The following is a 140,725-nucleotide window of genomic DNA, read 5'->3' on the forward strand; positions in this document are numbered from 1 at the left end:
TCCCCAAATAACCACCTTTTTATTGTCCTCCCCATTCAAAATAAGAAAAGATCACATAATTATTTCTTCAATATGTTCATTTTATGCATTGGGGTGAAAGTAAAGATCTATCCCATAGATTAGAGCTATTTATACATTACTTCATTACTTCTTAGTGACATAGGCAAGCCGTGTCTGAGGACCCAAATGGGGTCCCACAGGAAAAGCCAAGAGGGTCCTTGGCTTCGTGCAGGATAGAAATCAAACACAAGCCAGTGAGAGCAGAGCTTAATGAATAGCAGAAGTGATGGGATACAGCAGATGGAGTGTCTGGGAGGCTCAGAATAGGAGAAGTGAATTTCTCCATTGCTTGAGATTAGGGTTTTATACTGGAAAGGGGTCCAGGGTATGGGTTCCTTTGGGAATCCAGGTTAGGCTCTCTTCCTCAGTGCTGTCTGAGGAGGTGGCAGCCCTCTGTTACTGGGCATCATGGCTGCCCTCAGACCTCTGGTGAAGCCCAAGATTGTTAAAAAGAAGACCAAGAAGTTCATCTGGCACCAGTCAAACCGGTATATCAAAATTAAGCACAACTGGCGGAAACCCAGAGGCAGTGACAATAGAGTGCGTAGAAGATTCAAAGGCCTGATCTTGATACTCCACAAGGGTTATGGGAGCAACAAGAAAACAAAGTACACGTTGCCCAGTGCCTTCCGGAAGTTTCTAGTCCACAATGTCAAGCTGCTTGAAGTGCTACTGATGTGCAACAAATCTTAGTGTGCAGAGATTGCTTAGAATGTCTCCTCCAAGAACCACAAAGCCATTGTGGAAAGAGCAGCCCAGCTGGCCGCCAGAGCCACCAATCCCAACACCAGGCTATGCAGCGAAGAAAAGGAATAGAAAGCTTATGTGCACGTCATATTTGTGTTAATAAAGCCAGAAAACTACCAAAAAAAAAAAAAAAAGGAATCCAGGTTAGGGTCCCATCAAAGGCAAGTGTCCAGTGAACAACAGGTGTAATTCCATAAATCACTGAAGGGGCTACTGGAACAGTGTCCACCATGGTTTGTTCTCAAGATGTTATCATGTGTATAGGGGCCTAGGACAAAACTCAGAGAGTGATCAACTTTCTTTTTTTTTTCTTTTAAAGATTTTATTTATTTATTCAACAGAGATAGAGACAGCCAGCGAGAGGGGGAACACAAGCAGGGAGAGTGGGAGAGGAAGAAGCAGGCTCATAGCGGAGGAGCCTGATATGGGGCTCGATCCCATAACGCTGGGATCACGCCCTGAGCCGAAGGCAGACGCTTAACCGCTGTGCCACCCAGGCGCCCCGTGATCAACTTTCTTGCTTCCCCCTGGGGTGGGAACATAGCTTCTTTGGTTTACTCAGATGCAAATGAAATATAGAACATGAGTAAATGGGGCCTAGCAGAAAAATAGCAGAGAAGAAGGTTTTCTAAAATGGAGTCCCTTCAGTTTCCCTATCTCGTTAGAGTTACAAGTCTTAGTGGTAAGCTAGATGTGCAAACGGAAATGCAAACCTCTAGTAGTTTTGTATTTTTTATTATGGAACTCATCTAGACTTGTCCATAAGGGCTTTTTCTATTTGTAGTATAGTGAGAAAGAGCTATGTAGGACTAAAAATGAAAGCTCTTTATGGCAACTTAAAAAAACTTGTTATCACCACTTATAGTACTCACAGGTTTTTCTCCAGAAAAATATTTTGATTCACAATCAGTTTTTAATCTTTGGACAACTTCTTGTTATCAATGTACTTCATGTGCCTGAAACATCTTCCTTATTAGCCAATATTGCCCACATCATTCTAGGAAATGCAAAGTAGTTCAAATTTAACCTGAACAGAACATAATTTGGAATCTACCATTAAAATATTTATTACACATTTCGAAGAAAAATCACTTATATGCTTTCTAGGCTTAAGGGTACACACACTTACCAGTATAACATATTTTAAAAGATAACATTTTTTGCCCTACACACTCAAGTCTCTGTTCCTGTCATTTTCACTCAGTCCACATTTTTTCCCCTTCCAAAAATTCAGGAATCTTTACAGAAATACTTTGCTTCCCTTAAAATCAATACCAAGAGTAGGAGAAAGACAGTGAAGGTAAGAGACCCTAAATCCTGTGCCACCAACAGTCATTAAACATGCACAAACTTTTTAAGAGGTGCCAAAACTCACTAGGAAGAAGAAAAAAGTACAATGAAGGCTTTTGAGCAGTTTTTAAAAATAACTCTGTTTAAGAATACTACCTTGTAAGCCAATTTTAACGTTACCCAGAGCAAAACATTTACATACTTTGAGAAATGTTTTCTTTCACAACTTCAGAAATAACTACTACAAGTAATTTACAATTCTGTACCTGAAGCCTTTTTGGCCTGGTATATCTCAGAATTCAGAACTTTGATTAGAAAGGTGTGTGGTCACATAGGATGCAACACCTCCAGCAAGGGTTGGAGTCGCACAGTAATGAAATAAGTTAATAGTTCCATAGAAAACTTATGACTATAAACACCAAGTGAATATCCGGTTATATACGGCTTCAATTCAGTTCAGGTAAGATTTAACTAGTAAGCAGGTTAGGAAAGACAGATAAATGACTGGGACCTGTAATGACATGTTTATCTTAAATCCGGTTCTTTATAATTGATATCTGGTTCAGAGCCAGTGCAAACTCTTGATCTTTTCTTCCACAAAAAGGAAACAATGTCTTTTAAATGAAAACTGAACCAATATATTTTGTTCAAAAGGTAGATGTAAAATAGACTAGCCTGTGAAACTACGTGAATTACATTACGATCCCCTTGAACTTGTCTAGCTCCACTTTGGTTAAAAACTCCCATTTTTTGGCGCAATAGGAAAAGATATCAGATCAGCCCCAAGCTTGTAGTGTGAGCATCCCTCGGGGCTTCACGGGCTTTGGGATCAGGACGAACTGCAGAAGGGTAGGGAAGCCAGGGATGCTGCAGAGTGCTCCGGCATTATCTACGCGGCGCCAACTTCAGTCTTGGTCGGATAAAGGGAAAGAGAATAAGCAGAGATCTTTGCGGTCACTGCTCTCTTGCCAGCAGGACACAGGGTGAACACCATTCCTTTCAGAGACAGTGGTATAAATTCTTGCTTGGGGGTTGCAGAAAGAGTCTCACTGGAAAGGGAGAGGAGCAGCTGGTAACCCAGAGCTGGGGCTAGAAAAGGGAAACAGGGCGCCGAGTCTTGCACAAAGTGGGTGAAAACGAATCTAAGCCACCAGTTCCTGAATCGGTCTCAGAGGATTAGGTGTACCTGCGTGGGTGGAGCACTCTGGGACCCAAGCGTCCGCGGTACTCCTGATCCGGAGTTGTGCTCCACCTGCAGCAAGTGGTTGGTTAACTGCTATGCCGCAGGGCTTGGGCCGGTCCTTCCGCGTCCGGGAAGGCTTTCTCAGGCTGCGGAGGACGCCCACGGGAGGCGGGGCTGGGTTCTACCAGAGCGTAGGCCCGGCTCGTCCCCGGCTTCAAGTACGTGGTGGCACCCTCGCGGTTTTCCAGCCAGTCTTCCTTCCCCGGTGACCGCGGGCTGGGACCCTCGCTGCTTTCCGTTCAATTCGCCGCCCTCAGCTGCGGCGGAGGAGCAGGTCCGTGGCGGCTGTGGGTTGCCGCGGAGTAGACGGAGCGCAAGCGGTGGGGACCGGCGGGACCAACGAGGCAGCGCTCTCTCCCTCCCCGAGCCCTTGGGGATCGTGGGGGGGGGGGGGTTAAGTTGCTTAGAATAGAATTAAATAGAGTAGAACGGCGGAAGCGCCGGGATTCGGCGGGAGTTCGTGACGGCAGGCATCTTGCCTGCGGGGGTCGGAGACGTTCCCCTGAGGTTGAGCCTCTGGGCTGGTCCATAGTGCTGCTAATTTAGATTTCTCTTACCTGGCCTCTTGAGTGTGCAGAGCTGCTCTTGGAGTGGTGGGAGGAGGCTGCGCTCTCGTCGCACACTGCTCCCCGTTTTCTCCAGCCGACCTTTGAACTCCTTGGAGCCCTGAGAGGGCACCGGGAGACATTTTGTGTAATGAGAGCGTGGTTGTCGGAAATCAGGTTAATCCTGTAGTAATTGTTAGCCAGCAGTTTAGCAGATGAACTTTTTGCGTGTTTGCTGTGATTCCCAACAGTTTAAGTCTTGGGGTTTCCAGTCTCTAGACTTTTTGTCTTCCACTTTCTTTCACCAGTTTTTGTTAAAAATTTCCCCCCTGCAGTTGTCACGCTTGTTTTTTCTTTCCTACTGTCACCAGCCTAGATCAAACCCCCGTTTTCTCGAAACAGAATTGTCGCAGCAGATTCCTGGCTGTCCTAAGCAGTTCATCTTGGTGTACCGGTATGTGACACTATGTTTTTGTTTTTGTTTTTTACTTATCTTCCTGATTCTATTTTCCATTTTATTTACATGGTTTACATTTTATTGCCCCGAGGAAGCCTGCTGTAATTAATTCCAGTGGCATCATTTTCTTAATGCATATGTAGGTTCTTTTGGAATTATTGTATCTTCGTGGTAGAGAATTCAGAATAACCCTTCCTGAACGAGTCTGGTAATTCATATTTTCAGTGTGTACCTTTTGGTGAGTTAAGACTAGTAAGTATGGGATTGGTAGTCTTGGTATCAGTTTTCTAGAGTCTACTAAGTAGCAGGGAGGTATACAACAAATAGGGTATCTTTTCTATATATGTGTATTAGATTCTTATTGATGACAATTTATCACAAACTTAACAGTTCAAAAAAAAATCACAAATTGGTTATCTCACAACTTCTATAGATTGGAGGTCCAGGTAGGTTTAGTTGGATACTCTGCTTAGCATCTCATAAAGCTGAACTAAATGTTTGTACAGTTCTGGGCTCTTTTCTGGAGACTCTGGGAAAGAATCCACCTCTAGGCTAATTGAAGTTGTTGGCAGAATCCATTTTCATGCAGTTGTAGGAACAAGGCCCCCCATTTCCTCGCTGGGTTCCAGCTGGGGGCTTTCTTAGTTCTGCAAGACCACCTGTATCTTCATAGCCAGATAGTACCTTCAGTCCTTTTAATGCTTTTAATCTCTCTGGCTCATCTACAACCAGCTGCTGGAGAAAGCATTCTGCTCTTGAAGGCTCCAGTGATTAGACCCACCTGGATAATCTATTTAAGGTTAACTGTGCTGTAGAAGACAACATGATCACAATCGTGGAAGTGATCATCTCCTTATGTTCACAGGTTCTGGGGAGTATAGGGGTTGAATCATGGGAGCCATTCCTAGAAATTTTGCCTAGCATGATAGGGTTGTCTCAACTAGATTACTTTATTTTTATAATATGTTTTTGTAGGCATTAAAAAATAATCCTAATAACACCTCTTCTGATTATGATTATCCTTTACGGATGAGGAAATTCAGTTAAAGTTCATTGCCCAAGAGGCCCATGGCTAGAGAGTGGTGGAGCTGGTATCTACATTTCCATTAGGTCTAAAGCTAATATTTATGGAGGGTCAAAATAAAGTGCAGCCAAAGTCATTATATAGGAAGAAACTGAGGAATTGGGAGATCTTGTTTTACTTTATTTTTGGATTATGTCTTTTAGTGGTATAGGTTAAACTCTTTTACCCTAACAAAGAAAGCACAAAATACAATGACATGAATAAAAATGGTTTTTCATACATCTAGTGGGAGGAGGCTAGGGCTAGTAGGAAGATTCTGACAACCTCAATTCATGGCTTCCATAAACAGTTCCAAGGTGCTGCTTCAGTTGGTCCTACCTGTTAGGCAGTGAGGAGAGAAAGCACAGGGAGAATATGTGTAGTTAGTCCTTTACAGGGGATATGACCTGGAGGAGACACATTACAAGGTCATACTGAGCTCCAAGGCAGGGTAGGAAAGATAAAGCTGTGTGGCTTTATACCCAGTTGAAACTCAGGATTCTGTTAAGAAAAAAGGGGAAAATTTATATTGACTGATAACAATCTCTGTGACACCCTTGCTTTTGGTAATATTTTATTCCGTAACCTTCTATAAGTGGAAAATTTTGTTTGGCTTTGCTATTAGTTTTAATTTAAAAAGTGGTATTTGAAAGGCTGGTAATTCCTATTATTCCTTGATTTTTCAATTGCTATTATAATATATAACTTAATTTTTAAAGGCTCTGAGAAATCTCATTTAACATTTGTATACGTCATTCTCGCTTTGGGTTAGTTTGATGTTTTTGAGGAAAATTAATAAATTTGTGGTAAATGTTTAAGATTGCTTTGGGATACTTGAAACTGTTCTGTGTAGGCCTCAAACCATCTGCATAAGTAGGCTACAGCAGCTTGTCATAGATTTATGTACTCTGATATTCTACAGCTGGATGAGTCTTATACTCCTCTTCATACTTTTAAGAGTTCTCTCTTTCCACCCATGGTACTTTTCAGCACATCTGAATTCTACCTACCCATTTAGATCTACCGGGAGTTCCCTCACCCAATTTCAGTTACCTTTAATGTAGGGTGAAGATTTTGGTGAAAGAGATGGGGGTTTGACCTTAGGAAAGTTGCTAAATCTCTTAGGTTTTGGTTTCTTCATATATAAAATGGAGGTGAATTCCAAAAGGCAAAGATTATATGAAGATTAGATGAATATCTTCTGTCACACCTATTGTACTACTTGGCAAATAGTAGGTGATCAGTAAATCAAAATTACGCTAGTTCCATCGATGTTGAGTTCCAGCACTTGGTGTCTATGCTTTTTTTTTTTTAATTGATTTTCTCTGACATGTTTATGAATTCCTTAAGGATTAGGACCAAATTCTGGATATACCGTGGTCCCTAAATAATGGTTTAGTGAATTGGAACTAGCATATGTAAGTATTTATGATATTAAAACTGTGAGGGCTTTTTTCTTTAGTTTTCCTGTTGTGATTGCATCATGGAAAATCAGTTGGCTAAATCAACTGAAGAACGAACATTTCAGTACCAGGATTCTCTTCCATCTCTGCCTGTTCCTTCCCTTGAAGAATCATTAAAAAAATACCTTGAGTCAGGTATGTTTGTAATCTTCTAGTATATATTAATATTATTTGTAACATAGAAAACTGAAATTATTAAAAGTTGATGAGGGTCTAATTGCTTTTTCCTTTAGGCTCATGATAATTAAAGTATCCTTAAAATGTCTAGAACTTGGAGTGCCTGGGTGGCTCAGTCGGTTGAGTGTCCAACTCTTGATTTTGGCTCACTTGAGATCGAGCCCTGTGTTGGACTTTGGCTGGACATGGAGTTTGCTTAAGATTCTCTCTCAGGGGCACCTGGGTGGCTCAGTTGTTAAGCATCTGCCTTCGGCTCAGGGCGTGATCTCGGCGTTATGGGATCAAGCCCTGAGCCCCGTATCAGGCTCCTCCACTGTGAGCCTGCTTCTTCCTCTCCGACTCCCCCTGCTTGTGTTCCCTCTCTCTGGCTGTCTTTCGCTCTCTGTCAAATAAATAAAGAAGATCTTAAAAAAAAGAAAGAAAGAAAGAAAGAAAGAAAGAAAGAAAGAAAGAAAGAAAGAAAGAAAGAAAGAAAGTCTTTAAAAAAAAAAAAGGTTCTCTCTCTGTCCCTCTCCCACTCTCTTCCCCCCCACCCCCTGCCCATGCTCTACTCTCTCAAAAGAACCAAAACAACCCCAAAGGCATTTAAAAATGTCCAGAACTTCTCTATTTATTTCTTTATTTCTCAAGTTAATTTTTCCATAGTTTAAAAAGCCAGATACTACTATTAGGTTTATAATAAAAAGTAGTAGGCCTCTGCCTCATTCTCCACTCCCCACCCCAATCCTAGTCCCTCAGGCAAACATTTCAAATATCTTATCTTATTTTTTGTATTGTTTATCTCTGGATTTAAAGTAACACTTTTATACTAGTATTTGTTAGGTTTTTTTCAGTTGTGGATATTATAAATTTGTTCCTAAAAAGATGTGGATTTAGCTCTTTCACACCTTTAACCTTCCCCATCTTCACACCCAACAAATAGGCAATCCAACATATCCACATTTTCCTTTTCATTCTTTCAATATAGTTGTATAAAATCACCATTTGGGATTAAATTAGTATTCACCCGATTTAATGCCAGGTTTCACCTGATTTAAATCAGTATGTACCTAAGTTAATTTACCTGACCATTTAGGGTTTATTGTTATGCAGTTACTCACAAGAGAGCCATTTAGTGTACTTTGGTTGCCTTTTTATGGCATTGTTTATTTTGTTTTGCTCATTTTTCGTTTGCTTACTTTGCTTTGTATCCTTAAGTAATTTACTCCCAAATACTTCAATACACTGAAAATCCCTGACTACCTTATATAATCCCTGACTATAATATATAATGCCCACATATATATATATATATGTACCTATACATATTTTATATACATAAGCTATTCTCTCAGTTTTATTTCTTGGGAGACATCCCTCCTGGCGCCCTCTGCCCTCTTGGTCCAATTAGTGTTTTCTCGAGTTGGCTGGACAGCTGTTACCTTGGAGCTTTCTTTCCCCCATCTCTGGCAGTTCTTTTTCCCTCTCTCTCCTGTGTTGGATTCCCTGGTTCCTGTCTTTCTTTTTCTTCCTCTTTTCACTTATTTTTGTGAAATACATCTTCAGTAGCTACTTGAGAGAAAGAGTTTCTGGGAAGGAAAGAATGTAAGACCTAAAAATTTATTCTGCCCTCGTACTTGATTGTTTGGCTGAGGGTAAAATATTCTGGGTTGGAAATGATTTTTCTTAAGAGTTTTGAAGGTACTATTTGTTCCTCCAGAGAAGTTCCTCTTGAGAAGCCATTCTGTTTGCTCCTTTATATGTGACTTGTGTTTTATACTCTGGATGTGTTTGTAATCCTTTTTCTTTATCCCTACCATCCTGAATTTCTTGATGTCCCTTAGTGTATAGATTTTTTCATTTATTTCTCTGAATATACAGTAGATTCTTTTAAGTTTAAAAATTCATGCAATTCAGTTCTAGGAAATTTTCAAAATACTTTTTCTTGGATAGCTTTCTCCTCCTTTCTTTGCCCTCTCTTTCTGGAACTTCTATTAATTGGGTCTGGGGTGTTCTGGAATAAGCTTGTAATTAAAAAATTATTTCCCTCATTATTAGTGCCTTTCCCTTTCTGGTCTGTTTACTGTTTGGTGTCACCAATACTGTTTCTGCTTATTCTGCTCTTTGATTCTCATGTGAGAGGCTTTTGTCAAATATCTGACAATCATTAATCATTGATTTTTTATGAGTTAGGCCCTAAAAAGCTGACTGAGAGCTCTGTGTGCACAGGTAGGGGCTTGGTGACCAGTGGATCTTCTAGTGAGCCTTGTTGCAGAGATCTAGCAGTTCCACTGGCACATGCCCAGATATCAGTAAGACTTCTCTTGGACTGATCTGTTTCCCCAGAGAAGAATCCTCTTTTTTAGAAGGCATGAACCTGTTTGTCTAGTGTTTCGGGAACTAACTAGGGGAAGGAGGCTGGAGGGCTTATTGTTCTGGGTGTTCACTTTGATTATAATCTTTTTTTTCGATATGTGTTAGAATCTATTTATACTGCTTGTCTGGTTCAATTTCTCCTAAGAGTAGACTTCTAGATTTCTACTGGTGTTGGTAGGAAGTTGCCTGGCTTTTTAGAATGGAGAAAGATCTACAGGCCTGAGTGTGGATGGGGTGGTTGTCTGCGGTTCTGAATAGTTAAAAGCAACCTGTTTTCAGTTTCTCTTTCTCCTTTGGAAGTCCATTTGCCTTGAATTTTTTAACCTTTCTGGGATTCTACTGCAGGCATTGACTTGCTTCCTGGTTTGCACTTAATCCTACCTTGTCTCTTCCTACCTTCTGCTCTCCAGGCTTTAGATATTAACTTTCTCCATTCTACAAATTCAGTTACCATTTTCTCATCTGTTTTCTAGTGTGTGAAATGTTAGCTTAACTGGTTTGCTGCCCTGTCCTTTCTCATTCTTTGTCCTTACAGATTTATGCCTTTTTAATTACTGTCATTTTAGTGAGCTTCTAGAAGGATTAGTGATAAATGTATGCATTTAGTTCACTTTAACTGAAAGTCCTCTGATATTTTTAAAATTTCTTCCTTTTTTTCTCTTCCTTTTCTTCATTTACTTTTATCTGGGAATTCCAATTTCTTTTTTAAAAAATTTACTGATTATTCGCTCTTTTTTGATTATTCATTTCACTTGTACTTTAAATACACCTATTTAAGTTGACTTTAAGACAGTACTTTGAAAAGACAAAATAAAACAGAAGATATTAATGTCCTTTGATTACTAATTGACTTTGGTCTGTCACTTAATTTTCAGAACAGTTTGTTTTCACTTTCATGAACTAGGAACCCCCTATTCCCTTCCCCCTTTTTGGGGAAAGAAACCATTATTGGCTCTGGGCAGGCTTTATACTTAAATTTACATACATGATGTTCAAGGCTCTGCTTGAACATTAGTGGAAAGAAGCTTTAATTTCTCTTATGGCTAAACAGGATTTACTTCTCTGTTGGACCAATAGCTAGGTGATAGTCCTGTCTATCATTTTAACTGTCATCATCCAGAATGATTTTAAAATAATTTTTCAGAAAATGGTTATCAGATTGCATAGTATCCACTGTTTAATTTTTTTACAGCATTTTGCATTGTTGCTTTTCAGTCATTTTCATGTTGTAAACTCTATTATGATTTATTGGACTGCTGTGATGATGCATACATAATTGTTTTACATAATTCTCATTATTTGTGTAACAATGAAGGTGCGTTTGTGGTACTTGATGTCTAAGTATTTTAATGCATATTTTTCCTTGTAGTAAAGCCATTTGCAAATAAAGAAGAATATAAAAAAACTAAAGAAATTGTTGAAAAATTTCAAGATGGTATTGGAAGAAAACTGCACCAGAAATTACTTGAAAGGGCAAAAGGAAAAAGAAATTGGGTATTTATGTCATTGTACTTAGAATTAGAAAATTGATGATGCCGAAAGAATGAAAAATAAAAATGTAAAGAGTTTTCATTTTAAAATCATTAATGTAAATGTCCTTTCAGTCATTGTTATAGTCATCCAAAAGAATTAATGAATTGTTTAACTCTAGGGAATTTGTGAGTGTTGTATGTGAGCTCCTCTCTTATATGGAGAACTTGTCAAAATACAGGTTTCTTGGGACCAATGATTCTGAATGGGAGCCCAGAAACTCTTATTTTAAGAACTGTCCTATGTGGGGCGCCTGGGTGGCACAGCGGTTAAGCGTCTGCCTTTGGCTCAGGGCGTGATCCCAGAGTCCTGGGATCGAGCCCGACATCAGGCTCCTCCGCTGGGAGCCTGCTTCTTCCTCTCCCACTCCCCCTGCTTGTGTTCCCTCTCTCGCTGGCTGTCTCTCTGTCAAATAAATAAATAAATAAAATCTTAAAGAACTGTCCTATGTGGTTCTAATGGAGGTGTTCTGTAGACCCTGATTGTGAGAAACATTTTGTTTAGGTAATCCCAGCCTGAAAAAACTCCAGACACTAAAAATAGACATACCACATAGGTGGCATACAAATATTTAAACATCATATGGGAGAGAAAGGGCCATTACAAAATTGGAGTGGAGAATGGTTATGAGTATTATGTGTTTCAGATAGATTGAAAGGCAGATGTTGGTATAATAATTATTGAGGCACTCAGTAATTTTCTACAAGGAATCTGACTTCTTCAGCTTAATTACCTTTGTAGTATGAACGAGAGGATAAGTTTTTGTAATTAAAAAACATTGCCTTAATTTAGAAATAATGATTGTAGCTATCTTTAAGTTTTGGAAATAAAAAGGAAGCTGATCTTTTCATTAGTCATTGGTACCTATGATGGAATAATAAAATTTTATACTTCCAGATTCCTTTTATCTCAATCTTGACACTTGAGCGATTTTAATTAAATCAGGGTAAAGGTAAAGAAGTCTATATCCTTTTGCTTATTTCTTTTTCGGAACAATTGACTATAGTTTATAACGTCAGTTTCTTAAAAAATTACTCCAGATAGTTTGATGAGATCTGCTTACTTACACATGAAATTCAATTGCATATTTTAAAAGAGGGACACATAAAGCTCTGTCTGTGAAAAATCTTAATTAGTTTTAAGTGTACTGAAAAGGTTTTATATTTCTGATTTAGTATTTCAGTTTTTGCTGGGAAAAGAATAATGCAATGCAAATGCCTTAATAGTTGTTATAATTAAGTGAGGATTTGTTTTATATTTATTGTACCCAAGGTGCTCTGAGAAAACACACCTAAGTACTTAGGTTGGTATTTGTGACTCCAATATGATCTGTCTGAAAAGGTGCCTTTTCAGTGCTTTCTTGTTGTCTGATTTTGATAGTGTAGTTAAACTGAATAGTAATTAAGATCCTATAGTTCCAAAAGAAAGAAATGATTACAGTAGCATTTTTTGATATCTGTGATGATTTAAAACAAGAAAACGTATTTTAATTTCTTAATTTTTTTGTTTTCAAAACTTAGGTAAAATTTACGTATAATAAAATGAGTTGTCAGTGTACAATTGGATGTGGGTAAGAAAACATTTTTAAGTGTTAAAGAGTAAAGAGGAAAGAACAAGTACATCTTTTTTTTTTTTTCTTGCAGTTACACATTCAAGTATTCTCAATAGCATTAGGTTGATGTTCTTAATTTTTTTTTAGCTGGAAGAATGGTGGCTGAATTGTGCCTATCTGGATGTTCGTTTATCAGCGCAACTGAATGTCAATTTTGCTGGTCCTGCGCCTTATATTGAACACTACTGGCCTCCAAAGGAAGGCACTCAGTTGGAAAGAGGAAGTATATGTCTTTGGCATAACTTGAACTACTGGCAGCTACTAAGAAAGTAAGGACAGTTATGTGAATTTAGTAACAGATTTACCCAAAGGTGGAACTGGCAAAATGTTGAGAAGCTTAATTTACTTATTCGAGGATACTACAGTTGTGACTACTTGGTTTATAAGTTTTATAATGACTTGTTGATCAAAATACTTTTTTGTTTGTTTGTTTTAATAGAGAAAAAGTGCCTGTTAATAAATCTGGGAATAGTCCCCTAGATATGAATCAATTCCGAATGCTGTTTTCCACCTGCAGGATTCCAGGAATTACTAGAGATTCAATTACGAATCATTTTAGGACTGGTAAGTAGAAAACATGGGTGTTTTTTTGGTGAAGGCATTGGGATTTGGGTAGTTTTGCTGCAGTTTCTACTATGATACTATGGAACATACTATTTCAAATATTTGTTTACTGGATTTTGACTAATCGGAGCCTTTCTGTGAAAGGCTTTTAGTCATTGTGGTTAATCAGAAATAATTTATGGGAATGGATTTCATAAACTGCATCTTATATCGTTCTGTACAAAACCTCATGCTTACATTGTGTCATTTGAGTTTAAATTCTAACGAGCATTATTGATCAGAGTATTAGGAAATCTGGAGCATATGACCTGGATCTGTCTCTGCCGTCTTCTTATTTGAATTCTCTTTTTGAGTGTGCTTGTCTGTCCTATCATGCCCCGTTTCTCCTTGTGAGTGTGCCCTCCCTTCTACCTCCAGCTATATGAGGTGAGAGCCTAGTATCAGTCTTCTTGAAGGCATATGAGTTCAGATTGACTTATCAAAGGTTTTGTTTTTACTGTCAGCTTAATGGTAAATTCTGCTTGGTGTACTAGCATATCTTAAAAAGGAAAATTCTTTTATAAGTTCTGGTTTCCAGTTATTTCAGAATTTTTTCCTTTTTATAAATTTAATAACATAGTTTATAGTTACTGCGGAATGTAATAAGGGAAAGATATTTTTCTTAACTGAAACTTTATTTAAAAGTAAAATTTCTATAGCCAATTTTGCTTGTAGTGTGAGGGGTATGAGTTTACTTTCATGTAGAACTCAACTCATCTTTGTAAACCTTACTAGATGCTTGAGATATTTAATGTCCTCAAGCCCACTCACATTTATCTTGATGTTGCAAGTGAACGATGTGGTTATTTATGGCATAAAGTTTAATGCCCAGATATGAATGGAAAAGATGAACAGGAGAAAATGGAAAATAGCAGTAGCAAAGAGAGAAAAATGTCTATCAGTTAGGATCCAGTATCGATAGACCTGGTTTTCAGTTTAATCTTTATCACTTCATAGGTGCTTAAATAAGGGAATCCTTTAAGTTACAGTGTGTAAAATGCAGATTCATTAATTTAATAATGTGTCTCTTAATGCAGTCCTTTAAGCTATCATGGTTAGTATATTCTTGTGCTTAAGACCATGTGAAGAGGTGTAGGTAGGGACAAAGCTGAGGGAATAAGTAAACAAAAAAATAACAGAGTCAGTGATAAATACTGTGTAGGGAATTCAAATAACATGAGTAACTGGGTGGCTATTTTAGATTAGGTAGTCAGGGAAAACCTCTCTGAGGATCTGAATGATATGTGATCCAGCAGTTTTTTGGCTTTTTATTTTTGTTTTTATTTAGTTCAGTTTGTTGTTTTATGTGTTATGGAGGGAATCCCCTAGGCATGAATATACTTGGCATGTTTGAAGGGGAGTATGGATGGAGCAGAGTAGGCAGGAGGCAGAGGGGACTATTGCAGAGTTGACTAGAGACTAGATCATATAGTACTTTGTAAGCCAACTAAGGTTTTTGGCTTTTATTTAAAATGTGAACAGATAGTGAGTTTTGATAAAGACAGTGATGTGATCAGATTTATGTTTTAAAAAGATGATTCTACCTGCCATTTGAACAATAAGATTTTTAGGAACAGATCAGGGTAGAAGCAGAGAGATCAGTTAGAAAATTGTTTCAATAGTTCAAGAGAGCCATAATAATGACTTGTAACTAGGGTGATAGCATGGAGCTGGTAAAAAGTTGTTGGATTCTGGATATATTTTGGATTTGTATTTAGTAGAATTATTCATAGATTGGTTGTGAGATGTGAGAGAAAAAGGAGAATCAGAAATGACTTCGAGATATTTGGCTTGAGTAATGGGATAGATACGTGTGTTGGTTCATGAGGTGGGAAATTTCGGGAGGAAAAATTTCGGGAGGAAATTAAGAGGTCCCTTAGGCTATGTTGAATTTAATATGCCTTCTAGACGTCCGAAGTGGAAATGAAAGTAGGCAGTTGGGTACAAAGTTTGCAGTTCAGGAGAGATTTCAGTACTGCGCATGGAGATTTAGGAATCACCATTAATACATACAGAAAACATTTTTAAAGGCATAAGAGTAGCTAAAGTTACTTTTGCAACACATAGATGAAGATTATCAGGGGAACCAGTACCAAATCTTACCACAATTAAATAGGGTATTTGGTGGTCTAAAGAGGAGAACACAGCAAAAGAGACCAAGGTGGGAAGAAAGGAAGGGCAGTGGTCTCCCCGAAGCCAAGAGAAGGAAGTGTTGTATCAAATGCTCCAGGAGCCAAATGAGATAAAAATAAAAAGTGACCATTGTATCTATCGACATGATGTGGACAGAGTCTGCCCTCACAAGAACAGTCTTAGTGGAAGTTGGGGAAGGGAGCTCAACTGGAAGAGGTGAAAGCAAACCAAGTAAGTAGGGACAACATTTGGAGATAATGTTTATGGGAGAATGTTTTGATGTGCAGTGGGAGGGACTTCATTTATTTTTTTAAAAAATGAGTGATACTATAACAGCAATGACCTAGGAGAGAAAAAAAAATTATCTTGCAGGGGAAAGAATAAACAGCCAAAGTCATTGAAAAGGTAAGAGCTGAGAGGGTCAAAAGTAGAAATGGTGGACAGTTGGTCTTTGACGGGAGCAAGAAGGAGAAGGAATTCAGAAAGTGTGCGTCTAGATGCACATAGATGGGCCGGTTTTGTTTTGGGAAGATGAGGAGGCCTGTGTATTCCTTGTGTTTTCCTTGGTGAAGTGAGAACTGAGGTCGTTAGCTGGAGTAGGTTTGAGGAGAAAGGAGAAGGTTTAAAACACTCGTCATTTTGGAGGATGCCTGGGTGGTTCAGTCAGTTAAGCATCCGAATCGTGATTTCAGGCTCAGGTCATGATCTCAGGGTCATGGGATGGAGCCCCACGTTGGGCTCCATGCTCAGTGGTGGAGTCTGCTTGAGATTTTCTCTCTCTCCCTCTGCCCCCTCCTCCAGCTTGTGCTCTCTCTCTCTTGCTTTCAAAATAAATAAATACATAAATAAAATCTTTAAAAAAAATACTAGTCATTGTGGAAAGTGGGAGAAGCAAATGTGCTAGGGGAATGCAGGGTAGCTGATCAGTGTTGAGTGCCCATTTGAAATGTTGTGTTTATGAATTTAAGGTTAGATTAGACGGTGTGTTATTTTTTTTCCTCAACAATCAGGCAGGTGCAGAGGGAGAGAGTGAAGGATTTAAGGGTTTTGCAAGGAAGAAATTAAAATGCTGGGCCATAGGAACTATCTTTGATATGGAAAGAGGATAATATCATTAAGGAGGCAGTTGTTAGAATTATTTTTATTTTTACTTAGCCCTTTAGAGACCATTAAAACTAATTCAGTCATGCCTTTTATGCTGTTTACCTCATTTTCCCTAAGCAGTTCAGACCTCTCAGGTCACCTCTTATCATCTGCATTCAGGGATTTGTGCGTAGCCTAATTTGATCCAAGTTTCCCACTACTGTGACCCACCCTCCCTCCAGTTCTGCAATACTTTCTGAGCTCATGGTCAGCAAAATCCTTTATATCCTCAATCTTTTCTCTGAAAGTTCCTGTTTCCTTCTGAAAGGTACTGTTACTGAACTTGGTTATTCTTTGAGCTTACTGCATTCCCTTTAACCATCTCAGGTGGGTATATTTTTTCTCATATTTTGGTACTAGAGGGTATGTAGGAGATGTTGGTGTCCTTTTTATTTCCGGTGGCCCTTGCCCCATTCCCTTCTTCTTTACAGTTTAAGCTCCTGAAAAAAGGAAAGCTATCAGGTTATGTCACCAGTGCTTGTCATTGTTGTCGTGACTTTTCTTTAAAAAAATTTTTTTTTAAATTCAATTTAATTAACGTATACTGTATTATTTGTTTCTGATGTTGAATTTAGTATTCCCCCATTGCTTTATCACCAGTCTCATTTTCTTTTCATCACTACCTCATTCACATTCTTTTTTTTTTTTTTTTTTTAAGATTTTATTTATTTATTTGACACAGAGAGGGAGAGGGAGAGAGCATAAGCAGGGCGGGGGAGCATCAGGCAGAGGGAGAGGGAAAAGCAGGCTTCCCTGCTGAGCAGGAAGCCTGATGTGGGACTCAATCCCAGGACTCTGGGATCACGACCTGAGCCAAAGGCAGACGCTTAACCGACTGAGTCACCCAGGCGCCCCCCCTCCATTCACATTCTTGATGACTTTAACTTCCAGTTGTAGGTGATCCATGACCTCTCCTTTCCTACACTTTTTTCCTCTAGTAATCTGTACCTCCATTCCTCAAGCAACCACACACTCCTGTGGTCATGCCTTAGAACTTGTTATTATAAAAAAACTCCATGTCCTCTAACATAGAAATTATAAGCATCGCATTCTGATCTCTACCTTCTCTTCACAACTCACTTCCTTTAGTAGTGTACCTTAGCTATTTCTTTGACCACACTGTGACTTAAATTGAGGTATGCTACAGTTCTTCCCAGTTCCATTCCTCCCTCCTCCACCCCCAATCTGTACTGCTTCCTGTGCTGCTTCACTGTGATTGCTCCTTTACATACACATTCAGATCTTTGCCCACTCGCTCCCTCACCATTCTACCCATACCTCATCACGGTTTAATTTTCATCCTCTGTCTTGCCTCTACATATTAAAGATACCTACCCTACCAGTTTACTTCGCCTGAGAAAACCAGAAAACCTCATTTAATTTTCTCAAACCTCAAATGGATCCACAGCATGACCTTGCCATATTGTTTTGTCATGTTATTCTTTCATTTCAAGAGACTGTTTCATGCCTTTCTCCTTCCTTGTTCTCACCTAATGAACTATTACTCTCAACAAATGTAAAGCAGTCTTTCCATCATTAAATTTATTAGCCTGTTAGGCAGAATAATGCCTCCCCCCCAACCCCTCCCCAAGAGTTGTTTGCTTCCTAATCCTTGGAACCTGTTGAATGTTTTAGCTTACATGGTAAAGGGGAATTAAGGTTGCAGGTGAAATTAAGGCTCTTAATCAGTTGACTTGGACATGGGAAAATTATTCTGGATTATTCATGTGGGTACAAAGTAATCACGAGTTCTTATAAGTGAAGAGAGAGTTATAGAGAGAACCAAATTGGTGACAGCAAGTTGTTGGAAAGTTGTGAATCTCCCTTGATGGCTTTGAAATGGAAGAGGAGAGTCCTGAGTCCAGGACTGTGGGTAGCCTCTAGAAGCTGAAAAAGTGAAGGAAATTGATTCTGTCCTAGAGCCTCTAGAAGGAGCACAGACATGCTGACACTTTCATTTTAGCCTACTAAGACACATTTCAGACTTCTAGTCCAGACCTGTTAAGACCTGGTCAGTAAATGACAGCAAAAAAAAAAAAAAAAAAAAAAAGTAGTAGTATTAAATGTAAAAAGATATGGAGGTTTTTGAAGGAGAGGAGAGAAGAAATGTTTTCGAAATAGCCATAAAAGACAAGGAAAGTACATACATCACCTCCTAGGTCTTGAGGAAATAGGATATTAGAGAAAAAAAGTGCTATGAGGAGATGGTGTTTCCTCATAGTTGATGGATTTCATGAGTTAATGTGTGCAAAGCATTTATCACAGTTCCTTGTATATAATATCGACCAGTAAATTTCCTTCCACTGGTGGTATATGTCTTCTCTCTTTTTCTTTTTTCTTAGAGGGGAGGAGCAGGGATCATATAGGAAGCCCTTTGTTAAAGGGAATAATAATTGAAAAATGAGGCTAAATCAGTATAGTCTGTGATTTACAGCAAAGTAGTAGTGCTTGGGGAGTTAAGGCATACCCAAAGAATCATAGAATAAGTTAACAGTGGCTTACCAGGTGTCGTTAGAACCTTAAGTAAAACTAGACTTGGCAAAAAGCATTCTCCTTGCCACTCAAACAGTGCCCTTTCTCAGCTGAAAACTATTTTATTTAGAAACCATAGTTAGATAATACTGCAATTAAATTATCTGATGAACAATCAACATTGAAATAAATCCAAAGAGAAACTTACTAATTGAAATAGCTCTTCTCCAGGATTCCTTGCTGCCCTTTTCCCCTGTCATTCCTATCCGTGAATAAACTAGAGAGCCCTGCAGTAGCTTGGGATTTATATGAGTCTCAAGGTGTACAAATGCTTGAAACTCTATGGATTTTTGGATGTTTCACCTGGACAGTTTTCAAGAGTGTGTATTTTTATCATAATTGAAAGTCCATTACCTTATTGTTTATATGATATATTGTTCATATGATATATTTGACGAGTATATGATCAAGTATTGGAGCAAGGATTATTTTCTTCTACTGAATGTAAATATGCAGTTTTACTCTTGTTTAACTTTGAGAGATTGAGTTTGTGTTTCTGTTTCTTTTTCCAGAGAGTGAAGGACATTCCCCAACTCACATTGTAGTGCTTTGTCGAGGCCGAGTTTTTGTCTTTGATGTAATACATGACGGATGTTTGATCACCCCGCCAGAGATTTGCAGGTTTTCAAACTACTTTCTTGAGTCTTGAGGTGTTAAGCCTTTGCTTGAGTTTAAAAAATAAATGTTCAGAATTGCCTTTTTTAAAAGGTGCGAGTAAGCTAAAAAATAAGAATTTTATGTATGCTGATTTTTAAAAAGTCTATTTTTATTTTTATTTTTATTTTTTTAAAGATTATTTGACAGAGAGAGAGAGAGCACGAGGCAGGGGGAGGGGCAGAGGGAGAAGCAGGCTCCCCCTGAGCAGGGAGCCCATGCGGGGCTCGATCCTGAGACCCTGGGATCATGACCTGAGCCAAAGGCAGGCACTTAACCGGTTGAGCCACCCAGGCACCCTTATTTTGCCTTCAGTTTTAATTAATTTTTACTTTTACTAGATGTATATGAATATATTCTACTTGGAGAAAAGGAAAAACATCGCAAATATTACCATTTCCATTTCTTGCCCCAGAATTAATCACTCTGACTAGTTTGGTATATTCTATCCTTCCATATCTGTTGTAATGAATTTATACGCACATAAAGATTTGTAAAAAAAAAAAAAGAATGTATTTTTTTAAAACCTGGCATGTATTTAAATACATAGTCTATGACTATCAGTCTGTGGCTTTAAAATTTAAATTTGATGGTGATCTCACCTTTGGTTAAAATTCGTAAATGGGGGGGTGCCTGTGTGGCTCAGTCGTTAAGCATCTGCCTTCGGCTCAGGTCATGATCCCAGCCTTCTGGTATCGAGCCCTGCATCGGGCTCCCTGCTCGGTGTAAAGCCTGCTTCTCCCTCTCCCACTCCGCCTGCTTGTGTTCCCTCTCTCACTGTCTCTCTCTCTGTCAAATAAATAAAATCTTAAAAAAAAAATTCTTAAATGGTTCTTTGCGGTCTAGAATAAAGTCCCAGTTTCTTAGGAGTGGTCTATTTTTTTTTTTTTAAGATTTTATTTATTTATTTGACAGAGATAGAGACAGCCAGCGAGAGAGGGAACACAAACAGGGGGAGTGGGAGAGGAAGAAGCAGGCTCATAGTGGAGGAGCCTGATGTGGGGCTCGATCCCATAACGTCAGGATCATGTCCTGAGCCGAAGGCAGACGCTTATCACTGTGCCACCCAGGCGCCCCAGGAGTGGTCTAAATTTGACCTTTGCCTGTCTTTTCAGTCTTGTGTCCTGCTCTTCTTCCTCATGCAACTTATATTCCTATCACATTTCTGTGTTAACAATTTTTTTTTTTTACATTATGACAGTAACTTAATGTTACCTCAGCTGCTTAAAGCCAAAACAATTTAAACAATATCTCATTTAATATGTTTTATGTGTTATTCATATAACTTAACAGAAATAAAAATTTATATGACAGTGGCAGAAATGAGATCTGACATTTGCTTCCCATTGTGCAAACTGTTCCTTCATTTCTCTTGAAAAAGTCAGAAGATTGACAAATGATACATCAGGCAGGGGCGCCTGGGTGGCTCAGTCGGTTAAGCGTCTGCCTTCTGCTCGGGTCATGCTCCCAGGGTGCTGGGATTGAGCCCTGCATCCAGGCTCCCTGCTCCTCGAGAAGGCTGCTTCTCCCTCTGCCCCTGCCTTCTGCTCCCCCTGCTTGTGCTCTCTTGCGCTGTCAAATAAATAAAATCTTAAAAAAAAAAAAAAAAAACAGCAGACAGATACAGTATGGTGTTATCATTACTATTTAGCTACAGAAAAAATGAAATATGTCAGATATATGTAATTTCATTATAATTTCTATCATCTAATATTTTATTTATAAAACTGACTTCCTTAGTTTAAAATTGATTTTTTTGATGGTATGAACAAAGTTTTATTTATTGTTTTTTTAATTTAAATTCAGTTAATTAACAATTAGTGTATTATTAGTTTCAGAGGTAGAATTCAGTGATTCGTCAGTCTTATATAATACCCAGTGCTCATTATATCACGTGCCCTCCTTAATGTCCATCACCCAGTTACCCCATCCCCCCTCCCACCTCCCCTCCGGCAACCCTCAGTTTGTTTCCTATCGTTAGGAGTCTCTTACGGTTGTCTCCCTCTCTGATTTCATTTTGTTTTATTTTTCTCTCTCTTCCCCTATGATCTGTTTTGTTTCTTAAATTCCACATATGAGTGAGGTCATATGAAAATTGTCTGTCTCTGACTTATTTCACTTAGCATAATACCCTCTAGTTCCATCCACGTTGTTGCAAATGGCAAGATTTCATTTTTTTTAGATGGCCGAGTAGTATTCCTTTGTACGTATGTGTGTGTGTGTGTGTGTGTGTATATATATATATATATATATATATATATATATATATATATATATATACAGATGAATGGATATATATATACACACACACACACACACACACACACATAAGTCTCTGACTTATTTCACTTAGCATAATACCCTCTAGTTCCATCCACGTTGTTGCAAATGGCAAGATTTCATTTTTTTTAGATGGCCGAGTAGTATTCCTTTGTACGTGTGTGTGTGTGTGTGTGTGTGTGTGTGTGTGTGTGTATATATATATATATATATACACAGATGAATGGATATATATATACACACACACACACACACACCACACCTTCCTTATCCATTCATCTGTTGATGGACATCGGGGCTCTTTCCATAGTTTTCCTCTTGTGGACATTGCTGCTATAAATGGTGGGGTGCAGTTACCCCTTTGGATCACTCCATTTGTATCTTTGGGGTAAATCCCTAGTAGTCCAATCCTGGGTCATAAGGTAACTTTATTTTCAACTTTTTGAGGAACCTCCATACTGTTTTCTAGAGTGATTGCACCAGCTTGCATTCCCACCAACAGTGTAAGAGGGTTCCCCTTTCTCTGCATCCTCACTAACATCTGTCCTTTTCTGACTTGTTAATTTTAGCCATTCTGACTGGTGTGAGGTGGTATCTCATTGTGGTTTTGATTTATATTTCCCTGATGCCGAGTGACGTGGAGCATTTTTCATGCCATTATTCGTGGTTTATGGTAACAGCAAGCTGAAAGCCTACTCCTAGGCTAGCTGATTGCAGCCGGCTTCCCCGCTCCTATGCCTGGAAACTCTGCTGCACTCAGGCACCCCTGATCTTCCTGTGACCCCGGGGATCCCGAGACCATACTGTCCCAACTAGGATCCTGCCCTGCTTTGCCACTTGAGCGCCTTTCAGGCAGGGACATCCCTCACCAGAGCAGACTTCTGGAAGTTCTGATTTTGTGCTCTGCTGCTTTATTACTTTCCAGTAACCGGCTGGTGGAGGCTCCCTTGCCCTGCAGTTTATCTTTTGTGTATCTCCTCAGATTCACTTCTCCGCACCTCCTGCCTTGCAGAAAGTGGTTGCTTTTCTTTTTAAATATTTTTTATTTATTTATTTGACAGAGATAGCGAGAGAAGGAACACAAGCAGGGGGAGTGGGAGAGGGAAAAGCAGGCTTCCTGCCGAGCAGGGAGCCCAATGTGGGTCTCAATCCCAGGACCCTGGGATCATGCCCTGAGCCGAAGGCAGACGCTAACGACTGAGCCACCCAGGCGCCCCCCAAAGTGGTTGGTTTTCTATTTGTAGAATTGCAGCAGTTCTTTTCTTAGAGCTCCGGTTGAATTCACAGGTGCTCAGAATGACTTGATAGCTGTCTAGCTGAATTCCAGGGACCAGACGAAGCTAAGGTTTCCTACTCCTCTGCCATCTCAGAAAGCCCTCTGTGTTAGCAATTCTTAAAACACATTAGATTATCTGTAATCTTTGCATGTACTCATGCTTTCTATTTGGAATGCCCTTTTCTGCCTTGTCTACCTTTTGAATAAGCAGGCATTCTTTCTCATGCTTTATGTCTCTGTTCACATACCACCACAACGTTAACTCTTTCCTAATTTCCCATTCTCATTCTGATAACAAACCATTCAAATAGCTGTGAAGATTTCCTTCTTTTTTAAGGGTGAATAATATTCCACCACGTGTGTGTGTGTGTGTGTGTGTGTGTGTGTGTGTGTGTGTATCTATCTGTAGTACACTTTCTTTATCCATTCATCTGTCAACAGATAGTTAAGTTGCTTCCACCTCTTGGCTATTGTGAATAATGCTGCAATGAACATGGAAGTGCAGATGTGTCTTCAAGGTCCTGATTTCAATTCCTTTGGATATATACCCAGAACTGGGATTGCTGGATCATAAAGTAGTTCTGTGTTTAATTTCTTGAGGAACCTCCATACTGTTTTCTATAGTAGCTGCACCAACTTACACTCCCACCAACAGTGCACAGGAGTTCTTTTCTCCACATCCTCACCAGAACTTACTTGTTATCTTTCTGGTAATAACTATCCAGATAGCTGTGAGGTGATACATCATTGTGGTTTTGATTTACATTGCCCTGATGATTAATCATATTGAGTACCTTTTCGTGTATTTGCTGGCTATTTTTATGTCGTCTTTGAAGAAATGTCTGTTTAGTTTCTTTGCCTATTTTTTAATCAGATTATTTGTTTTTTGCTATTAATTTGTAGGGATTCCTTATATATTTTGGATATTCTTATCAGATATATGGCTTGCAAATACTTTCTCATATTCTGTAGGTTGCCTTTTAATTTTGTTGTTAACTATGTAGAAGCTTTTGGTTTGATGTAATCCCACTTGTCTGTTTTCCCTTGTGTTGACTGTGCTTTTGTTGTCTTTGTGAAACCTGTGGTTTTTTGTCCAATGAAAATGTATTTCTTTGTCGAAGAACCCTGTTATTTACCTGTCATCTGTTTAAAGATATATGAAATTCATCAGACTGGGAGAATAGAGTACTTTGGGGGGAAATAATTTGTCTTTAATAGGATCTTTATAATGATTATAAGTAACAACAGCAAATGTGAAAACATTTAAAACCGACTACATAGTACTTCTGTTTTGGGGGTTATACACAAATATTAATCAGATATAGGATAATTCCTTTGTTGAATATATATGCACATAGTTTTTAGTTATATAAGATGTGCAATATTTGTAAGATTACTTACCAGAATATTTTTCAAGTTCTCTATTGTAAGGGGTATTTATTGTAAGGGGTATTTACTTGGACCCCAGAAGTACATTTTGAAAGTATAAATAATACTAGCCAAACAGCCAATTTATTTACTTAAGTTATTGTCAAATATACTTTTGTGTTAATAGACCACATACTCACTTAAAAAAAAAAAAAAGATGTGGTGTGGGAAATAAATCATTGCTGTTGAGATCATAATCCCTTTCTTTGGGTAATATACGAAAAAATATAAGTAGTGATAAATATTATGACCTATTAAAGGCTAAAAGTAGCTAGTGATCCTGCCTGTGCTCTTTTTAAATACTCTTTCTTTAATCTTCCCTAAGGCAATTGACATACATTCATAGGAAGTGCCATAGTGAACCTGATGGACCTGGAATAGCAGCGTTGACTAGTGAGGAGCGAACTCAATGGGCTAAGGTTATATGGTTTTCTTTTGTTGTTGTTGTTTTAAGATTTTATTTATTTATTTGGAAAAAGAGAGCATGAGCAGGGGAGGGGCACTGGGAGGAGAGACAGCATCTCAAGCAGCCTCTGCGCGGAGCCCGCTGTGGGGCTCAATCCCACGACCCTGAGATCCTGACCTGAGCCGAAATCAAGGGTTGGATGCTCAACTGACTGAGCCACCCAGGCGCCCCTCTTTTTTTTTATTTGAGGTATAATCGACATAAAATTATATTAGTTTCAGGTGTACAACATAATGATTAGATGTTTGTGTATGTATATTGCAGAATGATCACAATCTGGTTAACATCCATCATCTCATATAATTACTATTTTTTTTCTTGTGATGAGAACTCTTAAGATGTATTCTTGGGGCACCTGGGTGGCTCAGGTCATGATCCCAGGGTCCTGGGATTGAGTCTCATGTGGGGCTCCCGGCTCAGAGCAGTGAGGAGTCTGCTTCTACCTCTCCCTCTGTCCCTCCCCCAGCTCTTGCTCTTTTTCTCGCTTGCTCGCTCTCTCTCTCAAATAAATAAATAAATAAATAAATAAATAAATAAATCTTTTAAAAAGAAGATGTATTCTATTGCCAGTTTTCAAATATGTAATACAGCATTTTTATCTGTACAGGTATCCACCTCGTTTTGGAAGTTTGTGTTATGCCATTTCACTCTCACAAAGGAGCTACATTAGTACTTGTTTTTGCTCATTGAAAGAAACCCAAAGAGGACTTCGCTTTTAGGAAAAAAGGCAAAAAGCAAAAATAGTGTTCAGCATTTGTTTTTTACTGCATGCTCCCTGAGCAGCGAGAGTGGCAGCACCACTCAGAGATACTGAGGAGCTACCCTCAGTATCTCAGCATCAAGCTTTGAACATCTGTGCCTATGGGCATCTGTGCTTTATCTCACTTTATTTGTGCAGCCTCTACCAAAACGTGTCCTACGTTATCAGTAAAGCCTCTAAGAGGGGTTATTTTTTGGGCCCGGGAATGTTCAAACATTTTTCCATATAAATTAGTAGTAATTGCTTCTTTGCTTCATACCATTTTGACTTAGGAATGCTCTACTTCCAGATAGCAGTTTACACTTAATGAACCTTTTCCCTAACAAACTATTTTGAGATTTTCTGGATCTTTTTAATTTGTAACATTTAATCATTATCTCTTTACCCATTAGGCACGAGAATATTTGATTAGTCTTGATCCGGAGAATTTGACTATGTTAGAAAAAATTCAGAGCAGTTTACTGGTATATTCCATAGAGGACAGCAGTCCACATGTAACACCAGAAGATTATTCTCAGGTACATAACTATCTTGCTCTGCTATTTCATCTCACTAATTTTTCTGGAAGACTCTTGTGTGCACTGAAGATGAGAAGATTTTTTGTTACATGAAGTCTTTTAAAATCTTTTCGTGTCTATCATGTTATGTGTGACAAATTGAAGCTTATATGTAAATAATCCTTTGTAAATTCTTGCCTCATTGTTTAGGTAATTCAGATATATCTCTAACATTGTTTAAAGAAGTATGACTATTGTTTGCATGTACAGAAAATTTGCATAGGACACTGGGCTAAATGAGCTTATGCCAAAAGCGGCTGAGAACCTTCCTGTAACCCACACCAGTGTGTCTTGACACCTTAGTTGGTGAGGTCTGTCCTAAGAGTTATAGCACTCTCATAAGTTATTTATTTTAGCATTTAGTTTTATTGACAAACAGACTTTACTGAGTATAAGAGTAAATGTGGCCTTATTTTGTTTCCCCTCCCTTGCCCACCCTGGATAATTTTATTTCCTGGAGATAATAAAAGGTAGTAGTCAAATTTGTAGAAGTCTCATAGTCTTTTGAAAACATTTATATTATTTCATAATTCATTCATCAATATTAAATGATAGAAATAATACAGGATTGAAAAATCTTATAGGTAGAAGTAACTTTCCTTTATATAACTTTAGCTGTATTTTTTTAGTAGGAGAGTTACCAAACTTCTTGAGAAAGAATATATTCTAATGTAGCATTGTTTGAACTTTTACTGCTAGAATCTAGTTAGACTTGCATTTATAGATTGCAGCCCACTACGTACATACACACACATAACAGAAGTTTCACAAAATAGTAATTACCTTTATTATCTGTGATAGAGTCTAATATTTGTATTCTCTTTTGTTCTGTTTTTGTAATGAATGTTTACTGTGATATACTGAATTGATTTATGACTCACTAATGGGCCAAAGCCTACTGTGTGAGAAACAAGCTTAGTGGGATATGAATTCTTGAGATATTTTAATAATACTTTCTTTGTAAGTAGACTCCTAATGACTAGACTTACCACAGCTTCTAAGACTATTCAAGTTGCAAAAGCTTTGTCTTTTCCTTTGTAAGTTCTCTAAACCCCCATGACTATTGTACCAGCTTTCTGTTTTCTGGTAGGATTTCTTGAGATTTTGAGAAATATTTAAAGCCAGGGCTTGAATTAGTATTATCTCTTGAGTATAATTATTATCATTTTATTAAATTTGGTTTACCTGAAGAGAAGTGGCATCTTACGTGTGTGTGTGTGTGTGTGTGTACACTTACATAATGTATATATACACATACACGCACACATATATAAATACTTATAAACCTCTTACTATTAAAATTCTCTTAATTTTAAAATATTACATTTCTTTCAGGTAACTGCAGCGGTCCTTACAGGAGATCCAACTGTACGCTGGGGAGACAAATCTTACAACTTGATTTCCTTTTCCAATGGAGTATTTGGCTGTAGTTGTGATGTAAGTAAACTTACTGAAGTTATTTTTCCTTTCCATTGTTTAAATTAATTTAGTGGCAATAAACTAGTAAGGCTGTTCTGTGGTCATATAAATACACACTTTTGTAGCTCTGTGGCATTATACTAAAAGCTTTAGTTATGAATTCTCAGTGAAAACAGTATAGGACAAGTTACTTTGATTTGTAGTATGGCTAATAGTTTGGTATGTGTCTGCAAAGTGGAATTTGCATGTATTTTATGTAGTTATGGATTTTATTTTATTTTATAATAACTTTTTATTACGTTATGTTAGTCACCATACAGTATATCCTTAGTTTTTGATATAATGTTCCATGATTCATTATTTGCGTATAACACCCAGTGCACCATGCAATATGTGCCCTCCTTAATACCCATCACCGGCCTATCCCAGTCCCCCACCCCCCTCCCCTCTGAAGCCCTCAGTTTGTTTCCCAGAGTCCATAGTCTCTCATGGTTCATTCCCCCTTCTGTTTACCCCCCCTTCAGTCTTCCCTTCCTTTTCCTACTGATCTTCCTGCTATTTCTTATGTTCCATAAATGAGTGAAACCATATGATAATTATCTTTCTCTGCTTGACTTGCTTCACTTAGCGTAATCTCCTCCAGTCCCATCCATGTTGCTACAAATATTGGGTAATTATTCTTTTTGATGGCTGAGTAATATTCCATTGTATATATGGACCACATCTTCTTAATCCAGTCATCTGTTGAAGGGCATCTTGGCTCCATCCACAATTTAGCTATTGTGGACAATGCTGCTATGAACATTGGGATGCATATGGCCCTTCTCTTCTCTACGTCTGTATCTTTGGGATAAATACCCAGTAGTGCAATTGCTGGATCATAGGGTAGCTCAATTTTTAACTTTTTAAGGGACCTCCACCCTGTTTTCCAAAGTGGCTGTACCAACTTGCATTCCCACCAACAATGTAAGAGAGATCCCCTTTCTCCACATCCTCTCCAACAATTGTTGTCTCTTGCCTTGTCTATTTTTGCCATTCTAACAGGCATAAGGTGGTACCTCAGTGTGGTTTTAATTTGAATTTCCCTGATGGCTAATGATTTTGAGCATTTTTTCATGTGTCTGTTAGCCATTTGTATGTCTTCATTGGAAAAGTGTCTGTTCATATCTTCTGCCCATTTTTTTAAAGAATTTTTTTTTAAAGATTGTATTTATTTATTTGATAGAGACAACCAGTGAGAGAGGGAATACAAGCACAGAGAGTGGGAGAGGAAGAGGCAGGCTCCCAGTGGAGGAGCCCAATGTGGGGCTCGATCCCAGAACACCAGGATCATGCCCTGAGCTGAAGGCAGACGCTTAACGACTGCGCTACCCAGGGCCCCCCCTTTTTTTTAATTGATTGTTACTCGTGTATTGAGTTTGAGAAGTTCTTTGTAGATCTTGGATACCAGTCATTTATCTGTAGTGTCATTTGCAAATATCTTCTCCCATTCCGTGGGCTGCCTCTTAGTTTTTTTGACTGTTTCCTTGGCTGTGCAGAAGGTTTTTATCTTGATGAAGTCCCACAAGTTCATTTTATCTTTTGTTTCTCTTGCCTTTGGAGATGTGTCATGAAAAAGGTTGCTGTGGCCGATGTAGAGGTTGCTGCCTATGCTCTCCTCTAGGATTCTGATGGATTCCTGTCTCACATCGAGGTCTTTCATCCATTTGGAGTTTATTTTTGTGTATGGTGTGAGAGAGTGGTCAAGTTTCATTCCTTTGCATGTAGCTGTCCAATTTTCCCAGCACCATTTATTGAAGAGACTGTCTTTTTTCCACTAGATGTTTCTTCCTGCTTTGTCAAAGATTAGTTGCCCAAAGAGCCGAGGGTCCATTTCTGGGTTCTCTGTTCTGTTCCATTGGTCTGTGTATCTGTTTATGTGCCAGTACCATGCTGTCTTTGTGATCACAGCTTTGTAGTACAGCTCGAAATCCGGCATTGTGATGCCCCCAGCTTTGTTTTTCCTTTTCAACAATTCCTTGGCGATTTGGGGCCTCTTCTGGTTCCACACAAATTTAAGGGCTGTTTATTCCAGTTCTTTGAAAAAAAGTCATTGGTATTTTGATCAGGATGGCATTGAAAGTGTAGATTGCTCGGGGCAGCATAGACATTTTAACTATGTTTATTCTTCCTATCCATGAGCATGGAATATTTTTCCATCTTTCTGTGTCTTCTTCAATGTCTTTCAAGAGTGATTTGTAGTTTCTAGAATATAGATCCTTTACCTCTCTGGTTTAGTTAATTCCGAGATAACGTATGATTTTTGGTGCTATTGTAAATTTGATCGATTCTCTAATTTCTCTTTCTTTAGTCTCATTGTTCATGTATAGAAATGCAACTGATTTCTGAGCATCGATTTTGTATCCCGCCACATTACTGAATTGCTCTGTAAGTTCTAGTAATTTGGGGGTGGAGTCTTTTGGGTTTTCCATATCATGTCATCTGTGAAGAGAGACAGTTTGACTTCTTTTTTGCCGATTTGGATACCTTTTATCCCTTTTTGTTGTCTGATTGCTGTTGCAAGGACTTCTAGTACTATGTTGAATAATAATGGCGAGAGTGGGCATCCTTGTCCTGTTCCGGATCTTAAGGGAAAGGCTTTCAGCTTTTCCCCATTGAGAATGATATTTGCTGTAGGCTTTTCATAGATGGTTTTTATGAAATTGAGGAATGTACCCTCTATCCCTACACTCTGAAGGGTTTTAATCAGGAAAGGATGCTGTATTTTGTCAAATGCTTTTTCTGCATCAGTTGAGAGGATCATATGGTTCTTGACTCTTTTCTTATTGATATGATGTATCACACTGATCGATTTGCGAATGTTGTACCACCCTTGCATCCCAGGGATGAATCCCACTTGGTCATGATGGATAATCCTTTTAATGTACTGTTGGATCCTATTAGCTAGGATCTTGTTGAGAATTTTGGCATCCATATTCATCAGGGATATCGGTCTGTAATTCTCCTTTTTGAGGGGGTCTTTGCCTGGTTTGGGGATCAAGGTAATACTGGCCTCATAGAATGAGTTTGGTAGTTTTACTTCTGTTTCTATTTTTTGAAACAGCTTCAGGAGAATAGGTATTATTTCTTCTTTGAATGGTTGGTAAAATTCCCCGGGGAATCCGTCAGGCCCCAGACTCTTGTTTTTGGGGAGGATTTTGATCACTGCTTCAATCTCTTCATAATTAATCGGTCTGTTGAAATAATCAATTTCTTCCTGTTTCAGTCTTGGTAGTTTATAGGTTTCCAGGAAGGCATCCATTTCTTCCAGGTTGTTTAATTTATTGGGATAAAGCTATTGATAAAAGTTTCTAATGATCCTTCCTATTTCATCGGTGTTGGTCGTGAATTTTCCCCTTTCATTCATAATTTTATTAATTTGGGTCCTTTCTCTATTCTTTTGAATAAGTCTGGCCAGTGGCTTATCGATCTTATTTATTCCTTCAAACAACCAGCTTCTAGTTCTGTTGATCTCCTCTACTGTGCTCCTGGATTCTAATTCATTGATCTCTGCTCTAATCTTGATCACCTGCCTTCTCGTGCATGGGTTAGGCCTATTCTGTTCCCGCTCCAGCTTCTTGAGGTGAGAATATAAAAACTGCATTTTAGATTTTTCTATTCTTTTGAGTGAGGCTTGGATGGCTATGTATTTTCACCTTAGGACTGCCTTTGCAATGTCCCATAGGTTTAGGACCGATGTGTTTTCATTTTCGTTGGTCTCCAAAAATTGTTTAATCTCCTTCTTAATTCCCTTAATTCCCAATCATTCTTTTTTTTTTTTTTTTAAGATTTTATTTGTTTATTTGACAGAGGTAGAGAGACGGCCAGCGAGAGAGGGAACACAAGCAGGGGGAGTGGGAGAGGAAGAAGCAGGCTCCCAGCGGAGGAGCCTGATGCGGGGTGTGATCCCAGAATGCGGGGATCACGCCCTGAGCCAAAGGCAGACGCTTAACGACTGAGCCACCCAGGCGCCCCAATTCCCAATCATTCTTGAGCAGGATGGTTCTTAGTTTCCAAGTGTTTGAGTTTCTTCCAAATTTTTCCTTGTGATTGAGTTCCAGTTTCAAAGCATTGTGGTCTGAGAATATGCAGGGAATAATCTCAGTCTTTTGGTATCGGTTGAGACCTGTTTTGTGACCCAGTGTATGGTCTATTCTGGAGAACATTCCATGTGCATTCGAAAAGAATGAATATTCTGTTGTTCTGGGGTGTAGTGTTTTGTATATATTTATGAGGTCCATCTGGTCCAGTATGTCATTCAAAGCTCTTGTTTCTTTGTTGATTTTCTACTTAGATGATATGTCTATTGCTGATAGTGGAGTGTTGAGGTCCCCTACTATTAACATATTATTATCTATATATCTCTGTATTCTGGTTAAGAGTTGGCTTTTGTATCTTGCTGCTCCCCTGTTGGGGGCATAGATATTTATAATCGTCATATCCACTTGTTGGATACATCCTTTAAGGATGTAGTGTCCTCCTGTGTCTCTAACTACAGTCTTTAGTTTAAAATGTAATTTGTCTGATATGAGAATTGCTACCCCAGCTTTCTTTTGAGGTCCATTGGCATGAAAAATGGTTTTCCATCCCTTCACTTTCAGTCTGGATGTATCTTTAGGTTCAAAGTGAGTCTCTTGTAGACAGCAAATGGATGGGTCATGCCTTTTTATCCAATCTGCAACCCTGTGGTGTTTTATGGGAGCATTTAGGCCATTCACATTGAGAGTGATTATTGAGAGATATGATTTTAATGATGTTATGTTGCCTGTAAAGTCTTTGTTTCTATAGATTGTAAATTTCTGTTCTGTATCACTCTTGGGGCCTTTTTACTTTTATAGAACCTCCCTTAATATTTCTTGTAGGGCTGGCTTGATGGTCACATATTCTTTCAATTTCTGCCGGTCTTGGAAGGTCCTTATGTCTCCATCAATTCTGAACGACAGCCTTGCTGGATAAAGGATCCTTGGCTGCATGTTCTTCTCAGTTAGAACTTTGAAAATACCTTGCCAACCCTTCCTGGCCTGCCAGGTACCTGTAGACAGGTCTGACGTTATTCTGATATTCTTCCCTCTGCATGTAAGGATTTTCTTCCCCCTGGCCGCTTTCAGGACTATATCCTTGGATCTAATATTTGCGAATTGCACTATGATATGACATGGTGTAGGTCTATTCTCATTGATCTTGGGAGGGGTCCTCTCTGCCTCTTCGACACGAATGCTTGTTTCCTTTGCCAGATTAGGGAAGTTCTCAGCTACAGTTTGTTCAAATATCTCTTCTAGACCTCTCTCTTTCTCCACCCCCTCAGGGATGCCGATGATTCTGACATTGAAATGTTTCATTGAGTCAGTAATCTCCCGTAGTCTACATTCTTGAGATTGGATTTTTTTGAGCCAAGTTTCTGTTTTTACTTTCTCTTCTGCCATCCCATCCTCCAATTCACTAATTTGTTCTTCTGCCTCATTTACCCTGGTCGTCAGAGTGTCTAGTTTGGACTGCATTTGATTCATAGCATTTTTAATTTCTGCCAGATTCGCTCTCATTTCCATCCTTAGAGATTCTATATTCTTGTTAATATTTTCGTTAATATTTTTTTCAAGCCGACACGTCATCTTGACCATTGTTACTCTGAACTCCATTTCTGACAATTTGGTTATATCCATATCCATCAGTTCTGTGGCAGAGGCCACAGTCTCTGTGTCCTTTCTTTGCTGAGGGTTCCTCCTCTTCGTCATTCTGATGAGGAGAGGTTGCGGGGATGCCCAGAGCCCAAATTATTGATCAGGACCCAGGCAGTGTGCACTTGTTTTATAGGGACCTTTGGGATGTGGGCTTCTTGATTTTTCAGCCTGCCTTCCGGGGGAGTTGCCTGCCGCGCTGATATTCAGGCAACCCTGTTTGGGTAGAGTTGTCCCGTCCCCTGAGAGGAGGGATGGGGATGGGCACAATGTGAACTGGTATTTCCGGGCGTTTGTTCTCTGGCGACTTTCCCTGGTGGTTTTCTGTGACTTTTCTGAGAGTCAGAGCAGCAGTGGCCGTATCCTAGCCTTTGTCTCAGAACAGAGCGATTGCAGTCTGCTGTCCACTGAGCTTTCCTGGCCACTTTAACTCTGTTTCTGTCGGTGCTGCTAAAAACCCCGCAGCGTCCCGGGATGTGCGCCCCACAGCCACTCTCCCAGCCCTCGCTTCCAGGGCTGGCACGTCTCTGTTCTTTGTGCTTCTAACACCACCTGCCACCCCCGATTGCCACGCGCATTCCCTGTTTCAGTGTGGTTCGTGAGCGCTCCAGAGCACCGGTTTTCCGTCTGGTTGCGTGTGCGCACGTGCACCTCCCAAGCTCTCAGTATCAGTCCGGTTCCATTGAGCGCTCCGGAGCTCTGCTTTTCAGTCTGGTCACACGCCTGTTCCTCGGCTCACGGTCTTAGCGTGCTTTCTCCTGGGTGCTGGTCCGCGAGTCCGGCCGGCTCCCCAGTGCAGGTGGCTACTGCTTCCCGGTGCCCGAGTGCGGCAGCTCCCTCCCCCTTCTGTTTATCTTCCAATATCTGTGCGCGGATTCACGGCTCCCTGCTTCGTATCTCAATACTCAGCGCTGGAGATGTTCGTTTGTAGAGATCCAGATGTAAGTTTCTACGTCTCAGGCTGATTTCCTGGGTGTTCAGGATGGTCTGGTAGATATCCAGCTCAATTCAGGGGACCAGCTGAAAAAAGGTCCCCTACTCCTCCGCCATCTTTTCCCCCCTTCCATATCTGTAGTTATGGATTTTAAAGATTTAGGAAGCTCTTGATAATCTTTACCTATTTGTTGAAAATTACAACCTATTTTAATTTTTTTTTTGAAGACTGTTTATTTTTGCAAGAGAGAAAGAGAGGGATAGGAAGGGAGGGAGCACAAATGGGGTGGGGAGGGGCAGAGGGAGAAGCAGACTCCCCACTGAGCAGGGAGCCCAATGTAGGACTGGATCCCAGGATGTCTGGGATCATGACCTGAGCCGAAGGCAGATGCCTGAACCACCCAGGCACCTGAATTACAACCTAGTTTAAAAGATACATCATTATGTCTATGTTCTTTGCACAGAGAAGTATATGTAGATCTAGTTCTAGATTTACCTAGCAATTTTTTTTTTTAAAGATTTTATTTATTTATTCGACAGAGAGAAAGACAGCCAGCGAGAGAGGGAACACAAGCAGGGGGAATGGGAGAGGAAGAAGCAGGCTCATAGAGGAAGAGCCTGACATGGGGCTCGATCCCAGAACTCCGGGATCACGCCCTGAGCCGAAGGCAGACGCTTAACCGCTGTGCCACCCAGGCGCCCCTAGATTTACCTAGCAATTTTTAAATTATTTTTCCTAACATGGCACATGAGCTTTGGAACATTTATTTACACTATAGATATTAAAGTGTCTGGTGCTTCTACCATTTTTTACCTTCTTCGTTAAAAAAAAAAAAAGAAAAATCCTTTTTCTCTTTTATTCTCCTGTGATCATCTTTATTAACTCTACCTTGCCATTTTCTGATGGACATTCAAGAAGTCTATGAACGAAGAAAATTAAAAAATGAGAGGTTGCAATATACACTTATAATCCCATTGTAAGATTGTTCATAAAATATGTAATTGGCTATAAAGTAGCATGAGGTAGTTTTTTTGTTTTTGGTGACCTTCCTCTAGAAGCATTTAGTGACTGTACAAATAAAAAGACCTGTTATATTGATCTGGGCTCAATAGTTGTATTAACCAGTATTTATTCAGTTTTAGGTGATAGAAACCTAAATTATACTGGCATTAGCTTAAGAAGGTATTTGTTGGCATGGGGGTACGGCTAAATTTGGGTAAGACTGACTTCCAGTGTTCAAATGCTTTCAGTTGAAATTTCTGTCTCCGTTTTTTTGGCACTACGTTCCTATGTTTGACTTCATCTTCAGGTAGACTATCCCATGTGATTGTCGAATCCACAGTCTCATGTCTTTGCAGCTCCCTTCATAGATTAGTGTTCCCTATGCAAATGGCCAGCTTACCACTGCTCCCTCCCCTGCCCCTTGATTCCAACACAAGTCTTGGGAATAATGCTCTCTGGTTGTTATTGGCCTTTGTCTATCATGTGCCCATTCTGAGGAGTCAGGTGCTCTGATTCACCGGGCCTAGGTCACACGTTAAACCTTGGAATTTAGGGGTTTAGAATCATTCTCATTCAAACTATCACAGACGTGTGGTGGTTGGCTACAGAAAAATCTCAGAAGAAGGTGAAGTGGTTGATGAGGTAATAAAGCTATTATAGTAGCTCATCAGAGTGAGAGGTTGCTATGAGTCCTTTTAAAGATTTGTTGTCTTTCCTCTTCCTTGGAGTTCATTGTTGACAGAATATTTCTTATTAATTGCATCAGTTGTCTTCTCTTGAGTTCCTTCTTTTCTTTTTCTTGACTTTCGCAGTCTGGTTTATATCCTCACTATTTCCTGGAAAACTATCCTTTGTAAAGTAGCTAACTACTTCCTAGCATCTTCCTCCATTTCTCTTCGACCTATGCTGAAGTTGATTACCCTCCTCAAAATATTCCGACACCGCCTCCATCTTAACAGTCTTTTCCTATCTCATTCTGACCTTAATGTTAGTCTCACTTTTCCCTTCTGCGTGTGTTCTTGTCCCTGGTTTAATTGTTTCATGGACCATTTTTATATAGGTAGCTTGCAGTTAGTCTTTTCTTTTTTTTTTTTTTTTCAAGTTTTCGTTTAAATTCCAGTTAGTTAACATAGAATGTAGTATTAGTTTCAAGTATACAATATAGTGATTCAACAATTCCATACATCCTCTAGTGCTCATCACTACAAGTGAACTCCTTAATTCCCATCACCTATTTTGCCCACCCCCACCCACTTCCCCTCTGATAACCATCAGTTCTCTATAGTCAAGAGTCTGTTTGTCTTTCTCTTAATTTTTCCCTTTGCTCATTTGTTTTGCTTGTTAAATTCCACATGAGTGAAATCATATGGTATTTGTCTTTCTCTGACACATTCAGCTTAGCATAATACTCTGTAGCTCCCTCTGTGTTGTTGCAAATGGCAGACCTAGCTCATTTTTTGTGGCTGAGTAATACTCCATTGTATATATATACCGCATTTTCTTTACCCATTCATCAGTTGATGGAGCAGTTATTCTTTTCAAGTTTTTACCTATTAATCTCACTGTGAGAATTTTGTTTAATTGTATATTGTTCAAACTGGATGTTAGATTGTTACATAAGGTTACATTTTTCTCATCATCAAGAACTCATCATCTTACTTGCCCTCCTCACTTCCAACCCTCAAACCACCCCCTAAAAAAAGCACCTTGCACTACTTTGATTTTTACTAATAGTACTGTTTGCTCAGATTCAGGATGAAAATAACTTTAATGATCTTTGTTATCTCTAAATAAAGAATATTGGTTCCATAATGAACACACACCTCAGCACAAATGAGATCTTTCTTGTAGACAGTGTATGGACTTGTTTTATGTGTATGTATTAACACCCATTTATTTATAAAAATCTATCTCCCTTTGATAATCTGCTTTTAAAAATCCCATATTGGTTTCCCTTGTAACCTAAGATAATTATAGAAAAAGCAATTTCACCTATGTAAAACATCATTAGTGAAGTGTATATAGTTGGCCTTTGAACAACATAGGTTTGAACTGTGTGGGTCCACTTAAATACATGGATTTTTTTCAATAAATACATATTTTATCCTGTGATTGAAAAATAAGGTAGAAATTGCCAAATGACTAAAAGTGAAGGAAAGGTGGCAGAGAGATGCTGAGAAGGCTGGAACATCAGGCTCTCACCTCACTACCTATGCAGAGTTTGGTTCTCTGAGATCTTGAACAAAAAGTTGTAAAGGAACCGGCTCTGGAGAGGGATTCTCATGAGGTGCCAAGACCAGTCATTGTCCACAGTTGGCCAAGAACCACAGAATGATAATCTGCAACCCCCCCCACCTCCACCTCCAGGGGTCCAGGAGAACACTTGGGGCAGGATAGTAATGTGAGCTGCAAAGCACAAGGCAGGAAGGAGCACTGTCTGAGGTGCTGAAAGTTCTCTAAGGCGGAGAACTAATACTACTGGGAGCAGTTTGCCAGCATTTCCCACAAGCAGAAACTGAGTTAGAACCATGTGGAGGGGTCAGGTGGAGAAAGCAACCTAGAAAGAAGGATAACAGTGCTGTGCCTTCCCCAGTTCTCTGCCTTTCCCTGGACTCTGCTTGAAAGGAGGTTTCCCACATTCCTGGGTGAGTTTTAACTTTGGGTGGGGATGAGGTGCCTTTGGGGGGTGTGGTGCCTTATTCTACTCCTGTACTGTACAGTAAATGTATTTTCTCTTCCTTGTGATTTTCTTAATAACATTTTATTTTCTTTATCATTATTGTAAGAATACAGTGCATAAACACAAAATATGTTAATTGACTGTTTTTGTTATTCCCAGATGTTATGTTCTGGTCAACAATAGGCAATTAGTAATTAAGTTAGTTCTGAGGAGTGAAAAGTTATATGCGGATTTTGATTGCATGGGAGGTCAGCGTTGTTCAAGGGTCAGCTGTATACTGCATACTGTAGAAGTAGGTCTCTTCTAAATGCAATGCTGTGTTGCTGCTTTTTTCCATTGGTGGTTAAATATGTACTTTTGTGGTTATAATAGTTAATTACATTTCCCTCTTGGGATTTAAAATCCTGGGGTCAACTATTTTGTCCATCTAGGGTTTATTATTGAGCTTTGTGAAGGGCACATAGGAAGCATGTAATAAACAGTTAAATAGTAACAGCTGTTACTGATTATTGCTGTGGTCCACATTCTGTGGGAAGCACTTTATAAGCATTATTAAAATTATTTTTCACACCAACTATATGATTATTACCCCTACTAACCAATGAGGCAGTTTACTTAAAGAATTAAGTAACTTCAACAGTTGCACAATTGGGAAATGGTAGAGTTTAGACACTGGATCGAAGCCCTCATTCCTAAAAAGTATGTTATGCATAATGTCTCCATATAAATAAAAAAAAAAAGAAAGTTAAAACTATATGAACAAATAAAACATCAGGAAAGCATATGAAGTTTTCATATTTCCTAACATTTTTTTAAAATTGATGATTAGCTTTCCACCATGAGATGGGTAGGTTGAATTACCAGAGAGACTTTTGTCCTGCAGTCTTGCTCTTTCTTACTGGGTCCAATAAAAGTTAGAAATTAATTTTACTGTCGCAGATGAAACAATATGTGATTATCTGTGCAAATTCTTTGTAAAATTGTAAGATGCAGTTAGAAAATGGGCTTGTCAATGACCTGTGAGTCTCATTATTATGTCAAAGGACTGATGGGGTGAGTTGCTCGTGCATCTTCTTCTGACCTCCCTCAAGAGTCTTTCCTGATGTTGTGGCTGCTATCTAGTTGGTAACAGTTTTCATACTGTACTTCTAAGCTCCACTGGGCTGTGACATAGGTCAACAGATTTCTGTAATGTTAGGGCGATACTTAAGACACCTAATTTACTCCTCTGAACGTGGACCCAAGTGTGCTAGTCCATATTGTAAGCCTCCCTTCTTTCCCTCCAAGGCCAGTAGTGTCACATTCAGTTCATGAATGGTAACTGTTTAATGTAAAGTGATAGTAGTAGCATGGAGGAAAAAAAACTGTCTTATGTAATTGTCGCCAAAGGACATGGAAAAAAGAAGGCAAAATGTTTGTCTTCCAGAATAAATGATGGAAAAATTCACTAGCTGCAGTTCCTTTCTCTCAGTATAGCTGTCAAAACTGTAATACTCCTGTAATTCAGCCCATCTTTCCAGCATTCCTTAAACACTGAGAATTATTGCTGCCACATCTGAACCCTCTTGTAGACATAAACACAAACTGATTGTGCTTTTTAATACTCACCTAGTGGCCTATGTCTTTACCGATAAAGTTCATATCAATGCTCAATTTAGCGTTCAGAAAAGTCTGTCATCTGCCTTTGCTTTTTGCACAGTGCTCTTAAAATTTCAGAACATCTTAGCACTGCACACATACACCTGCTTTCATTTCCAGTTTAAATAGCAGTTATTTTCTCTAGATTGTTCATGGTTGCTTTATACTCCTCCCCATTACCTCAAGGTCTCTAATTAGGTGCTTCCAACTTTAAGTATTTGTTCTTTTACTGCAAATAAAATACAGCAGTCACTTACTGTGCTGTAGAATATCCATGTCTTTGTTTCTAGGTGAGGCATTTGAATTCTGCAGCTTAGTATGTATTAAGATTGGAGGGGAGGGAAATTGAAAAGAAAATATTGGGTCAAGTTTTAAGTTGACAAAGTATTCAAAACCTTATGTATTTTCATTTTAGCATGCTCCTCTTGATGGAATGGTTATGGTAAACATCACCCATTATGTTAATGAGAAGATTTTTGAGAATGAAGGAAGATGGAAGGTATGTTAGAAAAAGTATTTCATCTTTTTTTTCTTAGTAGTTTTTTAATTTAATATTTTTAAGTCTTTTTCCTGTTTTCAGGGTTCAGAAAAAGTACGGGATATACCACTTCCAGAGGAGCTTGTTTTCACTGTGGATGATAAAATACTAAATGACATTAATCAAGCTGAAGCCCAATATCTCAAGCAGGTAGATTTTTTTTACTTTTTTCCAGATACTAATGCTTTTTCTTTTAACTACCATTATAAAAATTTGGCTATCATCCAAGCATGACAACATAAAGCATTTTATTTATTTATTTATTTATTTTTAAAGATTTATTTATTTTAGAGAGAGAGTGCTAGCCGGGGCGGGGAGGGGTGTTGGCAGAGGAAGAGGAGGAGTGAGAATCTTAAGCAGACTCCCTGCTGAGCACGGACCAATATGGGGCTCGATCTCACGACCCTGATATCATGACCTGGGCTGAAATCAAGAGTCTGTTGCTTAACTGACTGGGTCACTCAGGCACCCAAACAACATTAAAATATTTTAAATTATAGCTTTGATACCTTTAATTTTTTTATATGTAATGATTAATGCAAATGATGAATTGGTTATCTTTGGGGTATTCTTAGCTGATTTTTCACTTTTCCCATTTAATTTTTTTGTTAGGCATCTGATCTGCAGGTTGTGGCATATACCTTTACATCTTTTGGCAAAAAGCTAACCAAGAAGAAGATGCTTCACCCTGATACATTCATTCAGCTTGCACTTCAGCTGGCCTATTATAGACTTCATGGACGGTGAGGACCACTCATTTTCCATTTTCAGGCTCTTGGAGTTCAAGGGTATATCTTTAGCATTGCTATTCCATTCTCGCTCCCCAGGGTTTTTCCTGACTTTTTTCCCCCAAGTGGCACCATGTCCTCATTTGGACTTCCATCATCAGTGTATTGGAGTTTTGATGTGTTACACTTCTACAGTCTTTTCATCACCTAAAGTATCCACTGTCCTCTAAGAGAGGTTTTACTCTTCTTGGAATTCAAATCCCTAGGTTTTCTTGTAGCCTCAGTTTCCTGATGGGTTCATGATTTTATAGATTATCCAGTCTTTACTAATTTTTAGGGTAGGAGAGATGGTATGTTGTGACTTTCTACATCCTAGGCAGAAGTAGAAACTTCGTGATCTTGCTTTTTAAATATCTAGTCTGAGAATACGTGTCTTTAAATGGGATATTTAGGTCATTTGCATTTAAAATAATTATCAGTAAGGTTGGGTTTAAGTGTACCATGTTGTTTTTTCCTTTCTTTTTATCATTATCTGATTTTTGTTTTTTTATCTTCTTTTGAATTTATAGTTTTTTTTTTAATTGTTCCATTTTATCTCCATTGTCAGATGTACTCTTTTGTTTTGTTTTGTTTTTAGTAGTTGTACTGGGGTTTATAAAATATATCTTTAATTTACCTGAGTCTATCATCAAGTAACATTTTCCACTTGAAGTGTAATAGAAGAACCTTAAAACAGAATGCTTCTCCTGTTTTTTTGTGCTGTTGTTGATGTATATTATACTTCTAGATGCGTAGTTAGCCTCACAATACACTGTTACTATTTGCATTAAGTGGTTATCTTTTTTTTCTTGTGGTAAAATATATATAAAAGAAAAGTTTCCTTTTTAGCCATTTTTAAATGTATAATCTAGTAGCATTAATTACATTCTCAGTGTTGTTCAACCATCACAACTGTCTATTTGCAAAATTTTTTCATTACCCCAAAGAGAAATTATACCCATTAAACAGTAATTTCTTACTCCTCCTTTTGCCTCAGCCCCTGGTAGTTTCTAATCTACTTTCACTGTCTATGAACTTGCCTGTTCTAGATATTTCCTCTAGGTGGGATCATAGAATATTTGTCTTTTTGTCTCTGATTTATTTAACTAAGGGTAAAGTTTCCAAGGTTCATCCCTATTGTAGAATAAGAACTTCATTCTTTTTTATGGCTAAATATTCCACTATATAGATATACCACATTTTCTTTATCCATTCATCTGTTGGTAGACACTTGTTTTGTCTCCACCTTTTGGCTACTTTGAATAGTGTTGTAGTAAACATTCACATACAAGTATCTGAGTCCCTGTTTTAATTTGAGTCTATACTTAGGAGTGGGATTGCTGGGTTGTGTGATAATTCTTTTTCACTCTTTGAGCACCTGCCAAACTATTTTCCACCATGGCTATACTACTCCCACCAGCAGTATACAGAGGTTCCAGTTATTCCATATCCTTGCCAACACTTTTTTCATTAAAAAAAAATATAACTGTTAGTTTTGAAGTAGTATTTCATTGTGGTTTTTATTTACATTTCCCTTTTGACTAATGAGGTTGTCTATCTTTTCAGATGCTGATTGGTCATTTGTATATCTTCTTTGGCAAACTGTCTTACATAAAAGTCCTTTGTGCTCTTGGTAATTGGGTTGTCATTTTCTTTTTGAATTGTAAGAGTTTGTTATGTATTCTGGATATGAAACCCTTACCAGATAATGTGATTGGCTAAGTATTTTCTCCCATTCTGTGGGTTTTCTTTTCACTCTCTTGGTGGTATCCTTTGATGTACAATGTTTTTAATTTCGAAGTACAGTTTATCTATTTTGCTTTCATTTGTTGCCTGTGCTTTTGTGTCATATTCAAGAAATCATTGCTAAATCCAATGTCATGAAGTTTTATTATTTTGTTCTTGTTTTTTAAGATTTTATTTATTTATTTGACAGAGATTGGTAGAGCATAAGCGGGAGGAGTGGGAGAGAGAAAAGCAGGTTCCCTGCTGAGCAGGTAGCCTGATGCAGGGCTCAATCCCAGGATACTGGGATCATGATCTGAGCCAAAGATGCTTAAGCGACTGAGCCACCCAGGCACCCTCTTAATGTCATGAAGTTTTTACCCTTGTATTATCTTCTAGGAGTTTTATAGTTTTAGGTCTTGTTTTATATCTTTAATGTGGGTTTTCCCTCTCTCTCTCTCTCTCTTTTATTTTTACTTTTTTTATTTTATTTTTAAGAGAGCAAGAACATAAGCAGTGTGGGAGGTGGAGGAGCAAAGGGAGAGGAAGAGAGAGAATCTTAAGGAGACCCCATGCCTAGCGTGGAGCCCAGTGCAGGGCTTGATCTCATGACTGAGATCATGACCTGAGCCAAAATCAAGAGTCAACTTATCTGACTAAGCCACCCAGGCACCTGTCTTTGATGCTATTTGAATTAATTTTTGTGTATAGTGCGTGGTAAGGGTCCAGCTTCATTCTTTAGCAAGTGGATATCCAGTTTTCTTGGATTATTTTTCTTGGATTATTTTCTTGGATTATTTTTTGAAGAGACTGTTCATTGAATGATCTAGATGTTCTTGTTTAAAATCGGTTGATTATAGATGTGAGGATTTATTCCTGGGCTTTCAATTCTATTCATTAATCTCTGTGTCTCTTCTTGTGTCGATACCATACTATTTTGATTATTGTAGCTTTGTAGTAAATTTTGAAATCCAAAAATATGTGTCATGTCCTTCACCTTTGTTCTTCTTTTCAAGATTGTTTTGGCTATTCTTGAAATTCCATATGAATTTTGGGATTAGTTTTTCCATTTTTGCAGAAATGTTGGAGTTTTGAATCTGTATACTGCTTTGGGTAGCATTGTCACCTTAATGATAAGTAGTCTCCAATCCAAAAACACAGAGTCCTGTTCCATTTATTTATGTTTTTTTTTTAATTTCTGTAAGCAGTGTTTTGTAGTTTCCTTTGTATGGAGTTTTTGCTTCTTTGGTTAAGTTTAATCTTGAGTATTTTATTCTTTTTGATGCCGTTGTAAATGGAATTATTTTCTTAATTTTCTTTTCGGGTCATTCACTGCTAATGTATGGAAATGCAGCTGATTTTTGTGTGTTGGTTTTGTGTCTTTAAGCTTTGTTTAATTTGTTTATTAGTTCTGATAGTTTTTTGTGGACTTGAGATCAAATCATCTGTCAGTAGAGCTAGTTTTGCTTTTTTGTTTCCAATTTGGATGCCTTTTATTTCTTTTGGCTTGAACACCCAATAGTATGCTGAATTATCCTTGTCATACTACTTATTTTAGGTAGAAAGTTTTTAGTCTTTCACAATTGAGTGTGATGTTAGCTGTGAGTTTTTCATAAATGTCCTTTATCATGTTGAGGAAGTTTCTTTCTATACCTGGTATATTGAGTGTTTTTATTATGGGAGAGTGTTGGATTTTGTCGAATGCTTTTCTGTGTCAATTATCGTGTAGGACTTATCCTTCATTCTATTAATAAGGGGTATTACATTGATTGATTTTCATTTGTTGAACCACCCTTGCATTCCTAGGATATATCCCACTTGGGCATGGTGTATTGTCCCTTTAATATGCTGCTGAATTTGGTTTGTTACCAATTGGAAGATTTTTGCATCTTTAGTTGTAAAGGAATATTGGTCTATTTTGTCTTCTTGTAATGTCTGTTTTTTAAAGCTTTTATTTCAATTCCAATTAGTTAACACAGTGTAATACTAGTTTCAGAATTTAGCGATTCAGCACTTCCATACAGCACCTGGTGCCCATCACAACAAGTGCACTCCTTAATCCCCATCACCTATTTGACCCAACCCCCATGTCCTTCCCCTCTGGTAACCATCACTTTGTTCTCTATAGTTAGAGTCTGTTTCTTGGTTTGCCTCCTTCTCCCCCACCCCATCCCCAACCCTTTGCTTGTTTGTTTTGTTTCTTAAATTCTACATATGAGCAAAATCATATGGTATTTGTCTTTCTCTGACTGACTGACTTTGCTTAGCATAATACTCTCTTGCTTCGTCCGTGTCATTGCAAATGGCAAGATCTCATTCTTTTTTAGGGCTGAGTAATCTATACACACCATATTTTCTTTATCTATTCATCAGTCAATGGACATTTGGTCTGTTTCCATAATTTGGCTTTTGTAGATAATGCTGCTATAAACATTGGGGTGTATGTGCCCCTTGGAATCACTGTGTTTGTGTCCTTTGGATAAATATCCAGTCATGTGATTGCTGGATTGTAGGTGGTTCTTTTTGAGGAACCTCCATACTGTTTTCCAGAGTGGCTGCACCAGTTTGCATTCCCACCAACAAACAGTACAAGAGGGTTCCCCTTCCCCACATCCTCTACCAACACCTGTTGTTTCTTGTATTGTTGACGTTAGCCATTCTGACAGGTGTGAGATGGTATCTCATTGTAGTTTTGATTCCTATTTCCCTGACGATGAATGATGAGCATCTTTTCATGTGTCTGTTGGCCATCTGTATGTCTTCTTTGGAAAAATGTTGTGTCTTTGTTTTTGGTGTCAGGGTAATGCTGGCCTCACTATGAGTTAGGAAATGTTCCTTCCTTTTCAGTTTTTTGGAGGAATTTGAAAAGGATTGTTCCTAATTTTTTAAGTCTTAGAATTCATCAATGAAGTTATGTGGTCCAGGACTTTTGTTTGTTGGGAGATTTTTGATTACAGGTTCATTTCCTTACTTGTAGTAGGTCCAGTCAGATTTCAATTTTTTCTTGAATCAAAGTTGGTAGTTTGTGTGTTTCTCAGAATATGTCTATTTCATCTAGATTATCCAGTTTATTGGTATACAGTTGTTCATAGTATTCTCTTACAACCCTATTTATTTCTGTAAAGGTGGTAATGCCCTTTCTTTCATAACTAATTTTAGTAATTGGAGTTTTCTCTTTTTTTTTCTTAATCATTGTACTTAAATGTTGTCAGTTTTGTTGATCTTTTCAAAGAACCATATTTAGTTAACTTTCTCTATTTTTAATTTCTGTATTTTGGTTATCTCTAGTCTTAATTATTTTCTTCCTTTTGCTAGCTTTGGGTCTACTTTGCTCTCCTTTTTTCCAGTTCCTTAAGGTGTGCACTTAGTCTATTGATTTGTGATCTTTTTTTTTTTTTTTCCTAATGCAGGTATTTACAGCTATAAACTTCCCTTTGAACACTTTTCATCCTCTAAGATTTGGGAGGTTGCAATTTCATTTTCATTCATCTCAAGGCATTTTCTGATTTCCCTTGTGATTTCTCCCTTGACCCATTCATTGTTTGTATGTTGTTGGATGTCTTCATATTTGTGAATCTTCCGTTTATTCTTCTCTTACTGATTTCTGGCTTCATTCCATTGTCATTGAAGAAGATACTTTGTATGATGTCAGTATTTTTAAATTTATTGAGACTTGTTTTGTGGCCTACTCAGTGGTCTTTCCTGGAGACTGTTGCATGTGCACTTGAGAAGAATTTATATTCTGCTGTTACGAAGTGGCATGTTCTATATATGTCTGTTAGGTCTGGTTATTTATACTGTTGTTCAAGTCCTCTGATTTATCTCCGGTCTACATGGGCTATCTCCATTATCAAAAGTTGGATATTAAAGTCTCCAGCTGCCATTGGAGAACTGTCTAGTTGTCTTTTTAATTCTGCCAGTATTTGCTTCATATGTTTTACGGCTCTTTTTAGGTGTGTATATTTTTATAATTGTTATGTCTTCTTGATGACTTAAGCTTTTCATTAATGTGTAATGTTGTGTAATGTTCTCTTTGCCTCTTAACCCTTTTGACTTAAAATCTATTTTAATCACTCCAACTCTTGTACTTACCAGTTTTATGGAATATCTTTTTTTGTCCTTTCACTTTTAACCTCTTAGTGTCTTTGTATCTACAGTGAATCTCTGGTAGATAGCATATAGATAGATTATGGGCTTTTTATCCATTCTGTCAATCTCTGCCTTTGATTGAATAGTTTAATCTATTTACATTTAAAATAATTACTGATAAAGAGATATTTGCTTTTGCCACCTAGCTATGTTTTCTGTAGATCTTACTTGGTTTTTTTTTTCTAAATTCTTCCACTATCTTTTTTTTTTTTTTTTTGGCTTGGATTTTTTTATAGTGTACCATCTTGATTCCCTTCTTTTTCTTTACATTTTTAAATCTATTTTATTCATGATTACCTTGGAGAACACAATTCATATTTTATATTTATAACAACCTTGTTTGAATAACAGCTTAGTTTTAGTAATATACAAAACTCTGCTTCTATACATCTCTGTACCCTCTTTTATTTTGTCACAAATTACATCTTTATACATTGTGTGCCCATTGATACAAGTTTATATTACTGTTTTATGCCCTTGCCTTTTAAGTCAAAGAAAAATAACTATTAAACAAGTTGCTCTGTCTCCCATGTTTCCTATAAACTCGGAGTTAGATCTAGGGACTTGAGAATAAGAATCAGTTATTTTTATTATTTTTTACAACAGTAAATCAAATAATTAAGGTCATTTGTTTTCTGTTTCATCCTGTTTGATATTAAGAGTGGATTTGTTAGCCAATGTCCATTATAAAGTTTCCTGAGTTTTTTACCTAATGGTTTTAGTAGGCATTGATGCTCATAGCCAAGATCTATTATTGTAGTAGAGGTTACAGAGCAGTAATATTTTTACCTACTGCTTTTATTTTTAATCTTTTTTTTTTTTTAAGAATGTTAGTGTTAAGTTTTTGTTTACACTTTCTCCTTCATACTTTAAAAAAGATACTATTTCAGCGCAGGGAGACCGTCTTATAGACACACTGGCAGAAGAGGCTTAGTAATTGTGTTTGAGCCTTCTTAATGCCCATGTTCACATCTGTTCCTCTCACTCCATTTGATCTCTTTAACTCTGAATTCCAACCACCAGGAATAAGATCGTTACAGAAGTAAGAGAGCTCTATATCTAAAATTGTTTACATCATTCTTCAACCCAGGAAAACAGTTATCACTCTGGGGAATTTCTTAGAGAATGTTTTTACTTAATTCTTTAGTCATTCATGTAGTGTATAAAGGAACTAAAGACCAGGGACTCCGTATTATCTATTGCTGTGTAACAGTTACCACCAACTTAGTGGCATAAAACAATAAATGTTATTTCATATTTTCTGTCACACAGGAACCCAGGTGGAGGCTAGCTGGGTGCCTCTGACTTCAGGTCTCCTGAAGTCGTAGTTAGAGTGTCATTCAGCTCTTTTTCATTTGAAGGTGCGCCTGAGAGAGGATCTGCTTCCAAGCTCACTTGTGATTATTAGCAGAGATCATTTCCTTCCAGGATATTTTCTGGAGGCCTCCCTCAGTTTCTCACCATCTGGGCCTCTTAGTAGGGAACCTTCCAGCGAGGCAGCTGGCTTTCCTCATACTAAGGAAGTGAGAGCGAGTAAGATCTCTCTTTGTAACCTAGTTTCAGAAATGACCTCCATCACTTTGTCCTGTTCTTCTCATTAGAAGCAGATCACAAGGCCCATCTCCCCCTCAAACTGAGGAGTTATACAGAGTTTTACTACAGGAGGCAGGGATCCCTGGGGCTGCATCTTGAAGGCCACCTACCACAGACGCACCGCCCTACAGAGCCTGACCACAGCCAAGCCTTTGAAAGAGCCTGTGTTGTACCAGGCCCTGTGGATCAGAAGACTTTTTTACTCTTTGATTATTGAAAGTAGTCTCTTTGTAATTGAAAGTCTCAACAATGATCTGTAGTGTAGAACTTAGTCACTGATCAAAGCCAGATTTATTAGGTAAGCTTTCTTTGTAATAACATTTGAGCCTTTTCTTTCTTATGACGCTTTCTTTTATTTTCATTTTTTCCTGTAGCCCCGGCAGCTGCTATGAGACCGCCATGACAAGGTGCTTCTATCATGGCCGCACAGAGACCATGCGCTCGTGCACAGCAGAGGCGCTCCGTTGGTGCCAGTCCATGCAGGACCCTTCTACTGGCGTGAGTGTCGAAAAGAAAAAAATTCACAGTAATTCCTCACTGCTTTAAAGGAACCTTAGTCCTTAAATAACTAACTTCTCTGCTTCAGTTCCCCTGAATCAGTAAAATACTTGCAGATATTTGTCCCTCAAGTTTGTAAAGCGTTCATTCATTTACCAGTGAAGTATATACTTGGAAAGAATATGAAACAGGAAAGACCTGAGAAGAAGCCCATTTGTGTCACTTTCTACACAGAGTATCTTTAATACCATGAATATTTTACTGTTACTGATCCGCCTGCAGGATAACATCTGTAACGTGCAGACTGTCCCCCGGTGCCTTAAAAGGAAGCTTTTCTTGATAGGGTTGAAAGGTTTTGAAATCACAGATTCTTGTTTTCATGTATTAGAACCAGAACAATTTTGTTTTGTTTTTTAGTTCTTCTTCTTCTTTTTCTTTTTTAAAAAAATAGTTTTTGTATGCAGTGTAGGGCTCGAACTCACAACCCTGGGATCAAGCGTTGCATTCCTTACCAACCAAACCAGCTAGGTGCCCCTGTGCTTTTTTTTTTTTTTTTTTTTTTTTTTTTTAACAATTTAGACAATAGGGTAGGTCCTTCCCACTGCTGTTTTGGTATTGTATTTGCTCTTTAGTTTTGATAGACATGGTTATATATATTTTCATTTATTTTAATATCATAGAACTATTCCATTATCATTTTTGAACAGCTCTGTGTTAGTTTTGAACTGTTAGTTGCTTCTTTCTTTACACTTATGAATATCACTTCAGTGCTGCCCACAAGTTCCTATTTTCCTTTCCTGGAAAGAAATAAGATGAAGGACAATATAGGAAAGAAAAGGCAGTAGAAGTAGGAAAATATATAGAAGCATGTGTCTCAGCATCTTTCTAGAAATCTTTTCCCTCTCAGAGAAATCTCTCAGATTACCCAAGTTATGTTCAATTATGTTGAATTAAGGGTTTTTTAAATTTGGTTTCTGTAGAGTTTACTGAAGTATGTCTTGATTTTTAACACAGCTTCTTCAGAGGCAACAGAAGATGTTACAGGCTTTTGCAAAACATAATAAAATGATGAAAGATTTTTCAGCTGGAAAAGGTACTTACGTTGGAATTATTCTGACTTAAAAAAAATTCATGTCGAAAAATTTTTTTCTACCTTCATGCTTGTGGCTTCATTGCAGGATTTGACCGTCATCTGTTAGGTCTTTTACTCATAGCAAAAGAAGAAGGTCTTCCTATTCCAGAACTCTTTACAGACCCACTTTTCTCCAAAAGGTAATATAATGTAGTGTTTTATAACTTGATCCATCAGATCCTTTTTTCTGAAGGTTAAAAGCTCTTTCGAAGCAATATAAGTTTCTGAAAGCCTAGTAAAATAACCTCTCTTTATGCCACACAGTGGAGGAGGTGGAAACTTTGTTCTCTCAACAAGTCTGGTTGGTTATTTTAAAATCCTGGGACTGGTGGTTCCCATGGTCCACAATGGCTATGGATTTTTCTACCATATCACAGATGACAGGTAAGGCTGTTAGGCATTTAATGTGTGTTTGTCTCTCTGTCCTATTTTTGGGACACTTGGCAAATCAGTCCTTTTAGGTGTTTTGTGCAGAACACCATTTAAGGTTGACTCAGTGACATACCATCATTATCCTCAAAACCCAGTACACATATTAACATGTTTGTTTCACCCAGGGTGTTTTATGCTAACTTCAGATAAAATTTGATTGCCTATAAATATGTGGTGGTTTATGTAGTCCTAGATAGTACTGATGTGACCAATATAAGAGACTAGATAAATTAATTTATATTAAAAAAAAAAAAAAGAATGTTTTACCGGTTCAGGTGCATTTCATTTGTGTTGTATGACGTTTGTGGAAAGAGTGAGAAAGAAAGTACTATAACCTGGTAGGTGGAGAACAAGGTAGTGTGAAATTGGTAGAAAGGCTCAGGAGGTCCTCATTCACATAGTTGGGCCATCTCTTCTCAGGGGTCTTTGAGAGTGTGAGGGGCTTTATAAAAAACAATGTGGCTACATTTAGCACTGTGTGAATAGATGGTATGCGTGGAGGCTTCAGATGGAATGGGAAAAATTAGGATGATCATATGTATGACACATTTCAGTGTGTAATATATTGTTTTTATACTTTAACTTTGTAAAAGAATTTACAGTCAGTGTTACTGCTCAAAATGTTATCATCAGTCTCTATGTCAAGTGTCATCTGTGCATATAGTCTGTTTTACCAGTGGTACCTGTATTTGTTAGCATGTAAGTCCTAAATTATCTATTCCCATAATATTCAGTTTATGTACATTAGTGTACAAATTAAAGGGTAAATTACAGAGGTTAGACATAGATCTTACTATTTTTTTCATAATCAAGGGTCAGGGGTCTAAAATTATCATCAGACACAGAGAATAAGCATTCTAACATATTTTCTGACAAGTATGGATATTGTATTGCATGCAATGACAGGAGTTCCAGCCAGACAAACCTCAGCTGTCTGACTTTAGAAAAAGTCCTGATCCTGGGGCAGAACTTCCATTCACTCATTCAGGAAGTACGTAGTGAGAATTTGTTGTTTCTTAGGTACTAAAGACACAAGACAGACAAGGTTTCTCTCTTAAAGATTTTATTTTCTACTTGGGAAAATAGAAGCAAACAAGCAAGATAACTAGTGATGAATGCTGTGAAGAAAATAAGTAAGTTAATGTGGTAATAGAGACAAACTGTGGGCAGGATTGGAGCATTGCTTCATTTACTGTGGGCAGAGAGAGCCAGCGAGGCTGCGATGGTGACGGGGAGAGGGAATTAATCACATGAAGAGCCAAGAATACAGCTCTGCAGACTTCGAGCATCGCCAGCCGTCCCCAGTGCCTCCCCCAGGCCGAACCAGCCCTTCTCCCACTTAGGTTGTTGGAGTAGGTTCTCCTGTGGTCTCACCCTCTCCGTACCTGCAGAACGCTGTCTACACAAAAACCCTTGATCCCCTTTCAAAAATGCCCTTCCCCTCGAAATTTTCCAGGAGTTTCTTGTTTCATTCACAGTAAAATCCAAAGTCCTCCTATGAGATCCTGCACGATCAGGCTCTCACTTACCACTCTGACCTTATCTTCTCCAGCTCCACTCCTATTTCACTCTACTCCAGCCACTTTTGTCATCTTGTACCTTGAATATAGCAAGCGAGCTCCCTCCTCTGGGATTTGCGGTTATGATTTTCTCTGCCTCGTACTCTTCCTTGAAATATATGCAAGGATCACTCCTTTATTTCATATAGGTATTTGCTTAAAATTTGCTCATCTGGGAGGCCTCCTCTGATGATCTAAAATAGCACCCCCTGCCCCCCTCACCTGCTACATTTTCTTGGTAACACTTAATAACCATCCAGTGGATATACATATTTATTGGTATATTAATCTTTCTTCCCTTCCTAGAATATAAGCCCATAAGAACAGGGTTTTTGATTTGTTTGTTGTTGTATCCCTAGTTTTGTAACCATGCCTTGTAAATAAGTTGAATTCAGTACATTTTCACAATGACTTTGTTGTTGAACATAATTATATGGTCCTCAGGAAAGGGCCTGACATTTATAATAAACAGAAAGAGGCAGTATGGCTATAAATTAGCAATTAAGTTGCGGGGGGGGTGGTAGAAGATGTTGAAGAGACGTACATAGGAGCTACATCTTGGAGGACAGTATTCTCAACTCTGAGTGCACATTAGAATCATCTGGAGACCTTTAAAAATATTACTTCTGCAGACACTGATTTGGTTGGGGTGGTCAGTTGATAATAGGGCCTTGTGACATGGTGAAGAGTTGGGATTTTCTCCTAAGGATAATGGGAAACATTTTATCAGTTTTTAAGCATGAAATGTACCCATGCTTTATTTGCATGTATGAAGGACTTTTGGCTGTTATATGGAATGTAAATAAGGTGGACAGTAATATGAGCAAGAATGAGAGGAGGGAAATCAGTAAGCACAAACGATAAGCTGAACAAGGCAGTGGATAATGAAGGTGGAGAAAAGTGGAGGGATTTGAGAGCAATTTCGGACGTGACTTACTGATGAATTGGTGATTTTGATGGTAGCATTTACTGGGATGGAGAAAGTTAGGGGAGGAATGTGGTTGGGGGCATGTTAGGGTAGGATTAAGAATTTTGTTTTATACATGTTGACTTAGATTTCATCTAATAAGGAGTGTATGGTCTTCATATATGAAAGGATGTGTCGGTAGGCACATGGTTACGTGACTGTGAAGCCCACAAAAGAGACCCGCACTAGAGGCACACATTCATCCGTCATCACATGAATACACACAAGTAGTTTCCAAACGAAATACGCGGAAACTATCTGGAAAGGGTTTTTCATTCATTGTTAAACTTGAAAATTGTATGTTTTTAAAGAAAATTGGTTTATTTTTGAAATAGCATTTTAAATGTATTGCATGCTCATAAAAATTTATAAAAAAATGAAAAAAATAACAGAACAGTCATCTACATTTACAAGACACAAACTGTTAATATGTTTCTAATCTATAATGCATATACTGTATAATTTCTATAAATTTAGATCACATTATAAATATTTTAGTGTCCTTTCTGGGAAATTCATTCCCACTTAACATTATTTCAAGCAATTTCCACTGTCGTTAGATATGCTTTGAGATGTTTTAATGGTTGAATAATGTTTTACAGATTTTCATGATTTATGTAACTACTCCCTACTATTTTCAGCTTTTCATCATTACAAATAATGTATAATATTATATACTCCTCCTTTCATCACATCATTGCAAGCTCTAGGCACCGTAAATCATTGTTGACCAGCTTTATAGGCAAAAATAACATAACTTGAATGCTTAAGAAGCAAATTTTCTCTTCATTGGTGTGTACGTTCTTTTGTAAATTGTGTAGGAAAGCTTTCTTTCTATAATTTAGATAACTGAATTTTTAAAAATTCAGTACTTAAATAGAGTTGTTAATCATTGCAAAGAAATATATTTAGACGTTGCTAAGTATTTGAGAATTATATGCACAGAGTAGCTGGAAAATGATGAGTGACCATGAACCACTAGATGAAAACAAGGCAGAACTTTCTTTGGGTTCCTACATACGTGTCAGCAGATACAATCCAGTCAGACCTTGGTTTTATCATGATACGCTGGGCCAGAGCATATTTTTATTTCATTCTGCTTACTCGAAAGTACATCTTGAAGATTTAATTCACTGTCTTTTTTAATGATGTGAAAATTGCATGATTATCCACAAGCTTTCCATTGTACAGTAGCATTCTGACTTTAATTTATGCTTCATGGAGTTTGCTCTGAAAATTTGAGTGTTTGGAAGGGGAAAGGCTAGTTTCCGGAGAGTTAGAACTGCCAGATAGGGGTTTTTGGGGTTTTTCTGTTTGTTTTGTTTTTGTTTTTGTTTGTTTTAATCAGGAGAATCTAGAAGGAGATGGTGGAAGGCATGACTTGTCCCAAGAGAGTTTCTGTCTGGCTTTTCTAGAAACATCTTTTCTCTCCTCTTAACCTTTCTCTTTTTTTTTTTGAACTGTCTTTAAGTGCTATATTCTTTAAAAATAGTTCAAGTTTCATTGCAAACAGTGCCATGAATTCACCCTCTAAGTCATTACATTAGGAAATGTTAGGAAGGTTTTTTGTTCTTGTTTTTAGGAAGAGGTGGGTGGGTTGGTTGAACATAGTAACACCTTACTCCAGAGCACTCCTGAGCTCTGGCTAATTTTTTGTTCCCTTTTGTTCTTAGCCTCCAGTCACACAGATTAGGTATTCCTAGCATTATGTATACATCCAGCTTTACTTTCAGTTATGTCCAGTCACATTTACCTAATGTCAGTAAGAATTCACACTTGAGCTAGATGAATTGCTAGATGGAGAGTAAAGGTCATGGCTGTATTCATCGTCACCATTTCGAGCCTCTTTGTGTTGTGATTTTTGTGTAGTACTTACTCATTTTTTATTTGTGCTTCACAGGTTTGCTGTGGCCTGTTCAGCCTGGAAATCATGTCCAGAGACTGATGCAGAAAAGCTAGTTCTGCTGGTGTTTCAGGCTTTCCATGATATGATGCAGTTGATGAACACTGCTCATCTTTAGAGACTAACCGTTTAGTTAGCATTTATAAAAATATTAGTGCGTGGAGAGTGGGTTGGTGATGGGCGACAGGAAGGCATATTAACGGAAACTTGTTAAATGTAGAAATTAGCAGAATCATGCTGAGTTTATTCTCACACGGATGATTAAAAATGATTTTGAAGCTTCCTCTGACGCAGTAGCAGTGCACACTGATGTAGTGAGATAGACAACTAAGCAAAAGTGGAAGATCAGCCTCAACAATGCAGATCTGCAGTTTTTACTAATGCAAGTCTTACTCCAACCTAGAAGCATTTTTGTTGGTAACATATATAGGTTATAAATCCTCTCTCTCAACATCGCTGTAGGGTCTGTCAAGCACTTTAACATTTCCTAGTTGCCAAAGGGTATGGAATACATGATTAGATGTTAACTTCCCTGAAATCGTTGCCTTCCACATTCATCACAGGGATACAAGCCTATGTTTGATGGAAAAGACCACTACAATTTAATGGTAATTGAAAATTAGAGTTTCTGTTGGACAGAACAATTACAGGGAAGTTTATACTCTGAAGCACACACAGAAAAATCCTAACAAAATTCATTATAGTATATTGTACTTAGTTTTTTGAATATAAAATTAAAGCACTTATTTTTAAAATTAGACTTAGTGACTTGAAGAAGATTGCTGGATCAAATTCTCAGAATTTTTTTTCCTGCTGTTCAAAATAGAAAATAAAGTTCTCAATCATGTAGCTTCTTGTTTGGTGTTTGGATAACTAATCTACTCCTGTTTCACCTTATACTTTGTGATCGAAGTTATGTATTACTGTGTAAAAAACGACCCAAAACTTACTGTCTTAAATCAGTTTATTATTTCTCATGATTGTGTCAGTGGATTGTGCCAGTTGGATAGTTCTGGGCTTGCTGTAGTTTATTTATGCGGCTGCATTCATCAGGGTGCCGGACTGAGGCTGTGAAGTTGAAGATGCCTCACCTGCTGCCTGGGGAGTTGGTTCATGGGACTCTCTCCGCATGGTCTCTGATTATTCACTATTCTAGCCTTGACTTAGGTACTCGGCAGCGGGAGTGTTGTGAGAGAGAAAGGTAGCATCTGCAAGGCCTCTTGAGGCCTAGGCTCTGAAGTCACAGGATATTACTTTGCATTTTATTGAAGAAAAGTTGCAACAGCAGTCTAGGTTTAAGGGGTGGGGGCAAAGTGTCATCTCGAGAGGATAAACAGCAAAGTTATTTTGTAAATGTAGATGAGTAGGCACATTTATTGTGACTTACTGGGGGCTGTTTTTATAGCAATGCCCTACGTCAAGATTACGGTGTATTTACTGGCTGTATACATCCTTTCACTTTTCCTGTCTTCTGAATATGGTAAGTCTGGTTTATTGTTTTTTTGTGAAAACACTGAGTTGGCTTCTGTGGCGTTTTGATATATCCCCAACAGATTTCTTCTTTCCATTCTATACCGCGGACCTTGTTCCTCACTGGTACAATTTAATAGACTGTACTGTGGTGGCTATAGAATCATTCAGCTAGTTGTTTTTAAATAATGTCTAAGGACGTGGGTGCTTTAGAAAGTGTTCACTTCCTGCAGAGAAACCTCTTCTGTGATACTTTACCTGTTTCCCTAACCTGCCTGAAGGTAAAAAGCATTCCAGATCATTTTTAACAAGAGATTTCTGGGCCTCTCCCCAGACCTGGAGAGTTAGAATTGCCAGAGGCTTCTGAGTCACTGAGGTAATGTACCCCTTCTTGTCCCATTCTTCTCTTGGTTCATCTGAAATGTAGTCCACTATACACATGGTTTCATTTGAAAATATCTTTGGTAAGACCTGGTTTGTTACAGATGGAGGAACTACTAGTTTGGGTAGTTTACTGACCTGAAGAACATGTGACAGTGGTGAGAATTGATATTGCTTCGGTGAATTATAAAGAAAACAAATGGAAAATTAAGGAGAAGCATTTCAGTGTGGTTAGCTGCTAAAGGTTGCCCAGACTTTTTTGGGGGGGGGGGCCTCTAAACATTCTGGGCAAATTAAGATTACTGATAAAAGGTAATGGAGTTGCTGTAGACCCTCAGCATTTCATTGTTCTTTCCAGTGTTTCAGATGACAGTCGAGATCATTGAAGAGCTATTTAATGGTATGCGGTTGGGTTTTTGTTTTGTATTGTTTTGCTTTTTCCTTTATGGAACAGATGTGTGCCTGTGAAGTTAGCTTGTCCAAGGGCAGTCTCATTTCCTCTTGGACTTTGGTAATAAAGCTGGGAACAACACATTTATTTAAAAAAACAAACAACAAACCTCTATTCCCAAAAGAATTTGGGAAGTCAGCAAGGGAGAGAGTAGGCAATGGAAGAAATGTATTTTTCCGTTCTTGTGAAAATCGTTCCCCAACCATCCTGTCATCTACCCAGCTATTCAGGACCATAAGTTTCTCTGTGTCTGATTTCTGTATGTTTCTGGTAACTCAAGAGCTAGGCTGCTGTTTTTATACCTCATCAAGACAGGTTATTACTTTTTACTCTTAAATTTCAGATGCTATCATATCAACACCAAATGGGCTGTTCCAAATTGATCTGGAATAAGATATACCTGTATTTTATGATTTGTAAAAGATTTCTAGTTTAAGTCAGAAAAAGTTACCATTTGAATTTATTTTTAAGATATAATAAGAGTTCATCAGTTCTGTGTCCTAGCCTGGACACTGACCATGGAAAAATAGATGCCTTTCTGAGCCAGCAACTGTTGATGGGTGCCATGCTCCCTGACCTTGCCGTTCTGAAACACCACTATGAAGTCTGCGTTCTGGATGGTGGACAGGCGGTGAGCGATCACGATGCAGGTGCGGCCCTCCCTGGCTTTGTCCAGAGCTTCTTGGACAATCTAATGATGAATCAGAACGGAAACCTTAAACCTTTACCATCACACCAAAATACATTACCTTTTATTATACATGTGTATTTTTACATAAACGGCATTATAGTCATTAGTTCCTTTAGTTATAAAAATGAATTCTCACACTAAGTCTCAAGTATCTAAATTTTCTGTCCACAAATGTATCTTACTAGTTCCTTTTTATTTTCCAGCTTTTCATGATTAATGTGTAAAAAACATGAGGTATGCTATTTTCTTTTGAATGTTTTTTTTGGCTTATGAAATTAAGATGATTTTACAAAATTTGGAAAATACTGGAAGGATTAAAAAAATTTTTTACTTTAAAATATAACCAGTGAAGTTCTATTTACTTTTTTCATGGTTGATAGTACCAAAAAAACTTTTATCTTACAAATTAAATGGAATGTGAGCAGAGAGGCCCTACCTTTTCACTTTCAGTATCCAGAGCTGATGTAGCTTCATCCAACAACAGGATTTGAGGTTGTCTGATGAGGGCTCGAGCAATAGCAATCCTCTGTTTTTGACCTCCTGAGAGCTGAGTTCCCTTATCTCCCACTCTTGTTTCATATTTCTGCAGGTTAGACGTAATTTTTGGGGTTAGGACTTGATTAACTTTAATGGTATACTGCATAAACTTGTACTTAATATAGGACAGTTGTACTTACAGCAACTTTTGTTTATAAATGTCTTAACAGCTGCATAATCCATTTAATATTTTTTCCACTTAAGAGAATATTCATTTTCAGAATCCAACCAGAGAACTAGTTACTTTAGTTCTTCGTGGTCTTCTGCAACAGAAACTGGAGCACTGAATTCCCCAATTCCTACCATTCTCATAATGCCAATTGATGTTATGTGTTTGGAGTCCTAAAAAGATTATTTAATGTGTGGGCGCCTGGGTGGCTCAGTCATTAAGCGTCTGCCTTTGGCTGGGGGCGTGATCCCAGTGTTTCAGGATCGAGTCCCACATCGGGCTCCTCTGCTGGGAGCCTGCTTCTTCCTCTCCCCTGCTGTGTTCCCTCTCTCGCTATCTGTCTCTGTTAAATAAATAAAATCTTTAAAAAAAAAAATTTAATGTGAAGTATTCATATGACCCACATGGAGCCTAGTTTATTCTCTTACACCAAAAACTGTGAGAAATACAAAAACTCCTACCGTGAAGGAATTTGTAATGCAAGGAGAAAAACCGGATGTATAGCATTCGGTATAAGGTCTAGTATGTACTGAATAAGAGGTATATTCAACATGCTATGAAAGATCAGAAGAAATGAATAGAAAATATGGAGATAAGGTAGGAACAGAAAGGAGAGATGCATGAAGGGAAGCTGGATCTGAGAAAGAACATTCTAGGCTGAAAAAGCGTAGAATGAATAAAGAGCCAAAAAAGTACTACAAGGCTTATGCAGTAAAGTGAATTAATTTAAGTCCAGTATCAGCAAAGTGTTTCTATTAATCAAATCCTATCCTTGATTGACCTCAGTGACTACCTGTTAAGGGTGAGTAAGGCTAAGTAAGGCTAACCAAATTGGCGGGTTTAAGTGTGATTGCTAATTACAGCAGAATATAAAAGTACTTAAGATTTATTTCAGTTTAGTTCAGTAGAACCTTAGAAGCTAGATAAATAGCAGAAGATCGATGATCCCTGCCATCGCTTTTAGTGACTTCAAATCATCTTTGCAGGAGTACTCACCTTTACCAATTACTGAAGAAAATTGTTTCACTGAACTTTTCCTTATTTTTCAAATACATATTGACTTCACTGCACTTTGGCTTCAGACATAGCAGCTCTAACAAGCTAACAAGGGAGAGTTGGGGGACCATAGAAACTGGAGAGTAAATGTTGTTTCCAAAGGAATACAATGGAACATGACCCATAAACCTTATATTCAAAAATGAACTTAGAATGGATCGTGGACTAAAATGTAAAATCATAAAACCATAAGGGGAAAAAAATGGGGAAATTCTTTAGGACCTAGAAGGCCCAGGCTAGGCAAAGAGTTCTTATACCAAAAGCACAATCTGTAAAAGGAAAAATCGTTATACTGGACGTTATGAAAATTAAAAAGTTGGTTCTGCATATGACCCTACTAAAGGATGAAAAAAGCTATCGACTGGGACAAAGTATTTGCATATTATATATCTGACATAGGACTGATACATATCAATCTCTCTCAAAACTCAAGAAAGAAAACTAGAAAATGGGCAAAAAACAAGGTATTTCACCAAAAAGGAAATATAGATGGCAACTATATAAACAGATGTCCAGGAGCTCCTGGGTGGCTCAGTCAGTTAAGCATCTGACTCCTGATTTCAGCTTAGATCATGATCTCAGGGACGTGAGATCAAGCCCTGCCTCAGACTCTGTGCTGGACATGGGCCCTACTTAAGATTCTCCCTACCTCTCCCCGCTCTCTCTAATAAAATAAAATCAACATCATTTGCCATTAGGAAATCCACCACAATGAGCTTTACTGCACATCTGTCAGAATTACAAAAGCAAATGCTGGCAAAGAGGCAGAGAAAGTGTTAACTGTACTTTGGCATAAGAGAATAAGGTAAGATGGCAGAGCTACTTGGGAAACGAGGTTGGCAGTGTCTTAGAAAACTTGAAATTACCATATGGCCCACCAATTGAACTTTTGGGCATTTATCCCAGAGAAATAAGAACTCAGGTTCATATTAAAACCTGTACACAAATATTTACAGCAGCTTTACTTTTAAAACTAGAAACAACCTAGACACACTTCAACAGGTGAATGGTTAACCAAACTGTGGCAAAATCCGTATCATGCAGTCCTAATCATCCCACTAAAAAGAATGCCGCTAAAGAAGTAAAGAATGAACTACAGATACAAGAACTTCAGGGAATTACGCTGAGTGGAAAAAGTTAACCTCCAAAGGGTATATACTGTATGTGTGCTTAATGATTCTTAAAGTAGAAAATTACTGAAATGGAGAACAGTTAGTGGTTGCCAGAGGTTGGGTGGTGTGAGGACAAAAAGAAAGGGTGTGTGTGTGTGTGACTCTAACAAGGCAACATGAGGGACTGGAGTGGTGGTGGAAATGTTCTGTATTTTTTTTAATAAGAATTATGTTTATTTACAATGAGCTTGGTAAATGCTAAGTAAATTCCATCTCATGATAAGCTCATAGTCTAACCCAAAGAACAACCTTGGGTAGAGGACCTGACTGGAGTTATTTTTATATTGCCTTGGAGAAACACAATACAACCTTGGGGGTATTAATCAGAGTGTTCTGAGTTCCATGAAGGCAGCAGTGGTCTCTCACCATTGTTTACACCAGTATGCCCCGTCTCCCAAAATGCGGCCTGGCACTGAGTCAGCACTCAGAATATATTTGTGTACTGGATGCATGATTTAATTTTACTTTTGCACTGCTAATCCTACTTAAAGTCTCATTTTTATTAAGAGACATACAAGGAAATGTTCTATATCTTGAGTGGTGGTGGGTATGTGAGTGCACACATGCAATAACACTGCACAGAACTAAACACTCATGCAGGTGGTTGCAAGCAAAACCGGAAGTCTGAATCTTAGCAGTGGATCAGATCAACGTCGGTATCCTGGTGGGGATATTGTATTACAGTTTGGCGAGATGTCACTGGAGGAAACTAGGTAAAGCGTACATAAAATCTCTGTTCCTTATAACCGCATGTGAATGTATATACAATCTCAAAATAAAAATAATTAAGAATGCAAGCACCATAAAAGATAAATCAAACATGACTGCTATCTGAATGCAGCCCACAACCACCAATTTGCAACCAGAGATATTGTACCTACAATTAATACCCTTCATTTGCCTCTCACTACATTTATAAGATGTTGACATGATGCCTGATGCTCTCCTTTGCCACTAAGGAAACTTGGTATCATGCAGTTCAGCGCATTGTTCAAGGTCCTAGTGCTACTACAGAGACAAGTTTTCTTACAAGATTTTGTTGGTGTATAACTTCAGGACCTGTTTTGAGGATGAAAACAGTTTGTAGTTGATTGTGATTTCATCCCAAGAAATTACCAGTTAACTTACATAAGGTAAGGTCTCGATGAAAGGATGGATGTTGGCTGCTTTGGCTGCCTTCACAATTTCATCCTGGGGCACGATCCGGCTGTTGTCTCCGTAAGCAATGTTCTCAGCAATGCTGCAGTCGAATAGGACGGGCTCCTGGGACACAATGCCCAGGTGGGCTCGGAGCCACTGGATGTTAAGTTTCTTTGCTTCTTGACCATCTAGGAGCTGAAAACCAAAGTCCACAAACTATAAGAAGGGCTTAAAAAGAAGAAGAAAACCTAATTCGTAAATTAACAGATTAACCATTTGGAGCATGGTGACATCTGGGCATCATTGGTTTAGGAAAGACCAAGGCTCACAGTCTCTAAGCACTTAGAGTTGGAGGCCAAAAAAAAAAAAAAAAGGATTTTTATGGTGATTAGGCCATCCTTTCTTCATCTCACTGGTGAAATGATAGGATAGGCCATTTGGCCCTGTCTTTCCACATTCCTCTTCGTCCTTCTGTGCCCCGCTCCAGGCAAGTAGACCATCCTGCTTCTAAGGAGTCTGCAGTTAGGGGTCCTACTCACATCTGCTCTTCCCAGAATGACTCCAACCTTTCAGCTTGACTTTAATCCCCTCCTCCAGGCAGCCAGAACAAAAAGCTCATTAGTATGGCCCCAGATGCTCAGAGTAGGTTACTTCCTGTCCTACCTCTACCACTCTTCCCCCGAGAAATACCAGCCTTAAACTTCTCCCATTTCTCTTTTTGACAGCACTGAGGACAAGAGTTCAATGCAAAGTGAACAAGCTCAAAGAACAGTGGAGTCTTGTGATATGTCAACTGAGAATGCAGCTTTCTTCTGGGTGGAGGAACAGAAACACGTTCAATTAGTCATGATTTCTCAGTAAAGAAAGAAATTCTACCATAGTATTAGCACATCGTGTTGTCAAGCCGGTTGCCTGTATTAATCCCTTCAGAGTAGTTTTAATAGTGGAAGCATAAGCTTTCCTAACTAAAAGAGCTAACTATACAAGGTTTAACACTTTGGTGACCATCTAAATGGGGATGGACTGGTCAGTGGGTGCCAGTCCAAGGTGATGGGAGGTGCAGGCATTATCAGTAAAGTTCACTCACGGCAGAGAGCCAGGACCTAGGTGCTAGAAAGTCACTGATGAAAGCTAAGTATGAAAGGGCTGGAGATGAGGCTCAAAGTCAAAGAGCCTTGAGTTCAGTGTTCAAAAGAGAAGGCAGAAGGAGGCAGGAGGCAGTAAGAAGGTGCTAGCCTGTCTTGCTTGTCTGCCTAGAATTCTGGCCAGAGTCTGTGGCTCACCTTTACAAACCAGGAAGTGAATATTGACTTAGGAGGACCGGGCTGGCTCAGTCGGCCCAGAGCGGGGCAGAGGTTAGCTGCACATTCAGCATTTTCTGAACTATACTGAACTCCAGGTGTTCTACCCTGTTGTCCCCATATATTTGCCTGAGAATGGGTACCAGTTTGGGTTTTTTAGAATGTGGTTATTGCATCAGCCAGGATTATAGGCCTTTATTTGTCCAGGTTTTTTCCTCTTATAAGAATATTCGTTTATCAGCCACTCGAAATAAAACCTTAAATCAGGTTACTAACTTAAAGTGTGCTCACCACTGTTCCAGCCACTGGGTCGTAGAACCGCTCAAGGAGCTGGACCACCGTGCTCTTCCCACAGCCGCTGCTGCCCACCAGCGCCAGCGTCTGGCCCTTCTTCACCTCGAGGCTCAGCCCCTGAAGCACGGGGATGTCTGGTCGAGTGGGATAGTTGAACACGACTTCATTAAATGTCACATTTCCTTCAAATTTATCCTAAAAAATAAATTTAATGTTACTATTACAATTAGTCTGATAATTACTGGAATAAGTATTTCACAGAAACTTTACCTGTTGGAGAGGAACATAAAATTCACATTTAGTCCGAGTGTCGGCACCAGTTACTACTGAAAGCAAGCTGTCGTTACAGAAAATGAAGATAGGAGATGGGGATAAAAGACCAAAGTCACGGAGAGTTGTTATCTAAACTCAGTTTCTGGTTCTTTTAGACAAATACTTAGATTTCCCAAGTGATGGTTCTGAGGCTAGAGCGAAGCCAGTGGCCAAAGGCGCAAAGGCTTGGGAATTTGGTGCAGCGTCTAGCTGAGGTCTCAGTGGACAGCCCTTATCTCAAACCCTGGCTGCCTTTTTAGCTCATTCATGGGGCACAGGAATTTTCTCAGCACACGAAAATCCATGATAAAGTCCCAGAAAAACTGTCTATGCGTCCTGCTGCTCGTGCACTCCTATGTGCAGCAGCTGGTGTCATACAAAGAACACTCAGATCTAAATCTGTGTTAACTCTGGAGATAGTGTAGGATTATTGCTCTGAATGTGAATAAAGTAGCCTTCTTCCCACTTGTAACTCAGTCATTACAAAATGTGATTAAAGCCGCACTGCCATTCACCTTCACCTACAGAGTTACACACGTATACCTTCCTGCAGAAATAATTAACATTTTTCATGGAAATTACTCCATTCTAGTACATCTGCAGTACAACTTTTCTCTCAAGTTTATTAATATGGGGGCGCCTGGGTGGCTCAGTTGGTTAAGTATCTTCCCTCAGCTCTGGTCGTGCTCCCAGGTTCCTGGCATAGAGCCCCTCGCCAGGCTGTCTGCTCAGAGAGGAGTCTGCTTCTTGCTCTGCCTGCCGCTCCCCCTGCTTGTGCTCTGTCAAATAAAATCTTAAAAAAAAATAAAGTTTACTATGATTTTCATTCAATAGAGGAGGTTTTAGTTTTAAATTAAAAAAAAAAGTTTATTAAGTTTTATGCCAACGTGGAGCTTGAACTCATGACCCCAAGATCAGGAGTCACATGTTCCACTGACTGAGCCGGCCACGCACCCCTTTCTTTACTTTTTGATGTGCTCAACTTCAGAAGCCTTGAAATCCCCTATGAAATTCTATTCATTATTTTAAGGATTTTATTTATTTATTTGACAGAGAGAAAGCACAAGCTTTCTTTCCCTGCTGAGCAGGGAGCCTGACTCTGGGCTTGATCCTGCGCCTCCAGGATCATGACCTGAACCGAAGAAAGATGCGTAACCCACGAAAGCACCCAGGTGCCCCCCCCCATGAAACTTCAAAATGTTGAGAATGTTGGCCTGTAAATGTCCCAGAGTAAGCTCAATATGGGTCAGCATAATCAGGACAGGTTTCCTGTGCTGATCATCTAGCAGATAGCAAGCCTTTAGGAAACATTAACCCAGCATTCAGCAGGCAGCAGAGAACTCACAGGCCTCAGGCCTTCTTCACTGTAGCTGTCGATCAGAGGTTGTCTTTCAAGCAGCATGAACAGGTGGGCTGCGGACAGCTTGGCTTTCGCGTAGTCTGGAGCAAAGGAACTGGCGTGTCCTAGAGCCACTGCACCAAACACGATTGCCGAGAACACCCTGGGCAGAAGTAGGGGAATGAGAAGCTTAGCTTGTGATTAGCTCTGTGATGTTTCAAAGTCTAAAGACCTACCGCTCACCAGTGTCGATGTTCTCTCCTCCTGCAGGCGCCCCCTCCACCGACCCCCTGCCTAAACCACTACACACATTTCCGTGAAATTCCATTAACCAAGGAAATCTAGAGGGGAGGCCAGAGGTCTGTAACTTTCCACCGTTCTTCTCTTTCGGGAAGTGGCTTCTAACCGACTCTGACTCGTGACCTCCGGTAATTTTAGTGACTAGTTCCATCCTTTCTGGACATGAGAGCATTGGAGCACCGAGTGCTGGAGGGGCTTCGTCAGCATCGGACAAGGGGTGACGGTTCCTACTCAGTGGCTGGACCTGCTGCCTGTTCGTAGTTTCTCCGGTGCGACCGCACACTCAGTACTGCTCCGCACTTAACACTGCAGCTAAAGAAACTGTATTAGGGAAAACAAGCCTTTACTACAACTCAGTTTTCTCTTATAACTAAGGGAACTATTGGCACTACCCTGAGAAAAACAATTGTCCTCAGCTAAAGTTCTGTTTTCCAGTGATATGCTCTTTGAAGAATGGAAATAGATGATAATGTCTTTTAGGAAGGGCTTAGGATTCTGAGATCTCCATCTCCAGGAGGCTATTTACTCTTGACACCTGAGCTCCCTGAGAATGAGGGGAGGGGAGGAATTTTTTATCCATTAATACTGGAGAACTTAAAAAAAATGTTTCATTTCCCAAACTTCTAAGCCGAAGATATTAAAATGTGTTTTAAGTACAGGGGCAGGAATGGTGGGTATAGTAAGGCTCCCCCTTAAATACTTGGTTAAGGTTGGTTACCAAAAATTAATAAAATAGCGATAAACAGCCCACATGTTGCTGCCTTTCTTATATAGCCTATAATTGAGCTTTAACATAAAAGATTAAAAAGTTGTCTTCCAGTTATCCAGAATTTAATTCTTTAATGGTAGAAACAAAACGAAAGAGGCAGGGCCCATTTCCTCAGTCATGTTCTTCTAGACAACCGAGTGCTCTAAGTTACAATCCCCAGAGTTATGTCCCCAGGGATACTGCCATGCAGCCTCCAAAACCACTTTCTGCTCCCTGTCCACCTGCATCTTGTTACCATCCCACTCCCTGCCTAAGAGGCTGACCTTCACGGACTGCATCAAAAAGTTTTTCCTTGTCCCCTGGCTTCTCATGGGGTGTGGCAATGACAGGCACTAGCAGGAGGTGAGGGCATTTGTTTTGTTGGCTTCTTTCTTGTTAGATTGTGTGGTTGGTGTGGCTCCGAGGACCACAGAAGCCCCCTATGCTGGGTTCTGAAAATCCTTGCATCCTCTTGCCCTTCAGGCTGAGGGTCTTAGTGGCTCGTAGCTGGGAACTGCTGGGTAGTTGGCAGCTCTCCCGGGGGCTGCTTACCTTAACACTTCTCACACCTTTGTAAACAGACCTTTTAGCACTCGCCCTAGATACCCCATCCCAAGGGGCATTTGTGTCCTGCTGGGATCCTGAATGATATAAAGATTATATATACTTTTTTCGTAGTTATTTTGATTTTGGATGAAAACACTTTCCTTGTCCTCCCCCTGTTCGGAAAAGAGGCTGTCTACTACTACTTTAAAATCATCCCACCAGAGCAGAAATATGCCAAGTGATCTTAAAAAGAATGGCTTCCCTTTGGCAAGACAAGAACACAACCTAATTGAATGTCGTTAGCATATTTTGAAAAGAGGAATGCCTCGATTAGAAAGACTGCTGGTTAGCCTTGGAAACCAAGAAAAAAGGAGACGCTACAAGACCAAACAGGGTCATCTCAGGCCCAGTCAGGGGAAGAGGCCTTTGCCAGATTTCAGTCATGCATTCCCATCCCTTTATCAGTGCCATCTTGTGGTCGCAGATCAACAGCGAGCTATTTAAGCCTCTGGTTTGAGTCCTTGGTAACCAGCAGTTTTCACTTTAGGACTTATTTCTGCCTACACTGTACAATGGGAAAGTTTGCTGTCCTCCTGACTGGAGTTCTGTGTATTACTACAGTTCTGGTTTATGATTTTTATGAACTTGGTTAATTTTAGTCCATTTGGATGATTCAGCTGTACTTGGAGTATTATTAAAATCCGATTTCTACGGTAGATTCAACTCTGACCTCATTTTAGAACAAGTGAGGGCTTTTTTTGCCCTACTCTCAAATTTTGCATAGACCTCCTAAAACCATATAGAATAATCTTTTATTTTTAAAGTTACTTACAGAATAACATCTCTAAAGCGCATATGTCCATTCACAATGAGATAGGCGCCAAATCGAAAACAACCGGCATAGGAAAAATACATAAATGCTTGTGAAATACTAAAAGTAATTCCATAGATGTGTGCCTTCCGCACAGAATTCCTGCAAGGCAAATTAGTATATTCATTCGTTCTGTTAGTTTGACTACATGACAACTTCTCTATGGATCAGTTTTCTGATTTGTGTCACGGGGATAACCAATATGATGCAGAATGGAGAATTAAACAATATAAATGTCTAGCATAGTACCTCATACTGATTTTTCAACTGATAGTTGCTATTATTACATGTTAATAACTAGTCAATCAGAAATTCAACCCCTTGGGGCGCCTGGGTGGCACAGCGGTTAAGTGTCTGCCTTCGGCTCAGGGCGTGATCCCGGCGTTATGGGATCGAGCCCCACATCAGGCTCCTCCGCTATGAGCCTGCTTCTTCCTCTCCCACTCCCCCTGCTTGTGTTCCCTCTCTCGCTGGCTGTCTCTATCTCTGTCAAATAAATAAAAAAATAAAATCTTTAAAAAAAAAAAAAAAAGAAATTCAACCCCTATGATATAAACACGACTGTTCAATCAAAAACACGGAGGATGTCGAAGTGAGGTTTGACGTTTGAATTGTCTGAGTGCGACTTCTTCAGTATTGTCTTGTCTTCTGTGACTGTTCTCTCATGTCACAGTTCATGTTCCAGATTCGGAAAAGCAGGGTCGCTGAGGTTTATACACACACACGTCCGTTCTTCCCTGAGCTAGGCCCACAGTCCCAACACGGTTTGGGCCGCACTATTATTTCTAATCAGCCCACGTGCTACCCTGTTAGCACAGCTACCTTATTATACTTTGTGTTCTACACCCTTCAGGAGAACAGTGGCTTACTTACTCCCGGTGTGGAAGGAAGGCATTCGGAAAGATTTTGGGAAAATTCAAACTATCACTGATTTGGATATTTTAACTTACATGCTATGAGCGTGGTCCTACATTACTTAAAATTACTTAATTTGCGGTGCTCTTCCATCTTTAAATTATAATCAAATTAAAAATTAGCTCTTCCTTCATTCCCTTGAAGTTCCAATTAACCATAAGTCTTAGGTAACGGCACATATATATTCACATGTAACGTGTCTATTTACATCAAATGGAGAGAAAAACGTACTTTCATGAAGTATATATAACGAAGGAGATGGAATACAATGAAAACCTCACTTTTCCCTTCTCAGATCTGTAAGCATTCAAGCGGCGCTTCTAGTCTGCAAAGTTGTATTCTAAGTCGTGTTTAATTTTGTTAACGTTAAAATACATTCATTTATAAAAACAGGTCCTGGCTGGAAACAAGTAGCCAGTCATGCCCCTGGGAGTTTCTGAAATATGTGTGGGTTTCACGAGTAGCCTGGATCTGGTCCTCATCCAGCGAACAAATGGAATACTCTAGCCAAATACTAAGTCTCATCTTTAGTTCAGTCTACACAATTCCAAGGAAATCGGAGTTTGAAGAATTCCCTGGAATACTTCACCGTCGCCTGGAGAGGTGGTTGACGCTGCCCGCAATGGGGCGCACACACCGGTGCGCTCCTCTGTTCCGTGGTCGGTCTCCCGACACCCCTCTGTTCTTTTCACAAGAGATGTAAAAATCCAATCCTATAGCCCAGGGGCATCAAAAAGCTACTTATTTTCAGTGAGCTGTTGAAAAAATGTCATCCTTAAAGTCATACTTTTTTTTTTTTGAGAAGTTTTATCTTTTGGGAATAATTATTAAGCCTTAGGAAAGCACTGGGTTCTTAGTAACAATCACTAATGTTCATTACCTGTAAGCTCCGTATAATTTTTCAACATACATCGATTCAAATTTTCTTTCCTGGGTTAAGGACACAACTGTCCTAATATTTTCTATTGCTTCCGTTGCGATCTGTAACGTAGAACAGATCTTGATTAGAAGTGGGGCTTTTACTCCTGGATAATGAAAATTAGAAACTTGAGGGCTCTGTTGGAGAAATCCTGCAGGTTATGTTGAAAGGTTTTTAATTCCTTCAATTTTGAAAGCAAGGGCATTCAAGATGTGTTCTTCAAGACGAGCTCTATAGCAGAACTACCCATCTCAAAAGCAAATCTCGTTTACCAAATACAGTGGGTGAGTCTTCCTATGCCTGGGGAGACTTACAAGCTGAGGCCAAGCATGGTAGTCTGGACACCAGAAACCCGATTTTATTCCCAGCCCTGCCACCACTTACTTGACTGGCTTTTGTCACAGCCTTTGGTGGCTCTGCTTTCTTTACAGGGTAGGGTCCAACAAGAGGGCATTAGGCTCTGTGACCTCTAAGGGCCCACCGGAGGTGCACTGGCACATTTCCTCCATGCACATATCCCTCCTTAGAGACACCAGCCAGTCACAGCTGGGATGAAGATCCCAGCTATAAGCAACACAACCCTGCCTTCGGGCCCCGCGTAAACCAGGGATGGACCCCGGACTCCTCTGTTTCCTGGACTTGGAGGCCACTGCTTGAACGGAGAGGTGGTGTGGATTCCGAGAGGAAGGTCTCCGTTTGGGGAGCCACACTGGGTATGTGGAGGCAGCTGGTCTGAATCCTCAGGTGAGGAACGGAACGAAGGTGTAGAGAGACTCCAACACAGAGGAGCGTGTGGCTGAGAGCCTCTAACTTTACGGGAATATTCTCCATCTGTACTCCCTGCAGTTCTGTGCGCCCTTACCTCAAATCCCTTTTTACTCAAAGCAGCCAGAGCAGTTTTCTGACTCTTCCAGCCAAACCGCCCTGGACTAATGTTAACGGTCTGTGCCTCAGCTATGAAGTTTAAAGCCTGGTTCTGCAGCTGACTTATCTAAATCCATAAACACAAACAGCATCAGATTTTAGTTTTGTTTTTGTTTTCTCAGCTTTAAGAACTTTCACCTCCGTTCTCAGCTTCTGTAACCAGAGGAAGGCAAGATATTTGATACCTCAGGCTGAATAACCTCTCTTTAGTTAGAAATGAAAACTAACAGCGATGACAGCCAGACTGGAGCACACTGTGAGTGGTCAGTCTGTGCCGGGTGGTACTCTGCTTTACGGACAGGCTCCCACTTAGCCTCACACAGCCCCGTGAGGTCAGTGTTATCCTCCTGTCACAGCTGAAGGAGCTGAGACACCGAGAAGTCAAATGACTTGCCTCAAGCCCTAGAGTTAATAAGTTGGCAAGGATTCCGTATCAGGCTAGGTGATGCCGAGTCCGTGTTCTTAACCCATTATGCTTTTCTGCTTCCCCGACTTTGTAACATATACAGGGAGTAGCTCGTTGTTAACGACTTCACACTTAACGCGTGATTTCCTGGCCATGGATTAATTGCTCTGAGGCCTAGTCCTGGTTCGGCAAGCTGTAATCTCAGTTGAGTCAGGGCCTAAGTCAAGAGGGTTAAATGCAGACTCTCCCTACCTCCTTACCAGCCAAGGAGTCAACACCCTCATTGCTGAGCCCTTTCTGAAAAAGGGAACGTATCCCAAATCCGGATGTACTTTAACCATGATTTATCTGCACCCAGGTTAGTAAGAGCTTTTCTTTTTGAAAACAAAAACAAAAAAACATATGACAGTGATGGGGGTGAGGAAATTCCAGGACCTTCTTTCTAATCTTAATTCTGTGTTATATCAAGAGTTGTCTGAATAAACAAAATTGAATTATGACTGATTGCTAACAATTAACATCTAAAATTTCTGATCTCTCACACTGTATTTTAAAAAAATCTTATTAGATTTAAGTGGCTATTAAAAATAATTTTGTTTGAGTTATTCTCTGATTCCTAGAATGAGAGTATTAGCTGGAAGGAACATGGGATAGTATCTGATACAGTTTCCCATTTCATCCAAGTGTGAAGGGAGGACCAGAGAAGTTGGGGATCTTCTTCAATATCCCACATGGTGACTAACAAGCCCAAGACTAATAACCCGAGGGGCTATGTTTCATTTGCCGTAAGCTCATTACGAACTGCCCTACTCCTGCCCAAATTCTGATACCTTTCAGTGTTAGTAGTCATTTTTAATAGAGTTAAGCTCTAATCTTAACCAGAGTCAAGATTTTTCTTTTCATGTAATTGGTCTAAGAAAACGTGATCTTCATTCTATCTACTGACAGTTCTCTCTTCTGAAATGAGGAAGAACCAGGTTTCAGGGAGAAAGGAAATAAAAACCACAGTGGTTTTTCAGCAGTTAGTTGTGCCAAATGGAAGACCAGGAAACGATGCCCTCAAGTACACACGGCCAGCAGCCAGGAGGGTCTTCCAACTGTGAGAACACCCAGGGCTCCTTAAGTCCCGGACTCATGAAGTAGCCTACAGACCCCGGGCTCCAGGGGAGGATGTGGGGTGCACAGCAGGCGCGAGCGTTCTGATGCAGACCCGGGGCGGGGGGGGCACCAACACGGCACCGCGGCTGATGTGGGTTAGGAGACCAGGGGAAATGGCGTCACTGGACATAACTGGCTCAGTGCAAACCTGCTTGGATGGATTTTTCATCTCATTCCTGACAGGACACACATCTGGATCAAGTCACCGAACCTCGGAATGCTTTCTTCCTTGTGAGGGGGCCCTCCTACCTGCCCCACCTCACAGAACCATAGCGAAGGCCAGTTGCCGTAACGTGCGAAAGGGCTTTGTCACGTGTGGTGCTGCAGAAACTCTATCACAATTTATATCTGTCTGCTTCATCTCCTAATGTGTCAATAAAGGATAATATTGGCACAAGTAAGTACAAATGTCCCTGGCTGTAGTTTAAATATTTAAATGCATATACATGTAAATAAAACATTTCTATCTACCTTTAGATACATTTCAGTACATATGAAGAGACTACTGAGTAAAGAGCTTTGAAATTAAACCAGAACTTGAATCCCTGCCATGTCTTTCCCTAGTTTCTCAAGTTCCTCATTTACAAAATTGGGATAACAGTAGTAGCTGCCTGACGAGATTACTGTGAGAGTGTGAAGAGGTCGTGCGTGTATTTCACACAATCATGGGCCCCGGTAAGGCTCAAGTAAATGGCTGCCCAACTGCCACCACGGTTAGAGCCACCCACCGAAGCATTTACTGCCATCTGGCGGCGACCCCTCACTGTAGCCATCACAGCCAAGAAGGAGAAAGCATGATCTCCCAAGTACCAGCAATTCAACAATTCACTTATATTCTCTGCCCTAAGGACTCCATGTAACACAGGGGGGACATTTCTCTCCACAATGTCACTGGGTTATTAGTCCAAAGTAAAATGGACTTTGGATATTCAGAAATTATTTAAAAAATTATAAAAACTACACATAAAGTGCTTTTTGACAGGCTAAGAGCCCTGCATTAATTATCCCATTGTCAAGTTACAGGCATCATTAGTACAGTAAATGTTCTGTGAGGCGTTGACAGTTATCGGCTGTAGGGAGCGCAAACATGCATTTTGGACTAAATCAACTAAAACACATGTCTAAAAACACTACTTACACTCACTGAAGCCTTATTTGACCCACCTTTCCAGCAGTTTCCAGTTCTTTTTTATCTCTTTTGGCATTTCCGGCCAACATTTTCATTTCAACAATTCCTGATACAGCAATGATGGGAACAACTGATAACAGCAGTAGGGTCAATTGCCAACCGTAGATAAAGGATATGATAATACCAGTTCCGAGGTTAGCTGTATTCTGTGCAATTAATGCCAGCCTCATCCCAGTGGCCTGCGAGAGCAGAAGCAGAGAGGGGGCTGTGTTTCACGTCGCAAATGCATAAGCAGCAGTCTGAGCCTTCCCGGTGAGGAGGAGGAGAGGGCTGTGGGCCTGGCTGACATTTGCTCCCTTTCCTTGCCATCAACCCAAGACGCCCATGCCTCACTCATGAGGCACTGCAGGTTTTTCTTTGCTCGTGCCCTGCGGTTCTCATTCCTGGCCTGCCCACGCCAATTAAGCCTTTTTACAAAAGCAGGTCATCCGCAGCGCTGCTCTGAGGAGAGGATGTGGGGCACAGGTACTCTGGCACAAAGGCAACATGTAAAGAGAAGACTAACCCTAGTATACTCTGGCCATGTTAAGAACCCTTTGCTGCCCATGTATAAGAGGGAAATTTACACACTGCTACAAAGTGTATCTATCTATCCTGAGAGACCAGCCACCACCAAGCATACATGGAGCTGAATAACTGTTTGTAGGGCTCAGAAAAGGAGGGGGCGCCGGTGCACTGGACACTGCCGGTGACTCTCCTACCGCTTCTGCTTCTGGCTTGGGTGGAAGCCGGAAGCTTCAAAGTCACAGCCCTCAGCTCCAACGGCAGGGGGGACCTCAACCAAGGACAGCGTGGCTGTCCCCAGAGACAGTAATCTGCCAAGGCTTGGGCAGATGACCCAAGTTAGCCAAAAACTTAGATTTACGGGAAGGTGGTGGTTTGGTGGCTGATGTATGGGTGGGGGCTGAAAAGCCACTCAGTGCCACACACACACACACACACACAGGAAACTTGTGTCCTTCATGACATTTTTGAGGCAATGAATCAATCTACCTTGAAGTCCAACCTTCCTCTTGATTGTTTAGGCCAGTTTGAGTTGTTTCTGTCATTTCCAGCTGAAAGCGGCTTAGCTGTTGCAGCCATGCCATATGTTAATTCAAAACCACATTGAAGGGGCGCCTGGGGGCTCAGTTGGTTAAAGCATCTGACTCTTGATTTTGGCTAAGGTCACAATCTCAGGGTTGTGGGATCAAGCCTGAGCCCCAGGGCTGGAGGGCTCGAGCTCAGCGGGGGTCTGTTTGTCCCTCTCCCTCTGCTCCTCCCCTCGCACCCCTGTGCCCCCACCCCGCTTACTCTCACTGTCTCTCAAATGGATAAATAAAATCTTCAAAAAAAAAAAAAAAAAAGGAAAAAGAAGAAAGGAAAGAAACACATTAAAGAAAAACAGAATAAAGTCTACATACTCCTTGGACCTGGGAGGCATCCGTTGCAAGCCTTGTAGAAAGCGCACCAGTACTGTTTTTATGATCATCAAACCAGCTCATGTCCTGTGGCACAAAACACACCTTTAAATGAGTTCGAAATTAAAACAAGCAAAGAAAAGTAGATAAAACCTCCACAACCTTCAGTGCTGGAAATAACCACACCTCACCTGGCCCTGGAGTTAGGGGAGAGGGGACATGCAGTGCAGAGCCCCAGTCCCTGCCACGAGCAGGAATCCTTGGGGTCCACTAGGACCCCAGCTCCAGGCTGCTCTGCTGTGGCCAGGACAGCATGGCTGATCTGGGGGCCGGGGGTGGGGTAGGGCTTCTCTAGATTGCATCCGTGCTCCTTGCCAGCCGCACCTGAGGTGGAGGGCACAGGTGGGCATTCCATCACCCAATCCTTGCATGGCACACTATGGACACTTCCTCCCTGATGGGGTGGTGTCCCTCATAAAGGGGCTGGAGTTGTGCTCAACACAACTCTTGAAAATTCTAGGCATGAGAAAATCAGCCCTGGTTTCCCACCGTGTTTTGTTTTTCTAAGCAAGAATTGAAAAGGTGTATGTTAGAAACAATTAACTACAGGCCACTCATCCACAGCATCTTTTAGTTTCATAGAAAATAATTTTCCCTACATAGCAACACTTAAAAGATACTGGAAAAAAAGTTTGTAAACTCAGACCCACCCAAAATAGGATACCTGCTGTGGGCTCTTTTGTGAACAGGAATCTAATCAATTCCTGTCAAGTGCATGGATAATATTCTGGCCCTCTCTTAAGCCTCCTCTATAAAAACAGGGAATTGAAATTTGCACATTTTCCCACATGTCCCTCACTAGACTGTGGACTTCTCAAGAGGGTAGAAAATGCATTTTATAGTCCCAGGTACCGGCACACTGGTACACAGCTGGGAACAATGGAATGAGTAAACGACGGAATTAATAAGAAAACTGAGCTCAAGTTAAGACAGAATGAAAACTCAGTTACCAACATTTGGGAAAATTGTTATCATAGTCAATCATGAATATTACCCACCACCTTTTCCTTTGTTTAAATACATCCCGGAGTTTCAAATGCCTTGCTAAGACCTGCATAGAAGCCAGAGAAGGGCCACAGGTCCTTGAAATGAGAGTACGCATGTGGATAGAAACAGTGGCTAAAGAAGCCCAAAAAGCTACCTAAATTCAGCCTACTCCCATGAAATCCTTGAGAAGTCTGGCTGAAGACCAGGACAGCTTGCAGGGCCCTGGCTGGTCCCTGCAGGAATGCATGGGTGGGGCAGGCAGGCACAGACATGAACTACAGACGCCCAGAACAACAGAAACAGGCTGCGTGCGAAACAAATCCGAACCAGTGTGCACACCTACCTGTCTTAGCATTGCTCTAAACGCCAACGACCGAAGCCTGGTGGTGAGGATCTCACCAGCTTTCCCAAACGTGAAGCCCTGGTTGAGGGGGGAGGAAAAAAAAGAGAAAAAGAAAAAAGGCTATTGTCCCTTTTTGATCATCAGTATTCTGACCCCAGTGGGTATATTCACATCGATTTTTACATTACTTACATATTCATCCACTATTCAGATAACGGAAGTCTATGACCAAACACTAACTCAAAGTCCCAACTTCAAATTCCTGTACTACCCAATCACCAGCATGCAGAAAGAATCCTAACACCAAAACCTTACAAATGTCCAGTTCTGGGTTCTGAAACATTCTAAATACGTTTCCCTCTCCAAACTTTCAAGGACAACATCTCAGTAAGAACAATACCATATATAATTACAACACTCGGCATGTTCCTGACACTTTAAACAGTTGAAAACAGAAGTAGCAGGTCTGTGCAGGAATACATTTCGGTTCCTAGGGTGGAGGGTGGAGTGTGGGAGGGTGGAGGGGAGGAGGGGGGAGGGCAGAGGGGAGGAGGGGGGAGGGCAGAGGGGAAGAGGGGGGAGGGCAGAGGGGAGGAGGGTGGGAGAGTGGAGGGCGGAGGGCAGAGGGGAGGAGGATGTCTGCCGCATCAAGTTCCAAGTGAGTTTGCTGGTTCTCCTTCTCGGCTCCACCTACTCTCCTACTGGGGAACAATTAGACTATTCTTCCTCCCCAAGCATCCCTGCCAGAAAAATGTCCCTCTTCCTGAGCTATACCATGTCCACAGCTGGGCCTGCTTCCAGGGCCCCCGATGGCTGGGAGCCTCCAGGCAACACTGAGCGTTCATGTAGGCGTGGAGAGTGTGCTCTGGGGAGGACCCGTCAGGAGTCTTTAGGAAGCCAGGAGGATGGGTGCTCAGTACCCGGGGAGGCATCAGCCCCAGGTGTCCGAGACTGGCCTGACGACTCTGGTCTCCTCCTTCCTTGGCCGGCACATCACTCACGGCCAGTGTGGGCCTTGCAGTGCTATGCATCATCCCACTACGTCACAGCCTCCAAAACACATTTCTAAAACCAGCTCCACTCCCAAATACACCAAGACCTAGGGCTGGACTGGAGCACTGACTCGCTACCAGTAAGGCAATGCTTTCTGAGGAAGATGCTTGCCTCGCTTTACCATGGGTTCGACGACGACAGAAGATGAGCGTGCTGGACAGGACCAAGAAAGCTCGTTCTGACTTCGTCGACTGTGTTAGAAAGGCCTGCGTGGTGCCGAGTTACAGAGACAGAAGAAATGTACTAAGAGTCTAGGTAGAAGAGGACAAGCAGAGCGGGGCTGACGAGCTCACTCTGGCCAGGGCCACGGTGTCTGAACGCAGTAGCACACGTGTTCCTTCACAGCGCTCGTCGCAAGGAGGAAGAGCTCCATTAGGTTTTGATTAACTGATAATTAACATGTGTTAATAGGTAATGAAAATCTAGCTGATGGATAAAGTATGTTCTCTAACGGCATGGAGACGTGATGAGAAGATGAAATCACAGGTACTTACCTGAAGGAAGAAGGTAAAAAAGGAAATAATTCCCAGGCCTAAAAAAAGCAATGAGAACATGTTGCATTTCTGCTGCTTTATTTCATCATCCCCTGGTCCAAAAACCTGCAAAAGAACATTTAAAATGCCCACTTGGATTACATGATCCTCTTCACTCTTCCCATAAATGATGGCTTAAGCATCACAGTTGAAACACTAGGCTTTGAACATATAGATATTTTATAATTAAAAAAAAAAAACAACCCATAACAAAAAAATTTACCATCGTGACCACTTTTAAGGACCCAGTGCAGCAGATGAAGCTCATTCACAGTGTGGTGCAACCGTTGCCACTACCCGCATCCAGAACTTTCGCATCATGTCACTCTGGAACTCTGCACCTGATCAACAGTCACTCTCCCCATCCCCACTCCCCAGCCCTCTGGGAACCACTATTTCTCCTTCCTGTGGCCACGGATTTGAGGCATGTGTGGCTAGTAACGTGGGGTGAAGCACCGCGTGTGGAGCGTGCGTGGCTGCACTTGTGGCGTCTGTTCCTCTTCCCCAGCACTCACTGTTCCCTCTGCCCCAGCCCTGCACCCCTCCCTCCACAGCGGCTCCCGACCACCCAACCTGAAACAGCACCTCCAGCTTCCCCGTTGCCAGGTCCTGCCTTTCCAACACTTGCTATCCCGTGACATGGTGGGTATTAGTTTCTTGTGTGCTCTGTGTCTGTCCCAGTAGAAAGTAACTGTTTTGAGGGCAGGACTTGCTTTATCTTCTGCCCTATTTCCAGGGCCTAGTGCAGCATCTGACACAAAGCAGAGGCCCCCAGATATAAATACAGTCCACACAGCTCTTGAATGGCAAGAGAGCCAGGAATTGCTTTATAATTTTAAAACACCTGGAGGGTCCTTTCTAATTTGTTAACTTTTTGGCTTGTGCTCTTAATTGTAGACCAATGTCTTCCACGCGTACAATAAACTTGTAACAATGATGGTGAATAATTCATCTTAACAAGAAAGTCTCTCCAATAATGTCAGAGGTTGACCAAGACTACACGATATAAATGGTGGGTCTTATAGAGCCTTGGCTATTCCTGATTGAGGTCCTATAAATATCCCCCACCGAAGTTAACAACTGGATAGTCTGAGTCTTCTAGGTCTCAGACTCCCCAGGCCTTGGAAGGATTGCTCAAACGACGACATGCTCGTGGTTGCTTTTTGAATACTGACTTCAAAGCAGACACTCTGAAATGCCTCACCTTAGAGTTCTCTTTATAATCTTTTTCCATCCTCAGCCATCCTGTGAGGTATGTTTATTTTGGAGATGAAGGAACTGAGGCATGAGAAGGGACAGCCTCTAGCCCACGTCTGCCCAGCTGGGAAGTGGCGGCCGGCCTGTGCCAGAGTGCCCGGCCTCTCAGAGGCTGTGACATGAGCCCTTCCTTCCTTCACCCCCGTACCCCCCAGCCATGCTCTCCACAAGTGGGATGCCGATGACTGCCTGACCCCAGTTTCACCCCAATGCAGAGACATAATTAAATGCCTCCATCAGTGATTTTTTTTTTCCTTATAATATCATTAATATCCTACTTTGGAATGGTTGGAAGGCTACTTTTTCTTTTGCCTCACAGCGTTCCTCACAAGGGAATTAAAAACTTTGGCGTACTTTCATTTGAGGCTGCTTTACTCCAAAATGGAGCCAGTGGTGAGGCCAGCACGAGAACGGATTAAAGTCAAGCTCCTCCGTGATGTTTGCAAACTTACCGCTATCATTTCTGAGAATATGATTGAAAACGCTGGCTGAAGCGCGCCGTTGGCAATGGCGCACACCGTGCCGACCACAAAGTACGGCCATTCTGTCTTGTTCAATTTCAAGACCTTCAGAAAAGACACTGATGGCACATTTTCATCCTAGAACACACAGACACAAACGCACACAAATATAGATATATCAGGACCAACTGGTGAGGACACAACCATTACCAGAGTGTGTAGACAAAGACAGCACTGCCCTCAAGGAGCCTGCAGATGAGGCGCAGAGAATGACCCATCTAGGCCCAACTACCTAAGGGTGAGACAGTCTGTTATAAAATCCTAACAATGGGCACTAATTGCACGGCGTAAGCTGAGTGAGAGTTGTTCACCCGAGAAGCAGTCTCCGTGGTGTCATCAGCCCGTCTCTCTTCCAGCCTCAGCAGAGGGAGGTGAGGCAGGACCCAGGCACAAAAGGCTCTGGCATTCAGGCCCCGACTCTACTCAGGGATGATGGTGGGGTCAAATGAGACAATACCCATGAATAGATGGATAAACGTTCTTACAAATGTGGGATACCATTATTAACCTGAGAACACGGGCCTGCTCCCCTCACCCCCAGCATCCTGGCCAGTACTGCCTTTTTCTGGGACATGTCCCAACTCACAAAGCCGACTTGATTATGCCCATTTTCTTTTATCACTGTTCCTTGCAGGCTTCTCCTATTTCAAAGCTTAGCTTGTTTTGTGATTTTTTTTCCTTCTGTATTTACACGCCTCCTTTTCTAATATGCGAGTTTTGTTTTTAAAGGTGAAGACTATATGTCTTTATATCCCTAGAAACTATCCCAATACCTGGCACATACCAGATTCTCAGCAAATGACAAACTCAAGGTCTTCTCAAACACGAAGGATTTAGGTCACCTAAACTACCTCTATAGTCAGAATATTCTCCTTTAGAATTAAACTATATACAAAAGGTGCCTAGGGAATCCCATAGCTTTATGGTCAGAGATCATGTTTTGGTCTCTACAAAACAGAGAACATGGGGGTAGGTTCTTTCGGCTCTCTTTTTTCAAGCCAGTCTCTTTCTCGTCTTGTCTCTTCCCCGTCTTTCATTTCATTTCATTTCCCTCCCTAGTTAGCATTACCTTTAAGTCCCAGTCTCCAGCCTGATAAATGACCCTTTTCCTTGGCCTGCTGTCTTCAACACACACAAACAGGTCTCCCCAGGTCCCTCTCATCGCAATTCCTCCCTTTCCTTGGGTACACTGTCGAACCCTCTCTGATGGTACTTGGGACAATCTGTTGATTGTGGCATTTTCTGCCTCCCCCTCTTCTCTGTGCAATTCTCAGAGAAGTTCTCCTCTGAAATACCAGACTCTAAAGACTCAGCAGCATGGCTCTGAAGATAAATGAGAAAATAAAAAGCGGATGCTTCCATAGCCACAAGAGGGGTGGGTGGGAATTGTTTATCTTACTTAAGATAAAGCAACTTCATGATGGTGTAATTGTTATTCTTCTTTCCATAAATATACCAAGATTAAGACTGCTAAGAGAGCCCTTAGAATTTCGGCAGTTAATAATATTGTGGGCAGAGAAAAACAGAAGCAATGAACTCTAGGTAGGATTAGTTTCTTCAGGCCAACACAGGAATAAAAATAAACCACCTTTATCAAGTAACATCCAAATGTATTTTCAAACAACTTCTTGAAGAAAATACCTTTTCTTAGAATGGATTCCCTCACAATTATAAAAGTTTCTGTTAACTTGACTTAATGATATCACAAGTCTTCAATTTTGCTATTTCTGGACATTCTCCCCTTGTTAGTAAGAGAATTCCAATCTAATTCAGAGCAGCAATGCATAGAGGAAAAAGATTAAGTTTTTTACCCTCCCTTGTAGGTAGGTATGGCCGTGGGATTAAGTTATGGCCAATGACAGATAAGTAAAAGTAATGTCTGGACTTCTGGAAAATCCTTTGTTTCTTCCTGCTGCTTGGACTGTGATTGTTATGGCTGGAGCTTCAAGAGCCCTTTTAGATGTGTGAGGATGGAAGTCACACTCAAGTACAGTGAAGATCAGGATGAAAGGAGCCTGAATCCAAGGGGACTGCGGAACCACTACCACGCTAGGCTTGGGCTTCTTACCAGGAAGGGTTTTTTTAGGTGAAAGAGAAATGAAAACTTTTAATTTGTTTAAACCGATGTTATTCTGGTTTTTCAGCATAGACCATCAGAGATAATCCTTCCTAATAGAAGACAAATATCAGGGCCGTTTACTTTAGCTTTATCTCTGAATCTCGAAGACGAATGGAGTATTTACTTTTAAGCATCTAAACACAAAGGCTACGTTTCTGGATCTATTTTTTCCCTCCTACTGGAAATCCACTTTTTATTGGAATTGATTTTAATCCATTGTCAAATGCATTTAGAAGTAGATATTTCCTTTTTTCCAGGAAGGGTATCATTCAGAGTAGGAATCATCTGCGCTTGCAATATATTTGCAAGGGCAAGAATTTCAACAGCAAAACTCCACCATAAAAGATTTAAGTGAAAAACAACTTACAAGTTCTTCAGTTTCCACATCAAGGCCTTTCTGATACTTCCGTGAATTCCTAAGGCTTTTATGAGTAGAATTCCTAAATATGTGAGATTTCCAGCCATTTGGAGCCATATCTGCAGCAGCCTTTTCATTATTTAGTTCAAGGTCAAATTCTCCTGATTGGATCTGATTTCCTGAGGTCTGAAAGAAGAAAAAATGTTAAGTTCTGTGTGTCCAGGTGGATATAACCTCCAAGTTGATACCCATAAAGCCATTTTGACTATTACATGTGCCACACTTGTCGATTCCCTAACAGCTTCTCAATCAAGATTAGCTCGAAGACTGTAAAGAAGTCTTTCAACACAGAGAAGTTATGTTGAAGTTTAAAAAGGATGAAAAGGTTAAATTCCATTTGAATAATATAAAAGTTGGAGAACAAAAGTGTTTCTTAAAAATTAAAAGGCCAATTTTCCAGCATCCAGCAGCTACATCGAAGTTTTCTCTGCACGGGGGAACGAAGAGAACGTCATGACCACCACCAGAAGGAAGAAGAATAAAGACAAGTATTGCCAAGAGCTCGTTTTTAAAGCTACAAACAAGGAAAAGCTGGGCAGTCCCCATGGGAGGCAATTAAACTGTTTTCCTTGACTGGCCAAGAGCATTCATTTTCTGCCTTGTATCCCGCTCAGACTCACCTCACCCCAGGTGACCCCACCTGCAGGCTAAGCCTCACTGCCTGCACTGGGATCAGTTCTCTCCTTAAAGGGGCAAGGGGAAGGATAATTTTCTGACCTCTGCTTCAATGCCTGGTGAGGAACGTCAAGGTAACCTTGCTGGAGTCTAACTTTGAGTCTAAACCTCTTCATGGTTTCTCCAGGACCTGAGTTAGTGTCGTACTGTCACGTTCTTGCTCCTCGTCTTCAGGTCCTGTCCTCAAACCCAGTCCTGTGACTAGTGCCTTACCAACCCTGCGGTAGCTTCTCTAGAGCTCTGTGTATTATCCGATCCTAGCTTTCCAGCTGTGCTTTCAATACCCGACGAAACATCACCCATGTGCCTTGATCCACACTGCAGTGATGTGTTCTGCCGGCAGACCTCCTTGCTTGCTTGTAACTGGAACCATCGTATACCATCTCCCAAAGCAAACCAACCTAAAGCCTTAGTCTTCTAACTGATGTCTGCACCCTCCCTTCCATCCATTCCCACACCACTACCAGACTCATTTTCCTCAAGGGCAGTTCTGCTCAAATTATGTCCCAGCTCAAAAACCTTCCACAGGTCCCCACCGCACGGTCAAGCCTGGGTCCCCCAAATTCTAGCTCATGGCAAGTCAAACTGGGCCCCTCGTATGAATGCCTTTTCTTTTCCTCCTTTTGTCATCTTCTCCATGCTAATCAAAGGGTCTATCTCAACAGAGTTCTCCCAATTAGCCCACTCTGATTTTAGCCTTCTGTGACCAATGAACAATCCCTCACTCTCTCCCATAATATTGTTTTCTGTGCCTTACCAAAAGCCCTCATTTGGTAGGTGCTGAGGTCACTGAGCTCCAAAGTCAAGATGGCCACTTTTACCAGGTGATGAAAAGTATTTATTTAAAACCAATAGCCCTTATTTCTTACACCTGAATATACCTCAGCTGGCTCAAATAATTATAAAAAGTACAACAAATGTTGAAAGAAAATATGGGTGAATATCCTTTTTAAGAACAACTCCAAATCCTGAACACATGAAGGGAAAAAATGATAATATAATTACATACGATTTTAAAGCTTTTTGTATGGTAGCCAAACAAACCACAAAGCGAAATTAAAAGAATAAAGTGGGGGGCACCTGGGTGGCTCAGCCAGTTAAGTGTCTGACTTGATTTCCACTCAGGTCATGATCTCAGTGGGACAGTTTGTGACAGGTTCCAAGCTCAGTGGGGAGTGTGCCTGAGAGTCTCTCTCTCCCCCTTTTCCTGCCCCTCACCCTCGCATGCACATGTTCTCCCCCTTCCCTCTTAAAAAAAAAAAAAAAAAAAAAAAGCAGGGGAAATATCTCCAATACATGCAAGGGTATATTTCCTTTTTATGCAGGGAGTCCTTATAAGTCAATATCATGAACAACCCAACAGAAAAATGGCCTAAAATAGGAACAAATGCTTTAACAGAGGGGAAAAAACACACACGGCCGATGAACGTGTGAAAAGATGCTCAATCTCATGAATGATGAAAGAAATCTGGAAATACTGTTTAGCTCTTTCAGGTTAGCAAAGATGAAAAATAAATACCAAGTGGCTGTTAGTGGCTATCAACAGGGGTTTGGATTATGGGAGTCTCTCAAATTTCTGAAATAGTCATGTTTGAGGGCTTTTTTTTAACACTTGGATTTTTAAAAATAAGAATGCATTACATATATCATCAGAAAAACATTAAAATACATTTAAAAGAAACGAAGAGCCAACAGTCTACCTAATGAAAAAGCAATGACCATCCGACTTAGAAACCAAACCGAGACAAGGTTTTTTTGACACTAGGTTGGTTGGTCTTTGGAACAGAAGGAAAAAGCGGCACTTAAGTGGTGAGCGCTTACTGAACACCCAGGCTCACTGCGGCTCTCTCCTCCATCTCTGCACCGGCACAACAAATGGATGGTTAGACAAAGCCTAACCCAGAAGTGGGAAATGTGAGAGTGCCAGGTGGAGAAGTTCCAGGGACTAGGAATCACAGAATGGCAGAGCTGGGGGGAACATGAGCAGTCGTGTTAGGGCACGCTCCGCTCACCGAACAGGCAAGGACTTGCTGGAACCAACGCTTACTTGGTGACAAGCCCCTTCTACCCCCAGACACTATTCAATCTTCGACTGTACGACTTTTCCTGGAAAGAAAGGCTATGGAATGTGACATAGAAAGGTTAGAGGCCCCCCAGCCGAAGTGCCGGTGGGAATGGAAAGTCATTCTTTCCGGGGCACAGAAGCTGCCAGCCAGGGGACGTGGTTACCTCATTTGAGGATCTCACCTGTCTTCACGGGCAAAACAGCACAGCTGCAGGAACCATTAATAAAACGAAAACGAAAACTCAATTAAAGGAACATTGTACTTATTTTTTTAAACGAGGGAAATGATAAAGACCCTGTGAGGGCTAGGTCATAGAGAAGCAACTAGTAAAAACACTCTAATTACCCCCTCCTGTTGGAAAACATTCTCTGGCAAATTGAAGCCAGAGTTACGAGACTTTCCATTGTTTCATTTGATACTTTCACTCTGGGGACTTTGAAATTTTCAGTAACTATTATTTATCATGCATCTCTTTTGTGTAGCGTAGTTTTTTTTAAAATAAGTTTTATTAAAACAATTCACATACCATAAAATTAACCCTTTTAAATTGTATGTTTTATTTTTTAAGTATATTCAGGTGTTTATTTCTTCACCTTATAACAAGCTTGCATGGTAGATTTCGTGTTTTAAATGCGGACACTAAGGCTCAGAGAAGTTACTTATCAGAAAACAAAGCCAAGTTTTGACTGAACTTTTTTGGAACCACGTTTCCAAGAGGTAACATAGGTATTCCCTGCTTTCTGAAAGTTCGCATTATGCAGCCTCACTTTTATGAAAAACCTACGTTAGTACCTGTTTTCACTAACAGAAAGAAAACTGAAGAGGATTTTCGCTCTTACGAAAAGAGGTGAAGAGTGAAAATAGCGTTCAGCATTTGTTATGCGGCCGGAGAGGCCCCGAGCCGCGCGCATGCGCAGCAGCTGCACTAAGCTCTTGCCCAGACTACCCTCAGCATCTCAGCATCTGGCCGCCAGAGCTTTGCACTGTGTCTGTGAGCGCCTCTGCTTTATGCCGATTAGTTTTGTGTACCCATTAGCAAAATGGGTCCTTAGGTATTAGAAAAGCCTAAGAGAGGTTATTTTTGGGGTCTGGGAATGCTCGCAATTTTTTCCATGTAAATTAATGGTAATTGCTTCTTTGCTTTACACCATTTTGGCTTATGAAAGATTTTATAGGAGCATTCTACTTTTGGATAGCAGAGGAAACCTAAATTTAGAATAGGGGCGCTTGGGTGGCTCAGTCAGTTAAGTGTCCCACTCTTGATTTCAGCTCAGGGCATGATCTCAGGGTCGTGAGACTGAGCCCTGAGCCGGGCTCTGCGCTCAGCTGGGAGTCTGCTGGAGATTCTCTCCCTCTGCCCCTCCCTCCCTTTGCCCCCCACCCCCACTCGTGCTTGCACACCCACATTATTTCTCTCTCTCTCAAATAAATAAAATCTTAGAATAGAGAAATACTGGAAATAAACCAAGTATCCAATTTTAGAGAAACAACTAAGCAACTTATCACACATTAATACAATGGACTGCTGAGTACCCATCAAAATGTTAGCATCTGAAGGATATATATATTTGAAATGTTAAGAAAAAAGCCAACAAAAATATCCACGTACCAACTAGTTAGTTATATTTATAGAGGTATAGACATTTGCTTTAAGAATCAGGTTTATAGAAAAAATATTTCTAGGTTATTTTGCAAAGTTGCACAAGTAAGCATAATACAATAGTAATATAAACCAATTATTATCAATATTACCTATTTTAGGAGCTAGAGTGAATGATTTTTTAAAAAAAGAAGACCACACTATTCACTTCCTAGGGTCATGACTCTTGCTGCTGGTTTTGTTAGGATCACCTAGGAAGCGTTTTAAAATCACCCAGGACCTTCTCCAGCTGCTAGAGATCCCAGCATTGCTCTCTTCCTGATGGTCCCTAATCTCAGGATGGAAAGGACCTGCTAGCTTGAATACATTCCCCAGGCAATTAAGGATCTCTAGCCTAAGGAATAAATTCGAAATGTTTTTGACGTCTTCCTTTACTTTCCTCGTCCCTCACCTTTCTCTCTTTCAGGATTCTTTCGCTGATTCTGAATTCAAGTCCCAGATGTACATTTTCGGTATCTTCCTGAAGTTTTCTATCTCTCAGCATGGCGTTAGCTGCCTGATGTCTTAATAATATAAAGAACACTGTATTGAGAAGCAGAAAACAAATTCCTGGGGCGCACATACCTGCATGTTCACAAGCCTGAAGTACACGCCTTCCTTCTTCATCAGCTCCCTGTGGCTTCCTTGCTCCACAATGACGCCATCCTCAAACCCGGCGATGACGTCTGCGTTTCGGATAGTGGATAGTCGATGGGCTATCACAATGGTGGTCCGGCCTTCTCTGGCCTGAAAGGGAGGACGGACGTGACGCAGCAGGGTTACAACGTCCACGCACTGCCAGAAGCACGCACGGGTCAGCACGTGGATGCACGTGTTTGCAGTCAATGAGAGCAGCTTCCCCTTGTGGGATGGGGGCACACATGCACCCTCATCTATGGAAGGCTCCGGCGAGGGTGAGTTCTGGCCCAGAGAGGAGGCCAAGCCCTCCAGTATGAAGACGGATAATTTTGGAGGCTCACGGTAGTGTGGGCTTACCCAAGAAAAACCAGAGAAGGTCTGACCCTTCTCAAGTGTTTTCATACTCGTCTGAGGAGCCTTCCTTGTCGGCTCTACGGCAGCCGAGAGCTTCAGTAGGGACCTGTTAGCAGAGTTGTTGTCAAATGCAGCCTTCTCCGGGGCACTTCTGTAGGGTTTCTTTTGAGGAGGCTGATTTCAATCGTAATTCTGATGGACTGCACGCAGGCAGTTTAGATGAAAATGAACTTCGGGATCAGGATCGTTTAAACTATAGTTCAAAGACCACCTGCATCACTATCTTGGGAGCGGGGCCAATAACTTTGCTTTTTAACAAGTGCCCCAGGTGAGTTTTATGCATGCTAAAATCTACAACTCACCCCATTAAGTAGTTCTGTGAACTCACATGTTGGCTTGGTGGGTTTACCAATGGGCATTTAAACCCTGGAAAATGCTCATCGAATTATTCATGTTATAGCATTAATGAAGGTTATTCTTTTTGATACTCATTAGCTCTCTTAGGATATAGCTAAGGCCACTCCTATTCTGGGGCAATAAAACCATGTCATTATTAGAGTATAGCTTAATTCACCTAAGCAGTTAAAAATGCAAATTAAAAATGACAGCTGAGATTCATAATAGCCAAAAAGTGGGAATAATCCACATGTTCATCTGTTAATCAAAGGGTAAACAAAATGAAGCTTATCCATGCAATGGAATATTATCGGGCCATAAAAAGGAATGACATTCTGATGCATGCAGAATGGACTTTGAAAACATTGCACTAAATGAAAGAAACCAGTTACAGAAGACCATGCATTGTATGATTCCATTTATGTGAAATTTCCAAAATAGGCAAACCCATAGAGACAGAAAATAGATTAGTGGTTGTCCAGGGCTGGGGTGAGCATGGAATGGAGTGACCTGCTAATGCGTACAAGCTTTCCTTGGAGATGATGAAAATCTTCTCCAATTAGACAGTGGTGATGGCTGCAAAATCTCGTGAATATACTAAAAATCAGTGAATTGTATATTTCAAAAGGGTGAACTTCATGGTATATGAATTATATCTCAATTTTTTTAAACAAAGAACAGCCATGAAAATTCTGAAAAAGAAGTTAATGAGAGGGGAATACCTCCACCAGATATTACACATAAAAGGCTACTTAAAATAGCAATAGTAAAATCCAGGGAAAGCTATCTATGAATAGGCAACTTGATCAATAAACCAAAATAGAGAGTCCAGAAATAAACATAAAACATTTAAGAATTAGTATATGATAAATATGGCATTGTCTATCAGTAGGGAAAAGGGTAGATTGTACAATAAATGGTATGGAGCCAAAAATAAAGTGGTCTTTCTCCATCAGTCCTTACACTAACATTACCATCATCAGCTGTGTTTAAGTATAAAAGAGTTAAACCACAGAAAAAGACAGAAACTAGAGCATTGCTCTATTGGATAACATTTCAGACTGTTCAGTTTTTAGTACCCAGCCCCCAAAGAAGCACTCATAAATATTTACCAACGTGGAACTTGCATGTCTTGGTCCATGTACGGTAAGGCACATAGGAAATAATTTGATCATTCTAATCACACTCGTGATACTAATTGTGCTGTGTAAATTGCTAACAGTGACTATGTTAACATTATGATAATCATAGGTTGATACTATGTCAACATTAAAAAAAAAAAAAAAAGCCCAGAGGAGTTACAGTCAGACTTGTGAGTAAAGGATCGGTGTGCAGGAGAAACAAAGGATGTATTGGTGAATTTAAAAGTTAGCAAGTGTCACCCCTGACCAAGAAATTCTGGCCAGAATAGAGATTTGACACAAAGAGATTTTTTTTCAGAGCTCTCAGATGTCCCAATGATGAAAAAACACTGGCAAATAAATACCCTAGATTCAAGGACACCAGCTGTTAAGAAATTTGGACCTTCTGCTAATGCAGAATAAAAGGCAGGGATAAAAGGCAGGTCCGAACAAAGGCAGTACTAATTCATTAGCCTTTCTGGAACTTCTGAGGGTAAAGGTGCGGAGGGGCATAAAATGAAACCTTTGGAATCATTTGAGAAAATCACATGGAGGCTAATTTTTATTTTTCTCTTGCCCCTCCAGCATGGTAACACTATGAGTGAGAGAGTCATATAGGTATGAAAATTTGTGATTACTGACTTTCCTTAAAAAAAATCAAAATAACATATCTGCATTTGTATTCTTTAAGATCTTACATGGAAAAACCTATAGTTTGTTTTGATAAATAGTCACTATTGAGTCAACAGCTGATATGGTCCTTAAATTTTTTTTTTTTATGTAGACATGTATTATTTCAATGAGCTGGACCATGGTAATCAATTCAGTAAATATTTATTTAGACTCTACTACGTGCAAGGCACTGATTAAGTGTTGAAAAGACAGAAACACAGGGGTGCCTGGTTGGCTCAGTCCATAGAGCATGTGACTCTTGATCTCAGGGTTGTGAGTTCAAGCCCCACTTTGGGCCTAGAGTTTACTTAAAAAAAAAAAAAGTTACAAACATGAAGCATTTATTAATTCTGCCTCTTAGGAGAGAGAGAAGGCATATAAATAAATAGCTACAATAAGTGGGTGCCGCACACGAGGTATTGATGGATGTATAAAGGATCCACAAAAGAAAAATATTATTCTTACAGGATAGGTAATCAGGGAAGAACAACAGTAGATATAATAGTGCTATATTCTTATGTCTCTCAGAGGAAAAATAATAAATCACAAAATCCGACTTGTCATTGTTAAAATATGGTTGCTTTGTACCTTAGAATGACTGGCCCAAGTGACTCCATACTGTGCAAGATACCTAAGCTGATATATTTTGCAGACTACAAATCATATCTTTAAAAGGAAAATCCTTCACTACTGCACTTCCCTTAATGGGATTCCACTGGCTGTATGTTACAAGGTACAAGGAGAGAATGGTGAGTTTAGAAGGAGCTATTTGGCTTGCAAGCTGAATTTAGAGGAAACAGAAAACCCAGTACCTGCTTGGTTGGGAATGAGTTGTTAGTCATCCAGGGAAAGGAAGCCAAAGGTCAAATCAGCGTGTGAGTATAAGATTTTTTCGTTAAAATCTCTGAGACATTTAAGACAGATTCTAGGAGACACCTGCGGCTACATAAAAGGGCTTCGGAGACTCTTATGTAGGGGTTTTCCCATGGCAGCTTCACACGTGGCCCAAAGTAGAGAGAGGTTCATTTTGGAAAAAAAATTACAGATGTAGCTTTTGGGGCTTGAGTGAGCCACGGTTGGATTCCAAGCAAACCCACAGTCTTTAAGAGTGTCTACCAGCTTGGACTGAAAGAGACTGAGAAAATTCCAAATGTAAAGAGACCTACAGGTCCCAAATTTCTATGGGTGGAAAGCATGCTGAGAAAGTTCCTCAGCTGCAGACACAGGTTATTTCTTATTGCAAAGGAAAGAACTCTCAGAGAGAGGATCTAAGAGTCCAAACCCAAGGAGACCACTCCGCTGCTGGGGGTGGGACTAGGACGTAATCAAGGAAAATTCCCTTTCCCTGGAGCAGTGGGGTAGTTGGCTACACTCACCTGACTGCACTTCAGAGTTCCTGTGGACCAGTAACTGCTATGTGCTTCCTGTTCTAATTCTGGAACGGGAGTGACTACTATTATCTTATTCTTGCATCAACATTGCACGTTGGGTGTACGTGTGGAAGATGACTAATCTCTTGAGTTCACAGATCTCTGCAGCAAGATGAGCATAACATAAAGAATCTGTCCGTATCTGGACCCCACACAGATCTTCAGGTCCTGGACTTTGAACCTGAGGTCATTGCTGCATGAAAATTTTGACAGTATTAGGAAAAGGAGAATTTATTTTGCACATGGGAGAAGGGTGAGTAATTGTGGGAGAGAGTGTGCTGTGGAAGGTTAAATGTGGTCACACACTTGACAGCTCACCCATCAAGAGGTGGACTCTTGTCTCCTCACTCCTTCAGTCCAGGCTGCCTTGTGGCTTCCTGGGACCAACAGAATGTGATGGAAGTGACACTGTGAGTCCTGGAGTCTAAGCCTCTAGATGTCTTCTAGCTTCCGCCTCTGCATACGCTGGCCTGAGAAGGCCACGGAAGGCAGCCAGGTTAGCCTATTGTATGAGTGTTAGTATGACTATGAGAAGCCACATGGGAGGCCCATAAAATTTCCTGTGTATATATTTGGTTCCTTAATATTGAGACTTACCATACATGAAAGCAATATAATTCTGTGCAAGAATTTGTGAGGAGTAACTCTCATGTCATTAGTCATTATTAGATTAAGTTATATAAGAGAAGCCAAAATATTAATCTGATAAACTGTGAAGCATTGATTAACCCCAGTTTAGGGCACACACAGTGTTTACTCAGGATTCAGGTGGAAGTTGTCCTGAGAAAATAAGATTCATACAGCTCATCTCTAAAATCGCAAGGGGTGGTTTGGATAGAAGCTGTGAAGCCACTTGCCCATTTGATTACTAAGCTTTCTCAAACCAAATATGTTTTCACAAACATTGATATGGTGCCATCTGACTCTGGTTATTATCCTGGGTCGTTAGTACAGATGACATCAGCATTTACCACAGGAGTGTCCCAACCTAACGTTCTTCCTTGTGAAGCTTCCTCTTTGAAAAATGACAGTGAGAGATTCAGAAATACCTGAGCTGGCCACGTGAGCTCAGCATCCTTAAAATGTGTTGCTTATTTACGTGCTTAGATGAACCTGCACAAATTGAACTTTACCTCCTTTCGCCTTCATGAATAAAGATAATGGCACTGCCTACCTCCAGAGTAAGGCGAATATTTTGAGCTGTTTTGCAGCTGGACCGGTGTCTAGGTAACCAGATTTTTCTTTGGACATTTTAACACGACTACTTTTGATCAAAGCACTAGCCTCCATGCAAGAAGTAAACGGTGCTAAGAGGCTCACGGCATAGGCCTGATATGACTTCCGTGGACTTTGGTCAGAGCTAGCCGGATAATGGGCCATCCACCTCTCTTTGCCTTGTTGACCTGACAGAAAAGGGAAATCAATAAAGCCCCAGGAGAAGTTTCACTTGCTCTCATGTTTATGTTTTTCTATCTAGAGTCACAAAGCATCAGCAAAAATTTCCAATAAAGCTTCAGTGTGCTGGTCTTCCAGGTGTTTGGGGTTGACTGACCTTATCCAGGGCCGCCTGTACTTCTGCTTCGCTTTCGGTGTCCAGGGCTGACGTGGCCTCGTCCAGCAGGAGGATCTTGGGGTTGCGAACCAGGGCCCGAGCGATGGCGATTCTCTGCTTCTGCCCTCCGCTCAGCTGGGCCCCTCTGTCTCCAACCAGGGTGTCGAATTTCTACAACAGAAAACATGGAGGAACTCCTGAGGTAGTTTAAATGGAGAAGGCTCTGGGGTCTAGAAATTCATGAAAAGAATTCATGAAGACAACAGCTTCATTTTGACTATGGTAATGAGTCCTAAAGTATAATAAAATCAATGAACACTGAATTCTGAAAAACTACTACCATTTACTCTCTACAATTTTATAGGACTCCTGTACCAGGCTGTACTCCTTACACCTCCCAGTGAATAATGCAAGGGACTTGCCTAAGGAAAGTTGAACAACCTTGCATCTTAGCTTAAACTTTGAAAAAGAACACACTCCATGAAGTCAAATTCGAATTTCAAGGGCAACTGCGTTAACAGAGCTTTTACCTGTGGTAGTTTCATGATAAAGTCATAGGCGTTGGCTTCTTTCACAGCCTTCTTAATCTCATCCATGGTGACGTTTCCACGGCCATAACGAATATTTTCAGCGATTGTGGTAGAAAATAGCACTGGCTCCTGACTCACCACTCCAATTATTTCCCTGAGGTACCTTACATTAAAGGTCCTAATATCCTGCCCATCAATGCTAATCTGAAAGAAAGAAGTATCTCTATTAAATATTTTAAACCATCTCACATCTAAAGCATTAAGACTCTTCAATTTGTTACAAAAAGTCTTAGCTGACATTTAACACTTAACTTAGTAACTTATTTAACTTATTTTTGTGGCTACATATGGTTAGAAATGAGAATTAGAAACAAACAGCAATGAGCAAGAATAAAAAGAAAAAAAGTTCTATTATCTTACACAGACAGTTTCTTCATGGATGAATTATTCTCCATAAGCGATACTAGGTTATGTATTTTTGACATACTATTATTTTTTGCTTATCACTATTTAAATTTGAATAAAAATGTCCATTCACCTACATAGTCGACATGTCATTTTGATGGATTGTGATGTTTTACTAGATGCAATATACCGTAATTGATTTTAGCGTTTCCCACCTGCTAGATATTAGACTTCTTTCAAGGAACAGTGGAAGACTATCATTGTAGAAGTAGAGAGTTACTAGGTTAAGAGTATGGTTTCTTTTTATTTCTCTGATAACAACTGCTTACCTGTATAATGACTGGTGTATGTTGGGCATTTATTATTTGCTGGATAAAGGTTGAATAAACAACACTCTAAAAAGAGTTTAATAATTTGTAGTGTCAGCAAAAACATATAACTTATCTGCTTTTTTGCAATTTACTAGTTCTGGGTTTTAACATTTTAATTTGTTTTTTGTAATTAATAAATGCAGACTGACACCTTATATTTGCTTTGTTTTGTAAATATGAATAAATGAGGCTGAACATTTCTTGAAAATTTTTAGATGCATATGTATTCTCAAAAGATTTTCATGTTCACATCCTATTATAGATTCAAATTAATTTCTCAAATATTAAATATAATCATTTTTCCATATATATCATAAATCATGTTTCTATTTATTGCTTTCTTTCATTGTAGCTTTACTATGTTTATTTAAAGAGAAGTTTAAGGAAAAATTAAATAAATGGACTGTACCACTGGACATTTCAATATTTTAGTAAGAAAATTGTTAAATGATGATGTGAACAGTGAATATCTCTGAGTTACAGAATTTCCGAAGACTTTTTTCCTTGTTGACATGTTTTAAAAATATACTCCAATAATTATTTTATTTTTTCTTTTTTAATTAAATTTTTTAAATTTAAATTCTATTAGCCAACATTAAAAAACCCTTTATTAAAATTTTAACTGGGCTCTACACCCAATGTGGGGCTTGAACTCACGACCGAGATCAAGAGTCACATGTTCCACTGGCTGAGTCAATCATACACTCCTACTCCAATAATAATTTTAAAAATAAGATATTTTCAAATGTATATTCTTAATGGCTAGTATTTTACTAGGTTCTTTTTTAAAAATAAAGCAAAATGTTTACATTTGAAGTGACCTAGAGTTTGCTTTAGTAAGTGAGGATAGAATTATGTTCTCCCCTAAAAAATCAGATTTTTCCAAAATGTGTATTTTATTATGTTAATTAAATAATTCATGTACTCTAGAATTCTGTATTCATTCCTACAATCTCTGTTCTATCTCAATGCCTTTTGATGTTTTTTTGTTTTTCTTTGTAACTTGCAATCTTCTGTTTTCATAATTGTTGAATTATAATATATTATAATAAAATTATAATATATTTAGTATCAGTGTCCTAAAGTTGGTACAACTGAGGAAATGTGAATATATACTGTGGACTACTATTGTGTTAATATTAAATTTACTGATTTTGATCATTGTTCTGTGGTTATGTAAGAGAATGTCCCTCTTCTTAGAAAATATATTCCGAAGTACATAAGGGTTAAGGGACATGATGTCTTTAACTTAGTCTCAAAGGTTCAGAAAACAAAATATGTCTCTGTGTGTGTGTGTGTATACATGTGCATGTGTGTTTATTATGTATGTGGAAAGAGAGAGAAGACAATAAAGTAAATGGGTCAAAATATAAGCAATTCGTAAATCTGGGTGAAGACTACATGTGTTTCCTGCTTGCAACTTTTCTTTAAGTTTCAATTTATAAGAAAGCTTTTTTAAAAATTTTATTTATTTATTCATTTATTTTTATTTTTATTTTTTTAAATAGACTACATGCTTAATGTGGAGCCCAATGCGGGGCTCGATCTCACGACCCTAAGATCAAGGCCTGAGCTGAGATCAAGAGTTGGATGCTTAACTGGCTGAGCCACCCAGGCACCTCATAGCACAGTTTTTAAAACGCAAAAAAATATATATGCTCTAGGCTATTAATGTCTCACAAGTCCCCAGAAGTTTTTAAAAAGACTATCCCATTTTCCCCTTCAGGTATTCCAACATTTAAGAAAACTCAACTGTCTTTGATAAAGTTAATTACTATCCTGACATTTCTTGTGACCTTGATTATCAGGTTCTCAAAAATTGCTGTATGGAATATTTTTGTCCAAACCCAGTAATTCCTTGAAAATAACAGTCTCCGTGGTCTGGATGACCGTTTTCCAGTTGAGTTAGTGAGTTATCCAATGCCTAGTTAAAGCAGAAGAGAGTGTTGTCTAGCCTCTTTAGCTTTTGGTCATCTTGAATAGCTTTTAGCCCCATCCAAGTGTTTGAATGCATTATCTAGACGCGTTGCAATTCTGTAGCCTTTTTACCAAAACTGGATTCACATGCAAATTTGCTACTGAAAAAAACAATTTCGAAGGGCTCATTGGTACCCAGCTGGCCACTTTGAGAACTTGGTTCTTCCCACTTACCCTACCCTCATCAGGGTCATAGAGCCTCTGCAACAGCTGCACCGTCGTGCTCTTCCCGCAGCCGCTGTTCCCGACCAGCGCCACCGTCTGCCCGCTCTCAACCTTCAGGCTGAGGCCCTTCAAGATCTGTGAGGGAAAAGAGAGAAGAACACACTTCACAACAAAATCCTGAAGGGGACTGATTTGATTCAGTTTTAATTTTGAAAAAAAGTATCACATAAGGGACTAAAACCCCAAAAGGAAAAAACATATAAATATCAAAATAACAGAGACTTGAGGTTCTTTATGATGATTAAACAATCAGTCTGAGTTAGGAACTCTTATAAATATCACTCACAGTACCTTGACATTAGCTCGAGCTGGATAAGAAAAATGAACATCATTGAACTCCACATTCCCTTTGATGCTGTCGGATTTGTGTCCTCTCTCTGAAAAACTGTCAATTTTAGGATTCTAAATAAAACAAAACTCAATGACTATTCTATCATAGGACAAACAATTGCACTTTTAAGGAATATGATTTAGCAAATTCCAAAAAGAGGATCTGGAATGGCACAATCTCCTTCCCATGAGACAGAACCCAGTCGTAGATTGTGTGTGTGTGTGTGTGTGTGTGTGTGTGTGTAAGGAAATATTCCCTGGCAGAAAACAGACATTTTCTGAAAAGTACATATGGATATATTAATTTCATTTCTTAAAATATCTCACTTTAAGTTTTTGGCATATCTCCATACATTTTCTAAATGGTCAGATATGCACGCTTCTGCAAGTGCGATAACAAGACATATTAGAATTGAGATAGCCAGGTATTTCAGCATTTAGTGAAAACGAACTTATTCCTAAACAGCAAATGAAGTGGATTTGGGTTGTAAAGACTGAACAATGGGTTAGGGCCAAGTTACTTAGAAGCAACGTAAACTGTAAATATATTCAGAAGCTGAGCAATTTTCTCCTGACTTAGGTCAATGAAACAGGAGGGTCTGCTTGGATTACATGACATTTCAGGCACCTGCTTTGCATTTTATCTGTGTAAATGCAGTGACATGCTTCAATATGTGAAAACTGTATTCTTTATTTCGCTGCATTCATTCAGCATGGTTGATTCAAAGTCATATGAATCACGCAGTGATTTTTTTCTTCGAAGGGAGCAACCCGCAGCAAAATATACTGTCAGTATTGTTCCCACCAATAATTTTTCTACCCACTCATTCTGTGTATAGAAATCATAATATTCCTAGCCTAGCTACAACATGGAAGAGCAAAGGAGAAAAACTCAGAAGAGCAAATATCTTTGCTCTGAACTCTAAAAATAACACATTGGTGCAGATGGGCTTTTCCAAAATGAGATCAATGTTATTATATTATTTCAAGATGAATTTTTAGAAATGTTAATAAGAGGCACTTTGTTTCGCTCATTACTAAGAAGAGGTCCCTTATTTTCACATTATTAATTTTTACATGATTTTTAACCTAAAGCCAGAGTTAAGTGCACAAGCCTCAAAGAATGTTTTGACATGGAAATAATAAATGACTCACACTATCAATGATGTGGAAGATCGCATAGGCTGCTCCTCTTGCATTGGCAAAAGCATCAATGCATGGAGCAGCCTGTCCCACGCTGAAGGCTCCAACCAGGACTGAAAAAAAGACCTGAGCAAAAGAACGTGAGGAACAGTTATACGCCCCATTCTGCTGCCCATTATTATCTCAAGTACGACTCTTTGAAACACAAAGTACACTAAAGCTTAAGTTTAGGTGTGTCCCTTTAAACTTTTTTTTTTTTTTTAAGAAAGAGGGCAAAGTTTATAAGGTTAATATAACCTTTCATTGCACAATGGGCTTCTTCAATCTCAAAAATATTTCTTTGTCTAGCTTGCCGAACTATCTGTTGTTCTTCTCCTGAACTTATACAGAGTCAGAAAGGTTTTTCAGACCTATTTCCTTGACTTGGAGGCCAAGGGCCACTAGAGGGAAGCATGTCCTATCAGTATTGTTACTCAGATTGTTATGACTTTCTCTACCTATGCATGGAATTGAATTACACAGTAATTCCATGTTCAAGATGAAACACAGTAGATCTGGGGCCCGTGGAATATCCCTAAAAAATAGCATTTTACATACATATTTTGATAACATTTTTAATATAAAAAGTAACGGTTCACACATGATAAATCACGAAATCACACCTGTGTGCACTAATAATTCCTTTACACAATTATTTTATACTATGGCAAACAGAAATGAACACATTTCCCTTTACTATAGAAAAGCCAAGAATGTAGCTTCAGGAATGCATATGATCAGCAAATCTTAACTGAGGAAAACATGGGCATGATGCAACTTCTACACATAGCTTGACCTTTCTCCGAAGTCAGTAACAATCACACTTCACATACCCAGAATTCAAATATCCCACAAACACTTATCCACTGTTTGCAATACAGATAAGAACCAGTAAGGAAGCAAAAGGTCTCTAAAAAAGTCGATGTTATAAAGTTCATGCCCCAGAGCTCTTGCCCTTCGTGCAGGGGGTGTGGCTGGGCTCTCTGCGTCATGGCTCTGACTCTCCAGCCCTGCCGGGGAGATGTCATCGACCACATGGTACAAATGAGGAGACCGGGCCAGAGAGAGGAGTCAGGATTTTCCCCCTTTTCTTTACAAAATTTAGCAAATGAGGACGTGAAGAAGGTGGAGAGCTTCTGAGCTGACCGCCCAGAAGGAGGTCAAAATGAGAAAAAAATCAACTCTGGGAAAAATAAAAAAAAGAAAGTAAAGGAAAGAAAAAATAGGCTCCACAACTAGAAAAGCTCATTCAGCAAACAGCCCTCAACACCTACTGGAATCTGAAGATGCCATTCCGGAAAACATTTTGAAATGATTAACTTTCCTAATGGTCCTCATTCATCACAAAGAGGGTCCTCAGTATCCTCTATTTAGAAACATAGGGAAGTGCAGGTTTTAAAAGATTGCTTTCTGAATGGTTACATGTTGTTTTGATCATCACTGGCATGTAAAGACGGTCACAAAATATTGCTGGTTTATAAAAAAGGTTATAGGGGTGCCTGGGTGGCTCAGTCAGTCAAGTGGTTGACTCTTGATTTTGGCTCAGGTCATGATCTGGGGGTCCTGAGATCAAGCCCCTAAGTGCAGGCTCTGCACTTAGAAGAGAGTCTGCTTGAAGAGTCTCTCCCTCTCCCTCTGCCACCACCCCCCCAACTTGTGCACTCTTTCTCTCTCTCTAAAATAGTCTTTTAAAAAAAGTTTATAAAAAGATAAGCATAATATAATCCCAGTTTTGAAAGAGAAACACACACACACACACATATATAAAATGATCTGGGAGATCTACACCACAGGTTATCATTAAGTATATATGGATTATCAGATTCTAAGTAATTTGTAATTCTAAAAATTCTGTATTCTAATCCTTTGTATAACTTTGTACATGTTATTTTCAGAATCACAAAATAAACCTGTGTTCATTCTGGAAAACAAAATAAAATAACTTTCCATCATATGTTTTGGATAGCTGATGCATTATATTATATAAATTCAGCATTCTCTCATACTATGACCTGTCTATAATAATGTTTACTTTCTTATATAATAAACCGAATGGCAGAAGAGGATGCCTCCAATCCGTATTTGTTCATTCATAAATTCATTCAATTTTTACTTTCTTTTATATGTTGTATATCTTCTCAAGTGGTCTAACTACATGCTACGTTTTTGCCCCCAACTCATAATTGTGCCATGTGTATTCTAGAAGGCCAGCTCTGCCCACGGGACAGCACAAAGATTTACCAAAAGGAAAAAGCCCATCATCAGGCTCATTCTTTGAAAAGGAGGAATATGAAAGAAAACACAACATAGATGGATAAACAGTATTTTTGGTTTCTTCATAAATATTAGGAAAGCTACTTACTGTCATTGCGTTTCCAATAGTATATTCTTTTGATATAACTAGAGTGGATCCATACCAGAAGGCCAGCGCATACGATGCATAAATTAACAGGAAGGCGATGCCCATGGAAATGTTTGCTGAAATAGCTTTTTTAATTCCAATCTTCTTGGCATTTTCTAGATGTTTCTCATACCTACCAGAAAATGAGGGGGAAACGTTGTAACAAGAAAACAACCCATAATCAGAGCCATATTTGCCTCCTGTGTAGTTGGAGGTTTAAGAACAAAGGAAGAAACCCTGCTGAAACCCAACTTCCTGGGAATTGAACCAATTCAGGATCAGCCAGGACTAGAACCCACCTGAGCCTTCTCTTTACTGGCCTGCACTCATTTCCCTCGGTCCCTACCATTCTAACCAGGCTTCCTATAGCTGTTCCAGAACTGAACTTCACTCCTGGGAGATGGAAGAGCTTTGCCATCACCTTCAAGGCCAGCATCAAGAGCCCCAAGGTTCAAGTGGGAGAAGAGAAACAAAGCCAAATGAGAATGGCACTGAAATGTAAATACGTTTCGGGATGCTTACAATAGATTCTTTACACAGCTCCATTTCTTTTCTCTAGGGAAGAGAAAAACCTTCCTCTATTGCCCCATTGGGTGAGACATTGGAATTTCACACGTTCTTGTACTTAAACTTGGGCTTTGGGGGGGGGGGGGTTGTTTGTTTGTTTTCTTTTATTTTTTGTTTTTTGGTCAGGCTGATCTTCCACTGTCAAGCCAGAGCACAAGGTTATAAAGTGGTCACGACGTACAGGGTTCGTACTCAATTTTTCTAGATTTTAGTTACATTACCTGTAAAATGGAATTAATAATGTCTACCTTGCACGATAATTCTGATATTGAGAGATAATCACAGAGAGCAGTTCCCACGGTGCTGGCCCACAGCTGGCAAAACCTGGTGATTCCTATCCCTTTTATTATTCCTATTGTTGTTTCAGAATTTAATCTCCTCTTGAATAGTGCTCATTCTATTACATTTTTGAGTAGTAATTAAAATTCATATTTCTGGCTTCTAGGATGGATACAAAGGTACAAATGTCTACAATGGGTCTGTTGAATTACAATTTTTGTTTGCATCAGTTTAAATGAAATCTACCCTTCCGTGTTAGGTACAGAACGTGTGTAAAATTTAATTTTGGCTTCCTAAAATTAAGAAGAACTACAATGCATATAAAACGAGTCTGTGGGGAAAATATCACATAAAATCGTGTATTTCTAACAAAAACAAGTATCTTTTTCTTCTTCAGTTTAACCAAATGAGATGTCGAGAATTCATCAGTTTTTTAAAATATGCAGTTGCCACCAAAAAGTTTCTGTGTTTAATTACTTAAAGCAGCCAACATTTCAGTGAGCTCTCCCCAGCACCAGGCACTGCTTTCCTTCTGCAGAGCTGCGTCCCTGGGGAGCCAGCGGCTGGCCGCCTCCAGCCCTGTGATCAGTCCTGTGTGGCCGGGCCCCAAGGCCCAGGGAGATTCAGGTCAGCCCCCATGTGACACCAGGCTCTGGTGACAGTGGAGGACATGCTGTAATTACCTTCGCGGAGGCAGCTTGCTTACTGCGGCTAATGGAGCAGTACTGATTACACTCCCATCCTGAGGTCCCGGGGAGGGTTAGTGTGCTCTGTGTGGGCTACTGTGTACAGGAAGCAGCAGGGAGAGAGAAAAAGGAAGAGATTAGAGAAACAGGAACATGGTGATTTTGAAGAGGGCTCAAGGAATCGAAAAATAGGCAAAGAAAATGGAGGGAATTGGGGGAAACATGGCTTCTAAGGTGGGAGGATGTGCAGAGACTTTCTCTTGCAAAAAGCTGTGGGTGTCAGGAGTGCCACAGAATGCAAGAGAGAGAACTTGAGGCAGAACCCTACCTTGACTGTATTAGGGCGAGCTATTAAAAAAAAAAAAAACCTGCCTGGAGACATTAAAGAAAAGCAGACTAGCCTTTATCTGTGGGCTTTGTTCTGACATTTTGGTTTTTGTCTGTCAGTTTCCTGTAGAGCAGGGCTAAGTGGCCTGGGATCCACCGTCAAGGAATTCGAATGTGGAAACAATTGTATAATTATTTTCACTAACCTAGACCTGAAATGTAGCATTTCCTTGGATTATCAACGCAGGCAACAAATCACTGCAGAAGTAGCAGTAACTATGACTTTGTTGCCAGTAGAGATCCTGGATCATTTTTATATCACGCTACACTTGAAACAAACATCTTGAAGTATCTCTTACCTGCATTTTCTACTTCAGAGTTACAGTAGTTACTGAACCCACAGTTCGCTCTTATTATTTAATATGTGAAGAACAAAGGCAGGTATTTACTGTATCACAATTTAAAAATATTTTGAGAACTGTACTTCACTATAATTGGTTTCCTTTGAAATCTTCTGTATTTTGTCTTATGCATTTAAAATTATTATTCTAAGGAGGGAGTCCATAGGCTTCATCAGACTGCCAAAGGACTCCATGGAACGTATAAAGGGGAAGATCCCTGCTTTAGAGGCTGACATTAAACCCCAGACATCAGCAAAGTGTCCCTATATTTTGTGGGGGAGGGGTTAATACTAAGAAAAGGAAAGTAGTAAACACACACCACAAAAGAATGAGCAACAAAATGCAAAAGTGGGTTCTTTGAACTCGTGGACAAAGAACCTTCCTGACCTTTCCAGCTCTTTGTTCTGGCCTCCAAACGCTATCACGGTCCTGATGGCCCCCAGAGCCTCTTCTGCCACAGCGCCCGCTTTGGCATATGCAGCTAATTCTTTGTCGCTAAATGCCGAGAGTATCTGGACGGAGGAGAAACATTTGTGACTTTCATACGGGGAGAAAAGTTAAAAGGTGGCCTGATCAATTCTTTAACTTGCCTTTTCTTCCCAAGCCCTATCCCTTCCCAAACAGTGGAGGCATGAAGTGGACAACAAACAGTCCATGTACCAGATGCAGGGGCTCCTTCCACCCCTGCAAAGGCTGGATCTGATCCAGCCTGGTGGTGTTCCCCAGAGTAGTCAGGAACAGAACAACCACATGTAATTCTCGGCATAGCGTCTTCAGGAATAACGTCAAGTTGCACATCTACTATGCTTTTCTCTGCTAATTGCAATATAAACTAAAATAAACCCTTATAGCTTTGGAGAGTCACTACTTTTGCCTTTATTGTATCACGATTTTAATTACTATGAAAACAATACTTCCAGATCTACTCATGGGCATTCTGCTTACTACTAAGATGGCTAAAGAAGACGTTGCAGGCCACAGGTAAAGGAATAATGGAAATAAAATGGATATAAGTAAATTACTAAGTAAATCATCAACCTCCAAAAGAGCAAAAATTGTCAGTAAAACTTCTCAACTCTGCAGTGTTGTCTGAAGCAGGACAGGTTTCATACACACACACACACACACACACACACACACACACACACTTATGGCAAGGCCAAACTGGCAGAGTGCCACTTGTCACAGGTAACAATTAAAAATAAATAAAACAAATCCAAACTTCAATTTTTTTATACTCGTGCAACAGTTTGGAAGAATGTTATGTTTTAAAATTGTGTTTCTTTAAATAAGGACATAAACATTTAAGTAGTTTAAACTACTATGCCAGAAGATTTACCCAAAGAAATAATAGCAGTGCAAAAAAATCCGTAATTGAAGTAATAACTGACATTTTAAATCACATTAAAAATGAATTTCTTTATTACAGCACTAACGTGCTTTGAAATGTGGTTTCAACTGACATGTCACACGGATCTGGACAGCTACAAGAACCGGAACCCTGCATGTTGAAAATAACTCTCGCACATGTGGGCCAACACACGGGAAAACAGCCCCCTTTTCACACACCTTTGCCCAGACAGCTGTGGAGAATCCCAGGATAGGGCTGATGGCCATTATCACAAGGGTGAGCTTCCATCCTCTAACGAACCCTACTATGAATCCTGCAAAAAACGTGGCTACTGCTTGAAAGAACATTCCAACCTTGTCACCAATTCCTTCACTGATTTTGGAGACGTCACTAAAAAAGATCACACCTAAGTGGTTACAGGCAGGAGGTCTTCAATCAGAGAGCTGAAGCAGACATGTGACAAACACAGACAGGCAAATCTTGTTCACACTACTGCAAGGCTCGTTCACAGTCTTAGCCTCTCGAATGGGATTTTTCCTCACCTAAATACCGCGCAAGGGAAGAAATTCAGGATCAGTGCATGCCTCTGAGAAGTTCATATCATTCAAGTTGATGCTATTAAATTAGTTAATCCTATCGGAGAAGTATTAGCATTCTGAACGTATGAGTCCGTGTGTTTAAAAGCAGGAGTTAGGAAGGTCATTGCAGCAGTCACAGGGAAGGGCTACTTGCTTCTACCCTGGGCCCTACTCTCAACCCACTCTCTTCTCAATACAGCAGCCAGTGTGATCCTTTGGAAATGGAAGTCTCATGTTACTCCTCAGATCAAAATTCCCGATGGCTGCCCATTTCACTACGAGTCAAGGCTGAAGTCCTTAGTGAGGCCAACCAGGTCCTAAACGCCTTGACCTTCCCGGATTTTTTTACTTCATTGGCTCAGGACTCTTTTGCTGGGAACTCCAGGAAGACAAAGTTTGTCTTCCATCTCCCCCTGCTGGAAAGTAAGCAACAAGAGGGCAGAGATCTTTAGCGCATTCACTGGCAGAGCATAAACATCCAGAAGAGTGTGTGGCATATAAACAGGCCCTCAGATATTTGTCGAATGAGTGAAGAGCCAACAATTATGGAGACAAGTCTTGCTGTGACTCCATTCACACATGTACTCATTCATTCAGCCATCTTAACTGAATGGATAACATCTGTCAGGCCCTGCAGCAAGCCCCACAGAGAGATGAACAAATATAAGATGTGAGCTCAGTCTTCAAATTAACCTACTAAATCACTGAGGAGAACAAACTAACAGATAAGGAAAATGCATGGGGCACATGCTGTCAATGCTAGAAATGGCTGTCGGATGATCTGTTCCCAATAGGTATCAAATGTTTCATCTAGTAATTTTTTTTAATCTAAAATCTAACCACGACACATTTTCATAGTTAGTGATTAATTTCATTATGAAAGTGTGACACAAACAATACACTTACTCTGTTAACCGTGTATTGAGTTCAGTGGTGCCGTTGACATCAAACCAGCCTATTTCTTGTCGTAGAACAGCGTGAAAAAACTCCTGCCTGATTTTCCTGACCTGTCGGCCGGCTGCCAGAGTCCAAAATGAAACTTGTATATAGGCAGCAACGAGAACTCCAGCACCTAGCCCTGAGTAATAGTATGCATACCTGGAAAATAATTAGCAAGTTTCCTTTAAGTACTGCTCTTTACTCATCTTTTTCAGGAAAAATCTTCAGGATTGGGAATTAAGTTTACTGAAATCATATAGATTGTGTAGGACATCATAACAATACACATCAAAGTTTTTTTCTCTTCTCTTTCTTAAATTATAAGACGATGATGGCAAATCTATTCACTTGAATTACCAGAAGACAGATACATTTTGTGGTTAACTGCAAAAAATAATGGTGTTAATCATCTTACAACTGATACTGACAATTTGTAGAAACGGCGTGATTCTTCTCTCATGATTAAGATTCTAGACCTCCATATCTTATTTTATTGAAAAAGTTCACTACTATTCACACATTACAAGTATAGGGACAAACGGATTGAGCATGTGAAATGGTTCTTAGTGTAAGTTTTCTTGTATTGTTTATAGAAAGACCCCCCTCCCTTGCTGAAACAAAAAAAACAAAAAACCCTCTTCCTCTTTGGCAGAATTCAAAAATATTTTTTTAATAGTATGCTGAAAACATTATAAATTTAAACAAACTTTGAATGAAGTCTTAACTAAAGTAGAGGAAAGTTAGTATCTTTAAAAAGAACAAATTCAGTTTTGATACTTTCAAAGATACTTTTATATAATTTTACAAACTGTCTCCAGATAGAAGCCTTTCAGGCCTGCAGTAGCATACAGTTAGCATTTAAGTCAGCAACATTAATTGATAAGTAAACACACAAACATTATGTCACAGGCTTTTGAGATTTCTATTAAGAAGGCCAATGGAAGGGGAAAATGCCATAAAAGACATTATTGGATCAGCCGACAAAACTGGAATACAGATAGTAGATTAGATCAAAGTACTTTATCAATATTAAATTTACTGATGCTGATAATCGTGCTATGGTTATGAAGAGAGTATCCCATGCTTAGGAACCACACTGAAGTATTTATGAGTAAGGGGCCACGATGATGTATGCAAGTTACTTCAGAGGTGGAGGTGAAGGGGTGGCTATAAATTATAACAATAGGTCAGGGGCGCCTGGGTGGCTCAGTCAATTAAGCTGCTGACTCTTGATTTTGGCTCAGGTCATGATCTCAGGGTCCTGGAATGGGGTCCCACGTTGGGCTCCACCCTCAGTGAGGAGTCTGCTTGAGATTCTCTATCTACCCCTCTCCCTCTGCCCCTACCCCGCTCATGTTCTCTCTATCTGTCCCTCTAAAATAAATAAATAAATCTTTTAAAAAAATGATAACAATAGGTCAAAGAATATAATAAAATGGTAAAGGGTATACAGAGACTCTGTGTATATTCTTATAATTCTCTGAAACTTTGCAATTATTCTCAAATAAAACATTTTTAAAGTACATCACAAATACTTATATATATAAATATATATATTTATATATATAATACCTACATATATAGATGTATGTATTAGCCAATTACCTAGTCATTTCTTCTTCCAGAATTCTGCCTGGATTTAGCATTGACAATGAAAAATTCACTAAATAAAGACAAAACAAAACAAAAATAAGACATTTTTGAAAGGTTGAACTATTAATAGATGTTACCAGGTTTTAAAAATCATTTTTCTTTTCAACTTCAATGACTTCTTGTCACTTTGCTCAAGTAAAGAGTTCAAGGGTTTAGGTGCAGCACATCCAGGGCCCAGATGGGGAAAGGTAGCCCTCCTGGGTTCGTCCCTGATCCTGGCGGCCTCAGGCCTTTAGCAAAGCAGCTTCCTAAGGCAGCAGAGAGGAGCTGCTGGAGGACATACAGAGCATATAGAAGGCGGAGGAGGAAAAAAGAAATGGTCTCAAGAGAAAATACAGAATTTAAGGGGCACTTTTTCTTAGTGGCTAAAAGCACTTTACAGGTAATTGTTTCTATTACTTTTACTTTAATACATGTGTGCTTTCCCTTACATGCTTCCTTTTGACAGAAGGAATACAAAGGCTGAGTTACATACATTGTAAAGGAGGGAAAATTAGAGACAAGGAAGGTAAGTGAGTTGTCTAAAGATGAGACTGGCCATTGGCCATCACCCTTCATTCCACGTTCTGTTTGCTGGCAAAACTGTATTCTGGTATTTTTTTAAGTGCTATTAATTGGAAGGAAATTTATTGTCTATTAATTTGAACTCATTTGGTAAAAATGCCTATGTGCCATTCTTGTTTTAATAATATCTAGCATGTATGAAGCATTTATTAGCTGCCAGGCTCTGTTCTGAACACTTTACATGTATTAATTCACTTAATTTTCACCACAACCCTATGAGGTAGGACTGTTTTGTGAATCCCCATTTCACAGATGAGGAAATTGAGGCACAGAGTGATAAAGTAACTTATCCAAAGTCACACAACTAGCAAGTAGGCTGAGAGTCCTAACGCTATACATATAGCCCCTAACTTCATACTACACTGATTGTTCCATGTGGTAATGACTTATTTCCACTTTTTATTTTTTAAGCTTTTTTTAAAAAAAGATTTTATTTATTTATTTTTGTGAAAGAGAGAGAGAGAGGGAATGAGCATGAGCGGGGAGGGGCAGAGGGAGAAGCAGACTCCCCACTGAGCAGGGAGCCCAATGCAGGGCTCGATCCCAGGACCCCGAGATCATGACTTGAGCTGAAGGCAGATGCTTAACCATCTGAGCCACACAGGTACCCTTATTTTCACTTTTTAAAAAACACAAAGTGAGGGGCGCCTGGGTGGCTCAGTTGGTTAAGCGGTCTGCCTTCAGCTCAGGTCATAATCCCAGGGTCCTAGGATCAAGCCCCGAGTTGGGCTCCCTGCTCAGTGGGGAGTCTGCTTCTCCCTCTCCTTCTGCTCCCCCACTCACGCTCTTTCTCTCTCAAATAAATAAATAAAATCCTTTAAAATATTAAAGAACACACAAAATGAAAAAGTGTAAAGGAAACAGCCCATGTCAAAATAATAGGACAAAATATCACCACAGCATTGTTGAGAAAACATACCAGAGTAGGTATTTCCCATTTACCATGATGCTAGGACAGAAACTAGTCTTTTTTCACTTACCATGTGTAAATAACCCAATAGTCATGTTTCCCAGTTGTGGTGTATCTTCCTTATCTTCTTCCAAAGGGGACTAAGGTCGAGATGCACTTAAAACTTAAACTACTGTCAGGATCGATTAGCAGGCTTGTGGCCCTGACTGTGGCATAATTTCTCCCACAAAACTGTAACTTCTACTGATGTTCACAGTAAAGTGTTTCCACTTTACTAGAGGCAGACAAGCTACTTAAAGCTTGGTAGTGGTGGAAATCATTGTTCAAACCTTGGGGAAACTCCACAAATATGTGTATTGGGTTAGTTTTTCCCCAGAACTTAAAAATCAGGTAGAATCGTAAATGGATATTACTCTCCTCCAAATGCCTACCTCAAATGTTTACATTCTCTCAGTGAGGATATTATAACTCAGACTGATTCTCCCTCCTAGGAAATAAGAATCTACGGGCATTTAAAATTTGAAACGCTCCTTTCTCAGAATCTAAGCCAAGAATGGCAATCTAGGCCTGGATATAACCCTAGGAGCTCCTAGGAGAGTTTCTGCTGCCCGAGGACTAAGGTAAGATAGATGTGTGTTGACGTGTTCCCAGAAAAGTCATGGGACTCTAGATCTGAAATTCTAGACCGGGAAATTTTATGGGACTCTAAATCTGAAATTCTAATCAGAAAACTCTCACAGGATTCTAGATCTGGAATTCTAGACCAGGAAATCTTACGGGACTTTAGATATGAAATTCCAGATCGGGAAATCTCATGGGATTCTAGATCTGGAAATCTCACAGGATTCTAGATCTAGACATCTCATGGGACTCTAGATCTGGAATTCTAGATCTGGAAACCTAATGGGACTCTAGATTTAAAAGTGCCTAGGCCTGGTCTTCTCAGATTCTACCCATCATACCTATTATACCTATATAAACAATCTCCAAGTCACCTGGTTCAGGGGTTCTCAATGTTATGTGCCTGTTAGACTCACATGGAGAACTTAAAAAAAATACAGTTGCCCAGGATCCATGAAAGAAGAGTTCAATAAGAACCTCTGGCTGAGTCCAGAGCATCACATTTCTAAGAAGTATCCCCATTTGATTCGATGTGCTAGGATGGAGAACCCCCACTCTGTTCTGCCTGAATGCCTCCCAGAACAAGGAAATGGAGAATTCTTGACGTTGCCTATTTATTTTAGAGAGCTCCCATAAAGTCCATTCATTTTATGGATGAAGAAACAGAATTTTAGAGTGGTCATTTCATTTCCAAGTTGTCACAGCTAGTTTCCCCCAGTATTTATTGATCATTTACTAACTTCCAGACGCTTTACATGAATCGTCTCATTTAATTCTGTCAGTAAGTCTGTGATCACCTTTCAAAGATGAGCACAGAAAGAATTACAGAGGTTAAGTAACTTGCCCAAGGTCATACAGCTGGTAAGCGATGGGCCTAAATAACTGCACATCTTAAAGACTACCTAGGGAGACATTACACAGAGAGTCCTGATGTCATATTTAAGTCTCAAATCAATGTCTGCCCTCCTCAATTCTGCCTAGAACTTCTCCTATCATATGGAAATATTCAGCACAAAACAAAGAGTTGGTGTTTGTCCAGACAACCTAGGCAGTACGTGCAGTTAGTTAAGGTAACTGGGGTCTCCAGTATGCCTTTTCCTCTCAACGACACAGCAATGCAAAGGCATGCAGGGTGTATTGATTTCTCTACAGAATTGTCTAGATCATTACAATTACACATAGACTTGACATAAAATATATCAATTTCCTGGTACTCTGCATTAAAAAATGTCTCCTCTGACTCTGTCCTTGAGGTTTGGGATGCAGAATGTGCATGGTTTCCGCACAACTGAGTCATTGTGAGGGAAGAAACCTTGTCACCAAGGAGCTTTATTTTGTTGACAGGATGCGTTCTCTTCACAATCATTCACTGTCCAACCCTCTTGTAATTTATACCTTATTTTCTTCTAACATTCCCTTCCTATTTGGCTCTCATTAAGTCCAACTGTCCAAGAGTCCAACAGTTCTAAAGGATAGACTTTTTTAAAAAAGATTTTATTTATTTGAGAGAGAGATAGAGCACAGCAGAGGGAGAGGGAGAAGCAGGCTCCCCACTGAGCAGGGAGCCCAATGCAGGGCTCGATCTCAGGACTCTGGGATCATGACCTGAGACAAAGGCAGATGCTTAACAAATGAGCCACCCAGGCGCCCCTAAAGAACAGACTTTAAATAAACATCATCTCTATGAGACAAGCAAGTGAGCTCTGCCAAGGCTAAGTACAGCTAAGTACCTGACCTTCTCTCCACTTCCATGATTTTTGCTAAACTCTAGAACTCTCAACATACCAGTGAGCTCTCTGGATTTAGACTGAGTATGAAATTTAATGACAATATTGTCTATACAAACTGCTAAAGAGTGGACATTGGAAATTAATAACATTTGAGGGACCTCCCATCATAAATCCTTAAGACAGACTATAAATCTAATGACAAATGTGGCTATAGAGGACCAATGGTCATTTCATCTGGAAGCTATAAAGAGTAAGCTGGCAACTCTGGGGAGCACAGCCATTACAGGTTTGTAAGTGACTTGCTCCTGCCATTCCCCAGAGAGACCTTGAATTTGGCCCTGGGCACAGCACACGGCACCTGTCCGCCATGCCCAGCTTCAAAGCTATTTGGTTGCATAATTAGAAACAAGTAAAAAACAAACTGTTCCAAATAAGAAAGTTGTGGAACTATTCTGGTGTTAGTGAAAACAAAAACAGGGCTAATAAAATTGGTCCAAACACTAACTCATCTGTGCTAAGTGTGTGTCATTATTTTAACCTCATTTTTTAAAAAATTTAATTGAGATAAAATACATAACAAAATCTACCACCTTAACCATTTTTAAGTGTACATTCAGTAGTGTTAAGTATATTCACACTGTTGTACAATCAATCTCCAGAATTTTTTTCATCTTGTAAAACTGAAACTTGTACCCATCAAACCATCCGCCCCTCATCAGGCTCCTCGCTCAGGGCAGAATCTGCTTGTCCCTCTCCCTTCCCTCTCTTGTTCTCTCTCTCTCCCTCAAATAAATAAATACAAATCTTTTAAAAAAGGCACTTTCGGGATGCCTGGGTGGCTCAGTTGATTATGCAAATGCCTTCGGCTCAGGTCATGACCCCAGGGCCCTGGGATCTAGCCCCGCGTTGGGCTTCCTGCTCAGTGCAGAGCCTGCTTCTCCCTCTGCCTGCCACTCCCCCTGCTTGTGCTCTCTCTCTCTGACAAATAAATAAATAAAATCTTTAATAAAAATGAATAAAAATTAAAAAGGCACTTTTACTAGATTTCTAAAACCTATTAATGTTTATGTAAACAGATTCTATTGTATAAATCAAGCAATCCTATTATCTTAGGTCAGGACACTTAAGCTCTTTAATGTTAACCAAATACGTAGTTCTGAATCAGTAAACACTGAAAACCCCTACTGATCTAAATGACAGAGTCCACTTTTTCTCAGGTATTTTTGCTATGTAAGCTGCCTTTCCTTTATCAGCTTTTTTCCCTTATATCCCACCATCTGTGTGCCAATAAAGCTTCACTCAATCTTCTCCAGCCTAGTGCCCACAAGGTCTCTTGGGAGGAACTGAGCCATCAGGCTTGGTAGAAAGCATAAAGATTTCACTTCCTGTGTTGAATCTGGCCAATATGAAAATAACTGTGTCCACTGGAACCTGACTCCAGTGCTGTTGCCACAGTCCCTCTTACAGATGACATTAACTTATGGGACTCTGGCTCTTCAGTAATTACACTCCTGTGTGTGTTTCAAAACACATCATTCTCACATTGGAACCATTCACTCTTCAGTGAAGTGTTATATCAAGTTCCAGCCAACCTGGTTGATCCACAAATTAGAGACAGAAGATGGATAGAATTTTAACAAAAAGGGTGCAGGGAGAGAAAAAAAAAAGAAAACCAGGAACAGATTTACAAGCAGAGTATAGCTAAGAAGTATGGCCATACTAGCTAAAGTATTTTGAAATGTGTCCGTAATTACCAAAGGGATGGGCATTGCATAGATTTAGTCAGATTACTGTCCCACTGTCCTCAAGTAGAGGGATTTCCCTGCTTTCTTTAGATGCAAATCTTTCTGTACGTTTCCTTATACTGTATTAAAAGTCAAACAGGATAGATCTAGTTGTTGAAATTTAAATGAGTATTCAAGGAATGTTCTGAGAATTTTATAACTTCTTCAGTGATAACCAGAGTCAGCCAGAAGTGCAAACCATTAAACAAGTAGATGAGAAATACTAAAATCAACTTCTGATCTTTCATCCAGTTAAAGGAGTACAATGTATGTTCCAAAAAAATAATAGACAAATGCTTACCTGGAAAGGAGAAGTTTCCTGCAGTATCAACAAATTTGTCGGTCATTTGTCCAAACACTATCATCATGAGGGGGAGACCTGATCCATGAGCTATGGCCATGATGGCGCCCAGGGACATCAATAGTTTATCCTGCCAGTCAGAATATCTAAACTAAAAAATAAAAAGAAAGGAAATAAAGTAATACTTTATAGAAAAGAATTTTTCTCTCTCCACAACTATATGTTCTTTGGGTTTTATTTAAGGTCAGTACTTTTTTTTAAAAAAGATTTATTTATTTCTTTTAAAGAGAGAGAGAGTACGTGTGCAAGAGTGAGTGGGGGTGGGGAGCAGGGCAGAGGGAGAGGAAGAGAATCCTTCAGCAGACTCCCCACGGAGTGCAGAGCCCCGCAGGAGCCCGTTGTGGGGCTCAATTCCAGGACCCTGAGATCATGACCTGAGCCAAAACCAAGAGTCAGTCACTTCACCAACTGAGCCACTCAGGCACCTCTAAGGTCAGTACTCTGTATTTAAGGTCGGTAGTTGCAGAGAAATGTAATAGGGTAGAAGGAGGATTTCCATCCACAGTATTGACAGATTAATTTTATGATTCTTTATTTTTATATTCTGTGAAGAAATAATCTGATTCTGTTTAATCAGTATCTCTTTGGATAAGTGATTACAATATAATCAGAAAGGATAAAAGTTTAGTTCCATTAAGAAATGTGGTTTGATCTTCCAGAGCTCCTCATGTAGTGAGTTCAAAGCAGCTAGGTACTTAAGTACATTAAGTACTTAATGTTTACTCCTAGTTGTTTTGAACTCACTACATGCACACACACATCACATGCACACACACACACACACACACACACATATATCACATCCTTTAAAACGACGTTCAAAATATTTCAGAGGGAGAATTACAAATAGGGAGGAAACATTGTTTGAGTCTCGTGGATAAGTTCCCTTTAAGAGGTTTAAGTTAGGTTTTTAAAAGGCAGCTCAGAAGTGAAATGAATAAACATAATGGATTGTCTACATGTGTACTCTAGGGAAGTCCTGCTTAAGGAGACGATGCTCCCTGAAGAATCTGGAAGGATAAGGGAGAATTTGCTGAAGAAGAATTGGGAGGTAAAGTAGGGGTGTTTAGGCTGAGATTAGCAAGGTGCCTAGAAACCGCATGCAGTGTTCAGGGAACCCCCTGCAGGGGAAATCCTGGAGTGCACAGTGTGGGAGATGACATTAGAAAGAGGTAAAAAAGGCCTGGTGGGCCACACCAATCCTCCTAGACTTAGCGCTGTCACTATACAATGTACTTAGTACTATCACTTAGAAGGCTGATACTAGTTGTTACAGTGACATGTACGATGCCCAAGAACTAACCAGCTGAGCAATGTCACAGGACTTCAAAGAGTTTGCCCCTCACTGTCTTTTTAGCCCTCTCTCATTTCTCAGGTTTTCTTCCTGCTTTTGACTGATCATTCTATGGTTATCTCTGTCTTCTCTCTTCCTCTGCCTTCTAGATTACATCTATCTTCTCTTATATTTCCATTTCTATACCTTCCCCTCAGTCCCTTTTATTTATTTATTTAAAATATTTTTTTAAATTTATTTGAGAGAGAGAGAGAGACAGAGAGCATGAGCCAGGTGGGAGGAGGTGCAGAGCCAGTGGGAGAAGCAGACTCCTTGCAGAGCAGGGAGCCCAATGTGGGGCTTGATCCCAAGACCTTCAGATCATGACCTGAGCCGAAGCCAAAGGCAGTTACTTAACCAACTGAATCACCCAGGTGCTCCCTGTCCTCTCTTTTTAATTTTTTCCCTCTACCCATTTCCCTCACCCTACCCCCTTTTGGGGACGAGACACAGTCATCAGGAGAATGAGTGATGAGTCAGGCTTGGCAGAGTGGGGTCTTCGAGAGCTGAAGCTGAGTCAAACAGGGTCAACAGGCCAGGGCAGTCTGAGGTCAGGCACACTTGGTGGGAGGAGGGGTGTGCAAACTGTTCTCACAGAGTTCCAGAAGTTCAGTATGGGGAGGCCAAATTCCATCATCAAACACGCAGGGCAAGGACGAGTGCCGAAAGAGATAAAGGGTCAGAAGCCAGTTGAAGCTTGGAGCAGAACAGGGGAGCTGGCAAAGTCAAGAGCAAATGGAGAAGTATCCCTAAAATTGCTAGAACAGGGATTAGTGATTCCAAGGTTCATTTTAGTGGCTCCAAGGGAAGGGAGATAGAGCACTTGGGTCTACTGGCCACGGTTACAAGCACAGGATCAGGGCATCAAGTCATGTTCTCTTTAGTGAACACTTGCATAAAATTGAGGATCATTTTAAATGCTTTTCATACTACTTAAATAAAACTTCACTGTCTCTAAGCTTCAATTTAAAATTATAAGAATTTCACAGCGACAGCACAGTTTCCTAAGCAAACTTAGACTTAAGTGATTTTCAACTAAACAAAGAGTTTTTAATTCTTGTTAACAACAGTTTTGTCCTCAGGACAAAAAATATCTATTCAGAGGCAGAAAAGATTATATTTCAATTTAATTTAAATTTTAACATTTGAGTTCAAATTAAATGTACGCAATTTCTGCCTCAAGGTTTGTGGTGTTTTATTTGCTGTAGGAAGCAGATCTAAAACATGTACATTAAAACCAGATTTAGCTTTACAAACAATTTATTCTTTAAAGCACTAAATTTTTAAAATAAAAACACTACAAACATAAGGGAGAAGAGAATGAACAGGGGCTTTGTGGTGACATGAGAAATGTGTACCAACGTTGGAGACCGAGAATGTTTTGGTGTCTTTTCATCCACTTACTAAGCTGCCGATTTCAGCCAACATGCCGCTGAACACCACCTTCTTTGCTATGGAATAATGGCTGTCATAGTTTGAAACCCATCATACTTACTCAGAGTAGGCAAATGCTTTCTCGGCCCACCTCTCTGAGACATATTTGACAAATGAAAAACAGATTAGACTTCTTCCAAAAATATGTTGGCTTGCTTTGTGCCAGCAGAAAGCCACTGACAATTGTGTTAAACATAATCAGAATCTCTAACAGCTACTCCATGTGTAATCAATTTTCTTGGAAGTCAAATGTGAACACAGATTTCTTACTTATTTCTAAATGTCTGCAGTTAACAATCGTTTTCTTTATATGCAAGCTTATTTAAGCAAAATTTGGTGGGTGGGTGGGTGTGATAGCAGTAATGGTGGTGGTGGTGTGTGTGTGTGTGTGTGTGCATGTGTGTGAGAGAGAAGCAAATGCAGAGATGTGTTTTCCTGAAATCAGTTAGTGTGTGAGGTGCAATGAGCTCAAGTCCCAGCTCTGCTCTGTTTCATAGCCAGTCTATCCCTACCTCTTTTATATCTACCTTGAGAATGTGGTTCGTTGACTACAAGAAGCCAACCTAGGACAATCTTAAAGTACTGGCTCCATATCTGTGGATTTAAGACACCAAATTTGAAAGAAAACAAGGATTATTCACATTTAATATTTCACAGCTTACCAAAGTTAATGGTCCGATCAGGTTCATTCTCTTCTTTTCTTTCTTGTCTTGGTTCCTATAAAATATATATATATATATATATATATATATATATATATATAATTGTTTGAATTTAAAAACTGTTAACAAATGTTTCACAGTCAATTGAATATAAACTTGAGTAGTTATCACATCTGACTATTTTTCAAATATAAAACAGTGATATCCACAAGTTGTCCAAATTATCTAGTTTAGCCAGAGTGCAAAGGTAACTGTCCAAGGTACTAAAAGGATATCTGGATGAATGAGAAATGGTCACCTGCCTTGCAGAGCTCATACACAGAAAGAAAATACATAGGTTAATATCTGGGAAAAAATTAAATTCTTCCGTTGCTTAAAAAATATGCATTGATCTAAAAAGAGAGTAAAGTCTACTCTTCTGAAAGATTGTAGGGAGTGGTGTCAGGAAATCCCGTTGGCTCTGCATTCAAAATACATCTGGAATTCAACCACTACTCATCACTTTCACTGCTATCCCAATAGCCCAGGAGAACTCCTGCATAGTCTCTCTACTTTCAGCTATGCCACCTTCAGTCTACCCTCAACACAGCCTCCAGATAATCATTCGCAAGCTCAAGTCAGATCATGCTATTCCTCTGTTCAAAAGCCTTCAATGGCTGCCATTTTTCTCAGAGTAAAAGCCAAAATTCTTACGTTGGATTTTGGCCTCTACACGATCTGTCTCCTTGCTACCTCTCTGACCACATTTCTTACTCCTTTTCCTGTTTGCTTTGCTTCAAGCCACCCTGGCTTCTCTGTTGTTGCTGTTCTGTGAACACACCAAACATGTTCGCATAGCAGGGTCTTTATATGGTCAGATGCCTCTGCCAGGAATGCTGTCCCCTCAGACGCCCACACGGCTCTCTCCTGTCGTTTCAGTCTTTGCTCAAATACTGCCTTCCCAATAAGACCTATCTTAACCACCCTATTTAAAATTGCAAACTACTTCCTCCTTGCACTCCTGATTTCCTTAACCTTGATTAACCTTTTCCATAGCATTCATTACCTTCTAACGTTTGCCTAGCTTACTTATTTTGCACAAGTATTCTTTATATCTCACCTCCCTACAATAATGTAAACTCCATGAGGACAGAGATTGTTTTAATCTAAATGCATTTATTTAGCTTAATTTGTTAATTATTTAGTTTAGGTAGGTGATAAAGTTTTGCTCATAAGACTTGATCCCAAATGATTAAGAACATTTGTTAAAATCAGACAGACGTCTGCCACTAAATATGTTCAGAAGAAGGTGCCGTAGGCAATGTAGCAGCACGATTGGAACTAGCATATAACTAACTTACCATTTGCCCTAAATAGCTGAAGGGAGCTTGACTTCCTCGCAGTGAATAAGCTTTGGTCTGCTTTTTTAGTAAAAATTAGTCTCAACGTATACTTTCTTAATCTTCTGGTCTTAACTTACTATTAACTTTCTGTATGACTCTTCTGAACTGTTTTCTTGTGTTGCCAATGCAAGGCTGTGGACTTCACTTCTGAGAACTCCCTTGGGTTCTGGAGGATTACTGCATCTTTTGCAGGGAGAGCTCTTTTGTGCACTCATCAAATGTTCAGCCAGTGAAATACATAAATAGCCTTCATAAAAATGCCATCTATTATAGATTCATCGTCAATCCCAGCCTATATTGCCAGCTGATGAAAACCGCATTTTTTTCTCCTCTGGTAGAAATAATACCAAGCATCTGTTTTCTAATTCTATTTGGCAAACTAAATTTTCTATGAATGAATACCATGGTACTTAGAAGGAATAGAGCAATATCACTGTTGGAAGAAGTTAACAGACTAAAATAATTCTTTAAACATCAGGTAGGCATATTTTCAGTTGGCTAATCAGGCCCCTTGCAGCTTGAGGACACATTACAGAACCTGATAAATTTGTCCCTCTGGGTGATTACTTGATGACACAGGTCAATTAGTTCCGGGTGGCCTGGCCTGAACTCAGAAACCCTAACAGCCTCAGAAACTATTTGAGGCTAAAGGCGAAAATGATTCACTACTCCCACACTGAAAGAGGAAACAAAGACAACACACCACTGACTGGTTGTTACTGCCCCTACAGAGGCCTGTGAAGTGGGCTTGACAAGGGCCGCTGAGAACCAAAGAGCCAGCCACGGAGAAAGAGCAGGCAAATGAAGACTGAGGTTTTCCCCTGGCGTCTGAACAAACACTGATCTGGAAGCCCAGATTACAGAAGAATGAGCCTGCCCACGGCCCCCCTCCCCACTTCATTGCCCCAAAGGGAGAAATGCGAGCCCTCGAGGTGCTGGGAGACGGGTGGGGGGAGGGGATAACACTGGAGGAAGAGGAATTAACAGGGGAAGCAGGGTTTTTGTTGCTGTTGCTGCTGTTGTTTTTTTGCTTCACTGGTCTTGTTGAAGAAGCGCAACCATCAACAGCAGCTGTCTGATGCTTTATTAGCAAGAAAACTCAGATGATGTTTATGAAAGTTATTTGTAAAAGTTTTGAGTTATATAATGCAAGGAATGTTACACAGTACAGATAGTCATCGAATCACCCCGCACAGAGTGGGGAAGCGACACTTTTGAAGGCAGCCTCTTGTTCCTAAGCCTGTTCCAGAAAAAGCCTCTGTGACACTCCTTGAGGACAGTCAGGACCTTAGACAAGACGCTCCACAGAAGCCCCTGACACAAAGGCATCGACAGACTTGCTCCACTTTCCAAAGCCGAGCTTGGCCCTGCTGATGGGCGTAAGGGAAAGCGGTGGCTGCCGGTGAGGTACCTGCTGCTGCCCAGTTCAAAGTCGCCCTCCGCTCTCCTGGGGCACTGGACGGTTCCGTTCCTTCCCGCCTCAAGATCCATCTCAACCTGGGGAGAAACCAACAGCCTCAGGTCCAGGGGCACCCGGCCCAGCTCGGGGGTACAACCAGCTTCCCCACAGCCCGCCACCGAAGGGTGCAAACCGGGCACACGGTCGCGGGGTCGAGGGGCACGGGGCGGAGGCCGCGCTGTCGGGGTCTCAGGTGCAGCGGCCCTGGGGTCTCCCGCCGCGGCCCGGAGCGCGGGGCCTGACTCACCTCGGACCTCGCGCTCTCTGTCCGAGCCTCGGGGCGCGCGGGGTGTTGCGGCCGCGGGGCCTGGACTTTGCTCGCCGGAGCTTCGCCCCCGCCCCTTACGCGCGCGGCGCCCCAGAGACGCCTCCCGCTGCCGCCGGGGCCAGAGCGCCGGCCTCCGGGGCAGCCCCCTCCACCCGTCGGGCTCCCTCTGCAGGCCGGGCGCGGGTGAGGGGCCCCGCGCGCCGCGGCCGCCGCAGCCCACCCGGGCGAGGCGCCAGCCCCTGCCCGGCCGCGCCGGCTTCGTTCAATAAGCCCACGACCAGCCTGGCGGGCCACCGGAACCCCCAGATGTGACTGTCACGCTCTCTCGGCGCTCAGTTTTGTTTTTACACCCGTGCGGGGGCTGTTTCCGGACCCTCAACAATCATAGGGCAGCTGAGGAGGGAGCACCGGACTCGCGTCCCACTTAACTGTTCCCCAGGTCTGGTGCTGGTGGCACGGAGCCCAACCATCTCTGGGGACGGCCCAGAATCAGCACATCATGACCCTTGGACAAAAGAAAGCTGTTGGTGCCCTCTTACTACTTCAGAGACACAGAACTTTAGGGCTTGAAATGCCGGTAGAGATCACCTAATTAAAACCCCCCCCCTTTTTTTTTTACAAGAATAAATTGATGCCAGCGAGGCTGAGTCCTGAGTCTCATGCACCTGAGGCTGTATCAGCAGTGCAGTGCCCTCCCCTGTCTCCCGACTCTGATCTCAGACTTCTCCCTATACTAAATTGTCTCTGCACTTAGCGCCTACTTGAGTCCCCTGTACGGCCTTCCCATCCCTTCTGATTAATTACTGGACACGTCTCTGAAAAGAAAGGGTCTAAAACAGAGAGCAAGGCATTATGAAGCCTTTGAAGCCAGTGGGATTCAAACCTAGAGCTTCACATCTTGTAAGCTATGTGACACTGGATACTTTGTTCACTTCTCTGGGCCTTGGTTTCCTCATATGTAACATGAGGATAAAAACAACTCCCTTGCCAGGTTCCTGCGAGGAATAAATGAATCAAGAAGGTAAACACCTAGTCTTATGCCTAAAACATAGTATATGCTCAACAAATATGGCCTGCCTTCCTCCTGATCACGTAGCAGCACTACCTGCTGGTCCTTCCTTCCACGGGGTCTTATTAGTACTAAAGTCATCCCATGACTTTCTCGGGTTCCCAGAGAAAGCAGAGCGAGGTATAACAGGAGCTGATGTTGTTGGGTGATCGCTGCTCTGAATCTCACCTCTGCCATTTACTAGCTGTCTGGCCTTGGGCAGTTTATTTAATTCTTGATTCAGTCGCTGAATCCATAGGAGAGGGGTGTTATTAGGATTAGTGCCCGGTACCCAGGAAGCACCTCACAAACGAGCGTTATGGTTACAAGACCAGAAGAGGCTGACGAGGAAGACAAGTAGAGGGCAGCAGCTCTGGGCTCGCTTGTGCACTCACCGCCCCTCTCCATCCTGCTCTGCCTGTGACCCGGAGCTCAGCAGCAGCTGCCTGGAAGAACGTGCTAGCGGGTGACGGAAACTATGGCATAGTCTCGAATTCGGTGACAGAAATGAATTTACTGAAGTACTTTTTCCTCAAAATAGTTTTTCTCCTTATCCAGTCCACCATCACCAGAAGGATTCTCTTTTCGGATCAACCAGAAGTCCCCCTCTTCAGGAGTCTAACAGGGGATCAGATCACTCTTTTAAGATACTCTGGGACCAAAGCCATTGGGATTGTTTAGTTTGAAAGAAGGCCAGGTGGTAGCTGGAGGACATTAAAAAGTCAGTGGACCGTAGGGATGATAGTCTCTTAGGTTTCTATGCAAGAAATCTTGGGGGAGTAAAAAGGCAGATACTTGAAGCAGTAGCAAGCTGCTGAACTAAAACCAAAAAAACAAAGAAGCCAACAAAATGCACCCAGTAATGAGATGCGTTTGCCTGTCTGAGTCAACTCACAAAGTTGTCCCTGAAAAAGTGCTTGTCATGGGTTTCTGTGTCTCAAAACGGAAGTGAGACTCTAGGACAAGTGGGTGTTCATGGAGAGGGGAGTCATACCAACATGACTGTGTTTCTGTGTTTGAGGGCCAATCCCAAGGGCTCCTTTTATATTTATTTGATAACAATGAAACAACCCTTCTTGTGCATCCGTCCAGTTAGTCACTCATTCAAAGCCCATATTTAAGCCACTGTGATAAGCTGGATTTCTCGACACTCAGGCTGTAAGAAATCTTAACTTTCTCTTTGTGGTAGGATTTTGAGATACTTCTTTGTTCTCACGGATAGAGAGCTGTCTTACCGCCACTCTGCTATCTTACTTCTTCCATTTGTTCCATCCATTTTATCTTTCTTCTTTAATCTTAATTTTTACCTTCTTTTGGATCTATTGAATATTTTTATTATTTTGGTTTCCTTTCTCTTAGCTTATTAAGTGTCCATTCTCTTACTATCTATTGAGTAGTTAACCTCTTTCTAAAGATTATAACAGGTATCTTCAACTAAAAATGGCTACCTTTTCCTTTTCTATGACAATGCAAAGGTTTTAGGACTGCAACCCCCTTGACCTCTCTTTTTATCAATCTCACTTAGTAAAACCACAGTGCTGGCTAATTTAAATGACCCAACTACAGCAAGGCTACACTATGCTGCATGACATGGCTGAAGAAAATACAAAACCATCTGGATGGTCTCACCATGAAACAAAGTCCATGCCCCTACTTGCCACCAGTTCTGATGGTTGTACTTTTCTACTATAGATCCCATCCTCCTAAGAATGGTTCTCCTCCCTGTAGCATCAACTTTCCCATCCTAACCAGATCATTCTTGTTGGCACATATAATGTTGTTATTTTTTCCATCTTAAAATAAAAATCTCTTGATCCCACTTCTCCTGCCAATTACCATCACATTTCTCTCCTCTCTGCAGCTAGACTTCTTCTTTTTTTAAATTTAAATTCAATTAATTAACATATAATGTATTATTGATTTCAGAGGTAGAGGTCAGTGATTCATCAGTCTTATACAACACCCAGTGCTCATCACATCTCCTGCCCTCCTTAATGTCCATCACCCATTACCCCATCCCACCCTCCACCCCTCCAGCAACCCTCAGTTTGTTTCCTATGATTAAGAGTCGCTTATGGTTTGTCTCTCTCTCTGTGCAGCTAGACTTCTTAAGAGAGTTATTTCTATCACTGTCTTCGTTTCCTGCCCCCCTCTTTCCCCTGAAACCCACTCTAATTAGAAGTTTGACTCTTCTGCACCACTGAAACTGCTCTTTTAAGGGACACTGATAACCTCTATATTGTTAAACCCAGAAGTCAACTCTTTGTCTTTATCTTACTTCACAAATTTAAGCAATTGACAAGTTTATCATTCTCTTTTCCATAATACACTTTCTTCACTTGGATACCCAGATACCACATAGTTATTGGATTTTGTAATGCTTTCCTGGTCATTCTTTCTCAGTCTCCTTTGTGTTTCTCTCTCTCTCTTTTTAAGATTTTGTTTATTTATTTGAGAAAGAGAGACTGCACATGACTAAGCTGAGGAGAGAGGGACAGGGAGAGACTCCCCACTGAGTGCAGAGTATGAGGGGGGCGGGGGCTCGATCTCACAACTCTAAGATCATGACATGAGCTGAAACCAAGAGTTAGCCGCTCAACGAACTGAGCCTCCCAGGCAGCCCTAATCTTCCTCTTCTTTCAACTTTTTAACTACCACTGGAGTGCTCCAAGTCTTCCTCCTTGGACTTCTCTGTCTATTCTCACTCCCTCTGTGATCTTAGCCAGTCTCATGGCTTTAAATACCAACTGTATCCAACAATTTCTAAATTATTATTTCTAGCTTAGACCTCCCTCCTGGATTCTTGACATCTCTACTGGGATGGCTAATGTGCCCCACCTTAACTCCTGATCTTTTCTCCAAGCTGGCCCCTCCAACAGACTCCTTCTCAGCTGACAGCTCCAGCCTCCCAATTGCTCAGCAAAAACCCTGGAGTCATTTTGCATGCTCTTCTCTCTTCCACATCCCATACTCAGTCTGTCAGGAAATCTTATGGGCACTACCTTCAAAATATTTCCATAATCTCACCACTTCTCTTTCTCTAGTTCTACCACCATGGTACAGACGCTATCATCTCTCACCTGACTTACTACAATGGCTTCTTTTTTTTTTTTTTTTAAGATTTTATTCATTTATTCGAGGCAGAGAGAGAGAGACAAAGAGGGAGAGCATGCGCACAAGTGGGGGGAGGGGGAGAGGGAGAGGAACAAGCAGACTCCCTGCTCAGGGGGAGCCCAATGCAGGGCTCGATCCCAGAACCCCGAGATCACGACCAGAGGCAAAGGCAGACGCTTAACGACTGAGCCGCCCAGACGCCCCACTACAGTAGCTACTTAACGATCTCTCTGCTGCTGTTGTTGCCCCTCTTCTGCTTTTGTCCATTCTTAAAGCAGCAGCTCGAGTGATTCTTTTCAAACGAGTCAGATCGTGTCGCTCTTCTCACAATTCCCCAGTGGCCTCCAATGCACTCAGAGCCGTGCCTGCAACGGCTCACCCTCTCTGTGGGCTCTCTGACCTCGGTTTCTCTTCCTCTCCCCGCCTCACTCGACCCCGGCCACACTGGCTTCTTCGATGTTCCTCAAACAAGAGAGGCAGAATTCCACCAACTAAGGAACTAGTTATTTCCTCTGCCCCCAGTTTTCTTCCCCCAGATAGTGACATGACTAAAACCCTCACCTTCTACAAGTCTCTTCTCAATTGCCATCTTTTCAAGGAGACCAACCGTGATGTCCCCTTTAAAAACTGCATTCCATATCTTCAGGACTCTCAGTTCCCATTACTCTATTTTGATTTTTATTCCCACAACATTTATCACTTCTAGTATACTATACAACTCACAGATTTATTAACCTTGTTATTTCTTGTCACCTCAGTAGCATGTAAGACGCATGCGAATAAAGATTATTCACTGAGATATCCAACATTTGCTGCCCACACTTACTATGTGCCAGACTCTGTGCTGGGGTTTGAGGATATAAAGAAAATAGGGCATGGTTCCTGCCCTGCAAAGGACTGAGAATAAACCAGTACATAACTCATGCAGAAATACATAGTTCTTTATCAAGAACAGAACCCATCACACACACATACTATCTCATTTGACGATCAAAGCAAGGATCGTGTTTAAGGTGAGAAGCTATTCTTAATTTAAAGGCTAGAAACTGGGATTGCTAAAGAGTAGGTGAATCTCCACGTGGCTCGGACACAATGGCATTAGGCCTCCAACCCTGGCCATGTGACTCCAGCTGCCTGTTCAGTATTCCTGGGGAAGACTACTGCCTGGCAAAGGCCATGCCTATCCAGGTTCTAGTCTCCACAGTACTAGAAGGCTCATTAAGTGTGTATTGAACAGATCAATATTTTAAAGCTATAGCATAAAGATTATAAAAAAGAGTTTCCTATAAGTAAGAGACAAAAGGAAGCACAAATGCCATCTACCAACATACGTTAAAATATATATGTAATGTGGTAACATGTAATATTTATATAATACAATAATATGTTCCATTTTATTTGATATTTAAATATAAATTAATTTGCAACAGTTTTCCCTGAAGAGACTCAGCTCCTTCTCCAGTTGACTTGCGCTGGACCATAATATGCTTTGTGGTCTTTCCCTCACTACACTGTATTTGCCGCGAACAGCCCTGACCTTTCATCTCTAAAGATGGTTAGATACTATCTTCAACTACTACATTTGCATGTGGCCACACTGAACAGTAGCACTCTTTCCAAACTGTCTGCTACCAGGACTTTTCAACCTCTGCCTAACTTTTCCATTTTCTTCTCTGAGTTTATAGACTGATTGCCCTGTCTTTACTTTCTCCAAACTATGCTACATCCTGCACTTTTCTCCAAAAACCTTTTTTAAAAAGCCTTTTCATTGCTTGAAAATCAAAACAAAAATCCCTCTCCACTTACGACCTAGCTTTCTCGTAAGAAAAAATTTGCTTTTGCTCTCAGTCTTCTTTTGTTCATTATAAAATTCACCTAACTAATTTGGTTCGGCACATCGGAAGGCACTCATGGGATGATGAAGATGAGGGTAGTTCCGATTCAGCTCTCTCTTTCCCAATGAACTCTTCCTTACGCTCTCTCAAACAAGGGCGGACTTACGAAGGTACCATGACAAACCTTCGAGAAGCAGTCGGGATGAGTTTGCTATGAATCACAGCATCATATCATTTCTGTTAGCACATTGACAGTTCCAAGGTCACATTGCCTAATGGAATTCTTGTGCTCTGTGAGGGTTATGGGAATGATTAGGTGGACAGGAATGGCTGCAGGGTGCCAAGGTTAGAGATGAAATGAATAAGCATGAGATAGGGTTACTATGCTTTAGGTCATTTATGTTGACTTACTCCTAAGGTTATTACAAAACCGTAGCTTTTCAAAAGATTGCACTTTACTTTCCTACAGATTCAGATATTTGCTAATATTGAAGTGTCCATAAATAATATAACAAAAAGGAATAGTAACATCAAGTTTGCATTTGATATTAGTTTTCAATTACTCACTGCACCCTTTCCTAGCCTTAAAATGGTGGCATCCTAATGGTTCTTCGTCCATTGAAAGGGTGTTGTAAAATGTTCAGAAATCCTATCGAAGCAAAATGAACTTGGGTTTGCAATCATTCGTAAATCAATTTTGGAACTCTACTAATATCAGATGGAATCTAAAATTGTATTTGCCCACTCCTTTGCTCTGGTTTTTAACAACTTTTTGAGATACTTACAGATCCACATGCAGTTGTAAGAATAACACAGAGAGATCCCCTGTATCCTCCCCAGTAGTAATATGTTGTATTTTTGTGTCAGAATTCATAAGGAATATTGGTCTGTAGTTTTCCTTCCTTCCTCCCTCCCTTCCTTCCTTCCATCTGTCTGTCTTAGGTTTTAGTATCAAGGCAGTACTAGCTTCATAAAATGAATTGGGAAGCATTGACTCCACTTCTATTTTCTGGAAGAGATTGTGGGTTACCTCAACATTTTTTAAACTCCCACTTTCTGTGGTTCTGAGTACTATACAGCACACATGTACAACTTACCACAGTCTACTGTTGCTGCATTTTACTTGCTCAAGTGAGATGTAAAAATGTCATCCCCATTACAGTCATTTACCCTCTCCCGTTTATTGTCTGATGGTCTTATATATTTCTTCTACTTATATTTAAAACCATACCAGGCTGTGTGGTTAATTTTTTAATACATTTTTTTGCTTCAACCATCAAAAACATTTAGAAAATACAACAGGAGATAGGTTATTGTATTAGCAATATTTTTGCTTATCACATTTTTTCTTCCCAATACTCTGAGTTTCCTTCTTTTATCATTTCTCTCCTGTTCAGAGAACTTCTTTCCGCCCTTCTTTTAGGGTAGGTGGGCTAGTGACAAATTTCCTCAAGTTTCCTTCAATTAAAATGTCTTCATTTTCCTTCATTCCTAAAGGATAATTTCACTGAATATGGGATTCTGGGTTGAGGGTGCTCTTCTTTCAGCATTTAAAAAAGTTTTGTCACTTCCTTCTGACCCTCGTAATTTCTTATGAGAGATCCAGTATCATTCAAATTATTTTTCCCTAAAATGATGTGTCATTTTTCCCTTGCTGTTTTCAACATTTTTCTTTATACTTAGTTTTCTTTTTTTTTTTTTTAAAGCAGCTTTAGGTTCACAACAAAGTTAAATAGAAGGTATAGAGATTTCCCATATTCACTTTGAGATCTTCCCAGTTCTCGGTCTGTTGAGTTTAACTCAGTTGAAACATGGACACTGGAGGCATGATGTTATGAGATTCTAGATCTTACTTAAGCCTTCTGTTTTCTTTGATTTTTAGACATTGCTTAGCAGAAAAGGGGGTATCATTCCTGCCTCATTTTCTGTAAGTGGAGAGAGAAGTCCAGGTTCTCCACTTGGGCTCCATTCACAACTGAGGTGGGAGGGGGTCCTTGTGATGTCCTGGCACAGGCGGGAGTCCTGGCTTCCTACTAGGCCTCCTCTGCTACCTTCCTGGCTGGGAGGAGTAGAAGAACATGGTTAGAGTCCTCCACATGGTCTCCACCGGCACCGTGGGGGGTGGGTAGGTGCGTAAGGATGAAGGTGGGAGGGAGGAGGAAGGCTAGGTGGCCTTGGGACCACTGTGTGGTGGTGAAAGTCCTAACCCTTCCTGGACCCCTTCTGACACTACCTGGGAGAGAGAGGGAAGAGAGTGCTTCACTTCCTTCAGTGGGGATGAAAAGTCAGCTTCCTATTTAGTCTTCCCTGACATGGCCAGGGCCAGACAGTGAGGTCAGGCTGCCTTCTTATAGCCTAGTAAGGGTGGAAGTTGAGGCTTGCCACTTAGTCTTTTCAGGTGTGGCTCTGAGTGATATCACGGTTTTTTCCTATGTTGTTTGGCTAGAGTAGAGTAGCTACCGTCTAAACATTTTCTGTCTTGTGAGCTGCCCCTTTTCTGGTCCTTTTGGCTGGAGAGAATAGGCTTTTGTTGAAGCTCCTTCTTGCCTGTGCATGCTGGCATTTCACATTCTTCTGCTCCAAGCCTGGGACATAAAGGGCAAGAATGAAGCAAAGCAAAACAAAATGGAAAATGGGAAATTCACCACCATGTCATTCTTTGGATTCAAATGTCCTTTGCTGGTTTGCCTTTTTCAAAGTCTTCTTATGTTTGTTTTACGTACGATGTTCAGTGTTTCTAGTTGGACTTAGGAGGAGGAATAGGAAAGAATACATCTACTCCATCTTCCTTGAATATGCTGCCTAATTTTCTAAATCTATTATCTCTAATAAAATGCAGAGGCAAAGGAAGAAGATTCTAAAATCAAATTAGCCAGTATTTGTATTTGTTCATCAACAGAAAAGGGATGTGAAGTATTCGCTAAAAAGATTTCTCGAACTTATCTGCTCATTTCTCCCCTCCACCCCCTTAGTAACATGCAGTCCACTATGTCTACTTTTAAAAATCTGCACATTTTTTTCTACATAAGACATGAGAGTAGGTGGACACTATCTCAGACTGGCCTCAAGCTTACACCACAATAAAGTAGGGAGTCAAATGCTAATAATTATGGGTGCCGACATAGCGAAATAATGAGGCAATGTTAAAGAAACCAGGGTGCAAGCTCTTCATTCATGCAGCCTTATGTTATGTTTTGCGTTATGTTATGTTAGACTGCATTCATTATACTTATTTTTACACCTTTTCCTTCCTGTGAGCTTCCTAGACTCTGAGCTTCTCCAGGAAAGGAGATAACCCCAATATAGTAGCTGGCACACTGCAAGTACCTGATAATCCTCCTTCTTGTCCATTCCTTTTCCCACCCCTCACTAGTTCAGGATCAAGGCAGAAAGTCCACAGGAGAAACTGTATCTGCAATTAATCTAGGCTTAAAGGCTTGAAGAAGACCTCTGAATCAATAGCCAGGTACCAGCAATCAGAACCACAAACTAGATCCTGCAGGAAGTGCTGGCCACATCCCAGCTCACACCATCTTAGAAGATCCTGACACAGCAGACACCACAGGACTAAAAGGAAGGGGCTGTCAGGGCACCTGGGTGGTTCAGTCGGTTAAGTGTCTGCCTTTGGCTCCAGTCATGATCCCAGGGTCCCAGGATCAAGTCCTGGGATCAAGTCTCGGGATAACAAACTCCCCCCCCCCCCCGCCCAACTCCTGCGTAGGGCTCCATGCTCAGTGGGGAGTCTGCTTCTCCCTCTACCCCTCCCCACACTTGTGCTCTCTCTTTGCCTCACTCTCTTTCTCAAATAAATAAATAAAATCTTAAAAAAAAAAAAAGGGTTGTAGAACCCTGTCTTCCACTTCCTTTCTCTTAGAGCTTTGACCAATTTCATCAATATTTATTCATTTATTCAATACACACTTACGGAGGGAGAGAGGGATGGAGTTAGAAGTAATCCCCCTTGAGCCAAATTTTCCAAACTGTAAACTGAGGATTGCCAGCAAGCACTTAGTAGGTAACAAGGGCCTTAGATAATAAGTGTCCATTGGTCAAATGAGTTTAAGAAATGCTGCTTACCACGAGCTCTCTCAGAGGGTCACGATGCACATGGAAGATTGAGAAGTTCTGTAGTAAACAAATCATTTAGCTTTGTTTACCTGTATTTCCTCCCCCCACCCCCATCCCCCATCCCCCAATACCCACTGAAAACATAATATTCACACTCTCTTTAGCCGTAGATGTAAAGCTACTTCTAAGAAAGGTATTCTCAAAGTTCCAAGAGCAGGGAAGTCATGCAAGAACAGCTGGGGGTGAGGAGTGGAGCCCTGGAAGAAAGAAGGTGTGATCTTAATTTGACGGAGGTGAGAGGCAGATAAGGTTGCGGTGAGGTACAGAAGAGGTTTTACACACTGAGAGACAAAAAGTGAAGGAGGAATTTAGACTTACAGAGGCTATTGAGAGGGTGTTTGGAAAGCAATCATTATACTGGTCAAGAATGGAAGATACTTTTTGCAATAATACAAACTGTCTTTTATCGGTCAAAGGCTCAGCAGCAGAGGAATGGTATGTTCAAATTAGGATATTGAAGGAGGATTTAATGAAGGAACCAGTAATAAAGATATGGGCAGAACATAAGGTATAGGGGATATATCATAATGGATAGGGGAGACAGTGGGGCCACAAAAATGGGGGGCTATTGCCTTCCCTAGGCCAGCATGGTAGGGGAGGTAGCAGTTGCCAGAACCCATATTAAGTGTCAAACAGGGAAAACTGCTTTGAGAAGGGCAGTGAGCCCCTCCAACCGCTCCCTGGCTCCCCTTCAGCTGAACCCACAGAAGTCAATCTCCCAGGGCAGAGAGCAGTGTGGAGAGAAGGGTGGAGAGTAAACAGGGGAGAGCAAAGGGAAGATATTTGGCACATGTCTCAAGGTGAAAGTCTCTGGAAAGTGGCTAAAGATATTTGAACTCTGCCATTTCCTGACTATGACTGTTCATGATTCATGCAACACTTTTGAAGTGGTCATCGACTGCGTCAAGACATGGCATTAAGCCCAGCGAAGACATAAAGATAAGAAGATAGATACCCAGCCCTCAGGTATGCAAAAATAACCAAAAACAGAATGAAAAATAAGCAAGTGATTAAAATACAGAGGGAAATATAAACATAAAGAGATGCACAAAGTATATGGGAGTTTTGGTGAAAGGCATTAGCATAGCTCACTTACGACTTTGGCCTTGATATGCAATACAAATAGATAAAATTGTTGGCTAAAGTAACCTTTCTGGTAGAAATGAAAATTTTGAGAACTTAAAAGGTATCTGAGATTTAATTTCATCTGTTAATAGCCAATAATAACCCATAATAGAAAATTTAGCTATTCAAAAAATTGCTTTCAGAATTAAAGTATATGCAAAAGACTTTCATGAATGCTAAGTGTTGTGAAACTCCACATCATCCAACGTTGGTAAAGATCCTTTTAAATATTTGTTTTCGTAAAGGGAATCCTTAAGTAGTTTTTCACTTTAACGCAACAACTTCCATATTGGCGTATTTCTCTACAGGTTTTGTCTGTATGTTCCAGACTTGGAATATATCTGACCCCAAAGAATTTTCTACCATTTTATAGTTTAGGGAGGTAGATTATTATAACCATGCAGTTTTTCAAATAATTCAGACAGTCTCAGCCCTAGCTTGGCTGGCACTTTCCCGAAGGAATTTAGAAAATCCATGGAAATCCAGGTGAGTCATCTATTTAAATTCTAAAGGGTGGGAGTCCTGGGGTCAATGCCCACACTGATAGACATGTTTTGCCTAAGAGAATTGAGGAAAGACGATGAACTTTTTTGCAAATGAAAAAAACTGTCACACTCAAATTCTGATTGAATTTCAGCCTCAGCTGAAAACTGGTTTGATTATAGAAATAAAATATTAGAGTTATGACCTTGATAATACTGTTGCAGCTTTCTGTCTCTTTTGACTAGAAAGGGGGAAAAAGTCCTCTTGCCCTTTTCCCTCCTCCTCAAATAGAATAGTGTGATTTCCTGCCTAAGATGTTAGCTGTGCCTCCCTGCAGCTCTCTTGTGGGCTACCCATGGGCTTGGGAGATGCGTAGGTTTCTGAAGTGTGTTCTTTTCTTCCTTCATTTATGGAAGTTGTGAGGTATATATTTTCAACTTTATAATGGAAATCAAAAAGGTAAGATGTGGTTCATTTAATGAAATCACACTGCACATGTGCAGGAACGTGGACCCTCTAAAATAAGGCATATCTCAATACTTTATTTCAAATAGACCAGGGCAAGAATACAAATCAATTGATTCTGGCACAGCTGGCCTTTCAGGCCTGGTTCCTACCTTACTTCCCAGACTCATCCCTGTGGTGGCCTCCACTCACTCCTCCCAACACACAACGCAGGAAACTGACCACCCTGAGTCACTTCCCTTTCCAGGCTTCCAGACTGTTCTCCATTGCTCTCTGTATCTACACCCTTTCCCTACTGTCCATCTGACAGGTATCTACTCAGTTCTCCAGGAAGCTTTTGAACCCTCGAACCACTCCAAGGAGAAGTCATTGCTTTCTTCTTGATTCCCCAAGAAGTCTTGCCTCATGGCACCAATACATATTACTAACCTAATTTCCTGTCTCCTAAGCTGTGAGCTCCTTGTCTTCTTATTGTGCTCCCAGCATCTGGTCCAGAAGGCCCTTCAGATAACTGTCAAAGGAATAAATACAAAACACAACTTCCTTTTCACATGAGAGAACTGGTAGCCCTAAAGAGCAAGAAAAATATGAAGTGAAGGCAACCAACTTTATTTTTTTTGTTTATATTCTAGGTATTGAGTATTGTCCTAAATCCTTCATTATAATATTTTGTGCTCAAGTTATCCAATAAGGAGCTTGCGAAATCCCTTAATTGCCAATGAGGAAATAAAAGCTTAGAGAAAAATAAGTAACTTGCCTAAGAATCATACATGTTAACAAACTGGCAGCCGAAAGAGAAACCTAGGTTTTTCTGACTGGAGAGACTAGGTGCTTCTCCATACACTAAGCGATGATCAGTAAGAGGGAAAACATTTCCGTGGAGCTGCCCAGCGGAGAAAGCGAAAACGTCAGTTTCCAGTTCCAAGGTCACTTTTCCTTATGACCAAAACTGGCTCTTTTGAAAGAGTCCAGGTGAAAATATTTCATCATGTACCTTTGCCTTTTGCACATATCTGGAAGTGTGCCTGGTTTCTCTTTGCTATTCTGATTTCTCCAGACTCCAAGGGCAGAGGTCTTTCACCTTGGTGTTAGAAGTTCCAAGTGGAACAAAAGGACTACAGCTGCAGAAGGTGTTCCCTGAAAATCTTTTGTTTAATCTTTTTTAAAGAGAAACCATTTGTTTTTTCATTTAACATATACTTTTACTGAGGACTTTCAATGTGCCAGGTATTGCTAGAGGTGTTGGAGTCCATGGGAGAACCAGGTGCCCACCAAGGCACTACAGCCTAGAGGGATGCTTTTGAAGATCAAGAGAGTTATAGTAAGTGAAAATCCTTTATAGGCTCTGGAAGAGTAATTACTTGTTAGCTATCAATTGGCTTAAAAACAATGGTGTGGGTTTTTTTTGTTTTTTGGTTTTTTTTTTTTTTTTATTAAGTAGGCTCCATACCCAGCATGGAGCCCAGTGTGGGGCTTGAGCTCACAGCCCTGAGATCAAGACCTGAGCTGAGATCAAGAGTCAGATGCTTAGGGGCGCCTGGGTGGCGCAGTCATTAAGCGTCTGCCTTCGGCTCAGGGTGTGATCCTGGCGTTCTGGGATCGAGCCCCACGTCAGGCTTCTCTGGTAGGAGCCTGCTTCTTCCTTTCCCACTCCCCCTGCTTGTGTTCCCTCTCTGGCTGGCTGTCTCTCTCTGTCAAATAAATAAATAAAATCTTTAAAAAAAAAAAAAAAGAGTCAGATGCTTAACCGACTGAGCCACCCAGGCAAAGCAAAACAATGGTTTTTATAATCCCTTACAGTTATCTGAATGGACTGGGCTCAGCTAGGTGGTTCTCATCTCACGACAACGGTACAGTCAGATGCTGGCTGGGTCTGCATCTGAAGACTTGACTGGGCTGGATGTCTGAGACACACACTCACATCTGGCACTTGATGCTGGCTGTGGGCTGGAGGCTCAGCTGAGTCAAATCATTTGGCCTCCCCCTGTGTCTTAGCCTTCCCCTTACAGCGTGGCGGCTGGGGTCTGAGGTAGGGGATGGTCATCATAGCTCAGGATCTGGTCCTCAGCTTCAAACACTCCCAAACTCCATTTTGTCAAGGAGGGCTCTGGGAGGAAAGCAGGCAGCTGTGCTTACCCCCCACCCCAGGGTGCCTCATGCTCGCCTTGTTTAGCCAGCTCCAACAACGTCCTTCGTTCTGCATTTCGGACGCTCTTTGAACCGGCTATTTCCTCTACCTGAAATCTCTCCCTCCTTCCCTATGGCCTGTCTCCTCACTCCTACTACTTCCTGGGAAACTCCTCTTTTTTCAGATTTCGGCCCAAATTATTCTCATTTCGAGAGCAAACAAATCCTTATGTTGAACTGTCTGATTCTAATTATTTTTTCTTAACTTTATGTTGTGAAATAATTATAGACTCACAGGAAGTTGAAAACACTGTAGAGTGCTGTGGATTCTTCATCCAGCTTCCCCAAATGATGGCATGTCGTCACTGTAGGATAGAATCAAATCCAGGGCATTGACATCGGTACAATACTGTTATCAGACCACTCCAATTTCTTAAAAACAAATTTTTTTCTTTTACAAAATTATGGACATAATTCCCATAAGGCTTTATTTTTTTCTGTAGAGTATGAAAGGCTGGATTATAGATTTTATGGTAATGATGGTCCCTCCTTCCTATTTTTTATATAAAAGTATATGTCCTTAGATAAAAATTCTCTTAAAATATATTATGTTAACAAAAGACTTTCAGATGTTAATTTGTGATAAAACAAAACTGACCCAGAGGAAGAGATACTCTAAATCAAAAACCTGGCAAAAGAGAAGACACTCAATGAATCTCTACTAGATACCAAGGACTTTGCCAAACGCAAAAATTATGTGATGTAAAAACGCAGTCCTTTTCTCAAAGGGTTCGCAAACTGGGAACAGGCATCTGAGACAGAGATGTGAGTAAGAAAAAGGAATCAATCACAAAGACTTCTTATCACTGAGACCTGGGAACAAATAGCTACTTTGTGTGTCAAGGAACAGGCTGAAATACATTTTGGCCTAAATTCAGAACTTGATTCTGGTGAAGCAAACAGAGGGCTGTTGTTGTTTAGAGGTGGATATAGGTGGATAATTCTAGAATGGAACTAGGAAAATCAGAGTGCAACTCAAGCAAACAGTACACATTGGGGCCCATCTGTGTTTGGTTATACTCTGAGGGCCGCACTTCCTTCTGCTCTGATGTCACCTCTAAGCCAAAAGAATAAATCGTCTTCCTTCTAAAAGAGTTCCTCATCTCCATCAGCGTCACAGCGTTTTTCAAGCCAACTTTTTTATCACCCTTCTACCTTTCTCGTATAGACTACGGATGTTTCTCAGAACCATCTGTTCTCTGTTCTCAGCAGCCCAACTCAGAGCCTCATTACCCTCGTTTTGTTTTTTAAATAAAAGTATCTTGTTTAGCTTCTCTGATTTGAGGTTTCTATCAGTTTCCTGAGGCTACTATAACAACTCACCACAAATATGGTGGTTTAACATTAGAGAACACACTATGGGGAGGTTCTTCAGAAAGTTAAAAATAGAACTACCGTATGATTTGGCAATCCCACTTCTGGGTATGTATCTGGAGAAAATGAAATCAGCACTCCTGTGTTGACTGGAGAATTAGTCACAATGGTCAAGATATAGAAACACACATGTCCATCGATGGATGAATGGATAAAGAAAATGTTGTGTATGTAAATATATACAATGGAATAGTATTTAACTATAAAACATAAGGCAATCTTGCCATTTGTGACAACATGGAAGAACTGGAGGGCATTATGCAAAGTAGAATAAGCCAGACAGAGAAAGACAGTTTTTTTGATAGGGCTTTTAGTAATATATATGTATATTTATATAAAATCCCATTATTTACAAACCAAGACAATTTTACTTCTTCCTTTGCAATTTTATTTCTTTTTCTTGCCTGGTTACTCTGGCTAGGACTTCAGTAGTATATTGAATAGGAGTGGTAAGAGTTAACCCTTATGGTATTCCTGATCTTAGAGGAAAAACTTTCAATCTTTCACCATTGGGTATGATGTTAGCTGTGGGCTTATCATACATGGCTTTTATTATATTCCTCTATACACGATTTGTTGAGAATTTTATCATGAAAATATGTTGTATTTTGTCAAATGTTTTTTCTTCATGTATGAAGAGGATCACATAAATTTTATCCCTCATTCTATTAATTTGGTGTACCACATTTATTCATTTGCATATGTTGAACCATTTTTGCATCCCAGGGACAAATCCCACTAGATCGTGGTGTGTGAGCCGTATGATGTGCTTTTGAATTCGGTTTGCTAGTATTTTATTGAGAAATTTTGCATCTGTATTCATTAGGGATATTGGTGTGTAGTTTTTTCTTGTAGTGTTTTTTTCATTCATTCACTCATTCATTCAATTTTATTAATGAATTCCAGTATAATTAATGTACACTGTTGTATTAGTTTTGAATATCTTGTAGTATATGTTTTTAAGATTTTATTTATTTTTTTGTCAGAAAGAGAGCAGGGGAGCACAAGTAGGGGGAGAGGCAGGCAGAGGGAGATGCAGTCTCCCTGCTGAGCAAGGATCCTGATGCGGAACTCGATCTCAGGACTCTGGGACCATGACTTAAGCTGAAGGCAGACACTTAACTGACTGAGTCACCTAGTCGTCCCTGTCTTGCAGTATTCTTATCTGGCTTTGGTATCAGGGCAATGCTGGCCTGGTAAAATGAGTTTTGAAGTGTTTCCTCCTCTTAAATTTTTTGAAGAGTTTGAGAAGGAATAGTGCTAATTCTTCTTCTTTTTTTTTTAAGCTTTTATTTATTTATTCGACAGAGATAGAGACAGCCAGCGAGAGAGGGAACACAAGCAGGGGGAGTGGGAGAGGAAGAAGCAGGCTCATAGCAGAGGAGCCTTATGTGGGGCTCGATCCCATAACGCCAGGATCACACCCTAAGCCGAAGGCAGACGCTTAACCGCTGTGCCACCCAGGCGCCCCCAGTGCTAATTCTTCTTTAACATAGAATTCACCAGTGAAACCATCTGGTCCTGGGCTTTTCTTAGCTGGTTTTCAATTAGTGATTCAATCTCCTTATATATTGGTCTATTCAGATTTTCTATTTCCACAATTCAGTCTTGGTAGGGTGTATGTTTCTAGGAATTTATCCATTTATTCTAGGTTATCCAATCTGTTGGCATGTAATCTCTTCCTAGTAATCTCTCATAAACCTTTGTATTTCTGTGGTATCAGTTGTAGTGTCTCCTCTTTCATTTCTGATTTTATTGGAATCTTCTGTTTTTCTTAATCTGACTAAAGTTTTGTCATTTTTTTTTTATCTTTTCAAAAAAACAACTCTTAGTTTCATTGATCTTTTCTATTGTTTTTCTGGTCTCTATTTCATTTATTTCTGCTCTGATCTTTGTTGTTTCCTTCCTGTTGCTAACTTTGGGCTTAGCTTCTTCTCCTTCTTCTAGTTCCTTCAGGTATAAAATTGTGTTATTCTAGATCTTCCTTAATATTAGTATTTATATCCATAAATTTCCCTCTTAGAACTACCTTGGCTGCATCTCAGAGGTTTTGGTTTGTAGTGTTTCCATTTTCGTTTATTTGAAGATTTTTTTTTTTTTGCTTCTTTCAAGATATTTTTTGATTTCCACTTTGATTTCTTCTTTAACTCAATAGTTGTTGAGGAGCATGTTGTTTAATTTCCACATTATTGTGAATTTTCCAGCTTTGCTCCTGTTACTGATTTCAAGTTTCATATTATTGTAGTCAGAAAAGATACTTGGTGTGATTCCAATCTTCTTAAATTTGCAATGACCTGTGACCTATCACATGACCTAGCCTGGAGAATGTTCCATGTGTGCTTAAGAAGAATGTATATGTTATTGTTATTGGATGGAATGATTCTACATATCTGTCAACCCATTTGGTTTATAGTCCAAGTCGAACATTTCTTCATTGATTTTCTGTCTGCTTGATCTATCCACTATTGAAAGTGGGGTCCTAATGTCCTCTAGTATGTCTGACATCTCCTCCTATTATTGTATTGTTGTCTATTTCTCCCTTCAGATCTCTTAGTATTTTGCTTAATAAATTAGATGCTCTGTTGTTGGATGCAAACATATTTATAATTATCATATCTTTTTAATGAACTGACCCCTTTATCATTATATAATGACCTTCTTTGCTTTTGTTACCATTTTTGGTTTAGAGTCCATTTTGTCTGATATACGGACAAGGTACCCCTTCCTTCTACTTGCATGGAATATCTTTTTCTATCCCTTCACTTTTAGTTTATGTGTATCCTTAAAGCTGAAGTGAGTCTCTTATAGGCAGCATATAGTTTGGTCTTGATTTGTTATCCATCCAGCCACTCTATTCTTTTGGATTAAAGAATTAAATCAATTTACACTGAGTGATTACTGATAGAGAGGACCTACAATGCTATCTTATTGTTTCTGGCTCTTTTGTCGTTTCCTTGGTTTTTTTCTTCCTTTCTTGCTGCCTTCCTGTGTGAATTGATGATTTTCCATAGTAGTAGGTTTTGAATCCCTTCTTTTTATCTTTTGTGAATTTACTGTAGGTTTTTGCCTTATGGTTACCATGAGGCTAACATAAAACATCTTACAGGTATAATAGTGTATTTTACAAAACATACAGAAACTAACATACAAAAACACTAACTTTTTACTCCCCTTTTTATGTTTTTGGTGTCACAAATTACCTCCTTTATATTCTGTACTCATTAACAAATTATTATAGCTATGTAGTTATTTTTAACACTATTGTCCTTTAACCTTTATATTAGTGTTAAGCAGTTAACACACCACATTATAATAATATATTATGTGTTATGTATTTGACCACGTAGTTATCCCAGTATGTCGTTTATTTTTATATGTTCTCATGTTACTAATTAGTATCATTTTATTTCAGCTTGAAAAACTCCTTTCAGCACTTTTTATGAGGAATTCTAGTGGTGATGAATTCCCACAGCTTTTGTTTGGGAAAAATCTCTCTACTACTTTTCTGAAGAACTTTGCCAGACAGTGTATTCTTGGTTGGCAAGGATTTTTTTTTTCCCCGCACTTGGAACATATCAGCCCGCTCTCTCCTGGCCTACAAGGTTCCTGCTGAGAAACCCAATGATAGCATATAGGGGCCCCTTATAAGCTTTTATTTTTTCTCTTGCTATTTTTAAGAGTCTTTGTCTTTAATTTTTGATAGTTTTATTGTAATGTGTTTTGAAGGGGATCTAAATTGATTTAATGTGGTGACCCATGAGCTTTACGAACTTGAATACCCAATTTCTTCCCAGGCTTGGGATGTTCTCAGCCATTACTTCTTTAAATATGTTTTCTACCCCCTCTTCTTCTCTTCTCCTTCTGGAACTCCAATCATTCAGAAACTGGTTCTCTTGATGGTATTCCATGGATCACATAGGCTTTCCCCACTCTTTTCCATTCTTTTTTCATTGTTCTCCTCTGACTGGATTATCTCAAAGTTGTTGTCGTCTGTCTCACAGACTCTTTGTTCTGACTGATCTATTCTTCTGCTAATGATCTCTACTACATTTTTCATTTCATTCATTGTATTCTTCAGGTCCAGAATTTCTGTTCATTTCTTTTTTTCAATTTTCTCTTTGTTAAACTTCTCATTTTGCTCATGTATTTTTTTCCTGGTTTTGCTGAATTCTCTTTCCATGTTATCTTGAAGTTCATCTAGTTTCCTTAAAACAGCTATTTTGAATTCTTTTCCAGATAAATCACAAAGCTCCATGTTGTGGAGTCAGTTACTGGAAAATTACTGGGATCCATTGATGGTGTCATACTTCCTTGATTTTTTTCATGTTCTGTGAAGTTTTGCATTCCTGTCTGCCCCTGTGAAGTAGCAGTTACCTCCAGTTTTTATTCACTGGCTTCAGGAGAGAAATATCTTCCATCGGCTCTGCTGGTAACTTGAAGGTTTCATCAGACCCTCTGTGAATACAGCTGATCCCCACTTCTTGCTCCCTTTATTGACAGAGTTCTTAAGCTTATGTACCTTCTCTTGACTCCACACCAGGCCATGTAGAGTGACTCCCTTCCTTTTGTTTTACCAAAGGTAGCAGTAAAATTCAAGTTTGTGGCCCTTCCTTGGCCCACAGAATCGGGCCTGCCTTCTGTGTGTGCTCACTAGCTGTCTGCCAAGTCTCATTCTTGCCACCACCTCTGGGAACTCGTACAAAGAACCAGCCACAGGACAGGCCAGGGGCTATGTGTGTGTGTGTGTGAAGAACACTGAGCACTGAGGTACTCCAAGGGCCAGTTGGCAGGATCTGCAGGCAAGGTGTTCCCTGTGGCTTGCAGCTCAGTTTCTTGATAGAGTTCATGACACAGTTGGTAGAATCCATATCTCTTCAATGCCCTCTGAGAGTCCTATCTGCTGCTTTCCCAGTTTCTCCCCCCCACCCTGAAGTCATGCAAGTTAAGATTCAGTACTCTGGATGAGGAAAATAAATCTCTTTGGCAGCATTCTGCACAGCCGGGGAAGTCAGGTACTCATTCATGCTTTCACCTCCCTCCACAAGAGAAGTTAGGGGATAAGATCGCTTTTGGGCCCTCAGCTGTGTTGAGGCCTCCACAAGAGAAGTTAGGGGCTAAGAGCTCTCTTGGCCCCCAAGCTATTTCCTTGGGAGAGGAGTTGTACACATCAAGTCAAGCTATTCCTCTTTCCCCCTCCAATGCATTCAAACTAGCATTTTTTGCTTTTATTTATTTATTTATTTATTTATTTATTTATTTAATTTATTTATTTGCTGGAACTTCTCCTCTGGACTCCTGGACTTCTACAAAGGTTCTCTCATCCATGGATGATGGTCTAACACAGTGTTTTCTAGCACTATGGTTGAGAGGGCCTGGAGCCAGGTCACAGGCCACTGCAGGGTCCATAGCCAGGACCAAAGTCTGGATGCCTATTACCCAACACACAGGGTGTGACTTTTCTCAGGACCCTTGGCTTATGGTGCTGGATCCCACAGCTCCCACAGAGGCACTTCTGTCTGTTGATGGATGCGAAATTATTGTTGTTGAGGGGGGACGACAAAAACAAGGGACATCTTATTTCACCATGAGGCTGCTATTACTCTTCCAGGGTATTTTCTTTTAATTTACATTTCTTTCATTTCAGAGATTGTGCACTCCTTTTTTTTCCTCCAATGTATTTCTTCTCTGGGAATTATCTAATCATTCTT

At 40.2% G+C, this 140,725-nt stretch overlaps 3 protein-coding genes and 1 long non-coding RNA gene across 21 annotated transcripts; 2 read left to right on the top strand and 2 right to left on the bottom strand.

Moving 5' to 3' along the window:
• The first annotated feature begins 444 nt into the window (after window positions 1–444).
• LOC123001829 (60S ribosomal protein L32-like) lies at window positions 445–876 on the top strand. Its single transcript, XM_044389405.3, is given in 1 exon segment — window positions 445–876. A coding segment is annotated over 1 exon segment (408 nt). The 5' UTR covers window positions 445–468.
• A 233-nt stretch (window positions 877–1,109) lies between these two features.
• On the top strand, window positions 1,110–55,873 carry CROT (carnitine O-octanoyltransferase). Of its 14 annotated transcripts, none has more exons than XM_048213084.2 (18): window positions 1,110–3,660; window positions 4,288–4,339; window positions 6,868–7,003; window positions 10,770–10,894; window positions 12,630–12,811; window positions 12,982–13,106; window positions 19,466–19,574; window positions 24,917–25,010; window positions 26,210–26,335; window positions 27,710–27,811; window positions 40,177–40,260; window positions 40,342–40,449; window positions 40,912–41,042; window positions 48,908–49,031; window positions 50,046–50,124; window positions 50,210–50,303; window positions 50,428–50,547; window positions 55,022–55,873. In XM_048213084.2, exons 3-18 carry the CDS (start codon window positions 6,889–6,891, stop codon window positions 55,140–55,142), a joined length of 1,839 nt encoding a protein of 612 aa, XP_048069041.1. In that variant the 5' UTR covers window positions 1,110–3,660; window positions 4,288–4,339; window positions 6,868–6,888; the 3' UTR covers window positions 55,143–55,873. The 14 variants fall into 14 exon arrangements, with proteins under 14 accessions (XP_048069041.1, XP_026360599.1, XP_026360653.1 ...); XM_026504814.4 differs by having other exon boundaries at window positions 1,110–3,614; window positions 4,257–4,339; window positions 40,324–40,449; XM_026504868.4 differs by having other exon boundaries at window positions 1,110–3,614; window positions 4,257–4,339.
• Window positions 55,874–57,769: 1,896 nt separating this feature from the next.
• On the bottom strand, window positions 57,770–119,332 carry ABCB4 (ATP binding cassette subfamily B member 4). 5 transcript variants are annotated; one of them, XM_026504806.4, is made up of 28 exons: window positions 119,238–119,332; window positions 118,943–119,028; window positions 116,150–116,204; window positions 112,661–112,811; window positions 106,703–106,760; window positions 105,065–105,256; window positions 103,799–103,970; window positions 102,617–102,741; window positions 99,931–100,102; window positions 97,542–97,655; window positions 96,348–96,458; window positions 96,006–96,131; window positions 93,079–93,282; window positions 92,549–92,719; window positions 86,970–87,131; window positions 81,954–82,130; window positions 79,399–79,545; window positions 77,651–77,755; window positions 76,104–76,181; window positions 74,717–74,800; window positions 73,289–73,492; window positions 69,598–69,698; window positions 67,764–67,904; window positions 65,344–65,500; window positions 63,684–63,881; window positions 62,080–62,286; window positions 58,454–58,600; window positions 57,770–58,017 (listed from the first exon to the last, which is right to left on the bottom strand). In XM_026504806.4, exons 2-28 carry the CDS (start codon window positions 119,020–119,022, stop codon window positions 57,814–57,816), a joined length of 3,843 nt encoding a protein of 1,280 aa, XP_026360591.2. In that variant the 5' UTR covers window positions 119,023–119,028; window positions 119,238–119,332; the 3' UTR covers window positions 57,770–57,813. The 5 variants fall into 5 exon arrangements, with proteins under 5 accessions (XP_026360591.2, XP_044242151.2, XP_048069036.1 ...); XM_044386216.3 differs by lacking the exons at window positions 105,065–105,256; window positions 106,703–106,760 and having other exon boundaries at window positions 103,799–103,893; XM_048213079.2 differs by lacking the exons at window positions 106,703–106,760; window positions 116,150–116,204; window positions 118,943–119,028; window positions 119,238–119,332 and having other exon boundaries at window positions 112,661–112,720.
• A 7,788-nt stretch (window positions 119,333–127,120) lies between these two features.
• On the bottom strand, window positions 127,121–133,949 carry LOC130542055 (uncharacterized). The gene is made up of 2 exons (XR_008956337.1): window positions 133,879–133,949; window positions 127,121–131,967 (listed from the first exon to the last, which is right to left on the bottom strand). It is a non-coding gene; the product is annotated as an uncharacterized LOC130542055 (long non-coding RNA).
• Between the last annotated feature and the right edge of the window lie 6,776 nt (window positions 133,950–140,725).

The sequence above is a fragment of the Ursus arctos genome, unplaced genomic scaffold, assembly GCF_023065955.2.
Source record: "Ursus arctos isolate Adak ecotype North America unplaced genomic scaffold, UrsArc2.0 scaffold_3, whole genome shotgun sequence".
NCBI classification, from domain to species: domain Eukaryota; kingdom Metazoa; phylum Chordata; class Mammalia; order Carnivora; family Ursidae; genus Ursus; species Ursus arctos.

What these genes read in the sequence shown, in the direction of transcription:
- CROT (XM_026504814.4), top strand. Translation starts at nt 6,889, where the DNA reads ATGGAAAATCAGTTGGCTAAATCAACTGAAGAACGAACATTTCAGTAC. An exon ending in TATTTGGCTGTAGTTGTGAT is followed by an intron (nt 27,812 to 40,176) that starts GTAAGTAAACTT and finishes TTTTCATTTTAG; the next exon opens with CATGCTCCTCTTGATGGAAT. An exon ending in AAGCCCAATATCTCAAGCAG is followed by an intron (nt 40,450 to 40,911) that starts GTAGATTTTTTT and finishes TTTTTTTGTTAG; the next exon opens with GCATCTGATCTGCAGGTTGT.
- ABCB4 (XM_026504806.4), bottom strand. Translation starts at nt 119,022, where the DNA reads ATGGATCTTGAGGCGGGAAGGAACGGAACCGTCCAGTGCCCCAGGAGA. An exon ending in ATGACCCTGATGAGGGTAGG is followed by an intron (nt 93,283 to 96,005) that starts GTAAGTGGGAAG and finishes TCTTTCTTTCAG; the next exon opens with ATTAGCATTGATGGGCAGGA. An exon ending in TTTTTACCTTCTTCCTTCAG is followed by an intron (nt 76,182 to 77,650) that starts GTAAGTACCTGT and finishes CCCCTCAACCAG; the next exon opens with GGCTTCACGTTTGGGAAAGC.